At 37.7% G+C, this 128,348-nt stretch overlaps 10 protein-coding genes, 1 non-coding gene and 1 pseudogene across 15 annotated transcripts; 9 read left to right on the top strand and 3 right to left on the bottom strand.

The window, feature by feature from the left end:
- The first annotated feature begins 15,880 nt into the window (after positions 1–15,880).
- LOC126793007 (small nucleolar RNA R71) lies at positions 15,881–15,987 on the top strand. Its single transcript, XR_007671994.1, has one exon. It is a non-coding gene; the product is annotated as a small nucleolar RNA R71 (small nucleolar RNA).
- Positions 15,988–21,696: 5,709 nt separating this feature from the next.
- On the top strand, positions 21,697–22,185 carry LOC126792161 (uncharacterized). Its single transcript, XM_050518642.1, has one exon. It carries the CDS (start codon positions 21,697–21,699, stop codon positions 22,183–22,185), a length of 489 nt encoding a protein of 162 aa, XP_050374599.1.
- A 4,875-nt stretch (positions 22,186–27,060) lies between these two features.
- LOC126792160 (uncharacterized) lies at positions 27,061–27,411 on the top strand. Its single transcript, XM_050518641.1, has one exon. The coding sequence runs from the start codon at positions 27,061–27,063 to the stop codon at positions 27,409–27,411; it is 351 nt and encodes a 116-aa protein (XP_050374598.1).
- Positions 27,412–29,939: 2,528 nt separating this feature from the next.
- Positions 29,940–36,210, bottom strand: LOC126791876 (extensin-2-like). The gene is made up of 5 exons (XM_050518371.1): positions 36,099–36,210; positions 34,463–36,023; positions 30,657–31,367; positions 30,168–30,353; positions 29,940–30,065 (listed from the first exon to the last, which is right to left on the bottom strand). Exons 1-4 carry the CDS (start codon positions 36,208–36,210, stop codon positions 30,194–30,196), a joined length of 2,544 nt encoding a protein of 847 aa, XP_050374328.1. The 3' UTR covers positions 29,940–30,065; positions 30,168–30,193.
- Positions 36,211–40,390: 4,180 nt separating this feature from the next.
- On the top strand, positions 40,391–45,886 carry LOC126792159 (putative pentatricopeptide repeat-containing protein At5g08310, mitochondrial). Its single transcript, XM_050518640.1, is given in 4 exon segments — positions 40,391–40,500; positions 41,126–41,666; positions 42,209–42,309; positions 45,142–45,886. Coding segments are annotated over 4 exon segments (1,497 nt in total).
- A 15,844-nt stretch (positions 45,887–61,730) lies between these two features.
- Positions 61,731–69,529, top strand: LOC126792158 (uncharacterized; annotated as a pseudogene).
- A 17,209-nt stretch (positions 69,530–86,738) lies between these two features.
- LOC126791875 (extensin-2-like) lies at positions 86,739–90,992 on the top strand. Its single transcript, XM_050518370.1, has 3 exons — positions 86,739–88,096; positions 88,618–90,503; positions 90,600–90,992. The coding sequence occupies exons 1-2, from the start codon at positions 86,803–86,805 to the stop codon at positions 90,474–90,476; spliced, it is 3,153 nt and encodes a 1,050-aa protein (XP_050374327.1). The 5' UTR covers positions 86,739–86,802; the 3' UTR covers positions 90,477–90,503; positions 90,600–90,992.
- A 5,289-nt stretch (positions 90,993–96,281) lies between these two features.
- Positions 96,282–102,092, top strand: LOC126791880 (mitochondrial import inner membrane translocase subunit PAM16 like 2-like). The gene is made up of 4 exons (XM_050518377.1): positions 96,282–96,415; positions 98,194–98,281; positions 101,408–101,541; positions 101,632–102,092. Exons 1-4 carry the CDS (start codon positions 96,413–96,415, stop codon positions 101,761–101,763), a joined length of 357 nt encoding a protein of 118 aa, XP_050374334.1. The 5' UTR covers positions 96,282–96,412; the 3' UTR covers positions 101,764–102,092.
- Positions 102,093–103,427: 1,335 nt separating this feature from the next.
- On the top strand, positions 103,428–110,055 carry LOC126790514 (clathrin interactor EPSIN 2). The gene is made up of 14 exons (XM_050516773.1): positions 103,428–103,595; positions 103,876–103,940; positions 104,132–104,183; positions 104,320–104,399; positions 104,482–104,560; positions 104,672–104,755; positions 104,848–104,993; positions 105,669–106,025; positions 106,601–106,642; positions 106,945–107,034; positions 107,140–107,384; positions 107,764–107,954; positions 108,260–109,112; positions 109,232–110,055. Exons 2-14 carry the CDS (start codon positions 103,906–103,908, stop codon positions 109,708–109,710), a joined length of 2,733 nt encoding a protein of 910 aa, XP_050372730.1. The 5' UTR covers positions 103,428–103,595; positions 103,876–103,905; the 3' UTR covers positions 109,711–110,055.
- Positions 110,056–110,808: 753 nt separating this feature from the next.
- Positions 110,809–116,101, bottom strand: LOC126789972 (uncharacterized). 3 transcript variants are annotated; one of them, XM_050516073.1, is made up of 8 exons: positions 115,595–116,100; positions 114,774–114,985; positions 113,726–114,007; positions 113,210–113,332; positions 112,346–112,496; positions 111,639–111,850; positions 111,179–111,215; positions 110,809–111,087 (listed from the first exon to the last, which is right to left on the bottom strand). In XM_050516073.1, exons 1-8 carry the CDS (start codon positions 115,947–115,949, stop codon positions 110,969–110,971), a joined length of 1,491 nt encoding a protein of 496 aa, XP_050372030.1. In that variant the 5' UTR covers positions 115,950–116,100; the 3' UTR covers positions 110,809–110,968. The 3 variants fall into 3 exon arrangements, with proteins under 3 accessions (XP_050372030.1, XP_050372031.1, XP_050372032.1); XM_050516074.1 differs by having other exon boundaries at positions 111,639–111,736; XM_050516075.1 differs by lacking the exons at positions 110,809–111,087; positions 111,179–111,215; positions 111,639–111,850 and adding an exon at positions 111,911–112,114 and having other exon boundaries at positions 115,595–116,101.
- A 206-nt stretch (positions 116,102–116,307) lies between these two features.
- On the bottom strand, positions 116,308–118,662 carry LOC126789973 (protein WHAT'S THIS FACTOR 9, mitochondrial). 2 transcript variants are annotated; one of them, XM_050516077.1, is made up of 3 exons: positions 118,549–118,662; positions 116,860–117,924; positions 116,647–116,779 (listed from the first exon to the last, which is right to left on the bottom strand). In XM_050516077.1, exons 2-3 carry the CDS (start codon positions 117,824–117,826, stop codon positions 116,715–116,717), a joined length of 1,032 nt encoding a protein of 343 aa, XP_050372034.1. In that variant the 5' UTR covers positions 117,827–117,924; positions 118,549–118,662; the 3' UTR covers positions 116,647–116,714. The 2 variants fall into 2 exon arrangements, with proteins under 2 accessions (XP_050372033.1, XP_050372034.1); XM_050516076.1 differs by having other exon boundaries at positions 116,308–117,924.
- Positions 118,555–126,458, top strand: LOC126789971 (uncharacterized protein At3g49140). Of its 2 annotated transcripts, none has more exons than XM_050516072.1 (13): positions 118,555–118,917; positions 119,469–119,592; positions 120,065–120,296; positions 120,479–120,581; positions 120,684–120,748; positions 121,279–121,392; positions 122,087–122,182; positions 122,809–122,962; positions 123,266–123,375; positions 123,544–123,693; positions 124,950–125,045; positions 125,789–125,934; positions 126,083–126,458. In XM_050516072.1, exons 1-12 carry the CDS (start codon positions 118,581–118,583, stop codon positions 125,900–125,902), a joined length of 1,695 nt encoding a protein of 564 aa, XP_050372029.1. In that variant the 5' UTR covers positions 118,555–118,580; the 3' UTR covers positions 125,903–125,934; positions 126,083–126,458. The 2 variants fall into 2 exon arrangements, with proteins under 2 accessions (XP_050372029.1, XP_050372028.1); XM_050516071.1 differs by having other exon boundaries at positions 126,066–126,458.
- Positions 126,459–128,348: the final 1,890 nt, after the last annotated feature.

The following is a 128,348-nucleotide window of genomic DNA, read 5'->3' as shown; positions in this document are numbered from 1 at the left end:
CCTCCATACCGGCCAACTCCGGCCGCTGCCGGCTTCCAGCGAGTTTTCGTCATTTTTCTGACATATTTTCAATAGTCTTACTGCAGTGTTTTCCTGCCAAAGTTTCGCCCCGGTTTTGAGCTATTTTGACATGGTTTTGGGTTATTTTTCCTGGTTTTCTCCAAGTCGACTTTTCTCGCTCACCTGCTTTCTTTAAGTGTTTTTACACCGTTTTTGGATGGTTTCTACCACCCTATTTACTATTTGGTATTTCACTGCTTCAATACCATATTTTACCAACTTTTTAGTTGAAGAATGTAGTATTATTGCCATGTGATACACTCGATGAGATTGCCCTTTGTTCTGATCCCCTTTTTTACAATATTCTATGGTGTATTGTCTAGAAATCTTCACTGTGTCGTTGACTCCTTAATTGTTATTTTGTAAATGTCCCACGGTGAAATTGAGTGTCTTACTGACTATGGAACCACCCACAATGTTCTACGGCACATGTAGTTGTTCACGGATTTAGTGTTTTTGACTTATTCGATGACTATAATGATTGGCTCCAAATTCATCATGCAAGGAAGTGGCACCGCTTCTTTCATGTTGCCTAATGGTACGACTCTCAACATTGTTGATGCTCTTTATGCGCCGAAGTCTCCCCGCACCTTGTTGAGTTTTAAGGACATACATGCCAATGGTTTTCATCTTGATACTTATATTGAGAATGAAGAGGAATATTTTTGCGTTACCTCTGAGAAAGCATGCCAGCGCCGCATCTTAGAAAGGATGAAGAGTCTCAGGAATGGTTTGTATCTTACTTCCATTCGAATCTTTGAATCATATGCGGTTGCATACAATTTTTGTGATTTAGACTCTTATATGTTTTGGCATGCCTGTCTCGGGAACCCTGGATGTGATATGATGATTAGAACTTTCAAACATTCACACGGTCATCCATTTTCAAGTCCCGGAAACGATTAGAGGACCACCTCACCCATGCTCCACACGGTGAGACCAAGCTGAGCCCTCTAGGCACCCCCACGACATCCCCTCATTCACAAGAGCTTGTGATGCCTCCCATTGTTCTTTTTTTTAAAGCTTGTTCTCTTGCTAAATTTCAAGAAAGTCCTTCATTTGCTAAGGCTTCAACCGAGAACATTTCATTCTTACAACGCATTCAAGGTGACATTTGTAGACCTATTCAACCAGAATGCGGACCTTTAGATATTTTATGGTATTGGTTGATGCATCGACGCGTTGGGCACACGTTGCTTTGCTATCCACAAGGAGTGCTGCATTTGCTAAGTTATTAGCTGAGACTAGTAAACTTAGGGCTCACCACCTTGACCATCCTATCAAATCCATTCACTTGGATAATGCTGGAGAATTCGCCTCCAAGACTTTTGATGATTACAGCATGTCTATTGGGATCGAAGTTAAACATCTTGTTCCTCATGTTCATTCACAGAATGGTCTAGCAGAGGCTACCATCAAGCGTATTCAACTTGTTGCTCGGGCTATGGTTATGGGTACTAACTTGCTTGTCTCTACGTGGAGATATGCATTGTTGATGCAACGACACTTATTCATTTCCGTGCCTATTACACCTACAATGCGTACTAAGATGAGTCCCCAGAGACGATTAGGTATCTATGTTGGCTACAATTCCCCAACTATTGTCTGCTGCTTGGAACCAACCACCGGAGATCTCTTTACTGTAAGATTTGCAGATTGTCACTTTGATGAGACATGGTTTCTGTCATTAGGGGGATGTAGGAATGTTTTCATTCCGAATGAATGTCAGGAATTGACGTGGTGTGTCCCCCACTATGTCTCATTATGATCCCCGCAGTGCTCAAAGTGAGTTAGAAGTGCAATGCATTATCGACCTCCTGAAAATCGCAGATTGAATTTTCGACGGCTTTGTAGATATTGCTAAAGTGACGAGATCGAACATACTCGTTGTAAATGTACCGGCCCGGCTAGATGTCCAAAAATACGAGCGTGGAAGACAAGCTCATGGACCTAGCACCGTTGGCAATATCCTTGAAAACTGGGACGACAGCCGGCTGCACTGCTGATGCCCCTTGTGGCGACGACGCTGAGACAATCCAAGCAGGAGTTGCTTCAGCCTCAGCTCCTTAGAGGCAAAAGGGGGAGACCGAAAAACTGTAGGGATTTAAAGCCTAGAAAGAAACGAATAACCAAGGCACAACGCGTCATCAATGATGAATCACCATCGTATGAAATTGTCTTTGCTATCTCCATGAATCAACTCAAGTGTTACTGTAGGATGCTATGGAACATGGTTTGATGCCATAGAACAATGAAATCTTAGTGAACTACACAAGTGAGCAATTGGTCTGAAACCGAGCCATTATGTGCATTGATGACGTTTTTGCTTATTCTGTTGCACATGAGATGAGATTATATCTGAAGACGATGTTGAACCTCGCTCTGTAGCTGAATGCGAATGCAGAGCAGATTGGCCTAAGTGGAATGAAGCAATTCAAGCAAAACTTGACTCACTGAAGAAGAAAGAAGTCTTCAGAAAGGTTGTATTGACACCAAGAAATGTCAAACATGTTGGACATAAATGAGTTTTTGTTCGTAAGCGTAATGAGATGAACGAGGTTATGCATTATAAAGCAAGACTTGTGGCCCAAGGATTCAACGACCCGACATTGACTATGAGGAGACTTATCCTCTTGTTATGGACATCATCACCATCTGATACCTCATTAGTCTGGTACTGTCCGAAAGACTAAACATGCAGCTTATGGATGTGGTCAGAGCTTATCTCTATGGGGATCTTGACACAAAGATATACATGAAAGCTCCAAAGGTACTACCTTTACCTCCATCAAGTGGCTCCCGACCATGGAGTGCTCATGCAGTTAGATTACATCATTCATTGTACGGGTTGAATCAATCTGAAAGAATGTGGTACAATCGGTTGTATAAATACTTGAAAGAGAGAGGTTATAAGAATGATGAACTATTCTCATGCGTGTTCATACAAAAGACAAATTTCGAATTCGTCATCCTTGCGGTTTATGTTGATGACATGAACATAATTGGTACTCTTGATGAGATTGAAGAGACCGTATCTTATTTGAAGTCGGAATTTGAGATGAAGGACCTAAGGAGGACGAGATTTTGTCTCGGCCTTAAGCTTGTGCACAGGGGCGATGACATCTTAGTATATCAGTCGAATTACAGGCAGAAAATGCTTCAACGTTTCAATATGAATCTATGCAGTCCAATTTATACTCCCATGGTCATCTGAAGTCTAGATATCAAGAAGGATCCATTCCGTCCTAAAGAGGATGATGAAGAAGTTCTTGGTACTGATGTTCCTTACCTTAGTGCAATTGGGGAACTATTGTATCTAGCTTAATGCACTACACCGAACATATCTTTTACAGTGAACTTATTAGCTAGATTTAGCTCGGCGCCTAATCTACGTTTTAGGAATGGTATGAAACATTTGTTTCGATACTTGGAAGGTTCCATTGACATATGATTGTTCTATCCTTACAATAGAGACACCACTGTGTTCGTGCTACCTCATACCTGCTCCGCCGGCAGCCACGGCATGGCAGCCTCCCATGGTACCGAGAGCATGAACCGGTCCCCTCTTGCTCATTCCCCAAATGCAAAGACTTCAAACAACATGTTAGTTGGTTCTACCAATGCATGGTACCTCTCTGACTCTCACAATGCTCATTCTCAAACTGGTTATGTGTTTACTATTGAGAATACAACGATATCTTGGAGATCCACTAAGAAATCCCTTGTTTCTACTTCTTCGAATCACGCGGAGACCATTGCTTGCCATGAAGCAGTTAAAGAATGTGTTTGGCTACGGTCACTTGTTTGTCATATTCGTGATTCTTGTGGATTAGTCTTTACAACTGATCAACCCATGTGCATTTATGAAGATAATGCTGCTTGCATGGAGCATACTAAGTTAGATTTCATCAAAGGAGACAATACTAATGTGAGCCCCTGAAATTTTATTTCATTTTCTGAGACATGGAACACACCAATCGACATTTTTTTGGGATGTTGAATATTAAGGTTAGTATTTTTGTATTAAACCACATGTCGCCACGAGTACGGAAGTATTCGTGGAATATTTTTTCTGACGCTATGTTAATTTTCTATTAATTTACAAAATTAACTCTTTTAAATCGTAAATTAGAAATTCATATTTCCTGTTTTTAAATCTCGACCGTCAATTTGAGCGAATCAATATGGGCTGTTGATTTTTCCTTTGGAATGAGAGTCCACCCTAGGCTCTCCCACACACAATTCTCTCTATTCTTTTCTTATTTTTCTTCTCTCTCCCTCACCCTCACCCCGTTCCTTTTTTTCTCCCTCTCCTCTGTTACAAAACAGAGCAACCTAGCGGCGCCTTCTCCCGGCTGTATCGTCCTCCCCGCGAGACCACCACCGCCGTGACCCACTCCTTCTACTCTACAAAACCCAATGATTTCATGTGGGATTCGAGCCCATTTGCTTCAGATTAGGAATTGGGGCCGCCGACGTGTGCTTGGATTATTCCGACGACATCCTTGAACTCCGGCACTCCAAAGCTCTTCTCTTGGTAAATTTTTCTTCCCTCTTTAATCTGTAATATAATTTCCCTTGGATTTCTTGAGATCAAAGTCTAATCCCTCTTCCCCATTTCTTGTCCTGACTGTCGTGGAACTCGACACTCCGGCGAATGCGTCTCTCCGAATATGTGACCAAGGCGAGCTCGAGGGGGGACTACGAGGCATCAGATTGATGCCATAAACTTGAGGAGACCTCAATTGAGCTGCAAAAGCTCGGACGGAGGCAGAGCAGCGTCGAAGCCGATAAGATCTCTTTCAGTGCTTCATTGAGGTACCAATCGAACTTTGATTCCTTTGATTTTGGTGTTATTATGTTCGTAACGTCGTTTCGATTCGTTTAATATAATTGCATGTTGATTTTGGGTTGATCGGAGTTGCAGTTTTGGCCAGAATCGTGATCGATGACGCAAGGGTTAAAACCCCTGGTTTTTACTGTTATCGAGTTACATTTTCTGTTTTACTATCTTCGTGAAATTACCTAAATGCCCTTGTTGACTTTCAATAATTATGGTCTTGCCCCTAACAGTAATTAATTTACTTTCCTTATTAAATCTCATTTCAACCTTTTTAACTTTAAGATTTCCGATTTAAAATCGGATTAAGGGATTTTAGTATTTTCTGCTAAAGTGTACTTTTAGTTTTTCGGTTAAACGTTAAACTCGATTTCCGCCTAGATTGGAAATCGAGGAACTCTTAAGCGTGACATAATTAAATGTCGGAAGAATAAATTCAATCTTTTCATTTATCGGTAATTTCGTCTTAAATGGAAGATACGAATATCTCTAAAGTAAATTCACACTCACCTTTAGAAAAATCAACCGATCAACTCGAGACCTCGATTCGGAGGGTCAATCTAGTCAAAACGTCGGTAATTTATTAAATAGACTAAAAACATCGTGACCCTTATATTCGATTTCCATTAGTCGTTGAGCTACGGGACGAACTCGAGGGATGTGATTCTACGTGGAGCAGGAAGAGCGTGATTTGGGGCGTGGACTTTGACACTACTATCTCAAGTAAAGGGTGAGTCGCTATCTTTCCTAGTTAGTGATATTTTTAATTGTGTAATGCTTAACTTTATTTAATTTATTTTTTCGTTATCATATTTACGTTATTCGTGCATTTCTTTAGTCGACATCTCGAGTACTTCACTTGAGTTAGATAGTAAATTTATCAATATACTTTATAACGGTGAATCCAGTCTACGTCTCGAGCCCCCACTCGAGACTAGATAATATAGTTATTAATTTAATATCTATTAATGAGTGATACACGTTGTCCTGATTTCCGGTAATGTTACTCATAATTTACTGGTAGATAGTACTCGGTTCAACCGCTTGGGTGAAGTGTGGCACCTGTCAGTAGGGATTAAACTATATTTATCCACATATAATATTTATCTATATAATTATATCGGTGATTCCATTGTCCTGATATCCGACACCGTGTCTTATTTAGTATTAGTGATCTCGTTGTCCTGATGTCTGACACCATACTGTATTTATTGGTGATTTCGTCATCCTGATATCCAGCACCGTGTCTTATTTAGTATTGGTGATCATGTTGTCCTGATGTCGGGCACCATACTATATTATCGGTGATTTCGTTATCCTGATATCTGGCACCGTGTCTTATTTAGTATTATTGGTGATACCGTCATCCTGATATCCGGTACCATGTGTATGTATGGTGATTCTGTTATCCTGATATCTGACACCGTATACTTTATCGTGAGTGGTACCGTTGTCCTGATTTCCGGTTTCGTGACTCGTTAATCGGTAGTACTAGACACATAGTTCACCCGAAGGTGAGCCGAGGCCCCGATCATCAGGGATGTCGATAATCCTATGGTTTTCATTATCATATCATCTGACCGTGGTGTTAGCTCCATTTTGCGCATATGAATATCTTCCTGCCTATCAATAACCAAACGTCGTTTTGGTTATTCCTTTACTCCATTTTCTCACTTCCTACTTGAGCGCTTATTTATATGTTCCTACATTTAGGCATTGCACCCTTATATTATTTTCCTCCATTTTCAAACCCTACCTTGGTAGGGTATCGGCCCTAAAATAGGTTAGCGAGGATGAGTGCTCAGCCCCCCTGTTTTGTAGGTATCTAGCGGCGTTGGACTGGAGGCTAGTAGTTTAATAGCGTTCGAGGCTCATTGGTTTTTGTCCAGTCCCGATGATTTTACTTCACAGTGTCCATCTTTCCAATCTCCAAGTGGATCCAGTTGGCGTACTTGAGTATTCCTCGTCTTCCGACCTAGTTATTTACCTTATTGTTGGACCGAGTTGCCCATTGAGACTTAGACATGTTCTTTGTTTGACGTTTGAGTCTTACATTGCTACCTTCCGCGTTTGTTTATTTCCGTTTATATTTCGTTTACTCCTCATGCTGTACTATTGGTTAATTTTTATTTCTGTTCATAGTCTTGCAGTTTCAGGTTGATAGGTAGTTGATATGTCGTGTTTGACGTTAATTCCAATGTCATGCATATTGAATTCATTGAGCATGTCACCTACTCAACCAACAATCATGTGATTTCGAAACTTAGATAGAAAGGATAAACATGTTCATAGCTTAAGTCTTTAATCCAACTATGTGTATGTACGGTGATTCTGTTGTCCTGATATCTGACCCCGTATACTTTATCGTGAGTGGTACCGTTGTCCTGATTTTCGGTTTTAGGACTCGTTAATGGGTAGTACTAGACGCATAGTTCACCCGAAGGTGAGCCGAGGCCCCGATCATCAGTGATGTCGATAATCCTGTGGTTTTCATTATCATATCATCTGACCGTGGTGTTAGCTCCATTTTGCACATATGGATATCTTCTTGCCTATCAATAACCAAACGTCATTTTGGTTATTCCCTTACTCCATTTTTTCACTTCCTACTTGAGCACTTATTTATATGTTCCTACATTTATGCATTCACCCTTATCTTATTTTCCTCCATTTTCAAACCCTACCTTGGTAGGGTATCGGCCCTAAAGTAGGTTAGAAAGGATGAGTGCTCAGCCCTTCTGTTTTGTAGGTATCTAGCGGCGTTGGACTGGAGGCTAGTAGTTTGATAGCGTTCGAGGCTCATTGGTTGTTGTTCAGTCCCGATGATCTTACTTCACATTGTCCATCTTTCCAATCTCCAAGTGGATCCAGTTGGCGCAATTGGCGTACTCTGGTATTCCTCGTCTTCCGACCTAGTTATTTACCTTATTGTTGGACTGAGTTGCCCATTGAGACTTAGACATGTTCTTTGTTTGACGTTTGAGTCTTACATTGCTACCTTCTGCGTTTGTTTATTTGTGTTTATATTTTGTTTACTCCTCCTGTCGTACTGTTGGTTTATTTTTATTTCTATTCATATACTTGCAGTTTCAGGTTGATAGGTAGTTGACACGTCATGTTTGACGTTAATTCCAACACTATGCATATTGAATTCATAAAGGATGTCACCTACTCAAACAACAATCATGCGATTTCGAAACTTACGTAGAAAGGATAAACATGTTCATAGCACAAGTCTTTAATCCAACAATCTAAATATCATGCTACAAGCGTATACATAACACATAGGTATTGAAATCATTCACGAACATGTCACGGCAGAAACCTAAATTCATAAAACTGAAACTTGAAATCACAACTTTATATAAATCAAATCAAGTATCTATTTTATAGACCAAAATCGAAACACGTTTACAATACATAAATCGCATACACAACCAAGAACAAGAAAACCAAAAACCGAAATAAACAAAGAGAGTATCATTGTTACACTTTATCAATCAAGTGATCCTACAAGGTGTAGCCGTGACATTCTAAGGGAATGGACTTCTTCATAAGCGTGCTTCGAAGCTAAGCATGATGGAAGAATGGTGGGATCGGTTTTAGGATTTCTTGGAAAGGTGAGTGTGAAATTCGGTAGAGCTTTGGCTAGTATATGCGCAAGGTTAATGATCCTTGAACAATGAGGATGTGCCTCTATATATAGGAGTCAAAAACATAGCTTTCCATCCCAAATAGGGGATAGAATCGGATCGGGAAGCAGAAATCTTCTTTCAAATGGATTTTGATTCGTGTACTTCCAAATCCAATTGGGAAACAATTAAGGGCTGCACGGCATCTCTCCTTCTTCAACTAGGAAATAGCTAGGCCGGTCTCTTCTCTCCTTATCCAACTCGGACATGATCTCCTTGTCTCACTAGGAATGCATCACGACACCACTTCTCCTTGTCCAAATAGGATTTGTCTTTCCTAAAAAGAAATCGACAATTAAGGAATAAAAAAGAATGAAAATAGTAAAGTAGAATCCTAGTCGAGTAAGGAATCATAGCTCAATAAGGATTTCTAGCACTTAGCACGATTTCATCATTAAAACATCCAAATTCGGCATAGCTCTACTAAAACATACAAATAACAGATATGAACCTAAAATAACTAACTAAAAAGTAACAAAGCATAAGAATATGGCATATATACATTAAGAACGTTACACTTTGTGCTCCTATCAGATGTGTCGGTTGCTTATTAATTCAGAGCTATGGCGAATATTGTTGCATTTTGGTCTCGAAAATAGTCCCGGGGTGTGACAACCAAGCATATCTCGCTTAAGTTCTTCTACAATATTCAACAATAAAAGTTCTTGAATGTTCAGATTGATAAGTGAGTTCAAAATCCAATATTGCGGATTTGTTAACTAAGTCTACTTTTGTGAAACTAACGACACTACTACACATGAAACATTCTAATGCCTTCAACATTTTGTCTCAGAGATCTTCAAACTCATAGCATCAAGAATAACACTCAATCGAAATAGATATGATGAATTCAATGGTTAATAAACATGAGATTTCGTTTAAAAAATAAGACATGGCAGAAACAGAGGTGATATTAAGCTCGACATGTTCAAAACAAATTCAAACTCAACTCATAAGGATATGCACTCCGAATCTTTTCTCTGAAAAACATGACATATGCTTAAAAGCTTTTTACACACAAGAGTTATGAACACATAGTGAAATCGAAAACCTAATGAAATATACCAATCATATGCACAAATGAACCCAAACCATATGCTTACTCATGAAACAAACTCCACAGATTAAGAGCTACTCATTTTAAGTATCATGCGGATCTTTAGAAAATGTAGGTTTAGGCTTGGCATGAATATCATTTTTCAGGGAAAAGGAATCACAAAGGTCATCATCAAGACTTAGCAGAGCAAGAATATCCACCTTATGTCGCCATACTTCATAAAACAAGGGCCAAATATCATCATGTTGGACTCATTCTTCACTTTAAACATTGTGAAAATGAACTAAGGCTAAAATATTATATTATTGAGCCTTCAACAAATATAACACAACTCCAAATTCACAAAAATACACATGTATGCCGAGACTTCTTTCCTCATTCTTTTTTTTCATTTTTTTTTCACTAACCGTGCATCATGTCTCTTTTTCTTTTTCTTTTCACACGGCATCTTTCTAATTTTTTATACTCTTTTCACGGCACAACATACATACATACCATAATTCCACACTTGAATCAAATCATCACTCCATATTAACACCAAGAATGGCTCTGCCAAGCCCCAAAGACAAGGTAGAGATATAACTATACTAAGTAAGGATATTAGCATGTTGGTAATGAAAGAAAATGCTTAACGTAGGCTCAAATAGGTTAAAACTAAGGTGTCCCAAGCAGGGCACAAATAAGGATATACGCCTTTTTGGCATAAAGTTGTGAAAATCCTAAAAAGATCCAACAATCCTTTTCAAAATCAGAGTATATTATGACATAAAGTTTCGAAAGTTTCACAAAGTAAGTTCTAGCATTCTCTAGTTCATTGCAATTCTATTGCATATGAATTGATCAAAATAAAGTATAATGAGGTTAAAAAGCCAAGAAATGATAGATAAAACTCTTCAAAGAAATGCACAACTATTGGCTCAAAACTCACATAGGTTACATGAATTCAAACAAGTAAGAAACATGCTCATTCTGTACCTAAGTTTCAAAATCCTCATCTACTACATGTTCGTACAATTTCTACGCATTGATTAACCATCAAATAGTAATTAAGTTCAATTCAATATCGTGATCATCTATCAAATATCATTCAAAATATCAACTCATCCTAGACAGTTAAAGGCATACCCATGACTCAAAATAAAACAACATACATAACAAAAATCGAAAAACAAAACAGAAAATTCAATCTAAAAATCAAAGCAACAAAATCAAAACACATAAGCATCAAACAATATAATACAACGAATGATGTATACCCACCCCACACTTAAAACTTACATTGCCCTCAATGCACAATATGATAAGCAACGAAAACTAAAAAGATAAGGAATAAGAAAATGCAAACACTCGTTGATGGCTCTCTCATTGGCTTAAGTGTAGAGTCTATAGCCTAAACTATCTCAAAAATATGACTTGCTTGCCGTAGGATCAAGGAGAGAGATCTCCTCCACGTTATGTTGTACCAAATTCTCATAGTACGGCTTCAAGCGATGTCCATTGACTGTGAATTTCTTTCTATGCACCGTACTTTGAATGAATAACACCAGAAGGAAAAACATTAGTAACAACAAACGGGCCAAGCCACCTAGAACGGAGCTTGCCTGGAAACAATCTAAGTGGAGAATTAAACAAAAGAACTTTCTGCCAAACGACAAAGTGTTTCTTCCTAATCATACGGTCATAGAACGATTTAGTCTTCTCCTTGTACATCATTGCCGAATCATAGGCCTCATTCCAAATCTTTTCAAGCTCATGCAATTGCAACTTCCTATACAAACTGGCCTCATCAATGTTCATGTTAAAGTTCTTCACAGCCCACCATGCACGTGTTCAAGCTCCACAAGAAGATGGCACACCTTGCCATAGACTAACTGAAACGGTGACATGCCAAGAGAAGTTTTGTATGCCGTCGTATAGGCCCAAGAGCATCATTCAATCGTTGAGACCAATTCTTGCATGATGGTCCAACGGATTTCTCCAAAATTCTCTTGATGTCATGATTAGATAGCTCAATTTGTCCACTTGTTTGGGGTGATAAGGCGTAGCAACCTTATGCTTAATTCCATACTTCTTCAATAATGCCTCAATGGTCCGGTTACAAAAGTGAGATCCTTCATCACTAATGATAACTCTCGGCATACCAAACCAAGAGAAAATGTTAGAACGAAGGAAATCTGCAACAACTCGAGAATCATTAGTGCGGGTGGCTTTTGCTTCCACCCATTTCGAAACATAATCAACACAAACGAGTATTTACAAAAAATCATTAGATTTAGGAAAAGGTCTGATAAAATCAATGCCCCAACAATCAAATATTTCAACATAGATAATCGGTGTCATAGGAATTTTATCTCTAAATCCTAAGTCTCCCATGTGTTTGCATCTATCACAAGTCATGCAAAAATGATATGCATATTTAAAGATCGTACGCCAAAAGAAACCACATTCTAACACCTTAAAAGCAGTCCTACGTGAACCAAAATGTCCTCCACAAGACTTAGAATGGCAAAAAGTAAGTATAGAATGATGTTCAGATTCAGGAACACACCTCCTAATGAGTTGATCAACATAATGTTTCCACAAGTATGGTTCATCACAAACGTAATACTTAGCTAATGCCTTGAGTCTAATCTTTTGAGCATGCGATAAAGTATCTGGAAATTATTTAGAAACAAGATAGTTCACAATATCTGCATACCATGGATCACTTACCTCAACTTGAAAGAGTTGGTCATCCGGAAAACTGTCTTGAATGGCCAAAGGCTCGGCATCTCTCACCAAACGGCTCAAATGGTCCGCCACAACGTTGTCACTTCCCTTCTTGTCCTTGATCTCGAGATCAAACTCTTGGAGTAAGAGAATCCATCGAATCAATCTCGGTTTGGCATCATCAAATACTTTAAAGCTGCATGGTCAGTGTAAACAATAACTTTGGATTGAAGTAAGTAAGAATGAAACTTATCTAAAGCAAAGATCACGGCAAGAAGTTCTTTTTTGGTTGTGGTGTAGTTATGTTAAGCATCATTGAGCGTTCATGAGGCATAATAGATGGCATAGGGATGATTATCCTTCCTCTGCCCTAGCATGGCTCTAACTACATAGTTGGAAGCATCGCACATTAACTCGAACGACAAAGACCAATCCGGCGGTCCCATAATTGGTGCCGACGTCAAAAGCTTCTTCAAAGTCTCAAATGCGTGCTTGCAATCATCATCAAAGTGAAAGGGAACGTCATTATGAAGCAATAAACTCAATGGTCTAGCAATCTTGGAAAAGTCTTTGATAAACCTACGATAGAAACCTGCATGTCCAAGAAACGATGGAACATCCCTCACATTAGTGGGGAGGGGTAAGTGACACACAAGATCTATTTTAGACTTATCAACCTCAATTCCTTTAGATGAAACAATATGGCCTAAGACAATGCTTTGCGTAACCATAAAATGACATTTTCTCAATTCAAAACCAAGTTAGTTTCTTCACAACGTTTAAGCACAAGGCCCACATTCTATAGACATGCATCAAAATTTTCACCATAAACTGAGAAATCATCGATGAAAACTTCAATTTTAGAACCAATATACTCAGAGAAAATGTGATACATACAACGTTGAAACGTACATGAAGCGTTGCATAAACCAAAAGACATGCGACGATAAGCTAACGTACTAAAAGGGCATGTGAATGTAGTCTTTTTTTATCTTCCTCCGTAACACTAATTTGATTGTATCCACTATATCCATCAAGGAAATAATAGAAAGAATGACCAGCTAACCTCTCAAGTATTTGATCAATGAATGACAACGATATGTGATCCTTCCTTGTCGTAGCATTGAGCTTTCTATAGTTGATATACACACGGTGACCAATCATTGTCCTTTGAAGCACTAACTCATTATCTTTGTTCTTCACCACCGTGATTCCAGACTTCTTTGGTACAACTTGAATGGGAGATATCAACCTACTGTCCGAGATAGGTAGATGACGCCACAATCATGTAACTTAGTGATCTCGTCCTTGACAACTTGCATCATTGGTGGGTGAAGATGTCTCTGACCTTCTTTGGTCGGTTTGACACCATCTTCAAGCAAACTTTGGTGCACACACATGGTAGGGCTAACTCCCTTGATGTCGGTTAGGGTCCATCCTATGGTCGTCTTGTGTCTTTTCAACACTTCAATCAATCTCTCCTCTTACTCCTCGTTGAGTGCAGATGAAATGATCACTGACAATGTATCATCATCTCCCAAAAACACATATTCAAGGGGTCCGGAATAACCTTAAGATCAAGTTTTGGGGCTTGCACCACAGAAGGAAGATTCTTGTAAGTGGTTAAGAGAATTGGACTAGGAGAGACATAACTTACCTCACATGCAACCTCAAGAGAAGTCACATTCTCTAAAACATAAGATGTCACGGCATCATTGGCTTCCAACTAAGAATCGTTGCAACCATGACTCGTAAATCCGACCCCTTGGGTAATGGTGAGTGCCAACTCGTCATGTGCCAATGTATCTAGATAGTTATCTGCAAGGGAATCAAGAATGTCAACTAAAAAACAATCACTCAATTCTGAAAAGGGGATATCTCATAGCTTCAAAGATGTTGAAAGTAATCACTTCACCGTCGAACTCAAAGGTGAGTGATCCACTAAGCACATCGATTTCCGTTCGTGCAGTCTTCATGAAGGGACGACCCAACAAGATAGGGACCTCCTTGTCATCTGTTTCAGTTGGTCCATGTCAATGACATAGAAGTCTGCATGGAAGATTAAGCTCGAAACCTGCACAAGAACATCTTCAACATAGCCCAAAGGGACTTTGTTTGAACAATCTGCCAATCGAATCACAACATTATCTCGTTTCAAATTACCTAGACCTAGATCCTCAAAAATATAGTAAGGCATTACATTGATCGATGCACCTAAGTCTAGCATTATCTTTTCAAATGTCATGTTTCCGATTGTATAAGGGATAGAAAAGCTCCAAGGATCTTTAAGCTTTGGTGGTAGCTTCCTTTGGTGCATGGCAGAAACTGTCTCACTCATTATGACAACCTCCTTCTCTCGAGTCATCCTCTTATTAGTACATAATTCTTTCAAAAAACTTAGCATACCTAGAATTCTGTTGTATGTATTCAATAAGAGGCATGTTCACTTCCACCTTCTTAAAGATGTCGAGCATGGCTTGATCAGAGTCATCCTTCTTTTGCTTTGCAAACCTAATGGGGAAAGGAACACAAGCAAACCACTAGAGTTAGGATCCTTACCTGTGTCATGCACGACATGATCTCCTTAGGGAAGAAGCACGACATCATTAACCTTAGAGGAGGCAGGGTCCTTCTCTAAGTCATTAGCATTGAAACTCTCGGCCTCTTTTCCTTTAGAAGACACAACCTTCTTGTTTTGCTGCAATGGAGCTTCCAAGATCCTCTCACTTCTTGTCACCATGGCCTTCACGTTAGGATTTGGCTCAATTTGGCTCGGCAACTTACCTACTTCACGTATCTTACCCATGACACTTGTCCCATCTGCTTCTTAAGCTCGGTTATGTCCGTAGAATGAGCTTGTTGACCTGTAACTAAAGCTCGAATAGCAGAGTTAAATTATGTTGCCCTTGAGCAAGGGACTTCAAAAGTTCATCATAGTTAGGTGCAGATACATTATTCGAACCATGAACATTAGAGTTAAAGGGAACAAAACTTTGAGGTACCTGAGGCCTCACAAACAAACCTGAAGGATGGGGTCTTTGAGCTTGAGCAATGAACGGTTGAGCATTGTTGTTCCAACAAAAGTTGAGATGATATCTAAGTCCAAGATTGTATGTGTTCGAGTAAGGATCGTAACTAGGCATTTGTTGCCCCATGAAGTTCAAGTCATCTTCAGTCATTGCACCATTTGGAAAATTTTCGGTTGTGTGATCTTTGAAAGAACAAATGCCACACGCTTGAGTGTTGATGGTCGAACCATTGAATACCTTGACTAGAACGTCAAGCTTTCTCTCTAAAGTAGCCATATGATTTCTTGCATCAACATCATACACCTCATGGCTCTTGCTTCCTGTCTTCTCCTTAGAACTAAATTGGCGATTGTTGTCGGCCAAGTCATCAATCAAGGTGTAAGCTTCTTGACTGGTCTTGTTCATGAATGTGAAGCCACATGCCAAATTCACCATGCTCTTATTAGTGGTGTCGAGTTCTTCATAGAAGAATTGCACGAAGTCATCCAACGAAATACCATGATGAGGGCACTTTCTTTGTAGTTCCTGAAATTCCTCCCATGTCTCATAGAGTGAATCACCATCATTTTGAGTGAAGTTATAAATCTCCCTCCTAAGTCTTTTCGTGAGTCGAGTATGGAATAATTACTTCAAGAACATCCTAGTCATTTCGTCCCATGTGGTGAATATTCTCGCAGGCACAAAGTACAACCAACGCTTAGTATCGTCCTTAAGAGTAAATGGAAACAAAAGCAACTTCAAGCCTTCTTGAGACAGATGATGAATCGATTTGAGCTTGCAAATGTCCAAAAACTCCCTAAGGTGAACATTATGGTCTTCCATTGAGGAACCGTAGTACTTAGGCAGCTGGCCAAGCAATTGAACTATAATGGAGAAGTTGGCTTCATCTAGTGGAGTGAAAGCAATGCATGAATGTGATTTAGGGGTAGTGGGGATGAACGCATTCTTGAGTGCCATTGGAGCACCACTAGGAACTAGACCACGGTCCGCAATTGTGTATGTCTTTGAATCGAAGATGAAGGGGAAGAAACGATCCTCCTCTTTTTCTGATCTAGGTGAAGAGTTTAAGACTGAGTTGCTTGGAGACGATTAGAAATCTAAGAATCTACTCGAGCTAGAGTCTTGTAAGTCTTTACGTGCTTGAATTCGATCTTTGAGCTCTTGTGTTTTCTTAGATATCGCGGATATGCATAGTTCATGTAACACGAAAGTTAAAGGGTTAGCATTGAAGAATACAAAATGAAGACATGGAATCGTGCACTTCCTTAGTCATATACACGACACACTTATGGAAGAGGCACGACAACTATGTTGTCATGTTACAAAGAGTTAGTTCTTTACGTTTACAAAGTTCATACAATTTCACAAGTTTTTTTTTGCCGTTCAATGATTGAATGATCGATTGATTCTAAGTTGTAAACCGAGGTGGACGTGCGGCCTAAGTATGGATGCCTAGACACAAGATCAAGTCTTTGTTCAGAAGGTCGTGTAGCTCAATTAGAGATAGTGAACATGGTAGGACTCATTTGTTAAACTACAGAGAGCGAACTCCATATCGACTCCATCACCGAGATGTATGTCAGTTAATAGTTCTCTGAGATCCAATTTTGGTCCCATGCACCAGGGTAATAAAAGAGCATGCCTCTTACTCAGATGGACTTAACCTTGGGTGTTAGACAAATCTCAAAGTGTTAATAAAAGCCGCCATCGACCTCATGCAAACCCGAGAGCTAGCATGAAGGGTTAATTCTAATATTAACAAAAGGGACTTTACCTATTCCGTTTGATTTACAATCTGTAATAATCATTCATTCAAGCACCGAAACAATAACCTAAGATATATTTACTATATGTACAACAAAACAAGATAAGAATATACAATGTACAATATAAACAGTGAATTCAAAATTAAAAGTTAGAGATCCATCTTTATGGATCTCCGGCAATGGCGCCATTTGATCGGTTTGATTACTCGACATCAATATTAACCTTGTTAGTAGTATAAAGCAACAGGGTATCATTCACAAACTAAGGATCCACCAGGGCATAGAATCACAAACATTTAACAACGAATTCACAAAGAGATAAAAGTTTTGATATGGATTCAGATCAGTTACAAAACAGAAATAAAACCTAAACTAATATATACATGTGATCGATCAACACATACACAAACCATCACCAAAAGAATTCATATAAAGATAACAAAAACAAGTTCTGGTCCTCCATTAAGAATCATGCCAAGACTCTATCATGGATAACTAAGGTTGGATCATGCAAATAGGGTTCTAAGTAGTAACCTAAACACATAGACACTTAGCACATTCGACTCTTCCCAAGCGGTCTTAATCGAAATCTAACATACTCATCCTACCATGTAATTCCAACGCCATGCATATTGAATTCATTAAGCATGTTACCTACTCAACCAACAATCATGCAATTTCGAAACTTACATAGAAAGGATAAACATGTTCATAGCACAAGTCTTTAATCCAACAACCTAAATATCATGCTACAAGCGTATACATAACACATAGATATTGAAATCATTCACGAACATGTCACGACAGAAACCTAAATTCATAAAACCGAAACTTGAAATCACAACTTTATATAAATCGAATCAAGTATCTATTTTATAGACCAAAATCGAAACAAGTTTACAATACATAAATCGCATACACAACCAAGAACAAGAAAACCCAAAACCGAAATAAACAAAGAGAGTATCATAGTTACACTTTATCAATCAAGCGATCCTACAAGGTATAGCAGTGACATCCTAAGGGAATGGACTTCTTCACAAACGTGCTTCGAAGCTAAGCATGATGGAAGAATGGTGGGATCGGTTTTAGGATTTCTTGGAAAGGTGAGTGTGAAATTCGGTAGAGCTTTGGCTAGTATGTGCGCAAGGTTGATGATCCTTGAACAATGAGGTTGTGCCTCTATATATAGAAGTCAAAAACATAGTCTTTCCATCCCAAATAGGGGATAGAATCGGATTGGGAAGCTGAAATCTTCTTTGATATGGATTTTGATTCGTATACTTCCAAATCCAACTTGATGTAGAAAACCAAATCCAATTGGGAAACAATTTATGGCTGCACGACATCTCTCCTTCTTCAACTAGGAAATAGCTAGGCTGGTCTCTTCTCTCCTTATCCAACTCGGACATGATCTCCTTGTCTCACTTGGAATGCATCACGACACCACTTCTCCTTGTCCAAATAGGATTTGTCTTTTCTGAAAAGAAATCGACGATTAAGAAATAAAAAAGAATGAAAATAGGAAAGTAGAATCCTAGTCGAGTAAGGAATCATAGCTCAATAAGGATTTCTAGCACTTAGCACGATTTCATCATTAAAACATCCAAATTCGGCATAGCTCTACTAAAACATACAAATAACAAATATGAACCTAAAACAACTAACTAAAACGTAACAAAGCATAAGAATAGGACATATATACATTAAGAATGTTACATTTTGTGCTCCTATCAGACGTGTCGGTTGCTTATTAATTCAGAGCTATGGCGAATATTGTTGCATTTTGGTCTTGAAAATAGTCCCGGGGTGTGACAACCAAGCATATCTCGCTTTAAGTTCTTCTACAATAGAAGTTCTTGAATGTTTAGATTGATAAGTGAGTTCAAAATCCAATATTGCGGATTTGTTAACTAAGTCTACTTTTGTGAAACATGTGAAGGGCATTGAATGCCTCGTTTATCAGAACTTTAGAGTTTTATAGAATTTAGGAGGGGTCTACATCACATGTTAAGATCATCAGTAATTGGTGCATTGTGCTATTTTTTCATTCGATCAAGCTTTTATTTTACCCAAGAGGTTTTTATTTTATTTGACAAGGTTTTTACCTAGGCAACGTTGTGCGCCATGCAACTTAGGCATGCGATACAAGGGAGATTGTTCCCGGAAAATTATTATTCTACCATTTTGTGTGTCTTAGCCTAGTTGAGTTTTCTATTAAATATATATTCGCATATCTGTAATAGATTATGACTCCGAATCCTATCGATTTGTGGTTATGTAATGTCTATATATAGACACCCTTATTATTCAATAAAGACACAGTTATTATCCGAATTACTCTTGTATTTATCATACTACTCCACAAATTTATTTTAATAGGAAAAGAAAAAAAATTGAGGGAACAAGAGCATAATCTGATTTTTGTAAGGAGAATTGACCATTTGATCAGAAACACTTGAAAATTGTGCCCATTTCAATGATCTGATCCATAAAGACATCTATACCCTCGTTGTTATTAATGATCATCTCTCTCACTGATCAATAAACTCTTATCTCCCAACTCCCCATATCTAAATACTCTCTCTCTCTCGTTATCACCTGACCTTACCAAAGACGCTGTCGGCACCGCCGGCCTTGAAGACGCCGCCCGATTCTAGATTCTTCGGCTCTTTCCTCAGCTTAATCCTTCCTGGCGACGATGAACTCTCCAACAGGCTCCCCAGATTATCTACTCTCTATTAGTTATGGTCACTCTCTCTCTCTCACCGAGGAAGCAGACGCTGCCGATACCTCTTTGTAATCAAGAATCAACACTTTCTAAGGAGTCGAACGGCTCGTCTGACTGGCTCGATTTCGAGATCGGGTTTAGTGGGGAAGAGTACGACCGCTCCTTTCTCTGACGGAGCACGAGAGTTTTATACCCTCTGTTAAATTTTGCATTACAGTTCACTACAATATAAAACTGTTTCTTTGACTGGTGAGATTTTAGAAGCTTTAGTGAATTTCTCTTTATCCTTTTTTTTCTCTTCGACTGTGATATTTGGCATATGGCACTATGGTAAATAACTATGGGTCTATGCTATTTACAATACTCTTCATTACTGTAATGGGACCTTTTCGTTAACACTATTTCTTTAACCTTACTGGCTTCTTGTTTTCGATGTATATACTCTTCTCGATTTGATCAAACATTGCAAAAGAAATATTTTCTCTCTTGTTTTAGTTTATGTAAAAATGGGCATCAAACCAGTGTGCCTCAAAATCATGTTCACTAACATGATTATTGGGTGTCAGTAATGTGATTATTAGGTATCAATAATTTATTGATTGAGTGTCAATAATTTGTTGGGTTTCAGTAATTTGTTATTGGAGGTTACTAGGTGTCAATAATTTTCTAGCGACCGGTGGCCAGAGTACGGTGATTGGAGCTCAGAGTCCAGTAAGGTTCCGGCAACATGATCTCTCTCATCAACTTTCTCTCTCTATAAGTGTTTCAATAGATAAAGGTAAAATATTCTAAAAATATATACAAAATAATAATTTTTGTACTAATTAGACAAATGTTTGGTTATCTTGTGTTGAAATAGGCATATTTTAGAATTTATCATTGAAATGAGCAAAGAGAGTACTAAATGGACATTTTACCTTTGTGGTAGGAGAATCATCTCATATGCATTCTTGGTGTATCTCGTCATAATTAGTATAGCATAGCTAGTTAAGGAATGTTATCTTATCCCTGATTCATCGGGATCATTGATGTAATGCATATATATAAGGTCATATGCCTATCAATAAACTTACAGTTATTCTCTCGAATTTCTTCTACTGTTTCACATTATCAAATACGTAGCTCTAGCCCTGAAAATCTTAGGCCTAGAACCTGAAAAACAAAAAACATAAAATCCTAGATTTTTTTCTAGCCGGCCGCACCTTTGCCCTAGCGCCGCCGGCCTTCAACCCCCTGCCTCCTTTGGCCGCCGCTTCTCGGTGATCCTAGACTCTTCTGCCGCCGCACCAAGATTTGAAAACTAAACCTTCAATGTTGCTGCCGTACAAGAGGAAAAGAAGAGGAAGAAGAAAATTCAAGATTGTTTTTACAAAATCAAGGTAAATTTATAAATTAAAGTTCATGCTTTTCATGAAATTTACATTGATGAGATTTTTGTTTTGCATCGGAGACTTTCAAACTCCATTTTCTTGTCAACCTAATTCTTCTGTTTCTTGGGTGATACGAAAGGATTTGATTCCCCTAGAATTGAGTTTTAAGGGTGGCTGGGAGTGCCGCTGATACCATCCGTAGCCGTTGTGTGTAGCTACATATGAAAAAGATGGAAGAACAACAAAAGAAAATTTCGATTGTGGCAGTCATAGCCGTAAACTAGCATCAATTTGACCCATACAATTGTTCTGAAATAGTTTTATTTAATCAAACTTGTTTCGTTAATTCAAAACTAACATCTTTAATATTTTTCTTGTAGATGCCTGAAAATACACAAATATAATTCAACATCCTAGATTCTCATGGAACTGTGTATCATTGATGGGGTCCAACGTGCAAATCACGTTCGTTGGAAATAAGTTTACTACCGCCATCAAACCTCTAAAAGCAAAAGAGGAACAAGTGTCTAATGAGGTGAAATCTCATGCCCTGATGTTTCTTAGGTGCCATATGGACAAGGTGCTCAATAAACAGTGCCTAAAGTATACAGATCCGAGTGTTCTTTGGAAAGCTCTCAAGGAACGGTTTGATAATGTGCATAATGCACGGTTGCTAACTCTTTTTGCAGAATATAGATCTGTTCGTCTACTGGATGTTGCCAAGGTTCATGATTTCCATCAAGAAATGTTAAATCTCCAGGCAGACTTAAATGTGTGCGGCAAGGAGAAAACTGATGAAGACATGATCGAGAAGACCCTAAAGACTTTCCCAGCATCTACGAGTGAAATAGCTCACCAAAATCGCCTTGATTATGAGGCCAAAAGAATCAAGAGTTTTGCAAATCTGATGAACCTTCTCAAGAAAAAGTAACGTCATCATGAGATCATTTCAACAACAACAATCTAAGACCTGTAGGGACGAAAAGAGTTCCAGAAGCTAATCAGGCAAGTAAAGGAAAAGTTGAAATGATAAATTAACGGGTTGATCTGCACCATACCAAAATGAAGGAAATAGAGGGCCTCGTCGATACATGACTTGGACTAGGGATGGCGTAGCCGCTGGCCCCACTAACCCTCAAGGCTGTGGTGCCTCCTGACCCTCCAAATCCGACAACTCGGTAAAGGTTCAGAATCTGAACCTTCCATGTTACAAGTGCGGTTCAAATACGCACTTTCATAAATAATGACGTGCTCTTAAGGAGATTGTTTGAGCTCACAAGAAGTGTAAGCAATACTTGTCCAATGAAAGAAATTATGTTGAAGATGCGGAGATGTTTGATGCTAATGCTATCATCAAGCCTAAAGTTGAGGACTTTCAGACAAAGGAGAAAGAGAAAGCCGGTCCTCAATCCACTCCTGATTTTAAATAACATCCATGTCGATTGATTGTTGTTATATCGCTTATTTTATTTAAGCTTTTAAGTTTGATATGTAATGGCGGTATTACCACAATAAGATTTTTTTTCAAGTGAAGTGTTTATTTTTCAAGAACAATGTTGATGTACGATTAATTTGGCAATTAATAAGTTTCATTTTGGTTCTTTGTTATCAAAATGTATACAAGCGTTACTTTGTTTTCCTTAAAGCATGAATGGTTTGGAATCTATAAACGAAAGGATTCATAGAACAAAATTCCATCGGGTTATGGTGATGATTGAGAATTAATAGTTCGAAAATTGAACTAACACATGAAACATAAGGGGAGTGGCAAACTATAACAGGTTCGCGAGTTACGACCTTAAAAATCCACCAAGATGTTCCGTCTGCTACCAGGTTTACCCATGCAAGACGTTTAAATTAAAAAAAATTTTGCCTGAAAAATTGGCTGGAAAAATCTCCGGAAAAAGTCACCAGAAAAGTTGTCGGACCATCGTCAAAGCCACCGCTGCAGACCCCCTACAACCCCTCCGCATGGCCGCTGCATGGCCCTGCAGCTCCCTTCGCACAACCCCCGTACAACCCCTGCACGCCCCCACCCGGCCTCCCTGTAGTGCACCCTAAAGTAGCCCTGCATAGCCTCATATAGTCCCCCCTGCACGGCGACAATGCAGCCCCGCCTAGGCCCTGCAGCCTTGCCATGGCCATGTGACCCTGCAATGCTACTTCATTGTCTTTTGCCGATCATAGTTATTTGATTCAATGGCAACGTGCTTACTCTTTGGCACTGATAAGTTTCTCATGTGATTTCTCTAAGTATATATTATATCATTATGCACATTTAAGGGATCACAACTTGTTTTGACCCTTCATATTATATTTTTTCTCTTTTCTTAGAGAATATTCGCCTTGTCTTTTCAAAGACTAATTATGTTTTTTAATTTACTTGTAGATGTCAACTGGCGAGATAGAATGCTTCGCAGATTGTGTAACAACTCACATATTTTTGCAGGATAAGCAACTTATTACACACTTTTGTGGGATAAGCAACTTATTACACACTTTGATCCAACGGCGTGGTATAGCATAATTCTTACTACCTAATGATACCCCCATAACAGTCAAAGATGCACTTTATGCACTAGAGGTGAACCGAACATTGCTCAGTTTTAAGGATATTTGTGCCAATGATTATCACATGAACACCAAAGTTATTAATGGATAGGAGTATCTCTGTGTTACCTCTTGTTATGGACATCATCATCGTAACCTAGAGATGTGTGAGGGTGATAGTAGTGGGTTGTACTTTTACCACACTACGTGCAATTGAATCCAATGCAGTTAGCAAATCTTTCTATGATTCTAACGCTTATAAGCTATGGCATAATCGTCAAGGTCATATGTGATATGATGATTCGTATATTAAAACCTTCACACGGTCATCCATTTTTCAAAACCAACAAGCATGTGGGAATCCCACATGCCATGGATGACGATGGCATGGCCGTGGCACTTGTGTCCGGCCATGGCTCGGCTTCAGGGCCTGCCAAGGCTTTCCCACGGTCCTCTAAGGCCTTGATGGAGCCCGAGGAGTTATGCGATGTCTTTTCCGCAATCTCTAATGCCCATAAATCATTTTGTAAAGCTTGTTCATTCGTAAAAAGATGCAATCAAAGCCTTCTTTTGCAGTTGATACATAGAACATTCTATTCTTACAAAGGATCCAAGGTGATATATGTGGACCAATACATCCAGAGTGCAGACCATTTAGATACTTTATGGTTCTGGTAGATGCATTGACACACTGGTCACATGTAGATCTATAGTCCACACACAATGTTTCATTTCCGAAGCTTCTTGCTCAAATAATTAAACTCAGGGCTCACCACCTGACCATTCAATAAATCTATTAGACTGGATAATGCAGGATAATTTACTTGAAGACATTTGATGATTATTGCATGTCGATCGGAATAGATGTTGAACATCCTGTACCCCACGTTCATTCTCAGAATGGATTGACAGAAGTGACGATTAAGTGGTTACAACTTATAGCTCATGCTTTAATTATGCATTGAAACTTGCCCATAATTACTTAGGGATATGTAATCTTACATGCAGCTGTACTTATTTGTTTCAGACTCACTGTCATACAACATGTTAGTGCGTTCGAAGATATTTGATGATTATTGCATGTCAATCAGAATAGATGTTGAACATCCCATACCCCACGTTCATTGTCACAATGGATTGACATAAGTGATGATTAAGTGGTTACAACTTATAGCTCATTCTTTAATTATGCATTGTAACTTGCTCAATATTGCTTGGGGATATGCAATCTTACATGCAGCTGTACTTATTTGTTTCAGACCCACCACCAAACAACATGTTAGTGCATACCAGTTGGCAACTGGATATGAGCCTGACATTTCACTTTTACGCCATTTGGTTGCCCGGTTTATGTGTCTATTACACCTTCACTGTGTAAGAAAATAGGTCCACACTGCTGTAAACTATCCTGCGAGGTTACAAGTGCTGAACTCCGGGAAAGATGCCGCCGCAGCAGGAAAGGCTTGGCCGAGCCTACCCTAGGTGGAGGCACGGTGACGGTCTTGGCCCCTCCCAAGAGGAAAGGGAGGCCGAAAGGTTCCACTGACTGACAGCCAAGAAAAAGAGCTAAAGTCAAGGCACAAACTGATCCACTCATTATAGACTCGAATAAATTGAGCTTCAAGATTATATCTGATTATAGTTATGTCCACGAATCAACACTTGATGATCTAAGAGACGCTTCAGACTCATTATTGATATAAGAGAGCACTTAAATCTCATTGAGCAAGTTAAATGCTCCAGAAGTCATGGATATGAATTCCTTGTGGATAGATGATGTGTTTTCTTATTCCGTCTCTCGGGAAATCATCGACGATGATGATACGGAACCGCGCTTGGTTGAAGAATGTCAACGAAGAGCAAATTAGCTGAAATGGAAGGATGCAATTCAAACAAAACTAGAGTCTCTGAATAAAAGGCAAGTTTTCAGTCCGATCATAGAAGTACCGCCGAATGTTAAGCCTATTGGACATAAATGGGCCTTTGTTCGTAAGCTGAATGAGAAAGGCCAAGTCCTGCAGTATAAAACGCGACTCGTTGCTTAAGGATTCTCTCAGTGCCCTGGTGTTAACTATGAGGAGACATATTCTATAGTTATAGATATCATTACCTTTCGATCTCTAATAAGTCTAGTGGTATCAGAAAAGTTAGACATGCAGCTGTTAGATGTGGTAACCTCATATCTTTATGGGAATCTAGATACAAAGATATACATGAAGGTTCCTTATGGACTTCAAGTACCCAAGTCAAGTAAGCCACTCAATGCCTATGCCATTAGGTTATATCGCTCACTTTATGGACATAAACAGCCTAGTAGAATGTGGTATACATGTTTGAGCGAATACTTGATTAGGAAGGGATACAAGAACGATGAACTGTGCCGTTACGTGTTTATCAAACACAATAGTTCTAGTTTTGCTATAGTAGTTGTCTATGGTATAATTGGATCTCTTAATGAGATTGGTAAGACGGTAAGCTACTTGAAAACAAAATTTGAGATGAAAGACATGGGAAAGACTCAGTTTTGCTTAAGTTTGGAAATTGAGCATAGAGTTGGTGGAATCCTTGTACACCAATTTGCATACATCCAAAATATGCTCATGCACTTCTGTATGGACAATGTTATGCACCATTCTAGTACTTTATGGTCGTAAGAAGTCTGGATACCAAGAAAGATTCATTCTGTCTGAAAGATGACGATGAAGAGATACTTGAACCTGAATACCCACATTTAAGTGCTATATGAGTTTTGTTTTATCTAGCTCAATGTACTTGTCCAGACAATGTATTCTCAGTGAACTTATTGGCAAGGTTTAGTTCTACACCAACTATGCGTCATTAGACCGGTATCAAGAACATCTTTAGGTACTTGAAAGGTTTCATTGATATGGGGTTGTATTATCATTGTTCCGACAAGAAAAGTTCTACTCCAGCAAGAATTGATGGTGAAGATCGATACAACGCCGTAGCCATGCTCTCTCGTAAAGTCAGACACGGCTTTACCACCTCCGTCGTAGCTGCTACCGCCGCCGCTAGCGTCGCTGTCGATGCTAATTCTTAGCATTTAACTGACAATTCCTCTTTTCCTAAAACTTCTAGTGATGAGTTGGTAGGAATCGCTAATGTTGGATACCTTTTGGATCCACACAAAGGACGTTCCCAAACTGGTTATGTTTTTACCATGGAGGATACAGAGATTTCTTGGTGATCAACCAAGCAAACCCTTGTTGCTACTTCCTCGAATCATTTTGAGATTATGCCATTGCATGAAACAGTCAACGAGTGCATTTGGCTTCGAGTAATCATTACTCACATTCGAGATGCTAGTGGATTAAGTTCTACTACAGTTGAACCTACATGTCTTTACGAAGATAATGTTGCTTGCATTGAGCAGATGAAGTTAGGTTACATTAAGGGTAATAACACAAAACATATTTCGCCAAAGTTCTTTTATAGTCAGAAACAAGAGATATTGAATATCCAAGTTAATCAGATTCGTTCTGAGGATAATGTGGCAGATTTGTTCACTAAGTCTCTTCCAAAATCTACATTTGTGAAGTATGTGAAACACATTGGTTTGCGTCATTTATCAAAGCTCCGAGATTGAGTTCAAAATTAGGGGGAGCAGTTTTGTAGACATCAGGGGGAGTCTACACCATATGCATTGACCATTTGTAGTTAGTGCGTTTTGCTCTTTTTCTCCTTTGACCAAAGCTTTTATTTTTACCTAAGAGGTTTTTGTTTTGTTTGGCAAGATTTTTACCGAGGCAACAATATTGCACTATGTCACATTAGGATTGCGATATAGATGGGAGTGTTGTAGGAGAATCATCTCATATGCATTCTTGGTATATCTTGTCCTAATTAGTATAACCTAGCTAGTTAAGGAATGTTATCTTATCCCTGATTCATCGGGATCTTTGATGTAATGCCTATATATAAGGACATATGTCTATCAAATAAATTACTGTTATTCTCTCGAATTCATTCTACGTTTCAATCTCGATTTTTTCTTAAAAAGTAAATAAATAAATAAATATATATATATATATATAAGGAAAAAAGTATGCAAGCCCAAGACCCGAGTATAACTACATTTGGGTCTAATCACGGATCCATGCCTGAAAGCCCGGCTCCAATCCCAAAAGGTCTTTACCAACTCCAGCAGCCACACTTGCACATACTGTAGCACCTCTAACATCTTCCCAACACCGCGGTAACAATATTAAAGAGCATGATATCAAAACTAGATCGAATATCAAAATCACCGCTGCTTCGTTCGATAAAACGCTAGGATCAACCAATTTCCCCACCAAAACTAAACCTTACACCAAACGCGAAATCTGATTAGAAAATCGCCAAGGTCCTAGTGAGTAACTGACAGTCCCAATCAAGAACAAGCATATTTGTGGTGTCTGGCTAGGAAGCTAGTAGGTGGGTAGGTCATGAATCTTACATCATCTGAGTGAGAGTAGAAGTTGAGCTTATATATATATATATATGTATGTGTGTGTGTGTTTGCAGGGTTAGCATCTCATACCAATTCTAGGGGAAGGCCTGATGAACAAATCACTTATGGGGTTTCAGCTTGGCATGTGGCCAAAGTGAAAAATATTGGTTGTGAGTGGGTGGGTGCTTAGAGGGCACTAACAGCCCAAATTGATTACGGAGAAAATTATTAAAAGTGGTTTAGTTGATAAAAGTCTAATTGTAATACCTCTATATTCAGGTTCAAATTTCGTCAATGTTAATTGGAGTTAAATTTCAATTTATTTTTAATGGTTAAGGAGGATGAAACTTTCTATCATGATCTCCTAGTAGAGATTAGTTCTCGAAAAATTTTGAAAAAATCGTGTGATCTCGATTAATTTCCTTTCATTTGCAATTTTTTTTATAAGCTTAGGCTACTGAAAAATAATCCTAGTAAATGGCATGATTTCACCTTATTTACAATAGGTCAGTTATAATCCCTCAAGTTTAATTTTCATTTATTTAGTTCTAGAACTTGCAATTTTTTATCTTGAAAGTTTGCTCCGTCAATTCATCCATTAACGTGATGAGATGGTAATTAAAGATCCTCTAAAAATGTGTAATTACTAAAATATCCTTATATCAATTTTTCTTTTTCTTTTCTTTAGAATTTTCATTTGTATTGTTTTCAATCTATTTTTAAGAGATATGAATGTCTTTACTTGACAAAGTCATTTCTATTATTTCTTTGTGTCTTCATATAAATTTAACCTAAAATGAAAACCATGTTTGAGGAGAAACGAAACTAGAATAATAACAACGTAATGGAACAGAACGTCTCTCTTTATTAATAATAATGAGGCCTATATATAGGCATTACATAACCACAATCCCGTAGGTTTCAGAATCATAATCTATTACGGAGATGCGAATATATCCCTAACAGAAAACCTAATAACTAATAAGGCTAAGACACACACGAGGGTAGAATAGTTATTCTCCTGGAACAAACTATAATTTTTAGATTATTGAAGAAAATATTGATCTAGCCATCGAGTAATTTTGTCATTTTATATTTTTTTAAGGATCTTTAACTGTCACCTCATCACGTTAACGGTTAAATTGACGGAATTGACTTTCAAATTAAAAGTTGCAACTTTAAAGACTATATGGATGAAAATATAACTTGAGGTACTACATATATATATATATATATATATATATATATATATATATATATAGACGAATAAATGTTAGCCTTCAAAAATAAAATTAATGTCCCTCCAATCTTCGTTGGTATGTATAAGTTAAATCATGTTATGTATAGAATATAGGTACCACTTGCAATTTCATTGATAGATCTGGAAAGTGGAAACTTAATAAGACCGGAAGCTCAAAATGGCTTGCATAGAATTACAAGTCTAGCTTCATGAACTTTAATTCTTTAACACAAAATGTAGCTATGTGATAAAGAAATCATATCCAATTAGTACATGTTTTGTTTTCGATTACTATATCCAATTAGTACATGGCCAGCTCTATTACAATAAAACGTAATTGGAAGTACCTACAAAGTGAAATGTAACATATTGTGACTTTTAAAAAGAAAAATGAAAAAAAATCAAATAAATAACATACACATTTAATTAAAATTGCATGAATTCCAAAACATAGCCTCTTATTCTCAAACACATTTCCGGTCCGGTGGTCCCATTTCAGATTTGATGAGATGAGATTTCGTCAAACTGGAAGCCTCTCTTGCAACATTGATGTGTCTTACAAATTGACAACCTGTGATGCAAGACAATATGTCAATATACATTGTCAAAGGACAAAAACAAGAAGAGAAGAGAAATTGATATATCGAGCTCTAAAGTTCATTGCAAGACTTACACAATGCAAACACAAATTCAATCAGTTTAGTAATGGACAGTTGGTGTTGGGGGTGGTGGTGACTTGTAAACATAGGATGGGGGAGGTGAAGGCGATGTTGGTGGTGGTGACTTGTAAATGTAAGGTGGTGGAGGTGAAGGAGAGGGTGGTGGTGGTGATTTATAGATATAAGGACGGGGAGGGGATAGAACTTGAGGCCAACGTGACTTGTAGATGTATGGTGGAAGAGGAGATGGTGAAGGTGGTGATGGCGATTTATAAACGTAGGGTGGGTGAGGGTTAGAATGTAGTAGCGGTGGTGACTTGTAAATGTATGCTGGTGGTGGTGGTGACTTGTAGATGTAAGCCGGTGGCGGTGGTGACTTGTACATGTATGATTTTGGTGATGGTGATAGTGGTGACTTGTAGACGTAAGTAGGTGGCGGTGGAGACTTGTAGTCGTAAGGCTTTGGTGATGGTGGTGGCGGAGACTTGTAGACGTACGTCTTGGGAGAAGGTGGTGGAGGAGACTGGTAGACATATGGCTTCGGTGATGGTGGTGGTGGAGATTTGTACACATAAAACTTTGGTGATGGGGGTGGAGGAGACTTGTACACGTATGGCTTCCGCGATGGTGGAGGAGAAGACTTGTACACATACAGCTTTGGTGATGGGGGAGGGGGAGATTTGTACACGTATGGCTTCGGTGATGGTGGTGGGGGAGACTTGTATACGTAGGGTTTGGGAGATGGTGGTGAAGGAGACTTGTACACGTACGGTTTCGGGGATAGTGAAGGTGGTGAATTGTATACGTATGGCTTCGGTAATGGGGGTGGAGAGGATTTGTATACGTATGGCTTGGGAGATGGTGGTGGTGGTGGTGATTTGTAGATGTACGGCTTGGGAGATTGAGTTGGCGGCGACTCGTAAATATAAGGAGGAGGTGGTGGTGACTTGTAAATATAAGGTGGTGAAGGAGATGGAGACGGGGGAGGTGGTGACTTGTAAATGTACGGATGGGGAGGTGATGGTGAAGGTGGTGGTGGTGATTTGTAAATGTATGGAGGAGGAGGAGACGGTGAGGGTGGGGGTGGTGATTTATTGATGTATGGAGGAGGTGGGGAGGGAGAAGGAGGTGGTGGTGACTTGTAAATATATGGAGGAGGTGGTGATGGAGAGGGAGGTGGAGGTGACTTGTAGATATAAGGAGGAGGTGGGGACTTGTAGTGATATTTTGGTGACTTGTAATGAGTTGGTGGTGGTGGTGATTTGTAATGATATGATGGTGATGATTTGGGTTTATAAGACGGCGGCGGCGGTGATTTGTAATAATACGGTGGTGGTGACTTGGGTTTGTAAGATGGTGGTGGTGGTGGTGACTTATAATGATACGAGGGTGATGACTTGTGTTTATAAGTTGGTAGTGGTGGTAACTTATGGTGATAAGATGGAGTCGACTTGTGTTTATACGATGGTGGTGGTGGAGATGCATAAATATAAGGTTTCTCATATCTAGCTGCTACACTGGTGGCGATCAAGGCTATTGCCAAGGCAATAAGCAGTGTAGGCCAAAAATTGGCCATTTTGGTTGAGGATAATAGTTCCCGAAAATTGGGACTTCTATTGGTCAAAGAGTTTCTGAATGACAACTGAGGAAGATTGTTCACCGTTTATATAGTTAGCTGAACCATTTCTTTCATAGCAGTAGCAGACCAATAATAGAATAATTAACAATATGGTCATGGGATTCCACTAAGTATGCACAAATTACTTCGTGCTTTCTTAGGTAGGTTGAAACTGTCAGATCGTCCATAGTTTAAAGCACGTACTTGTTGATTGCTAATCACTAACCAACATGAGAATAATTTAGAAGAACTGAAGAAGTGCCATATTTGATGTAGGAGTAGATCTTCCTAATCCAATATGCCATCTAACAGAAATTGACTTGCCAATGACACCAACACACAATTGTGCTGCATACATAATCAATAGTATGAATATTTATTTTGGAGTTTAAATTAAGCTTACTTACATAATATTCTTTGATGACATTTTCTAGAAGGCTGCTCGCTTAAGCTTACTTACATAGCTATCTAACTGCTCCCCTTGGGGTTTCTCAAATCTCTCTCTCTCTATGTGGATCATGACGATGTGCGTATTTAACATGCATGGAGCCGTAATACAGAGACTATCTGATCATTAACTACGACACACCTCTATTATCATCAGTATTTATCTCTTGAGTGCCTATTAAGATAAGTGAAGTAACTAATCAAGTACCCATCAGTATTAGATCAGATACTTATCTCAATATATTGTACAACAGTGAAACTCATCAGAAACCGCTATAATCACCAATTGTGATTGAATAAAAAAAATTAATGATTGAATTAATCACAATGACTGAAGTGATTCTAATCGAAAAAAATGACTGTAGTAATTGAGTTCAGATGTATATACTATTAAATGGTTATATTTCAAGGACTAGAGATATCTCCTATCAGTGGATCAATGTTCCGACTTCCATCCATGCATATGCCACTATAAATAAGTATAATCTTTTTCATTTTGTAGACACAGAAAGGTAAATTTAGAAGAAGAAAAAATGCCATCAATGGAGAGATTTGGTAAAACCAAAACCCTATCACTAGAGAGATTTAGTAAGATATCAATATCATCAGTAGAGAGTGAAAGGAGATTAGCAGCCACAGTGGAATCCCCTGTCAAACTCAGTCTTAAGGAATCGGAAGAACCGATAACTGTCCAGGTGCAGAATCAGATTCATGGTGACATGCACTATAGGACCGGTCGCACTGTAGCACTTGGACATATATTGAAAGATTACTGTGAACGTAAAGGTTTGGTGTATGAAGAAATGCGTTTCATCTACGATGGAAGAAGGGTACGTACGTTCAACTCACACCCCAGAACAACTGGAAATGGAGGATGGTTTTGTCATTGATGCAATGTCCGAGCAGATTGGTGGTTAAGTTCTATTTGATTAATTAATCTATTTTGTGGAACCATCTTGTTAGTGGTTTATTTCATATTGATTTAAGTTAAGTACTTTGATGATCAATTACGCAGATTAATTAGTTTCTTTTATGCTTGTCATCCTCATGCATGTCATTCTGTTAGAAACTATGTAACAAATTCAATTCTGCACAAAATAAGCTACACTCAGCATTGAAATTCCAACAATTGATCATATACTGGGACAGCCCTGGACCTGGTTTCCATTTTACATACAACAGATCCTAAATTTAGACATGAGCAAACTGAACTGAAACAAGAGTTGCTAGCGAGGGTCCTAAATTTAGACTAGTGCGGACCATTGCACTGGTTACACCTGGGGGCTTTTCGCATGCTGCCAGAATTTAGGCATCAAATTACCTCTGTTAATTTTCTTGAGCATTGTGGATCTGTTCCTAATTGACTGCAATGAATAGTATATAATAACACCTCTTTAATTGGTGCATGGTACGTAGTTCAGCACTTATCTGTCCCGCTACAAAAATAAAAAAAACAGTTGAAAAACATATATTGAGTCCCTTGAACTCTATAGAAGCATAAGAAAGATAATTTATAGCATAAAGCTGTGCGATTCGGCAATTGGTGAACCGTGAGCCTGAAATATAGGGAGATTTGAAGTGTTTTTGAACAGTAACTCACTTTCGAGGATTAATAAATCAACTTATTAACAACATGTGAGATCATGGTGTGATTGACAGCGAATTGCAAGCATTACTACTTCTCAACTCCTTATGAGATGATATTATACGGTGAGAACTACATAATGTAATAAGTCTCTGTGTGACTTATTTTCATAAACTTCAACTGTTTAACACAAAATGTATTGAATAGAAACAGGTTGTATACAATTTGTATACAACTACTTACATTGATTTTCAGTTTATGAAACCAGAAAAATGGTCATCATATGAAATACCACGTAATATATATTGTAATGACCATTAGTAAAACTACATATCAAAGATGAAAAACAAATGGAAGGGAAAATAACACTCAAAGTACGTTGCATGAATTCTGAAACTCAGCCTCTTATTCTAGGGCACTTTCCTGACCCCATTTTATATGATATGCAAACAAGATACCGCCAAGATAGAAGTCTCGATCTCTTGTAGCAATGATGCGTCTAACCAATTGATAACCTGTGAGGCAATATAGTATGTCAATATACATAGATAGGGAAAGAAAATAAAATTGAAGAAATAAAAATGAATAAAGCTTTAAAGTTAGTTGCAGGGACTTACACGAAGCGAGCAAATAATCAATCAGTTTAGTAATGAATAGTTGGAAGCGGGGGTGGTGGTGACTTGTAGACATAAGGAGGGGGAGGTGACGGAAACGGTGGTGGGGGTGACTTGTAAACATAGGGTGGAGGAGGTGAGAGCAACGGTGGTGGTGGTGACTTGTAAATGTAAGGTGGTGGAGGTGAGGGAGAGGGTGGTGGTGGTGATTTATGGATATAAGAAGGGGGTGGGGATGAAACTAGAGGAGGAGGTGACTTGTAGATGTATGGTGGAGGAGGAGATGGTGAAGGTGGTGGTGGTGATTTGTAAACGTAAGGTGGGTGAGGGTCAGAATGTGGTGGCGGTGGTGACTTGTATATGTATGCCGGTGGTGGTGGTGACTTGTAGATGTAAGGCTTTGGTGATAATGGTGGAGGAGACTTGTAGACGTAAGCCGGTGGTGACGGAGACTTGTAGACATACGGCTTGGGAAAAGGTGGTGGAGGAGACTTGTAGACGTATGGCTTCGGTGATGGTGGTGGGGGAGACTTGTATACGTAGGGTTTGAGAGATGGTGGTGGAGGAGACTTGTATACGTAGGGTTTGGGAGATGGCGGTGGAGGAGACTTGTAGACGTATGGCTTCGGTGATGGTGGTGGAGGAGACTTGTATACGTAGGGTTTGGAAGATGGTGGTGGAGGAGACTTGTACACGTACGGCTTCAGGGATAGTGGAGGTGGTGAATTGTATACGTATGGCTTTGGTGATGGGGGTGGAGGAGATTTGTATACGTATGGCTTTGGTGATGGGGGTGGAGGAGATTTGTATATGTATGGCTTGGGAGATGGTGGTGGTGGTGATTTGTAGACATAAGCCGGTGGTGGTGGAGACTTATAGATGTAAACCGGTGGTGGCAGAGACTTGTAGACGTAAGCGGGTGGTGGCGGAGACTTGTAGACGTACGGCTTGGGAGAAGGCGGTGAAGGAGACTTGTAGAAGTATGGTTTGGGAGATGGTGGTGGGGGAGACTTGTATACGTCTGGTTTGGGAGATGGTGGTGGAGGAGACTTGTACACGTACGACTTCGGGGATGGTGGTGGTGGTGAATTGTATACGTACGGCTTTGGTGATGGGGGTGGAGGAGATTTGTATACGTATGGCTTGGGAGATGGTGGTGGTGATTTGTAGACGTATGGTTTGGGAGATGGAGGTGGCGGCGACTTGTAAATGTAAGGAGGAGGTGGTGATGGGGATGGAGGTGGTGGTGGTGGTGACTTGTAAATATAAGGTGGTGGTAGCGATAGAGACGGGAGAGGTGGTGACTTGTAAATGTACGGAGGGGGAGGTGATGGTGAGGGTGGGGGTGGTGATTTATAGATATAAGGAGGAGGTGGGGAGGGAGAAGGAGGCGGTGGTGACTTGTAAATATATGGAGGAGGTGGGGACTCATAGTGATACTTTGGTGACTTAGAATGAGTGGGTGGTAGTGGTAACTTGTAATGATATGATGGTGAAGATTTGTGTTTATATGACGGCGGCGGCGGTGATTTGTAATAATACGGTGGTGGTGACTTGGGTTTGTAAGATGGTGGTGGTTGTGGTGACTTATAATGATACGAGGGTGATGACTTGTGTTTATAAGTTGGTAGTGGTGGTAACTTATGGTGATAAGATGGAGTGGACTTGTGTTTATATGATGGTGGTGGTGGAGATGCATATATATAAGGTTTCTCATATTTAGCAGCTACACTGGTGGCGATCAAGGCTATTGCCAAGGTAATAAGCAGGCTAAGGCGCCAAAGATTGGCCATTTTGGTTGAGGATAATAATTCCCAAAATTTGGGACTTCTATGGCTTAGGATGTAAAGTTGATTCAGAATGAGAATTGAAGAAGATGTTCAGAGTTTATATAGTTAACCTTTCATCCCTTGTAGGTAGCCAGACCAATTCTTTTGTGGAATAAAGAAATTCAATTCCAACTCCAGGTATTAACAATTTGGTAATGGGATGCCACTCACATTGCACAAATGACCAAACAAAAAAAAAATGCATTGCACAAATGAACGACTTGATGGTTTCTTAGGAATCATTTATATATAGGATATATACAAGCATTAGTGAAGACGTAACCAGGATGGTAATTCGATGTTGTACATTCAGCCTGGTGAACATTTATTTTAGAGAATAATTGATAACTATCTAATGAATAATCACCAGAAGCAATAGATCATGCAGTTGTTGATATGCAGCAGGTTAAAGTGATGGTCCATTGGCTAGGTTACCATATCGATATAGAGCTGCAGGTAAATTTTACGAATCTGAAATTTACAAATCAAGTTTTCTAAGCTGCTTGCCTTGTTCGCTTCGGGCTCCCAAAGGGTGCCATAGTTTGGGAGGGCCCTTAATTAAGTTAGAAACGAGACGTGCATGAAAATCTTTCATCTTGAGCTAGCTAGGTATTTCCCAACAATATATATTGACGCTATTTAATTATCAACTAGACTACGTGAGGGACATGATATGATAAACCCTTAATAATTAGCTAGGGTTTTGTGTACTGTAGTTTGTACAGACAGAGAACAGATTACTGATCGAAGGAAACTCTAAAGACCAATTGACTATTGGAACGTTAATTAGCATTGTCATGGCAAGGTTGACAAATCACTAATATTCGGTGATCAGCAACCGAGCAAACGAAGCAAGCTCAACGACATGCTCATTGCTGAAACACCATCGTATGTAAAATTGTAAATACAGTGGTAGAAAAACATTAAGTCGAGCTATATATCCGGCCACACGAAATGTTACCGCATCTGAAATTTACAAATTGCAAACTTAGTATATCTCCAACCAATTGTTGCAAGTAATTTTATGAAGAATTCAACGGTCTGTGAAGACTTTGTTTTCAATTACGAAATTTTCCCCTAAAAAAGAAAGAAATATGAGCTGGGAGCCTGGCAGGCTGGGACGATGTTTTATGAATTATGATTGATAATTGGCATGATTGTCATTTGTCAATTAGATAGTGGGCAACAAGTCAACAACGTACTGTTCTGTTTCTGATTAAATACAAATCTGAGATCACTAGGTCATCCAGGCACGCATTTTATTAAATTCTGATTTGTTATGACAAGCTAGGAAGCACGGAAATGTCGGGGAATGTGTGTTTCCCACTTCTGAAACGGAATCACTATGGAACCGCCCGGAAACACGTTTCTAGAAAAAAGTGTTTTGGAAACGCGAGTTTCTGAAATGGAAACGCGAGTTTCCGAAATAGAAATGCCAGTTTTCCGAAATAGGTGTTTTGGAAAAGCGAGTTTCCGATAAAGTAAGGTTTTTATGTTTTTTTTTCTAAGAAAATGAAGGGCTAGACCTACTTTCGTCGAGTTAAATGACTCATTTCAACATAATTTCGACCTCCCGCTGAGTTGCCGACCCTCCCTCCCTCCCTCTTGTTGATACATAGATCTCTCATTATATTTGTGTTATTTCGAATATAGAATGCTAAGTTATTTAAGTTATTTGAGATTTTGAGTTATTTAAACTAAAATTTGTTATTATGTTTTTTTAATTTATATATAGGATTAAATACTTGTGACACCCTATACTTTAGGTGTAAAAACAATTTTGTCTTTCTACTTTAAAATTTAATCTATATATCCTTTAACTCTGATTTTTTAACAGTTTTGTCAATTCCGTTAGTTAACCGTTAAAAATTCCGTTAAATTAAGAGAAACTTGTGCTGAATGGGATCAAGAGTTGGAAAACAGCGCACTTGTTCTTCAAATGGGCATCGAACCAATCTGGGTACACGCAGAATTGCTATACTTACAATGCCATGGCTTCACACCTATCACGTGCTCGACAGAATGCCCCTGTAACGACTCTAAAATTTCGAACTTAAAAACTCAAAATTTCAAAGTCGAAAAAAACACCAAAACAATCTCAATGAATCGAAATCGTTTTAAATGCACAGCGGATCATTACTGAGTTCACAATAAAACTCAGACAACCAATTATTACAAACCAAATTTATAATTCAACATTACATAAAATGGAAATGTAATAACCCTCACAATCTCTCACAAAACTCACAAATAAAACCTCACAAGTTCTCACACACAAATCCGTATTAGAAACCTCACCACAAGCAGGATAATGAACAACTTCGAGTCTCCGGAGTCGTCTCTCAATCTCCACTAATCGACACCTGCGGACTTATCCCCTACACCATCGAATTGGTGCACCGGGATTGTAAACACAAACCCGGTAAGCTTATAATTCGTATGAGTAAAATGAAAATATAACTCGCATATCAATATATACGAAAATCCACAAATCAACAACTCATGAGTCAATGGACAGCCCATTTGGTTGTCCCAAAAATATATGAAATGAAGTGCTCATGACAAATTGGGCAACCCTTCTGGTTACCCAAATACATTTATAATACGGGTACTAATGAACGCTGGTACACATCTGTTACCCCTCATGTAGTACACCGCCGATATTGGGCAACTACCTGCTACCCAACATCCAAAAATATGAGTACTCATTAACCGATAACCACCTGTTACCTCACATGCAGTACTCCGGCAGACAGACTACAGCTCTAACTGTATCGTAACTTTCGCCCGGCCAAAGGATAGGTTCCGACTTGCCAAACACGTACAATAATCTCACATCATATTGTACCAAAAATCAAGTCCGAAGACAATCAACATTTTAACAATCTTCATGTTAAAATCACGTACAATAATCACACCTCATATTGTACAAATCAAAATCACATGCTCGATATATAAATTTCGTCATCAAAATGACATCATCACGATAAAGTCATAACAGTATATCATATAGCAAACTATATATACATATTTACCATTTATACAATATATATATATCTAATCCGTTATATCATATACATGTCATATTTCATAAACACGTCCGAAGACAAAACGTTTAACAAACACCATGATTAAACCACGTACAATAATCTCCCCTCATATTGCACAAATTAAATCACATACTCAATACATAATTCTCGTCATCGACATGACATGTTCATAATGAATTCATAACAGTATATAATATAACAAACTATATATATATATGTACTTATTTACCATTTATACAAATATATATATATATATTCCACTATATCATATACATGTCGTATTTCAATATTTAAAACTCTTGCAAAAATCTTGAAATCACCGCAAGGGTAAATTCGTAATTATGTGAGATTTTACTCACCTTATCGACTCGAGCGTAATTCCACAATTTCCGAAGATAATTCATTTTCTTGATTTATCGATCACCTTGAAAAGATAAGAAAAGAATTTAGAAACGTTTCGTAAACCTTTAAATGCCGAAACAGTAATAATCTGTTACTGTTCAGCAATTTTCGGTTTTACGAGTTTACTGTTCACTGAATACTATTCACTGTTTACTGTTCACGTATTTACTATTCCTGTATTACTGTACAAATACACATACATTACGTATTCCTGTACGAGTACATACTGTTCACGTATTTCTGTATGTATAAATACTATTCAAATGTACATACTGTCTCAGTAAATAATAATTACTGAATTATCCTTCCAAAATTACTTTTTACATTTACTAAAAGTTATTTACATTTACATTTACCGTACGAAAATAAAATTTACATTTACCGTACGTAAATCACTTTTACATTTACCGTACGTAAAAATAAATTACAAATTTACCCTTCGGAAACACCGTACGACACCAACCACGGCGCGCATCACGCCACCGCCGTGCCCAAACTCTTTCCCTCCTCCTCCTCTTCCTTCCCACGGTCTCAGACCCCTCCTAAGCTAACCCACGGACCCCCACGCGCCGCCTCTAGGCGGCGGTAACCCTCTCCTCCATCCTCCTCCGATTTTCCACAATTCAATCCAAAAATTCACAAACAACATCACATCCACACCAAATCAATCATCCCTTACCTCAAGAGGACGCATGACCGTCGAGAGGACCACCGGAGGCACCTGCGAGAACGGCGGAATCGAATTGCGTAGAGGATCGGCGAGTCGAGCTCAACTTCTGTCGTCGATGGCTTCGGAGGCAAGGTGAGGCGAAGGCGAGCTATCCTCCGAGGATGTGTATCGCTGGGGATGAAACTGGAGGCGTCGATTGCAGGTTGACAGTGGTGCGTCGGCGCGGCGAATGGCGTCGAGGGAGGACACGATCTTCTCGGGGTTTGGCGAGAAGCGGTGTGTGACACGGACCACGGATCGGCGAGATCGCTGGCGAAATTTTTGAGGGAGGGGGAGAATCGGTGGAGAGAATGAGAGAGAAGAGGGAGAAGGTGATGGAGGCGCGGGGTAAGGAGAGAGAAGAGGGTTTCCGAAAATGGAAACCCTACTTCTGATTAGTTTCCTTTTATACCCCTTTCTATATCGGAAACTAACTTCCATCGTTAATAACTTTTACGTACGACGTCCGATTCGAGCGCGTAATGTGTCCACGAAATCGTATTGACGAGCTCTACAACTTCCGTGAAGGAAGTTTTCACAAACGAGTGACGAAATAAAAGTCGATATATTCGTTCGGAAATGTAACGTTTTTCTAATTAAATGTTCCGAGAACGTTTCCGTTTCCGTTTCATAAGGTCACAAACAATCAAATTCATTCTAATTGAATCTCACAACTTTATTGAATTCAAATCAAACCAAATATTATTTTGAAAAATAGAGTTATTGCAGCCCCACTGAAAGCTTTGGCCATGGAGCTGGTGAGTTCCGATTGTTATATGACCGCTGGGGCTTTGGGCTTGTTTCTAAGATGCTTAGGGAGTGGGGGGTTGGCTGGGCAAGCTGACATTTTGTTTGATCAAGTTTGTATCAAGGGTCTTTGTGTTCCTAATGGTTATAGCTATAATTGTTTGTTGGATGCTATATCTAAGTCAGGTTCGGTCGAATTGGTCGAGAAGAGGATGAAGGAAATGGGGGTTACTGGGTGGCAATTTGATAGGTACACGCTAACTGCGGCGTTGAAGGTTTATTGCAATGCAGGAAAGTTTGAAAAGGCTTTGGAGGTTTACAATGAAATGCATGAGAAGAGGTGGGTTGATGCTCATGCTATGTGTATCATGGTGTTGCATTTGAGCAAGGCGGGTGAGGTGGAGAAGGCTTTTGATTTGGTTGAGAGAATGGAGCGTCAGAATCTTTGTTTGAATGAAAAGACATTTCATGTTTTGATTCATGGGTTTGTGAAGGAGTCTAGAGTGGATAAGGCTCTTTGATAGGAGCACAAAGTGTGACGTTCTTAATGTGATTATGTCATATTCTTCCGTAAATTGATGATAAAATCGTGCTAAGTGTTAATAATCCTTGTTGAAATATGATTCCTTGTTCGAGTAGGATTCATTCTTTCGTATTTCTTTATTTCTAACGTACTTATTCTTATTAGGAAATACAAATTTATATTTGAGAAGGAAAGTAATCCTAGTTCCACAAGGAAAGAGAAGAAGATATGCACTTAAAAGCCAAATCCATGCAATAATGAAAATGCTGTCAAGATTCGTAGTCCAACTTCGACGGGGTCCCCTGGATAGCTCCGATAGAGTTAGAAGACGTACCTTATATGGATAGAAATCTATGTGAGTCTAGCTTCTGTAGGATTTGGAATCAAATAAATATCTTATTCCTATAGGGATATATGACCGAATCATTGCTCGGAGGTCCAGTGAGCTCGGCAGAATTATCTCAGCCATTGATTTGCTTTTGAGCCAAGGGCTATGAGGAAAACTTTGGACCTTGTTTCTCCTGCCTATAGAGCATAAATATGTATCATAATCTCTATAAATCTCTGCACCAAAGAATGTCAAAGAAGGCATGCAGCAAATTAAATCAGAAGATGCAAGAAAGTCAAAGAAGGCATGCAACAAATTTAATGAGGAGAGGTAAGAAAAATCAAACATGGCTGCAACAATTAAGACTTTTGTTGCCTCCCTAATTCAAAGGAAGAAATTTGTGCAAAAGAAATCAGCATTAAAGGAGGAAGAAGATATGCAATTAATGCAAAAGATATGCAATCCTTATAGAAATCAGAATTCTGGCAGTGCAGATCATCCAAATTTGACGGGCTCCCCTGGACAGCTCAAAATTAGTGAGACAATGCATGATATATGGATGAAAAGACACGGAAGTCTAGTTGAAATTTCTGGTTGGAATCATCTCAATATCTGTTTTCTAGAGAAAGTTATGGCCACAACAAGAGACAAAGGTCAGATCTGCCGAATCTAGGAAACCTCAACAAATTTGGTTTCAACTTTGTGGACTTTGTGGCCATCCTCCCTTGGGTTTCTTCCTCTATATATAGCATCTCATTTCTACATAAAATCATCATCAACCTTGCTCACAAGACTTGCCAAAGCTCTGCCCAACCACTTTCATTCACCAAGAACCATAGAATTCAAATTCACCACTCTTCACCATATTTGTTGTCCAAAGCTTGGGAGCCTAGGATACCATACTCTTGAAGATCTCGTGCTACCTCTGTAAGGAACCTTGGGAGGAGAATTATAAAGTGTAACTCTATGATCTTCATGTTTAGTTTTCGGGTTTTTATGTTCTTATTCTTGGATGATTTATGTTTAGTCATACATAAATAGTATTTATACGTACATTTAAATAGTATTTATACGTACAGAAATATGTAAACAGTATGTACTCGTACAACGATACGTATTGGATATGTATTTGTACAGTAATACGTGAATAGTAACTGTGAACAGTAACACATCATATTGTACAAATCAAAATCACATGCTCGATATATCTTGTCATCAAAATGACATCATCACAATAAATCATAACAGTATATTATATAGCAAACTATATATATATGTATTTATTTACCATTTATACAATGCATATATATAATCCACTATATCATATACATGTCATAATTTATAAACACGTCCGAAGACAAAACGTTTAACAAACCCCATATTAAAATCACATGCTCGTCATCGAAATGACATATTTCAAATGAATTCATAACAGTATATATTATAGCAAACCATATATATATGTACTTATTACCATTTATACAATATATATAATCCACTATATTGTATACATGTCGTATTTCAATATTTAAAACTCTTGCAAAAATCTTGGAATCACCGCAATGGTAGATTCGTAAATATGTGAGATTTTACTCACATTATCGACTCGAGCGTAATTCCACAATTTCCGAAGATAATTCATTTCCTTGCTTTATCGATCACCTTGAAAAGATAAGAAAAGAATTTAGAAACGTTTCGTAAACCTTTAAATGTCGAAACAGTAATAATCGGTTACTGTTCAGCAATTTTCGGTTTACGAATTTACTGTTCACTGTCACTATTCAGTGATACTGTTCACTGTTCACTATTCAGTGTTACGGTTCACTGTCACTATTCTGTGTTACTGTTCACAGTTACTATTCACGTATTACTGTACAAATACATATCCAATACGTATCGTTGTACGAGTACATACTGTTTACGTATTTCTGTACGTATAAATACTATTCAAATGTACGTACTGTCTCAGTAAATAATAATTACCGTATTACCCTTCCAAAATTAAAAGTAATTTAAATTTACAATTACCGTTCGTAAATAAAATTTATATTTACTGTTCGTAAATAAAATTTATATTTACATTTACCGTACGTAAATAAAATTTACATTTACCGTACGTAAATAAAATTTACATTTACATTTACCGTACGTAAATAAATTACAAAATTACCCTTCCGGAAACACTGCTCGCGCCGCCGCGCGCGGCGGCGCGTGGGGTACACGCGCCACCCGCCAGCAGGCTGCGCGTGGGGCTCACGCGCCGATGCCACCAACGGCGCGTGTCACGCCACCGCCGCCCCAAAATCCTCTCTTTTCCTTCCCTCTTCCTTCCCACGGCCTCATGCCATCTCCTACCTCCTCCACGCACCCATACGCGCCACTCATAGCGGCGGCATCTCCCCCAAATCCCTCCCCCTCCGATCTCCTCTAAAACTCCATCAATCCAACCAAAAACAACACAAATCCACACAACAAGCATCACAATATCCAATTAGATGGAAACCTCACCTATTCCGGGCCTTGGGAACGCCGGAGCTCGTCGGAGAGTTCAGACCGATTGGGTTCGATCCTTGCGAATCGCGTCGAAGCTTCACGGTGGCGCTGGAGACCGTGACTAGCTTGGAGGGGGACTGCGTCGAGCTTGCGAGGCTGCTGGTGTCGGCGGTGAAGGACACGTTGGCTTGGAGGCGGCGGATCGATGGAGGAAGTTTCTGAGGAGGGAGAGAGTTTCGGGGAGAGAGAAAGAAAGAGGGAGGGAGGCGGAGAGAAGAGAGAAAGTGGGTTTTCCTGAAATGGAAACCCTAAACACACAATTATCCTATTTATACTCGTTTCCAAAATCGGAAACTAACTTCCGACATTAATAACTTCCACATCCGACGTCCGATTAGAACGCGTCACATACTCACGAACTCGTATCGACGAGCTCTACAACTTTCGTGAAGGAAGTTTTCGTAACCGAGCGACGGAATAAAAGTCGATATATACGTAGCGGAAACGTAACGTTTTTCTAATTAAACGTTCCGAGATCGTTTCCGTTTCTCGTTTCATAACGTCGCTAACAATCACATTCATTCTAATTAAAATTCGCAAATTTATAGAATTCAAATCAAACTAATATTGTTTGAAATTTTAGGGTTATTACATTTTTGAAGGAGATGCGTGTTTGTGGGCACGTGCCATGGGAAAAGCATTCCAGCTTGCTTGTGAAGCAGTTGTGCAAAAACGGAAAGGCAGGTGAAGCTTGTCATTTTCTCGATAAAATGGTTGAAGTAAGTTTCCTCCCTGGCCTAGTTTCATATTCTGCGGTTATTAATGGATTACTCAAAATTGAAGAAGTAGATCGAGCTTTACAACTGTTTCACGACTTGTGTGTTGATGGCTACTGTCCTGATGTGGTAATTTATAACATATTGATAAATGGGCTATGCAAGGCCAATAGAATTCTGGATGCAGAAAACTTTCTGAATGAGATGGTAATGAAAGGTCTACTTCCGTCGGTTGTAACCTACAATCTGCTGATAAGTGGATATTGTAAAAACGGTGATGTAGATAAAGCGATGACTTGTCTCTCCAGGATCTTTGGTGAAGCTAAAGAACCTAATGTGATTACCTACTCGATGTTAATAGGTGGATTATGCAATGGTGGAAGTATCAATGATGCTCTCGTGCTTTGGGATGACTTGGTAAAGAAAGGACGTGCTCCAAACTAAATTGCTTATATGGCTCTTATTAACGGTCTATGCAAGTGTGGTAAACCTGTTGAGGCTTTAGCCTATCTTCGTGAAATGGAGGAGAAAAAAATGAAACCTGAGATACGTGTATATTGAGCAGTAATAAGTGCTTTAATCTCTAATCCAAACCTTACCCCTGCCACTTGAGGTTTGGAAGAGATGGCATACAGTAAGATAGATATTCTAATTCCTTCTTTGATTCTTTTAGGTAAACTTAGAAACAATAGTTGATTCTTTTACCTGTTGTTTGCTACACTGAACCTGTCTGAGCAGCCTGTTGTTGAGCTATATATATTTTTCATTCAGAATGTTAGTTACCTTATTCTTTTTTTTTCTTATTTGAAAATAAGTATTTTCTATCTGGGGAGTTTTAAACAAGTAGACTTTTTAGGGTCCATCGTATTTTCATGTCATTCATTCTGTTCTGTCAATTCAATTTGATCGCTAAATTAGCAGACACTACAATCACCTGGTTTATTCGTCAATCACAAGACTTCTCAACATGTGCTGCATTTATATGGAGAAGTGTAAACTCAAAAGGGTTCGAATTTTGCTGCATGTCGCTATCAGAAATGTCAGAAAGCCAAGTTTACAAATCCTCTCAGACGTAGCATAGTTTCAATTTTAGTTTCAGATATGCGATTGATTCCTACGTCAGTTGGCTTTTCTGCATCAGTTTATTCTACACGGTGGCACAGTGTTTTACTGATCTTGTTTGTTTGAATTCACTTTTCTTGCACACCGGGGAACTGGTTACATGCAATTAAACCAAGTCCATAATGAATATTTGATCCATTAGGACACTGTTCTATTGTTTTAGTTTGTTTTGAACCAGGTTGCTTCTCAAATCAGATGTTGTTTATTTATTTATTATTTTTGTTTTTTCAATCTCCCTCATATATGAACCTGGGATTTATCCAGCTTCCATTTTGGAGCGCAATTAGCTAAATCTTCATGTTCAGTTGTGAATTAGACCCTGAAAATAATGAATCACCCTGGCCTTCCAAGCTAATTATGCAGATTTTAAAATACCATAAATACCACATTCATATCTTCCCGCTGCCATGGGCGTAGCTATTATAGGGCGAGAAGGTCAATTGACCCATCTCATGTTTGAATCATGTTGAATGGATCTTAATAACTATGGAGCAATTATGGATAATTCGACCATTCTCAGTTTAGATTAATTCTTAATTATCTTTAAACATTAATGAAATGAAATAGAATTTACACTATACTATAGATATATATATATATATATATGCTTAATCCAATTAATAATACAAATCCATGGGTTTCTTACCTTATCTTGTTTCATAAGGCAAATGGATAAAAATTTGTTATATATCGGAGTATCTTGAGTTTTAAAAATTTAATCATCATAATTTAATGATTAATTCGATACTAACACAAGAAACCTACACACACAATCGATCACTACTACAATTGTTTCATTGCTAGAAAATGAGAAAGAGATTCTATTATTTAGTTAATAAAATTTGACCCTCCTAAATAATAGTTTTGGCTACGCTGCTGCCCGCTGCCGGCCACATACAGTAACCTTTTTGGACTAAATATATCTTCAAACCTGCACTTCAACTGATACAGTTGTGGTGTGTACACCATCACTCCCCTCAAATTCCCAGGACCATAACTGTAGTTTGCTTCACGTTAAATTCATACTTAATTCAGTATCACAAAGTTTCTCGAGTGAGAAGCCTAAGGGCAGGAAGTTAGGACAAAATCAGACCAATGTACAGAGATCTCGTGACCGACAATGGAAGTTTCGATAAAGTTGGAATCTATCCTATATAGAGAGCACTGGGCAAGACAGAGTAGCCTCAATTTTTGGGTGGCCTCAACAAAAATTTTTGTATGCTTGCATTTTAAAAAGAAAATAATTAAGAAGAAAATTCTTCTTAATTATGCGTGAGTTATGTAATAGTCACTGATTATATATTTATTTTTCTTATTACAATGTATGAGTTCTGCAATAGGCATGAGTATAATTCTCTTTCTTATTACAATTTCTTACAATTTTTTTCCATCAATCATTTTGCGACACAAAAACCTTCTCAATTTATGGTTTTTCTTTCTTAATCCAATACATAAGATGTAAGATTTTTGAAGTTTCTTATTTTGTGTTTCCTAGATTTTTTTTGTTTTTTTTTTCCTTCTCTATTTTTGTTGAGATAAGATTTCATTATCGTAAATAGTTGAAAATATAAGACTTTTGAGCCAATTATATACTTAGAATAATGAATTGTTTTGTCTTTTTTGTATGAATTTTATAATTGTCTATGTTTTAACTTTAACAATGAAACTATGAACAATTAGGATTTTTTTTCGAGCATTTATTTTGGGACCCCAAATTTTTTTTCCCTTAAGCCTCCATGCACACAGGGCCTGATAGAGTGTGCAAAGGTTATAGAGAATGACAGCTGCAGATGACAACTCGAATAGTTGATCGTGTATCTTGATTTGTATATATTGTGTTTAAGCAACTAGCTGATGCAATTATTTTTGTTTTAAGGGTGGTGTTGCAGTATTCCTAATGCTTCTTAAAGATAGTCGTAATGGTTGTTGGTAACCACGTCAATGAGATTCTTAACATCCGTAGAGTTGCTACTAGATCGATGTAACATCAACTAGGCATCGATTCTCTTGCAAGTTTGATATGAAGGGTCGATCACTTGTCCGTTAAATCTGATTAAAGATGGCTAAGGGTTTTGTACCTCAGTCTAATTTCTACTTACAAGGTGGCAACAAATATTTTTATTCTTTGGAGGAAACTCAAGGGTGTAATTTGGAGGAATAAGAGGTGTAGTGTGTGTGTGTGTCTTCGTCTGGCATGGCATGAGGAGTTCGCCAAGGGCAATTACTGTGTCTCTTAGTGAAGAAGAAATTCTCCACAATGGACCTACGTTCTCACTTCAAGCGGATATCGAAATTTGATGGTTTGTTTCAAGTAAAAGCGCGAAATTCAGAGCGGTTCCTTTTTGCCTTCAACCACGACAAAGACAAAGCTGCGAATCATGTGATCACATGAAGGCCATGTAATTATGACAGGGCTCCGGTGGTATTTGCTGAATATGATGGCATTGCCGACATCTAGTCCGTGCCGATGGAGCACTTGTTTTTCTGGGTTTATCTCATCAATTTCCCTCCAAAATTTGAGAAACCAAATCGTATCAAGTCGGTTTCAATGGTGGCGGGTGAGTTTCTTGGCTGGGATGATCGAGAATGGCGTGCTGCCCATAAAATCAAGGTTAGGGTTTCCCATCACCTTGCTCGGCCTTTTATTCTTAAGAAGCTTATCAAGTTCTCAGATCTAGTAGAGAAGGATCGAGGTGTCATATGGCATGAAGAGGGCCAATGTTATACGTCGCCATTCACGACATCTGTGATAGCTTTGCTAATGAAGGGCGCACCAAACCTCACACATTGCCTACCATTCCAAGTTCAGTTCTAAATAATGGTCTTTTTCGTTTTTTTAGTACTAATGCATCTATTTAGACTCCTGGCGTGCGGCCCTTTTTTAACCTCAATGCCAGCTGCTCCAGCGACCGAACTATTTCAATGCCGAACAAGCTTCATAAACCTAGGGTCTTAAACAGAAAGCAATTGTTTGAGGAACCAGATGATAGCTTGGCTCTTGTTCCAGTCAATTACCAACACTCATACACTAGTGTCGTGCCTTGAAGAAGTGAGTAACACAAACCCAAAGCATCCGAGAGATACTACCCCTTCCCCGAATAAGTTAGCACGCTCGATTACTGATATCTTAGCTGAGTCACAGAGTGACACTCCTCCAACGAAGCTGAAGGTTCTTGAGTTCCCAACGAAGTTTACTCCAAAATTGTTGGGACTAGTGGAAAGCCCTGAGGATACTTTTGTTCAAGAACCGAGTAGTTAGGTGGAGGCGGAGCAAGTCTTGGCGTACCTCTATGTTGGGAAATCTCCCACCCCTAGCTCCAAGGGGAAGGGAAATGAGCATGCTTAAGTTTCTTTTTAGTTGTGTCCCAATGCCTTTTTTTCAGGTTGAAGCTTTATTTTTTTCATTTGAAACTCTTGTTTGGATTTGTTTTTCAGTTTTTGGTTTTGTTGTCTTGTCGAATCCATGCTTGTCATGGTGTATGTTTTTTCTTTTCATTGCATGGTGTGGTACGTGCACCATGAAGCCTTGTCTACTTCTCGAGTGGTGGCGGGTGGATATGTAATAGTCTGTTTGGCTTGTGTTTGCCTTTTATGAATGAATTATCTCTTTAAAAAGTCGATGATGAAGATGAAGATCAAGTAAAAGTTTATCAAACAAAGTGAAGAATGTGTATATTGTTTATCATGTTCACGGAGTTGATGAACAAGTATATGTAAGAATTTCTTAATAATCAATATATATGGACCTCTACAAAATTTCAGTATATCTCAGTACATACTAATTAAATGAAATCTATTAAAAAAAGTACCTTGAGTTAAGGGTATTTTAGGCGCTTTGGGTTGTGTATTTAGTACAAACTTAGAATGAGAAATAAAATGAGTGGTGTATTGAGTAATTGTGTGTATTGAGTATTTAAACGTGTGTATTTAAAATTTCTCATATAAAAATACATATAGGATTTAAAAAGGAGCAAAAAAAAAACAGAGAGAAGAATCGAAAAATTCGTATTAAAAAAAGTGTCGGGTATTACAGAAAGCTTCCACCTGCATTGATCGATTGAGCCTTACTAAAAGAGACTATCCCTGTATACAAATTTAGTGATTTCAACACCAGAGGAGTGAACTAGAAGTCTGACGAGAGTGGGTTTTGTTTTTTTTTTTTTTTTGTAAAAGGAACAAAATGTAAGTGAATGGTCAATTGATAAGTAAATATTAATTGGTTTTTCTGATTTTTCTTAAAAGAAAAAAAAATAGATTGTGCTAAGTCAATTGACAATCAAGTTAAGGGTTAAGGGGTGAACCGGTTACTAAATCAATAATATTTTCAACAATTAGATATATTTGTAATCTAACGATTTAAAGTAACTAAAGAAATAGGAGAATGTGTATTTTAACGTAATTAAAACCTTTGGGTACCTAAAACTTTTCCTCATAAATGTGTATTAAAAAATGAAATGAGATTATAATTAAATCCATAATACATTTTTCTGATAATTAAATAAATCTATAATAATTTTGGGGTTTAATCAAGCCAAATACAATTATTATGGACTCAAATGGAAAAGGCCATGACACCTAAACGATTGGCTACTGTAAGTTGTAGCCTTGTTTGATATCAATAATTCCACTATCTTATACAACGAGATGTAAATTATTGAGACTGCATGTAGACAATCACTATGCACTTGCAAATTTTGCACTTGGATTAAGTACCGTGGATTCACATTGACTGGGATTGGTTTTTCGAAAGATTCTTTAACGTGTCCATTTTGAACTCGAAGCACACCACCCGTGTCACTATTTAGTCAATGACTAAAATATCGGCGAGAACGAAAATATCAAGGGTTTAAAAAATGAAAATTTCGACGAAAAAAATTTTGGGAAAATATCAATCTTGAAAATTAATTGAGAAATTTGATGGAAATTTAAATAAAACCATGGAAATTTTGAATGAAATTTTGAGAGATGTTTCTTTGATCAATTATCTACTATATTTTATAATAAAAAAATTGTATAACTATTAGTCTATAATAAGTTGTAGTACTTTGAGGTGAAACAATCGTTGATAATTCTTTAAAAAATGACTTTAAAATTTAGCATCTAATTGATTTGAAAATGAATATAGTAGATAATGTATTGCTAAATTTCCCCCATAAATTCATCATTAATCTATATGATAGTAGGGAAGTGGTAAAAAAGAATTCAAGAAAAACAAAGGAAAAGAGTAGTGGTGCAACAATCTTTTACTTATTTATAGTGTAGTAAAGTTAAGGAAAAAAATTTAAAATTAGCTACTAATATTGGAATTGAGGATTTATGATGTATGTATTTAGTGGAACTGGTACGTACCAATATTGCAATAAGATTGAGGATTTATGATGTATGTATAGAAGATCCCATGCACATATATTTCAGTCATTAAAAGCTGATTATACGATCATACAGGGTTAAGCTCGGGATAAAGATCACTCATTATGTTCGCAGGTTAACTTATTTCACAAGAGCCAAGCTAGCCACAAACCAATCGAGGTGATTCAAAAGAATAAAAAAATAATAATAATAAAATAAGATGAGATCATGAGGAGAGTAATAAAGTAGGAATCAAACATGATGATGCAGCAAAATGAGAGTAATTAGGAAAATAAATAAAAAAATTATATGGATTCTATGCACTATTTTTTTATTCTTAAATGATAATTATCTTTTTTAACTTTTGTCTTATGCCTAATCAAGCCAAAAATGACTAAATATAGATGAGTGATATTTGATCACATATTCAACGGTATGCTAATTAGTATTTGGCATAGTTTGGCCTATTTAAACAGCGTGTATGGTCATTATATCACAAAGAGTGATCATAAGGATAGAAGGACATTGATTTCCAAGAAAAACAAACAATAATGGAGGCAGTTAGTATTCAGACAAGGGCTACGGGGGTTGTGGCTTGCCTCCAACAAAAGAACGTATTGATATTGTAACAGACAATGTCAAGGACCTGCAAATGCCATTGAGAACCTTAATTATTGTGCACTTGGTTGCAAATATGCACAATGCACAAAATACAAAAATGGTACATCTCTCTCTCACTCCACTACAAAAAAAATTCATCTTGCCACGCCAAGTAGCCATGGCAGGCCACTGCCGTCGCCATTGGTCCAAATTTTGCAACGGCAAAGCGGCAAGTGTTATGTGTGCGATGGTGAGCAAATGATGTCGCTAACTTTGCAACGGTAGTCTGTTATCGTGGTAAAAAAACGGAAATTTGTGACGGTAAAAACTTATCGTAGCATAAGGTGATAAAGTCTGCAACGGCGTTTGTAGCATAGCGAAAATCACGATATTTGGCAACGACCTTTTGTTTTCATCGCATAGAAAACGAAAAATCTACTACCCTTTTATGGCTATGGTTGTATTTGCCGTCACTGAGTATTTTCTTTTTTAAATATTTCTTTGTTTAGGTCTACCACATATATAACTATGCTTCCCTAAGGGGAGCCCTATATAAGGAGAGCCCTAGATATGAGTGTTTAAGTGTGAGGGTTTTAGGTGTCTCTAGAGTTGACCACGTCAATCGAGACCAAACGATGACCAAACTTGTCGATTTTTTATTATAGTCATATTTTTTATGACGATCACATCCGACGGTTGAATTCTTGAAATTATATTTTTAATATATTGTTCATTTAGAAAGGTACCATAACCAATAAAAGTGTCATAGAACACGGACTAGTAGACATATCACGATTTGGTATAATCAAAGTACTCAGATTTAAAAATTTATATATGAGTATATACATATATTTCATATGTATTCATAAGTGCCATGTAAAAAAATGAAACTGATCGGGCTTTATTTTCATCTCGATCAAACCGGTCAACTAAATAAAATGATATGGTTCTATAAAGAGAGCCCTATCTCAGGGGCTTTAATATTTTAAACTTTTTGCATACGTAGATACTTCTCGTCTCCACAAGTTATGTGAGAGTCGACGGATCACAAAAACAAGTTGTGAGAAAGAAGATATGTGTGTTTTAGTGTGATCGAGAGTTAACCACATCGATGATGACTGAGATGATGAGGAAACCAAGTCAATTTCTTAGTTTAGTGATATTTTCTTAGGACGATTACATCCTACGATTGAATTTTGAAAATTATGTTTTTGATATGTTGTTCATTTAGAAATTAAAGGTACTCTAACCATTAAACATGTTATTAAACATTAGTACACATCACAATTTTGTGCGATGAAAGTACTCAAAATGTAAATTTGATGAATTTGACATCACATATGCTTTTATTACCTATTAGTGAGTACTTAAAAGAAAAATGAACCCAATCGGGTTTTTCTTCACGTTGGTCAAAGAGGTCAATGAAAAATATGGTTGTAGTTATATAAGTGGGTCACTATTACAGAAATATAAATATCATAAAAAAATTATATTTTTTGATACAATTTGTCTACAGAAGTGTTTGAGATTTTTCGGCGAATTATTGGTACCCTGAATAATTTTTACAATTTTAAGAAATTTTGTATAATATATATAAATTACAAAATGTGTATTTAAAAAGTAGTGAAATGAAAATTTAAATAAAGTAAGCGACAGTGTCGTCTGCCGTCGCTAAATTAAAGCGGCAACCCCAAATTCTATCCAGATTGGGAGCGAGATCTCAAATAATTGAGACACTTGAGGCAAAAATTTGGAGCCTTTATTCTGATTTCAAACAACCCTAATTTCATTTCTTCTTCTTTTTCCTCGGACTCTCTCTCTCTCTCTCGCTCTCTCTCTCTCTCATGTCGATGTTGAAACCCCATCTTTGGCCACCAATCAAACTCGCCACCATCACCACTAGATTCTCCATCCAAAACCAAACTTGTTTCATCTAAATTGAAGCCACACACCACATTCAACCACCTCTGCAGCCAATGTTCTAAATATCCTGATATATCCTCAATATATCCCCGATATTAAGAAAACGATACGATAAGTTGTTTATCGGTCAAACCGAAAAATCAAGTCAAATGGCGATATATCGGGTCAAACTCGGTTTGACCCGATATATCGGTGTTTTTTTTAATTTTTTTTAAAACCACGTCGTTTTCAAAAAATAATTTAAAGAAAATGAAAATTTCGTCGATAGCATTCGATGACGAGAAAGTTTATGATGAATGATGACATCTATTTTTATTAATTAATATTATTTATGTATTTTAATTGTCAAAACAATCAAATATTTTTTATGAAGTTTATTTAGTACATTTATTTCTATAAGTTTTAATTTCTCAATTTAATTAAAAATTAGCAAAAACGATAAATCCGATATAATACGATATATCTCGATATATCCTTGTTATACCCTTATTTTACAAAACCGATTTGATGTCGATAACCGCTATTTAGACCATTGTCCGCAGCCTTAATCTTGCCGTCATCACTCTACCGGGAAGTAATATTGGATTCCTCCTTTCCAGCTACATCCTCGACTTATCTCCATCCTACGTAGACTCATAAGACAATGGAGAGCATAACGAAGAAGTCTGGTCATTCATTGAAGCTAGGGAGTTATGGCTGCGATGTCAAAAGTACCTGGCTCGGTACTTGCTGGATCTCAATCTTCCAGTCATAGAATGGCCTAGCCACCTGCAGAATCGCAGTCAGCATCTCTCGATGATCAGAAACCCCCAATCTTACCTTCAAATCCTAGCAGCACCACCGTCCCTGCCATCGAAGCTCCGCCGTGAGTGTAGCTAGGTTTTTCAGATTTCAGGATGGTCATGCACGCTACCAAGATGAATATGCCAAGTTGAGGTCATGGACTTATACTTCTTTAGACTTGTACAGGGTATACTCATGTTTTCCTTGCTTCTGCTTTTGATGCTTCACATTTCATTGACTTCTAAATTGACCTTAATTCTTTCGTTCACAGGGTGAACCTTCACCTTGCCTACGTGGCACAATTAGAGCCACATCTCCTGAAAATACTAAAACGTCAGTTAGTTTGTTAACGTTTTTTTTAATACAAGTGGAAGGTAAAAACAAAAAAAACTATTGGTAAAAGGACTTGGTGAAAGCTTTCGTTGATTCCAGAACGCAAATGAATTCTTTTTGCTTGTTGAAGGCCATTCTCCTCTCTAGTAGACCAAGATCTGGCCGGACCTATAGACGAAGTAACGGCTTGGATCGGGAAGACAAAGTCGAAGACCACCGCCTTCTCGATCTCGGTGTTCATCTAGAATTCGGTGTTGCAGATTGAATTGGATTATACTATGGAGATTCAATTCGGTGAAAACACTGAATCCGCCTTCTCGATATCCTGAATATACTATGGAGCTTTGAATCCGAAATTCGGCCAAAGGGAGAAGAATTATTCAATTGGATTATTGAAGAGATTGGCAAAGAAGAAAATATATCTTTCTGTTTGGTATGCAAGCTACTCGGGGAAGGTATGAGAATTGGGATTTGCCTCACTTGATCATTAACTACAAAGTATCTTCATTTTCATCTGATAATTCTTTCTCTTTATCATCGGTATAGTATTTGCCACTGAGTGTTTGAACCAAGGCGAGGTGCTGATCAGGCTTCAAGTGTTCTACAATCTCGGAGAATTCTGTTTTTCTTGCTCAAACAAGCAACCACCATATGATCCATCATGTTGAAGAGGCAAGAACGCTTGATTTATTTTCAGGGCATCATAACATATTATATTCTGTGTTTGGGATAGTGGGAACCAATTTCAGAACAAATCGTTGTCTATTTATTACTCAACCAAGTCATTTTTTGCCATTATGAGACTGGGTCTCATCCTTCATGAGCTTCATCACTTGGGTGAATTGTAGGTGTGGATAATTGAAAGCTTGCCACTTGCTGCATCATTGCCTTTTAATGATATCTCTTAGGTTTGTCAAATGTCAGAAGTTGGTATATGCGGTTATTTTTAAGCAAAGGGAATGTGGAACATGTGATAATTTGTAATTGTAGTTGGAATATACCTGATGCTTCCTCAAGTTCAGTATTCAAGTTGCAAATCTAAATTTCCTTTTGTAATTTTCTTTCGTTTGTAATACTCAAATTGCTTCCTTTTGTCAGAAATGAAATGATCATATGAATAGATATAGAATGAAGTGGAGCTTTGTGGTGAAGTTACAAGTTTGGTAATGGGAGATGTCTAACCTACATTGTATCCCTCACAAACTAATAAAAGTTAACCATATAATTGAAATAATTTTCATTAGAAGGGCAATGAACATCGTACAGACAATGTTCCTTGAATTACAAGGTCCATGAACATCAACTAGAATTCATTAGTGTTCAAGAATAACATCAGCTCTATATTGCATGATGTATACCGAAATGGGAAAAAGAAGATATTATTCCCCAAACAAAGGCCTACCTACCATCAGTATTAATAATGTCTACAATAAGTATTTTTGATGTTCATAGACATTCCTCTCAACAAACTAATTAACTGTTGTCTGAAGAAAGCAAGTGCACCACAGGTTCAATGGCTGTCTGTTTTAGGTTCCCACCAAGGCGTAGACATTGTTGGATCATGCTCTCAACAGATCAACTTGAACAACCTCCAAAACAATTTCTTCAATGGCTACCTTATTCACAACTCAGGACAATGATTGTTCCATATGGCACAACTTTTCACCTATTCTCTCCAACTTGGACTCCATACAACCAATTGTATAAGTCATCTTCCCAATTAATGATTTAAGGTCACCACTGCCTTTAACTACTCTATGTTTACGCTTCAGCTGCATCCTCACTGTTTTCCTGGGAAATCTTTCAGTTATAGCAATTCTCATGCTATATATATTCAAGATCAATTAATCCAATTTTTTATAAACGTGAAACAAAGGGACTAAAAGGCAATCCAATTACTACGGCATATCCTTTCATGATTTAATTATTAGTTGTATCATGACCCAGTACAAATTGAAATCAGGCACGCAAAAATATGCAATGCACCCATCAAAAATATTAATCACACCTAACTATAATCAAAGATACTCAAATACAAATCTCCATAAAATTTGATTCAACCCTACATATAACTTACACATAGTTCACATGGACAACGTCTCTGCTGAATTTTGTCAACCTCGATTTGGAATTCTTGTCTAAAACCATGTTTCGGGTTTCGTTTGTCAGCACCCAATAGCTTTACAAAAGCGAATGTAGGGAGAGGAAGAGAGAACTGAGGTTGGAGGGTGAAGAGAGGTCGAGGATGGGGCCGAAGTGGAGGCTGAGGACGGAGATAGGGTGAAAGGAATGCGTCGACGTCACAGGAGGGAAACATGGAGTTGGGAATTGGAATAATGAATTGAGAGAAGAGAAGGGGAAGGGATCTGAATTAGGGAAGGGAAAAGCTATTAGTTTGTTTTAGAATTGACGAAACTGATTTTGGTCGGGATCAAGTCTGTTATTATTACTGAAAAAAAACTATAACTTCTATTACCTTTTTTTTACCTGGTCAAGTCCGTCAGTTAACATAACGTTAAGTAATCCTTCACTAGGTGGAGGGAAGAACCTCCGCTCAATCACCTTCTTATGTTTGGTCAATTGTCCTTCCAGTACCCTATGAGCATCTGCTGAAGTCCTTGCATAAGTCACAGTCCACCACAATGCTTGGGATTATCAATCACTACAAATCATTTTGACTGTACCCACATTCCTCATTCGTGGGCATTAACCCCAATACCCACACTTTTTAGTGGGGAAAGCACGTTGCCACAATGCAGCGATGTTTTACAGTTATGTGGGCTTAGCTGTCGTGATTATTGCTTAACAAAGGCACAAATACCGCAATTTCGTGGGAAATTACAAAAGGACCCACCATACTGAAAGTCTTACTACTATCTCACGTTTTAGTCCTACTTTTACTTTATGCAACAAAAACAAGCATTAAACTAAAAGCAAAACCATGGATCAGTCATAAAATATAATAATTGATAATTATATATTGAAATGAGACTCCTACTACACAAGTGTTTCATGTAATATAAGATTGTCATCTCGAATTTTTAATGTTCATAAAATCACCATTAAAGAGGTGAAAATCACCATTAAAGAGGTGAAAAATAGACTGAATTTTCAAGTTGGTCAAATTTTATTTTTATTTTTCAAAAATAGAAAATGGGGTCACCACGAGTCTGTGGTATTTTTCGTAGTCCCAAACTATTTTTAAAGATTTTTACAAGTTTTGTCAAAATTGTATTTATTGGTGACGTGTCGCCTTCTCATTGGCCTCGGAGGATTACTTGGCCCTCAAGTTCAGCCGACTAACATGTCAGCCACTATTAATGAGTCATATGACATTTGGCAATTGGAGATTCAAAGCAGTGTCTAAGATTGACAAGTGGTGGAAGCTTGTTAGTGAAGAATGACACTTGTCACTCTATGATTCATCTTTATTCCCTAGATATAGGAGATCAGCCCCTCTCATTTGAAAAAAAATTTAGTGCCCCCGAAAAACCAAGTGACAATGTCAAGTGGTACTCCTCAGCTATTATATTTTGACACATGGATTTATTACACCAAAATTATAATTTTGTATATTTTTATTATTTATGAAATAACTTTTATGAGTATTGATATTTTTGAACTAGAATTTCAGGTTTAGAGTTTAGAATTTAGGTTTTAGGGTTTAGAGTATACAGTTTTAGAGTATAGGTTATATGGTTTAGGGTATATGGTTTTAGAATTTAGGGTATTAAAGTGTAGGTTGTATGGTTTTAAAAAGAAACTCAAAATAGTTTTTGATAAAATAGCTTAAATATTATTATTTTTAATTAAATCTTAAGTGTCAAATGGTGATTGGAATGGAATACTACTGAACATTGCCATGTGGTTCTTCGGGAGGACTGAAAAATTCCTCCTCTTATTACCAATCCGTACCACATTTTCGAGAGATACTTTCTCTCACTAGATTCTCTCTCCTCAATTATATTATTTTATTAGTTTGTGATGAAACTTCGGCGGATCATAACTTTTGATATGTAACTCCAATTCCCGATCCGAGAGCGGTTACGAGTTCGTATTGTGATAGGAACACAAAGTGTGACGTTCTTAATGTTTATATACCCTATTCTTATGCTTTGTTTCTTCTTATTTTGTTGTTTTAGGTTCATATTTGTTATTTGCATGTTTTAGTATAGCTATGCCGAAATTAAATGAATTGATGATGAAATTGTGCTAAGTGTTAGAACTCCTTATTGAGCTAGGATTCCTTACTCGACTAGGACTCTACTTTCCTATTTTTATTCTTTCATATTCCTTAATCGTTGATTTCTTTTCAGGAAAGACAAATCATACTTGGACAAGGAGTAGAGATGCCGTGATGCATTCCTAGTGAGACAAGGAAATCATATCCGAGTTGAAGAAGGAGAAGAAGAGGCCAGCCTAGCTATTCTTAGTTGAACAAGGAGAGATGCCGTGCAGCCCATATATGTCTCCCTATTGGATTTGGTTTCCTACATCAAGTTGGATTTGGAATACATGAATCAAAATCCATATCAAAGAAGATTTCAGCTTCCCAATTGGATTCTATCTCCTAATTGGGACGGCAAGAGGGCTTCCTAGACACCTATATATAGAGGCTCGGCCTCCCCATATTTTCATCATCAACCTTACACACAAACACAAGCCTAGAGCTGCCGAATCCATCCCTCACCATTCCAAGAAATCCTAAAACCGATTCCACCATTCTCCACCTTCATCTATAGCCTTCAAGCACGATTGAGAAGAGGTTTCATTCCCCTAGAAGTCTTGGCTACACCTTGTAGGATCGATTGATTGATAAAGTGTAACCATAATTCTCTCTATGTTTCAATTCGGTTTTGGTTTTATTCTTGTTCTTGGATGAGTTGCGATTTGTGTGTAGTGTAATCTTGTTTCAATTTTGTCTATGAAATAACTACTTGATTCAATTTATATAAAGGATTCGAATCCATGTTTTGGTTTTATGAATTTTCTGTTTGGTTTTCGTCGTGTACTATGTATGATCAATTTCGATTTTTAAGTGTTATGTATACGATTGTAGCATGATATTTAGGTTGTTGGATTAGGGACTTATGCTATAAACATGTTTATTCTTTTCTATATGATTTTCGAAATTGCATGATTGAGGGTTAAGTAGGTGACAAACTTGATGAATTCGATATGCATGGCTTTGGGATTGTACGGTAAGATGAACATGTTAGATTTCAATGAAGCCGAGTGGCAAGACTTGAATGTGTTAAGTGTCTATGCATATAGGTTACTGATTTGGAACTTAAATTGCATGATCCAACCTTAGTTATTCAATATATGGTCTCGGCATGATTCTAAAAGGAGTCATAGAGCTTGGTTCGATTTCTTTATGTGAGTTGTTTTGGTGATTGTTTATGTGTTAGTTGGTTGATCACATGTATATACTAGTTTAGGTTTTATTTACTGTTTTTATATCTCAATCCGAATCTATATCAACCTTTTATATTTTTATGAATTCGTGTTAAGTGTTGTGATCCTAAGCCCTGGCTGGATCCCCGGTTTGTGAACGATACCTTCTTGCTTTATACTACTTACGATGCTTACAGGGTTAAATATTGATGTCGAGTAATCGAGCACTCATAAAATGGCGCCGTTGCCGGGGATCCATAAAGATGGATCCCAAATCTTTTAATGTCGAATTCATTGTTTATATTGTACATTTGTATATTCTTATCTTATTTTCTTATAATGTATAGTAATTTTATCTTAGGATGTTGCTTTGATTATTGAGTGAATGATTGTTGTAGGTTGTAAATCAAACGGAATAGGTAAAGTCCCTTTTGTTAATATTAGCTTTAACCCCTCATGTTTTCTTCCAAGTTTTTGCATGAGGTTGAGGGCGGCTTTTATTAACACTTGGAGATTTGTCTAACACCCAAGTTTGTTTCTAGCTGAGTAAGGGGCACGCTATTTCATTACCCTGGTGCATGGGACCAAAATTGGATCTCAGAGAACTATTGACTGACATACCTCTCGGTGATGGAATCGATAGAGGGCTTGCCCTCCGTAGTTCAACAAATGAGTCCTACCATGTTTACTATCTCTGAATTAGCTATCTGGCCTTCTGAAACAACGATTCAAACTTGTGTCTAGACATCCATACTTAGGCCGCACGTCCACCTTGGTTTACAACTTAGAATCAATCGATCATTCAATTGTTTGAATGACAACTTAAGAATGTAGAAGCATGAAATCGATTGAAAGACTTTTGTAAAAACTTTTTGAACGAAACCTTGTATATTTCTTGTATAATTTTTGTATTATTTTATGCGAAGAAGTGAGAGAGTTCGACACTCTCATGCCACCACCAAAGAAGGTCGTGCCTTCCAATGACAAGGATGCCGTGTCCTTGTCTCAAGTTGATCTTGCCTTGCATGATAAGGTAAGTTTTCTAACTCATGTGGATTAGTTTCAACTAATGTTCTTGCTTGTGTACATTCCCCAATAGGTTGAAGCTATCACCGATTCTTAATGAATCCATGGAGTAAATTAAGTGATGACTAGATCAATTCCTAGTTGGATTAGGAGGGGAGTGGCCATGACACTCCTAGTCGAGCAAGGAAGGCGTGCGTGTATCATCAAGAAGGAGATTCCCATCAGGATTGGGATTTCCAAAGTAGAGAGAGATGGATTCCTAGTTGAGTTAGGAGAAGGAAGTTGTTGTCAGAAGAAGTCTAGGCTATAGACTCTAACTTAAGCCAATGAAGGAGCCATCAACGAGTGTTTGCATTTTCTATCCCTTATCTCTTTTTAATTTTCGTTGCATATCATATTGTACATTGAGGGCAATGTAAGTTTTAAGTGTGGGGTAGGGTATACATCATTCGTTGAGTTCTATTGTTTTGATGCTTATGTGTTTCAATTTGTTGTTTTGATTTTCAATGTTTAGTGTTATTTTTGGTTTTGTTTTTCGATTTTTAAGTGTTTTGTTAAGTTGTTTTTTGTTTTGAGTCCTAGGTATGCCTTTAACTGTCTAGGATGAGTTTATCTTTGAATTTATGGTTGATAGATGATCATGATATTGAATTGAACTTTATTGTTATTTGATGGTTAATCAATGTGTAGATTTTGTACGAACATGTAGTAGATGAGGATTTTGAAACTTAGGTACAGAATGAGCATGTTCCTTACTTGTTTGAATTCATGGAACCTAAGTGAGATTCGAGCCATATATATGTGCCTTTCTTTGGAGAGTTTATTCCATCGTTTCTTGGCTTTATAATCTCATTACATTTATTTTGATCGATTCATATGCCATAGAATTGCAATGAACTAGAGAATGCTAGAACTTACTTTGTGAAACTTTCGAAGCTTTATGTCATAATATACTCTGATTTTGAAAAGGATTGTTTGATCTTTTTAGGATTTCCACCACTTAAGCCAAAAAGCCGTATTCCTTATTTGAGCCTTGCTTGGGACACCTTAGTGTTAACCCTTTTGAGCCTACGTTAAGCCTTTTCTTTCATTACCAACATGTTATATCCTTGCTTAGTGTAGTTATATCTCTACCTTGTCGTTGAGGCTTGGCAGAGCCGATTCTTGGTGTTAATATGGAGTGATGATTTGATTCAAGTGTGGGGTTATGTTATTGTATGTATGTATGCCGTGAAAAATGTATGAAAAGAAAGAAAAATGTATTGATGTCGTGTGAAAAGAAAAGAAAACATTCATGATGCACGGTTGAAAGAAAAAAATGAGGAAAAGAAAGAATGATGATCTCGGCATACATCTTGTTTTTGTGAATTTGGAGTTGTGATGTATTTGTTGAAGGCTCAATAATGTTATACTTTAGCCTTTGTTCGTTTTCACAAGGTTTAGAGTGAAGGATGGGTCCAACATGATGATATTTGGCCCTTGTTTTATGGAGTATGGCGACATAAGGTGGATGTTTTGCTCTGCTAAGTCTTGAGGATGACCTTTGTGATTTCTTTACCTTGAAAATATATCCATGCCGAGCCTAACCTATTCCTTTTCTAATGATCCGCATGATTCTTAAAATGAGTAGCTCTTGATCTGTGGAGTTTGTTTCATGAGTAAGCATATGGTTTGGGTTCATTTGTGCATATGATTGGTATCTTTCATGAGGTTTTTTCGATTTCACTGTATGTTCATAACTCTTGTGTGTGAAAAGCTTTTAAGCATATGCCATGTTCTTGAGAGGAAAGATTTGGAGTACATATCCTTTGTGAGTTGAATTTGAACTTGTTTTGAACATGTCGAGCTTAATATCACCTTTGTTTCTGCCATGTATTACTTATTAAACGAAATCTCATGTTTATTAACCATTGAATTCATCTTATCTACTTCAATTGAGTGTTATTCTTGATGCTATGAGTTTGAAGATCTCTGAGACAAAATGTTGAAGGCATTAGAATGTTGTGTCGTTAGTTTTAGTTGCTTTGAGTTTGTTTTATGTTTTGATTTCCCTTTTTAGTGTTTGCTAAGGGACTAGCAAAGTCTAAGTGTGGGGTTGTTGATAGGAGCACAAAGTGTGACGTTCTTAATGTTTATATACCCTATTCGTATGCTTTGTTTCTTCTTATTTTGTTGTTTTAGGTTCATATTTGTTATTTGCATGTTTTAGTATAGCTATGCCGAAATTGAATGAATTGATGATGAAATTGTGCTAAGTGTTAGAACTCCTTATTGAGCTAGGATTCTTTACTCGACTAGGACTCTACTTTCCTATTTTTATTCTTTCATATTCCTTAATCGTTGATTTCTTTTCAGGAAAGACAAATCATACTTGGACAAGGAGTAGAGATGCCGTGATGCATTCCTAGTGAGACAAGGAAATCATATCCGAGTTGAAGAAGGAGAAGAAGAGGCCGGCCTAGCTATTCTTAGTTGAACAAAGAGAGATGCCGTGCAGCCCATATATGTCTCCCTATTGGATTTGGTTTCCTACATCAAGTTGGATTTGGAGTACATGAATCAAAATCCATATCAAAGAAGATTTCAGCTTCCCAATTGGATTCTATCTCCTAATTGGGACGGCAAGAGGGCTTCCTAGACACCTATATATAGAGGCTCAGCCTCCCCATATTTTCATCATCAACCTTACACACAAACACAAGCCTAGAGCTGCCGAATCCATCCCTCACCCTTCCAAGAAATCCTAAAACCGATTCCACCATTCTCCACCTTCATCTATAGCCTTCAAGCACGATTAAGAAGTGGTTTCATTCCCCTAGAAGTCTTGGCTACACCTTGTCGGATCGATTGATTGATAAAGTGTAACCATGATTCTCTCTATGTTTCAATTCGGTTTTGGTTTTATTCTTGTTCTTGGATGAGTTGCGATTTGTGTGTAGTGTAATCTTGTTTCAATTTTGTCTATGAAATAGCTACTTGATTCAATTTATATAAAGGATTCGAATCCATGTTTTGGTTTTATGAATTTTCTGTTTGGTTTCTGTCGTGTACTATGTATGATCAATTTCGATTTTTAAGTGTTATGTATACGATTGTAGCATGATATTTAGGTTGTTGGATTAGGGACTTATGCTATGAACATGTTTATTCTTTTCTATATGATTTTCGAAATTGCATGATTGGGGGTTAAGTAGGTGACATACTTGATGAATTCGATATGCATGGCTTTGGGATTGTACGGTAAGATGAACATGTTAGATTTCAATGAAGCCGAGTGGCAAGACTTGAATGTGTTAAGTGTCTATGCATATAGGTTACTGATTTGGAACTTAAATTGCATGATCCAACCTTAGTTATTCAATATATGGTCTCGGCATGATTCTAAAAGGAGTCATAGAGCTTGGTTCGATTTCTTTATGTGAGTTGTTTTGGTGATTGTTTATGTGTTAGTTGGTTGATCACATGTATATACTAGTTTAGGTTTTATTTACTGTTTTTATATCTCAATCCGAATCTATATCAACCTTTTATATCTTTATGAATTCGTGTTAAGTGTTGTGATCCTAAGCCCTGGCTGGATCCCCGGTTTGTGAACGATACCCTCTTGCTTTATACTACTTACGATGCTTACAGGGTTAAATATTGATGTCGAGTAATCGAGCATTCATCATATTGATGTCTTATTTTTATTCTACAAATTTGAGTTAGATCCAACGATAATTTATAGAAGACTCGTTTTATAGTTGTATTTACGTTCGGTACACGGGGTGGTGTGCCAAGGTGAGTGGTTTATATAATATATTTTAAATATTCTTATATGTTTTTAAATAAGTCGAAAAACATATTTTAGATCTATTTCTAAATATCTCTATATTTTTAAGTGAAACATATATTAGTGAAATATGTGGAATTTATATATATTATGTTATGTGTGGGATCCATTGTGTGATATTCATGGAATATGTGAACTTCTTGATTGGTTATGACACACAGAGGTATAGACTGTGTGCATTAGGTGCCTGTGGGGTACACTAAATTGAAGGATATCCAATAAGAATAGAGGATGCGATGGGATGAATTGATGTGTGTATACGATATACAAACTATTTTGTAGTGTGTGTTAAAAAGGATACTGCTTCACTGACATATTACATGATCTACTTACTCAGCGTGTGGTTTTGCTCACCCACCCATTTTTACACTCTTTTGCAAAGAAATTTAGATTTTACCGAGTTGGGGTTGAACATGCCTAAAAAGAAGAGCTTAGAAGCAAGTTTTTTATTTTCTATTTATATTCCACTTTGTAACATTTAACTCACGCGTTGGGACCGGTGTCCGGTGCGGTAAAAGTCACCGACCCTGGGACCGAGGCGTGACAGAATGTATCAGAGCAAACTAGGGATTAGAACTCCAGGATCTGTGGTAGATTATGATTTATATTTTATTGTGTAGAGCCATAAATATTTATATTTTTTAAAAAGATAGTGAATTTTGGGGGCGAAAGTTTTTTTAAAGAGGGTAGATTGTAACATCTTGAATTTTTAAGTTAGTCAAATTTTATGTTGCTTCTCAAAAATAGAAAATAGGGGTCACCACGAGTCCGTGGTATTTTTTGGAAGAGTTTTCGAAGTCCCAAGCTAATTTAAACGATTTTTACAAATTTTGTAGAAATTATTTTTCTTAGTGACACGTCGCCTTCTCATTGGCCTCGAAGGATTACTTGGCCCTCAAGTTCAACCGACTAACGTGTCAACCACTATCCATGAGTCATATGACACTTGACAAATGGAGATTTAAAGCCAAGTCTAAGATTGACAAGTGGTGGAAGCTTGTTAGTGAAGAATGACACTTGTCACTCTATCATTGGTCTTTATTCCATATATACAGGAGATCAGCCCCTCTCATTTTCAATCCGTACCACATTTTCGGGAGACACTTTCTCTCACTAGATTCTCTCTCCTCAATTATATTATTTTATTAGTTTGTGACGAAACTTCGGCGGATCATAAATTTTGATATGTAACTCCAATTCTCGATCCGCGAGCGGTAACGAGTTCGTATCGACGTCCTCTTTTTATCCTACAAGTTTGGGTTAGATCAAACGGTGATTTCTAGAAGACCCATTTTATGATTCTATTTACGTTCGGTACACAGGGTGACGTGCCGAGGTTAGTAGTTTTATGCAATATGTGTCAAATATTCTTATGTGTTTTTAAATAAGACGAAAAATATGTTTTAGATTTATTTCAAAATATCTCTCTATTTTTAAGTGAAGCATGTCTATTAGGGAAATATATATATATATATATATATGTATATATATATTATGTTATGTGTGGGATCCGCTGTGTGATATTCATGGAATATGTCAACTTATTGATTGGTTATGCCGAAATAAATGTGACACACGGAGGTATATGTTGAGTGCATTAGGTGCCCGTGGGGTACACTAAATTGAAGAATATCTAATAAGAATGGAGGATGTGATGTGATGAATTGATGTGTATACGATATACAAACTATTTTTGTAGTGTGTGTTAAAAATGATACTGCTTTACTGGCATATTACATGATCTACTCACTGAGCGCGTGGTTTTGTTTACGCATCCATTTTTACACTTTTTTGCGGAGAAGTTTAGATTTTACCGAGTTGGGGTTGGACAAGCCTTGAAAGAAGAGCTTAGAAGCAAGTCTTTTCTTTTTTTTTTCTTTACATTCCACTTTCTAACATTTAACTCACGCGTTGGAACCGTTGTCTTGTGGCGTAAAAGCCACCGACCCCGGGATCGGCGTGTGACATATTTTCCAAGGTATATCTGTTTGATTTAAAGTTTACAACTGATATGTTTTCATAATGGATATTGAATATATGTGTTATGTTTTGGTTTTTGCAGTTTCTCCTGGACAACCCAGCTCAATTACTGATGATTCGGAGGTGTGACACTTACAGGAGGCAGCCAGGAGTCAGCTAATCAAATAAACCAGAAGGAAATTCATTGGGGGTTAGTCAGTAACATTGCTTTATAGTGTTGTATATTTCACTATAGTTGTAGTAGTTGTTTGTGGTTTTGAGCTGGCTTAAGTAAATGTAATATTGAATATTATTTACAATGGGGATGAAATATGAACCTCAGAAGTTGATATTATGGTTTTGTGTGTAGAGGAAGTCTGTGATTCGCAAAGTTAGTAAGCTTTACTATGTCAAATTGTCAATAAGAAGGCCGTGATTTTCGTTGTGCTGAAATAAGATGTAGTAGCAATATAGAATCTATAAACAAGTCAATAATGAAAGAGTGAACTTTATGTTTGTTAGTGTTTTCTGTTGATTAGTTTGATTAACTTGATTTGCCTCTCTCTCATCTGCTTCAGTCATGAGATACGACGTATATATTTTTGACTGTTGGATGTGCTTGTTCATGCGATATGTTACTCGAACTTCAGCGCTAGAGTATGAGGACTTCAACTCAGCCAAGTCTCGTCTGATTGAACGTGCAGAAAAGTTCGGGGAGATATCTACAAAGGTATGTGATTCATGACCTTAACAAGATATGTTTGATGTATAATAGCAGGTTTCGGTTATTCAGTTACACTTGTTCTTTTACTACAGGCTCGCAGAATCATTGATGCACTTAGTCAAGACTTTATATTTGATGGTTGCACCATCTTAGTTTATGGCTTCTCTAGAGTCGTTCTAGAAGTACAGAAGGCTGCAGCACATAGCAAGAAACTCTTTCAAGATTTCTGCACAGGTTTGATTCTTTATCTTGTTGTCAACTATATTGGTGTCTATCATGAACTGAAATTATCAACTTGGCATATGTTATAGGGAATATTCAAATCATGGTTGTTTATTTTGTTTTACACTTTCTGCCTTGCACCAGTAGAGACCGTGAATTTGTTATGGTTATTCTTAATACACCGTGTCAATGTATTACAGTCTTGCCATTGAAGTTATTTTTAAGTAGTAGGACTAATATGAACTATTTTCCATGTTTGGTTCTGCTTTATTGTTATTGTCTTCCATGCTTCAATATGGGTTCTATACATTGCAGAGGGAAGACCAGACCGAATAGTATTACGGTTATCAAGTGAGCTGGCCAAACTTGATGTTCCTATTAAGCTCCTAATAAACTCTGCAGTGACATATACCATGGATGAGGTTGACTTGGTGTTTGTTCGGGCAGATGGAGTGGTTGAAAGTGGAGGCATTATAAATATGATGGGAACCTATCAAATTGCATTGGTGGCACATAGCATGAACAAACCAGTTTATGTAGCTGCTGAAAGCTACAAGGTACCTCAATCTTCTATATTTAGTGAAGAAACTTTATTATATCACTCTGAATTTCTTACATTCTTCTATATGTAGTGGTAGATATCTTCTCTTATTTGTTCTATGCAATTTATTTTGAAACGACGTGGGTAAAGTTGATTGATTGCATACTAATTCATTTCTGCATAAGATGAATTGTACTAGTTTATTGAACCATTTTTCTTTTCTGTCTTACCCATCTCATCCTCGGTTTGTAGGAGAGAACTTGGAGAAGAACGTGACTATTTGCAATTGAGTGGAGAAGATGTTGTACCTGTCTTAGTAATGCTTGGTTCTCTATTCTAATCATGTTTTCCATATCTTGCAAGGGGTCTTCTTAATGGCTGAACCTTTGAAGTGGTAATAACTACAACACTAGCCACATCCATGGCGGCAAGGAAGGTCATGTACCTATGGTTGTTTATCAGATTTGCATTCAAGTTTTGCTGGTAGTGTCATTGCTTGTTGATGCACTAGCTCTCACTGGTTAAGTATTGCCATATGCCCTTCTTACTGAATTCATATGAATTTATTACCTAAAAAGTGTACCAAAGAGCTTCTATATTGTAGAAATAGCTTTATATCTATTATAACATATATTCATGAGAAAACTTAAATGTAATATTTTCTTTTCAATATCTTTGTTTCCTTTTTTTTTATATCTTTTAACCAAAAAGAAAATAAAATAAAGCATTCAAATTGTTTGTCAAGTTTATCTAATTTTTGTATTTCAGAAATAAAACTTGGTGACGACAATTTTCATTCGCTAATTTTTGCGACGGCACAAGCCATCGCAAACTTTTGTGGCGATAACATTTTTCCGTCACAATGAGTCTTAGCGAGTGCGGCAGAGTGATTGTCATCGCCACGCCGTCGTTGTTGGTGTTTGTAACGGCAAATACACTTTTGGCTACAGAATGTCACCATGGCAAGCAGAATTTGTTTTTTGTAGTGATACCTAGATCATGCCCAAAGGGCATCAAAATCTGACCCACTCAAGGTGAACCCAAACCTAGGCTCAAAAGCATATGCCTTGGCTCAATCCTGTGTAGCCTTCCTTAACTTCAACAATATTAAAGTCAACAAGATGTGACCGGCAAAGACCTCGCCGACCATCGAAGCAAAATATGAAGCATGGACGACAACCCGACTCAATCCAGACTCCATCTCGTTCCAGACTCAACCCTCGAAACACAGCCAGCGATGAGCATCAACAATCGCTCAGAATCACCACCCTCCGATGGCAACCCGTTGTGCTATCGTCTCTTAGTCTGCCCCTAGGTCTGTGTCCCCAAAGCCACATGAACATCAACCGACCTAAAGGACGTCCGACATTGCTGACCGTTGGAAGCACGTCATCATCATCATCAAGACTGATCGAGGTTTGAGAGGGCACCCCTGAGCCATATCCAATAGACCATCGATTTCATGGATGCAATTTCCCGCCGCCATCCACGATGAGAACAACATTGCGTCGTCGCCAAAATACCACGAGCGACATCCCGCTCGAGAGAGGAACGAAGTCACCTCTTGAAACCCTAGGTTTCGCTCTACTAGGTTGCTCTGAAAGAGTTGGAGACGCCATCTCTTATGTTAGCTATAGTTTTCTGAAAATGATTTTAAGACACTTAAAACTTTAAAAATTCGTACAAAATAAACTGAGATTCAGAAAAATATTCCTCAAACACTCTCGTGCTCGTGGTGATATGTAGTTTAATACATAAATATTAAACTAAATATTTGACATTCAGAAAAATATAGGTTAACGTGGTCTATGTATCGAAAAATGACGAAAGATTTCAGGGGCTCCTAATAAGTCATGGCCTTGTTGGCTAGTTTTGTTTAGAGTTTATGGTCAAAAGATTGTTTTTTCTGTCGGCCCTTATGAGTGTGTAATTTTGTTTTTTCATATTCAATAATATTCTCTATCATTTCAATTAAAAAATAAAAGAGTGTGGTATATAATGAATTACTCTATAAAAAAAGATTGTGGAAAATTAGGTAGCCATTTTGGCGTTAGAAATTTTATCGTTATACTCAACTGAATATGAATGTAAATATAATCAATTTTTTCCCGTTCAAGTGAAAATGTTCCATGTCGAATACATATTCTATGTCGTCGGGACTCGGGATGAAAAGATTACATCTTGAGAATTCTGGCGAGCACATGGTTTGGTTTAAGGAGATGCAGAGGAATAATTTATATATGACAATCTTCCACATGTTTTTTCCCGAGTAATGTTTTCATAGAAAATGATAAGTCGTCTGAAGTCAATTCTCCTTAATTAATAAGCCAGTATATGGCTCGTATATATCAAACATGCATGTCGCTGACTCGATCATTGCGGATCTGGTGTGTAAAAATGTAAGACAAAGTTCCATCTTCACGTGCCACTTTGGGTTTAGTACTCTAGTGTGGAAGAATAATACCATACCAGCTCCAGTAGTCGTTCATGTCGGGGAAGATGTAACGAGAGAGCTAGCAAACTTAGGCTGCCCATGGCAGAAAAAATAAGACTTCGTCGTCCTCATGTTACTCGAAAGAGAGGTAGAAGATGATGGCCTCCTATATATGCATGGGTCAAATATATGTTGCTTTAACTTCTTTGGAAAAGAGAGCGAGATTGTTACTTGGTAGGGTGGTCATGCCATATTTGACGATGCTTAGGAAGTTGTAGACTTCAACATATGCATATGCTCTGTACAAGGGAAAGGCACCAGTTTGTTTTTCTTCGGATCGAAAATGATCATATTAAGCCGCCGGTCTATAATAGTGATTTGACAGACATAACTCATGAGTTCTCACCCCAGAGCATACCCTTTTAGACTTACAGATCGATCGGACAACAGATGCATGCAATGTAGTGAATGTACTATGATTAATTACTCCATCATAAAGTACGTACGTAGATATTATCTTAGTATGAATGTGACTTGTTCAATTGGTACCTCTACCTGTATAACGATATATATATATATATATATATATATATATTCATCGATAATGTATTGACTCAAATAAAGATAGCTAAGTACCTGGGTTTTAGCTGGCAAATGACTTAAGCGTACAAGTAATGTGAATAATAATCTATGAAAAGAATGTTCCAACAAACTGACAATAACAAAACTGTTTCAATGTCAATTTTCCCACAGTTATTGATCGATATATAGTGTTTGTCTACGCTTGATTTGCTGCATCGCACTTAACAGAAGGTTTTACATAAAATCTAAAAAAACTAATCCGTCCATAAATTTTTTAAAACCAGATATGTTTTGTAGCTAGCTAGGTAAACTCATTATCCTTGCCCCTAACCATGTGATGCTTCAAAACAAGTTGCTACAGATCAAATGTACAGAAGACAGAATTACAATAGATATAGATCGATATACATTACAACTGATTCGTACGTATTTTCACAATTCATGTTCAGAATGTCAACATTCTAGACAACTGTAATTTTCGTATGCATTCCATTCTTACTCTGTTCACATGTCATTTGCAAGTTTCTTGGTTGTTCATACGATTACTAACATACATTTATACAAAGTCCGAATATATACGGATATCGATCTGCAAGTATATACATATTCAAATATCACCCATATACGAAATACAAATCCAATCAAATCGGCCTCCTCTGATTTAGCGATAGCTACACAAGCCAAACGTCCGCCACGACGAATGTAGTCACATTTGTGAGCTAGAGTGTGACCACCATCAAATCGGCCTTTACGTACTAGAGCTGGAACTCTTGACATATATGACAGTAGATAGCCAAATAAGCATGAGAACGAAAGGTTTGATCAGAGAAGTGAGTATTACGTACAAACAAATTGAAGACCTTGTTAATTTCCCTCTCTTACTTTGAATCTACAGAAGTACAGCTCGTAGTAACGCTTGAACAATGGTCTTCTTAATTGGCTTGGTAATTCTTTTTACGAAAGCATAAATAACGAATTTAGTTTACTCGTCAATTTTCGAATGATTGAAGTATATAACATATTCAGCACATGCAAGAATGCTGTTGAAATTATTTGAAATGTCCTTGTACATGATCGATCGGTCGACTCGACTAAATAGTTTACTCTGATAAATAATTAATGTTATTGATTGATAATTGGACTGTGACTAGATCAAGATGGTCCTTCAATGATGCATGTGTTTTACCTTTAAATCCCTTTAATTAAGCTGCTGATCGGATTAAGGTATTTGTTAAGTACCAATAGCAGTCAGAATATTCCGAAATTCGATTGCCTATTCTACATATGATGCGTACGACATGGTTTTGATCCGACCATAAATAACAAAATGCCACCGCGCTCCTTTCAAAGAAGATGTTACGATAAGAATTATCAATAAATTAAACTTATGTTGACTTTGAAACATTATTGAGCACTTAACTACCTAGCTAAAATGGGGAACATTAGCTCTAACCATGCTCAAACCATGTGATTTGTGATGGAGACCCAAGTCAAATTTAAACTAACTTAAATTTCCATTAGAAATTACCTTGACTTTCTGCACAATTGTTCATACTGGAAATCTGGGTAAAATTCTGACTGGAAATCTACGTACCCTGGTTTATTCCGTAGAATTGGTAGATACTGTTGCAGTAACGCTTATTGTGGCCTAGCGATATGAAGTGCAGCAAAGCTGGGTAAAGCATATATCGTCGACGATGGTGGAACCCTAGTACCACTACCAGAAAAAAGATCTTAAGTGACGAAAACAAGTTTGGCTAAAACGTTTCCTCCTTTAGGTAAGACCTTAAGCGACGAACAGTGACTGAAACTGTTTTCGTCGTTCTAGAAGTTTCCTACACGAACAACATATAGGTTCGTCACCTGAAATTACCACTTAACCGACGAAATGTGAGTTGTCGGTTGTCTTTCGTCGTTTAGGATCATTTATGCACAACAATTAGATTTTGTCGTTTGATTTTACATAAAACACGAATCGTTTAACTTATACGACGAAAGTGTTTGTCTCTTAAGTGAAATCACGAATCCATATCCTTATCTGTTTCCAGATCTCCAGACAGAGACGCAAAAGAATAGAGCAAATGGCAATTCCCAGGTTTTGGAGAGAACTTCCGTGAAAATGGTCTCAAATTTCTTAAATATCATTTTACCACATCTCTACACACTACTTTATGGCGGTATGTTTTCTTTTTCCCTCTTTTTGACATGTTTTCCAATGAGCTTTTTATCTTGATTGGTTATTGATTTCATCTGGTAATGATATTATTTTTCTTACTTGGTAATTATATATGAATCTTTGATTACTCATTAGCTTGTAAGTTGGTGTGCTTAATTTGGTAATTATTTTTTTTAACCTTATTTATTTATGTTTATTTTAAATAATATATATATTGTTTTTGTTAATTTTATGCATAAATAATTAATTTGTGTTTTATTAGTGCGATGAATGAAATTAAAGAATGTTAAATTCTTTTATTCTCGATATTTAGCCTTAGAAAATCTCGATAATTAGTACGTTATTCAATTGTTTTATTAGTATGTGTTATGACATCATACACAGAATATGGACAAGAGCTGGATGTTGCTCGGTAGAGAGGACCCACTTTATTTAAACGGAATATTTAATTTCGTGAACTGGGCAGTCAGTAATGGTAATGGAGCAGAATGGTACAAGTGCCCGTGTAGAAAATGCTGCTGCAACCAGTGGCGGATCCAGGATTTAGACATGGGGTGGGCTTTAAGTTTGGCCGAAGGCAAAAAAATGTTTTACCGCTACAACCATGTAAACTGTAAATATTAATCAGTTTTTAAATTAAAAATGAGCGTGAATTCAAATAGAATAATATTATGAAAATCAAAGACATTAGAAAGCGCACTAATTTTTTCTTTTCAAATTGATTAGATTGAACCTCAATAACTCGTACTTATAATTTTAAAATCAATAGATAGAGGGAAAATAATTAAAAGAGTTTTTACATGAGAAATTTTGATTATTTAATAAGAAGAAAATTATTTTACAATATATATATATATATATATCAATCAGAAACTAGAAGACATAATGAACCAAAACGTTGGGAAGATCATTTTCTCTTCACGTTCAATAACGAACACGATGTAAACTGCGTCAAGAAGAGAGGGTTGTGGGAAATAACAAATACCAGAAGTGTAGAATGACTATAATTAGGAAAAATTTGACTGAGAACAAATATAAATACCACAAAAATAATAATATATACCTAGTTCTTTTTTTAACCCAACAAAATTTGGGTGGGCTTGAGCCCCACCAGGCATGGTCTTGTATCCGCCCCTGGCTGCAACGACTGGGTGAATTGTCACTTTCTGTATCAACACCTTTCACAGAATGGCATGTGGCAGAATTATACTATATGGACAGAGCACGGTGAAGTTCCCGTTCACAATCGTACAATGGTTGATTTTCGAGATGGTTATATTCATGAAAGTGGGTCATCTAGTGGTACTATTAGTCATTCTATGGACCATACCATGAACATGCTATACGATGGCTTCCCATATGCTTCAAGATATGGTCAGGGAGAGTCATTTGAAAACGTGACAATTAATGAAGAGATAATAGATCATGAAGAGGCAGTTGACATGACTGATTACGATAGATATAATAGGTTGGTCACTGAAGCGCAAACCCCTTTGTACCAAAGTTGTGACGTGACTGTTTTGAGTGCAATCATGTCACATATGCAGTTGAAAGTGAAGCATAAATGGTCAAATATCAGTTATGATGGTAATTCTGAATATATTAAGAGCATGCTACCTAAGGAAAACCAGTTTCCTGAAAGTCATTATAAGATAAAGAAGATCCTGAAAGACCTCGGTCTCAGTTATGAAAAAATACATGCTTGCAAGATTAATTGTATATTGTTTCGTGGAGATTTTGCAAGAGATGATGAGTGTCATGTGTGTTTTGAGTCGAGGTGGGAGCCATCTTCTTTGTATAAGAAGAAAAAAGTTCCAGTAAAGGTGCTTCGTTATTTCCCATTGAAACCTAGATTGCAACGTCTTTACATGTCTGCGCACACGGCAAAGGAGATGAGATGGCATGGGTTAGAAAGGGATGATGATGATGTTCTTAGACATCCAGCAGATGGGGAGGCTTGGAAACATTTTGACAGATTATATCCTGACTTTGCAACAGACATTCGAAATGTAAGAGTCGCAATCGCAACAGACGGGTTCAATCCTTGGGGACAACAAAGTTCGTCTCATAGTACTTGGCATGTTATTGTTGTGCCATACAACTTCCCTCCCTGGATGCTAATGAAGAAGGAGTTTAATTTTATGACTCTATTAATTCCTGGTCCAAAGTCTCCGGGAAAGTGTCTTGATGTGTATATGCAACCATTGATTGATGAGTTGAAAGATTTATGGATAAATGGAGTCCAAACATTTGACAGACATACTGGAACTTCATTCATGATGAGAGCAGCAGTAATGTGGACCATTAGCGATTTTCCTGCTTATGGAATGTTATCCTCTCAAACCACTAAAGGGTATAAGGCATGTCCGGTATGTTTGGACAACATACATTCTACTTGGCATGCTGGAAATGTATGTTACATGGGTCACCGTAGATGGCTTCCAATTGATCACGAATGGCGGTTTGATGCAGCAGCATTTGATGGAAAGCAAGAGTTTGATATGGAACCTAGACATTTATTTGGTGATGAAATTTTTGAAAAGTTAAACACATTCGATTTTGGTCGGCTAAGTAGTCAGCCGAAGTTCCCGCGACCTAAGCGCCCTGAAGATCTCTTATGTTGGGACCACAAGAGTGTGTTCTTTGAGTTGCCTTACTGGTCAAAATTGAAACAAAGACATACCATAGATGGCATGCACACAGAGAAGAACGTATCTGACAGCATTATCGGAACAACTTTCGATTTTAAAGAGAAGACAAAAGACATTATTAAAGCGCGTGTGGATTTGGAATTTCATGGCCTACAACCACACTTATGGGTCAAAAGGAAGGGGTCAAAAGCTGTAATCCCTATTGCATCTTACACAGTGAACCATCTTGAAACTATTAATATTTAAATGGTTTCATGATGTAAAGTATCCTCAAGGGTATGTAGCAAATATAGCGCGTTGTGTTAAAGTGGAGGAACAAAAGATTTCAGGAATGAAGACCCATGATAGTCATGTGTTATTGCAGCGGCTTCTTCCAGTGGTAATTAGACCCTATTTTCCGGCTAATGTGGTTGATCCATTAATAGTCTTGTCCAGTTTCTGGCAAACGTTATGCGCTAGAGAACTGAAGAAGTCAGATGTCCTTAAATTGAAGGGTGACATTGTCTACATCCTTTGCAAATTGGAAAGAATTTATCCACCCGCTTTTTTTGACATCATGGTTCACCTCATGATCCACCTTCCTGATCAAGCTCTACTGACTGGTCCAATACAGAATACCTGGATGTTTCCATAGAAAGGTACAATGTATATAACCCATGCCTGTTTTTTTTTATATTTACATACTTTTTGTGTATAATACTAACTCCATATATTTCAGGCAACTCGGAGGTTATAAAGGCTATGTTAGAAATAGATCTAACCCGGAAGGGTCAATAGCAGAGGCATACAGGGCACACGAGTGTGTAACCTACTGTAATTTATATATCCATAATGCAGATAACACAGACTCAACCAATGTGGACATTACACATAGATTCAACCTTTCAGTTGTTTCTAAAGAAGTAAGAATGTTTGGTAACTTACCAAATTCAGAGAAATTGAGTGAAAATGACCTCATTGAGGGTCATTGGTGTGTACTGCAACACTGTGAAGAAGTTGACAAGTATCGAGATTATCATAAGGGACAAGTTCAACAGAGGCATAAGAAAGAATTTCCAAATTATTTTCAAACATGGGTACGTTCAATCTTTATAATATCTAGATTACTAATGTGTATTGTCGATGAACAAATTAATTTTAGCTTACCAAATTCTAGATTATTATTTTGGATAATATTTCTTATTATTTGCATCTTTTTTTTTCCAAGGATAATTATTATACATTAGATGAACTTCTTATGGATAATTGCCTGACAATTATGTTGTTAGATTGCATCTAACTATGTAAGATGCATAATTTACTCTTATTAACTGCTAAATTAAAGTATATATATCAAAATATATAAGAGGAAAGGGTATAATTTATGTTAAAAATATTGGCGGTTTTGGGTTCCGCCATAAATTTTTGCCTAAAATTTGAAACACTAATTAAAATCATCAACATATAGGTTTGGTCGCTTAACACCAAAATAGTGGCGGTAGTTTTCCCACTAAATTTTTTACTCCAAAATTGAATTACTTAAAAGTGGAAATATGAAACAACATGTTGTCGTATAAGTAGGTGCTATATATACTCACAGATCACTTTCGCTAGGTATAATTCCAAATCACCCCGAAATCTCTCTCTTTCAATTTCAGCCCATGTATCTCTTTCTTAATCCCAAATCTCTTTATTTCAATCCCAAATCCTGCAGCCCCCGTATCTCTCTCTCAATCCCAAATCTCTTTGTTTCAATCCCAAATCCTTTCATCCCCCGTATCTCTCTCTCAATCCCAAATCCTTTTGGCCCCTAATTTTTCTATATCAATCAGACCCTATGTTGAGCCCAAATCTTTTCAGCCCCTAAATTTCTCTCTTAATTACCAATAGTTCTCTTTCAATCCCTAAATCTATGTCTCTCTCAATCAAAGGCAGAGTTTTTGACTGGTTTCGACGATTTGGGCCACGGTTTTGGCGTCCTATTTAATTCTGTGTTGTTCGGTTTAAACAAAAGGTGGAGGAGAATCTATCATCGACCATACCTACATTCTGAGTTTTCTGGCAAGTGTTCTCCAATATATATTGATCTGCTTTGTTAATTTTCTGACTGGGTTTACTAATATTAGACTCTTAGTACATATATTGGGGTTTTACTGCGTATGTTGGTGGTTTTTCCCCTAATTGATTTGTGTTTTATGTTTTGCTGATAGGGAAGAAGATGCCACATATTAGGAGAAAAAATTGGTTGAGGGAAGCTGAGGTCCTTTTCAGGGAAGAGGTTATAAAGCAACACTGCGAACCTAGGTTGCCCACTACGATGGAGCAGTCTCTGGAGGAGTTTCTTGCATCAGCTCCATCGACTGAGAATGACAACTCCCCACTAACTCCAGTCTCATCATCCGAGGATTCTAATGAGTTCCAGCCCATCAGTGTTCGGTGCAAACCTCGGGAGGCTAGTGCACCTCCCCCACAACGCTGAAGAGGGGTTGTGAATAACACAAAAGTAGCAGACATTGTGAAAAGGTCGGGGAAGAGGATTGATGTCGAGTGGACTGAGTTTCCCCAAGGTCATGTTGATCATGATATAAACAGCATCGTGGTCTCTACAATTTGCTGCTATATACGGGGACAAGTTAAATTGATTGCAGGAAATTTGCGGGAGCTCCCTGATACAGAGAAACTGAAGGTGTTCAATGGACTCACAGTAAGGCATAAGTTAAATTTAACTGCGTTCATAAAAATGTTTTGTTATTGAACTTAATTAATGGTTTTGATGATGATTGCAGGTCTTTTTTAATATTGATTATAAACATGATGGTATGTGGAGATGGGTCAATGATAGGGCGACTTCTCAATATTGTGAGTGGAAGCATAAGTTCTCTGACTACTATAAGATCTACAAGAGTGAACGTCCTCCTTTGGAGCTTTTGCACAAGCTGGATGAGTGGCAATGGCTTTGCCAACACTTTGAGTCACCAGAGTTCAAGGTACAAGTTTTGTAAATAGGTTATGTGGAAGGTGCTTTTGTCCAATATATTATTTTGGTGTGGCTGTGCTATTGTGTTTGATATGAGCAGTATTTTGCCCATAATTGTTTGGTATTGCATCATATGAACTTCTGTATAGTCAATGATGTGCAATGTGTTTCTTTGTGCATTATATTTATTGATCATTTCGTTTAACAGAAACGATCATCTGCAAACACGGTGAACCGTGGAAAGAAACAATTTAACCACCACACAGGGCGCAAACCTATCATTTATAGGGCTGCTGAGCACAAGGCCAAGGGAGTTGAACTATTCTACATTTCAGCATATGAGGAGTCTAATGTAATTGCAACTGAGGCAAAAGCTGCTGAGTTAACTGTAAGTGGTTCCTTCTTTCACCTTACTTTCTTGCACTTCTATTTCAAGTTTTAAAAATTTACATTGATAAAGTTTCTTGGTTTAAGTTGTTAAGTAGTTTAACAAGTGTAGCTGCACATTGTTATTGATAACCATGGTTTTATTTGGTGATGATTTCATTGTATAGTTGTTTGTTTGTATTTTGGGTAGTATTGTTTTGTGACTAGAATTTTGAATGATTGAAGTTTGAAACCAGTAGACTTTTGATGGAGTTACTGATTGTTTAGTTATAGTAGAAATTGAAAGATGTCTATGGATTTGCCTTGATAAGAATAACATGGACACTGTCAGCAATTATATTGTTTGTAATCATATAATAAATTGATATGAGCCTGCAACTTTGTTGTTATCATCATAATTGCAGGGAGGTTGATGACTTTGGGGAAGATGGTCTAAATGCTTGCATTTATATGGTCTAGAATCATGTAATAAAATGTTTGTTGTTTTGTACTTGTAGATACAAATGAGGGCTAAGGTCCAACAAATAAAGGAGGATCAAATGAAAAACAACCCCGACATCCCGGTCGATAAGCTACCACCTGTGGACTATAAAACTCAACGGAAGGTGCTTGAAGATACACTCGGAGAAAAAGCTGGGAGGCAGACTCGTGGTCTTGGACGAGTTGTTAAAGAAATCAGAGAGTCGTCAATGAGTTCTACTTCACGCTCTCAATAAATGATGCTGTGATGGAAGAGAGAATACAAGAGGCCAATGATAGAGCTTCAGATTTTAAAGGAGAAATATGATCGAATCATAGCTATGTTAGGGCCACAGTCCCAACAAACTGATGGAGAGAATGCCAACTTCTCCTCCCATATATCAGAATTTTTATAGTTTAGTTTCCAATGTTGAATATGTAGTAGACTTAAGCAAATCTAACTATAGTTTCCTGCCCCCTTTTTGAGGTTTTTGTTTATGCCTCTAGCTGGGTATGTATACATGTCCTATTTTTGTAGTCTTATTTTACTTTGCTGGACAAAGTAGTTTTAATCTAATTTGTGTTTTTTAAATTTCTATTCCATAATTATTTTATTGGTTAAATCAGATTTACAATAAAAATATATAAATAAAAAAAGCAAACGTATATATAGAGCGACGAAAACTATCTACTTGTAATTAATCAGTTCTTATGGACTTAGACGACGAACAGTTTGGTCTGCCCGATTTTTAGGCTACAAATATTGTCGTCGGGTAAGGATTCAGTGTTACGTTGCTTTAATACTCATACGACGAAATTGATTTCGTCGTTAAGGTTTACCGACGATAATTTCCTCATTTAAGAGTGATAAATGTTCGTCGTCTTAGATGATAACGACCACTCACAATCCGTCGGATACGTAATAAGCTAAACGACGAAGGCTTAACTTTGATCGTTTTGGTACTTAAGCCACGGCCCCTAAATGACGAACCTTAAACGACGAAATATCCGTCGTTGTGGTGATCTTACGAGGAAAGTGGTCTCTTAGCCGACGAAAACAGTTCGTCGTTTTAGACTTTTTTTCTGGTAGTGTACCTTACCCTAGGTAGTTACTACGTACTTCTTGGTACCACCTTTGTTCAGAGAAGAAAAGTTGCTGGCGTAGTGCAGAAGTTAACCGAGCAATAATCAAGACATCCAATAATGGCTTCATCTTGATCGTCAGTAAGATGAAAACCACCAAGCTAACCTTTGCCATAGAAGAGGTGAGGAGGAAGTTAGGGGTCGGAACTTTCTGGTCTCAACATTTTCTTTCTAGTTTAATTTAGTTGTTGTTAGTACTCCCTTTTTAAATAACATTATCCGGAAAATTATATATTGGTCATGTTGTCCTGGGAATCTTGAATTAATCTACGCAGAAAGTCGTTAGCTTAAATCGTGAAAAACTTACAAGAGAAATACAAATGAAAAGACAAAAGAATTCGATAACTAAAAAGCAAAGACTATGTTTAAGCTTTATGAACCAAGAAAAAAATCCAAAACTTTAGAATTTTTAAACGATGACTACTGACTAGCTAGCTAGCTAGGTTAAAAAGCCTGTGTTTGCTCTTAATTATGTACGTGCATATATCAAACATGTTAAATCAATACATATTCTTGCTTCCAAATCCAAACGAAGAAGGAGAAGAAGAAGACGTGAGGACAATATAAATCTCTTCATTCATTCACTTTTATAAACTAATTAAGGATGTTTCAACAACAATCTACCAATGTCTTTTTTGGTGGCTATCAACAACAAAAAGAAGAAGCAATAATAAAACTGCAGAATGGGGTCTTATATATATGCAGAGACTGTAGCGGTTTTGGACTTTCACTTAACGTTAAGTTGCTGGTTCGAATCCGTTAGGTTAAGTAGGTCGGGTTTGTTATATTAACTACTACTTCGTGCATCTTTTAGCTCTTAATATGTCCCTAAAACAAATTCCACACTCAACCTAGCTTGTATACTGAACTGTCCTTATTATAATCTTATACAATGAAGAGTGCATGAAAGGGACTTGAAATAGGATATATATTTAGAAATAAATGACCAAGTATCATTCTGGCCGAGATATCTTTTAAAATTGATGGGATAAAAACGATACTAATTATCTATATATATGGCATAGATTGGCAATATGTCAAAGGGAAAGTTATGTGGCATATATGTATACCGCCCTGCGTTGTGCATTTTATATATCTAGCTTTGTTTCATCGGCAAGAGCTTACATGGTGTACTGGACATAACGCGCACTCATGTACATACTACGTACGTAGTACTCTGCTAGTCTGTTTTAAGTATGTCTAATTAATGAATTGGTTAATTATCAGTCGATTTATACAATTATCAGTCTGTTTTAGGTTTGCATTACCATGCATCCAAATGCAAACTTCACCTAATTGCTCGACCAGTAAACAAAAATGATGACCAGTTTGACATGCAGCAAGAACAACAAAGACAACTATTAACGTCATTAACTATATATGAACCAACCCTAGCTTATCGAGGAAAGATTTCGATTACTGTCAAAATAAAATTTCCAAGGAAGCTAAACATGGGCAATAGGAACTAGCATCATATGGAGACAAATAATAGTGTCTAGGAAAGAACATGATGCATTGTGACTTATACGTACATAATCGCTTTTGGATATCTACCCTATATATACAAATTGAACGATACTAGGGTTCGGCCATAAATGTGACGTCCCTATTGAATTTCTGAGGAATCAATTAAGTTACCTTCACATCAGGTTCTATTCTTTCGTTTTAATTTTGTCGAAGTTTTTATCGGGGGGGGGGGGGGGGGGGGGGACTGTATATATTCGAGGTGGAGAACATATATCAGAACCGATCTGAGATGGTGCCGCCACAAAAAAATCAGTGGGGTATTGTCATGTTCTTAAAATGTAGCCAGTGGAAAAAGCTAGCTAGGTTCTCCTAGAGGAATATAGATCTACAATAGTAGAATCCCAGTACATGAGGAAAAAGTGGAAAGCCGAAGGAGGATGGGGAGATCGAAGAGGCGGTGGAACTAAAAGAGAGAAGAGTACGTTTTAATTTGGTTCAGACTCTCATGCATGCAGACCGAGAGAACAGTGCTATCATTTCCAGTAGGAGAAAGAGAGACAATTCAGTATGGACAACATCAGATTTACTGAATTAGGTCAAATAAAAAATTTACCTTAGATGGGACCCACGATGAAAATAGAGTTAATAGACGCTTCAAAATGAACATACGTTCGAAAAGCTGTTCGCTCTAGGATTTAAGCAGGTCAAAGTTACAGATCAAATCTAAATATTTAATCAAATCAATGTTGAATTTATGAGCCTAGGTAGAACATTCTTCATCATCCATTTGATTTTGTTTGATTGTGTTAACAAACATTGTCCTAGGCTCCAAGCAATATGTAATTATCCCCAGTACAAAACAACATATATGTCAAATATGATACTATTAAGATCAAAATTTCCATAACTTAATAAGTGGAAGCTTCGTGGTTTAGTATACGTTATGTGTCCAAGTTGGATTACGTACTCGACCACAGATCTAATGAATTCAAACCCGTACTTAATAAACAAGCGCCAAAAGACATTAGATAAAACGAGAAAATACATATGCCTCAGAAAAGAGGTACAATTAAAACCCTAATGCATCTGGACAGACCTACAACTTAAACTTCATAATATGGAAATTCAAAGAGCATAAAGACACCTAACGGGTTGTGATCGCGATTCAGTAGTAGTTGTTAATGGTTAGGTGAGGCAGTATTATATAACTTATGTAGTTTCTTATAAAATCTTTGCCACCCCACTCCCACTCCCACACCTATATTGATTTGAATAACAAGAGCAGTTAGAAAAAGCATGGCGTGGTCCTTCAATTCAGTGACTACACATAATTCGCTACTCAAAATTGGCAAGTCTATCTTGACATTTGCTTCATTTTTACTCCATATGATTCTTATTTCCAGTTTTCGTCTTTTGAAACATATCATTTACTCCATGATTCCAACCTTATAATCAACCATTGATAAGGACCCTTTTTTCTTTTCATTACCTTCTACTATATATCTCAGTGTTTTCGTTTCTCTTCCTCTTGCCAATTAAGAAAGCTGTGAGAACAAAAAGAAGAAGCATTTGATAATGGGGTCGAATCTAAAGGAAGAGTTGCCATATCATTTCCTTAATCCCCTCAACGACTCATCGATATATTTCAATGCCCTACTAATCTAGACCAATTCTCTTCCAGTGGTGCTTCCTCACACGGCAGTTGATAGTCCACGAGAAGGATTACACTTTTTACTAATTTGTTTAAAAGCTCATTGGAGCACTGAATATCAAACCCTAATTATGATTTCTACCATTGTTATCTAATTCAAGTGAACTGGTTGATGCGTTGTAACTACAACAGTGACAGATTACCAGCTTTCCATATTAGTTCACTCCATAATATCCAGCAATAGTTTCCCACAAAACATATGCTAATTCAACGGCGTGATTAATTTTAGCTTCTTCTATAATTAGGTTCACCAGTACATGAAACTTGAAATGTAAGGGACAACAAAAGGAAGATCAAATACTCTAATTAATGAATCTAATCAACTGGGTGGCTAATTAAGTAGATGATTCAACTATTGATCGAGTTCAATACATTGATGATATATATGACTGGGGAAACGAAAAGAGGATGATTCTTTGATCGTATATATAGGAATGGTAAAGGAAAAGGCTCATGCGTCGGCTCAAAATTTAACAAAAGGAACATCTATGATCTATGATTTTGGGATGGTCCATAAATATGAGTCTCTAGCTAGCAAGCTAGTAATTTGGGAAGTCATTTTCATACGGCAGTGGGAGACAACTATTTTTCAAGTTCAAAGGAAATAATGCCATTTTATCATTCCTTGCACGAAAATGAATTTCATCTTAAAATTATTACCATCGTATACTTGTTCCTTCTTCTTTCGATTCGATAGTCTTCTTCTTCCTTTTCCTCTTTTTTTCCTTTACACTCTTGGTTTGTAGCTAATATTACCTGTGAAGGCTGCAGAAAGGCCTCTTGAATCAATTCACATGCCATAATTCTCATAATTGAGAAACCACATGCAATATTTCCAGAATTTGAGATAATTAAAGACAAAAAAAATTAAGTCTTCTGATTTAGGGGGGCTGCCATGAACTTGCACTATCCATTTTTGTTGTTGTTTATAAACTAGTTTTGTTTTCTTGCTATTAACTTGAAGCATTGCAAAGTCTTGGTCTAGCTACTATATACCAATCAATCTAATTATGCAATTGGGTTCGTCATAGTTGTCCTTTCGATTGCCTTTATATTTTGGTGTGTTTTCATAGAGGCCACCTTTAGAATTTAAGGAGAAATTAACTAAGCAAACTAATATCTTCATAGGAATTTGAAAAAGTCAGGAAAAGAAAAATGATTGAATATGTAATTAAACTTGACATATAATGTGGAAGCTCCACATGGCTAGATGGAGCAAACCGATTCAGATCTAAAAAGATTCAATATATTATAAACTTGGAGAGATGGAGAGAAAAAAAAATGGTTGACTAACTGAAATGCACAAGGGAGATTTCGATCGAACGGCGATGAGTAGTGCTAGCAAGGACTAGGATTACATCATACGTTCATAATTGAATCAGTGTTAAGTACATTCTGTTGCGGTGTTGCTTTTTGATCAACATAGAAAATAGAACAAACCGGAGAAGTGGAAGTATTAATCGTATTATGTGTGAATCTTGTTTGTATTGAAAATCAACAATTTGGGGTGACTAGGTTGGATATATAATTGGGAGCGAGAGGAATCCCAAGTGATCCAAATTGTGTTTGTAAGGTTTTAAAAATGGATATAAAGCCAGCTAACGAGTGTGCCCCATTTGACAGCTGTCCATTAACGACTCCATTGAGTCGCTATATAACACTGCATATCTGCATGCTTAGTAGTTCATCAAACCCATTCATCCTCTTCTTCTTCCAAACATCTCCCTCATCAATCGATCTCTTCATTTCCCATGAGGAGTTCGAGTGGCGACCCCCCCTCTTGGGGTCGTATTTGGCCGCAAATGGCAGTGGCTTTGGCAGCCATAGTTGTCATGCTTTCGAGCAATGTAGGTTCAGTTCAAGCGGATGAACCTTACCTTTACTCTTCACCCCCACCTCCTTACGTCTACAGCTCGCCGCCACCACCCGCTCACTCTCCTCCACCTCCTTACGTCTACAAGTCACCGCCTCCACCATCGCCTTCACCACCTCCTCCATATGTCTACAAATCTCCGCCCCCACCATCGCCTTCACCACCTCCTCCATATGTCTATAAGTCGCCGCCTCCCCCATCGCCTTCTCCCCCACCACCGTACGTGTACAAGTCACCGCCTCCACCTTCACCTTCACCACCACCACCGTATGTGTACAAGTCTCCTCCACCACCCTCACCTAAATTGCCTCCTTATGAGTACAAGTCACCACCACCTCCATCACCCTCTCCTCCACCACCGTACGTGTACAAATCACCACCTCCACCATCACCTTCTCCACCACCACCATATGTCTACAAGTCTCCTCCTCCTCCAGTACACTCTCCACCACCACCATACTACTACAAATCTCCCCCACCTCCGGTGCATTCTCCTCCACCACCATACTACTACAAATCTCCTCCCCCTCCGGTTCATTCTCCACCACCACCTTACTACTACAAGTCTCCCCCACCTCCAGTACATTCTCCACCACCACCTTACTACTATAAGTCTCCTCCTCCACCTTTTCCCTCACCACCACCACCATACTACTACAAGTCTCCTCCTCCACCTTCCCCAGCTCCTCATGTACCTTACTACTATAAGTCTCCTCCTCCACCTTCTCCCTCACCACCACCACCATACTACTACAAGTCTCCTCCTCCACCTTCCCCAGCTCCTCATGTACCTTACTACTACAAGTCTCCTCCACCACCTTCCCCAGCTCCTCATGTACCTTACTACTACAAATCTCCTCCTCCACCTTCTCCGGCTCCTCATGTACCATACTACTACAAATCCCCACCACCACCTTCCCCGGCTCCTCATGTACCATACTACTACAAGTCCCCTCCACCACCATCACCAACACCTTACGTGTACAAGTCTCCACCACCACCGTCGCCAAAGCCTTACTACTACCAATCTCCTCCACCACCGGCTCCATACTACCCTCACCCACACCCACACCACCATCCATTGATCGTCAAGGTCGTCGGAAAGGTCTACTGCTACAAATGCTACAATTGGGGATATCCAATCAAGTCCCACAACAAGAAACATCTCAAAGGTATATATTCCCGAACATTAATTCTCTTAATTAGTAGATCTTGTGTATATTGGTTACCATGCTGTTCTTCATTTTCTAAGAAAGAGATGTTTTTCAAATCTAAGATATGGTCTCAATTCCTAAACTGCCCATTAATTGGCTGGTCATCCTTTATAAAATAATCTCATGGCCGCTTAATCAGTCAATCCCATGTTCCATATATATGAAAAAATATTAATTTTTGAATAGTGCTGAATGTGTTGTTTTTATTGATAATATATAGCAAAAATATTATTTCATGTCAAGCTGTCCAACTCCACAAAGAAAAAGAGCTAGCTCGTCCTTTTCAATGTCAAGGGACCAAGGGTTTTTAAAAACAATTGAGTGATTTGATCATAGAAATTAATGGTAAAACTTTTCAATTAGTTAGTGCTTAGCCTAATAATTAGTTTGATTTGTCTGTCAAATGATTGATATTATTGTACATGATCGAAGTGATCACAATTGATCCAATCTAATTTTTCTTACTGTAAATTGAGCAGATGCTGTTGTTGAGATCACATGCTGGGCAGGCAAGAAGGAGATCAAGGCTTATGGTAAAACTAAGAACAATGGTAAATTCAGCATCGCAGTCCCAGAATTCAACTACGGTAAATATGGCGCCAAGGCATGTACCGCAAAGCTCCACGTGGCACCCAAGGGTTCACCATGCAGCATTCCGACACCGCTCAACTGGGGCAACAAGGGTGCCAAGCTGAAGGTCAAGTCGAAGAACAAGGTCTTGGTTGTGCTCAAGGCCAAGCCATTTGCTTTTGCTTCTAAGACTCCTTACAAGGAGTGTGTTAAGAACGCGCCGCACCATCCTTCTCCTGCTCCTTACGTCTATAAGTCGCCGCCACCACCATCTGCGACTTACGTCTACAAGTCGCCGCCTCCACCGTCTCCGACTTACGTCTACAAGTCTCCTCCTCCACCAACTCCAGCTTACGTCTACAAGTCGCCGCCTCCACCAACTCCAGTTTACGTCTACAAGTCTCCTCCTCCACCATCGCCTGAGTACGTTTACAAGTCACCGCCACCACCGGCTTACTACTACAAGTCTCCACCACCACCATCTCCCAAGCCCTACGTGTACAAGTCACCACCACCACCATCACCGAAGCCATACGTCTACAAGTCTCCTCCACCACCTTCTCCCAAGCCGTATGTTTACAAATCTCCACCACCACCGGCTTACGTCTACAAGTCTCCACCACCACCGGCTTACATCTACAAGTCACCACCGCCACCCGCTTACGTCTATAAGTCACCACCCCCACCGGCTTATGTATACAAGTCTCCTCCACCACCATCACCGAAGCCATACGTCTACAAGTCACCACCGCCACCGGCTTACGTCTACAAGTCACCACCACCACCGGCTTACGTATACAAGTCTCCTCCACCACCATCACCGAAGCCATACGTGTACAAGTCCCCACCACCTTATGTCTACAAATCACCACCACCACCTGCTTACGTATACAAGTCTCCTCCACCACCATCACCGAAGCCATATGTGTACAAGTCACCACCACCACTGGCTTACGTCTACAAGTCACCACCACCACCGGCTTACGTCTACAACTCACCACCACCACCAGCTTACGTCTACAACTCACCACCACCACCAGCTTACGTCTACAACTCACCACCGCCACCACATTCTCACCCTCACCCACCCTATGTTTACAAGTCACCACCACCGCCTTCACCATCTCCTCCTCCTCCATACTACTACAAGTCACCGCCACCACCTTCACCATCTCCTCCTCCTCCATACTACTACAAATCTCCACCACCACCCTCACCTTCTCCCCCACCTCCATACTATTACAAATCTCCCCCTCCACCATCACCATCTCCCCCACCACCATACGTCTACAAGTCTCCACCTCCTCCACACAAGGAACCAAAGCCTACACCTCCCTACCATTACAAATCACCACCACCACCATCGCCATCTCCTCCTCCACCGTACCACTACAACTCCCCACCACCACCTTCCCCATCTCCTCCACCACCATACCACTACTCCTCCCCTCCACCACCCTCTCCATCTCCTCCCCCACCATACCAATACAAGTCTCCACCTCCTCCACACAAGGAACCAAAGCCAACACCTCCCTACCATTACAAATCTCCACCACCACCATCGCCATCTCCTCCTCCACCATACCACTACAACTCCCCACCTCCACCTTCTCCATCTCCTCCCCCACCATACGCTTACAAGTCTCCACCACCTCCTTCACCCTCTCCTCCTCCTCCATATGTCTACAAGTCACCCCCACCTCCAGTGAAGTCTCCACCACCACCGGTGTACATTTACGCCTCTCCCCCACCTCCCACTCACTACTAAGCTCAAACACGTGCATAGACCAATCATGTAAGTCGATTTAAGTTTCTGTAATTGTTTTCACTTTTATTAATTACCAATGTAACAGTTTTAATCGAAACGTACTAATTAACAATGTAATTGCAGGTTTTAATTTAAGCAGAAGAATAAAGGAAGGCTCCATGAGCCGAAGGCTGAGACACCAAGCTTCCAATCAAAGTCCATTGTTGCTAAGGGTGATCAACAAGTGTCTGGCAGAAAGAACCAGCAACCTCATGTTGCATATGCTCTTACTATACTCATCATTCAAATTGGGAATTCAAAGCAAGATTGATCATGATCTTGGAAGGAACTAATAATTTAGCTTGGTCGTCACAGTGTCGTCATTTTTCCATTTCTAAATTAAATTTGATTCTATAGGGTAGCAGTTACAAGGCCTTTTTATTCAATTGTATGATTGGCTTCTATTTATTGTGAGGTTACATGTTTCTTTAAGAAGGCACCGAGTTATTTATCAATAAAAATGATGAATTACTTTCACTCTCTCTTCTACTACCTGGCTTTTTGATAGTGCTCTTCGATTTCATTTGCTTGGCTTTTATGTCCCCTCTATTCTGAGAATAAGTTCCCCCAAACATATAGGGCAATGAATATTGTGTTGGGGTTCACAAAGTGGGCGCAAAATGAATTATAACTTGAGCGGATTGTGGGGTTATTTATTACTCTATTTGTCTTCAACTTGGAAGCAGCGTTTCGAAGATCAAATTCCATATATAGTTAGGCGGCTGCTGCTGCTGCCATGATTAACAACTTGAAGCTCTACCGAGCAAAACTATTGAGAAGAACAAAAAAAGGAAGAAACACTCCATTGCAATCACAGGCCCCATTTGCATGTTCTGAAACTCAATAGAAAATTAGATCTTAGATAATTAACGTTAAATGTATATCTTAGGGTATATCATATCTTTATCTTATTGCACGGGTTGAGCATATCATAATATGTAGGGTTGTACTTGTCATACCCCGGGACCATTTCCGGTCCCGAAATGCAGCAGTAATCGCCGTAGTCCTAAGTTAGTACCAATCGATACAGGATCCTACGTATCGACAACGTCAACTTACGACTACAAGGCTATGTGGATAAGTAGATAATAGTAAATTTGGGTTAAAAACAAATGAAACTCAATTTACCGAATAAATACGAATAAGCGGAATGCAACAAATAAAATGAAAATTCAAGTATGACATGAGAAAAGTGCGTCATCATAATAACTACGGGTCAAAGGAAACAACCACATGACTTAAATGAAAAGTAACAAAGTACGCGTCGTGCAATTGTTGAAGTAGAAACGAAGATCGGGTAAATAAGAAGTCACACCGGAAACTGGCTCCTTGGTATCGAAAATGAACCACGAGCGATGCAACGCCACTAACACCTAATCCAAGTCCTCGCCAACCGGCTGCTAGGTATCTGAAAAGTAGGGGTGAGCACTCGTCCTCGCTAACCCGATGTGGGTGAGACGACCCAACCGTAGTTAGGTTTAAAAACCATATATATATATATACAAATATATATATATAACAATATATATACACATAGATCGTTAGCGTAAAAACACGTAACGAAAGTCAAACCGAGAGTATAACAAGTCTCGTAAAGTTTAGGGCAAGTCAAGTAAAATCACGCATATGTAAAATACGCAACTCGGCTCGAAATATCAAATACGTCGAAAAGGTATATCCAACCCGACCGGCTCCAATAATGTACTACGGTGCCAGACATCAGGACACGGTTATCACCGTAGTAATTAACCACACGGTGCCAGATATCAGGACAACAGATTCACCGTCGAGAAATCATGGTGCCCAGACATCAAGACGCGGGACTCACCATATAATAATAAAATATGCAGTGCCAAACATCAATACACGAAATCACCGACTTATAATCATGCATTAAATAAAATAGTCAGTCTTGAGACAATATGCCAAAATAAAGTGTCAATGAATGCAACATGCAATAAAGACGTATAGCATATACATTTTATATATAGAAAACCACTAATCCGAAAGGTACCGGCTCACCCTACCTGAGATAGCAGTGTCGAAGTCCGCGCCCCAAGTCTCGCTCCTCGTGCTCCGCGTAGAAGCACGTCCCGCAAGCAAGTCGCATAGCTAAACAAATAACGAAAAGGGATAAGTAAGGTCCATGATGTTTTAATCGGTTTAGTAATTGAACATCGGTTTGACTACTTTGACTACTCAAGTCGAGGTCTCGGGATGAACGGTTGATTTTTCTAAATGTGACTGTGAATTTGTTTTATAGATATTCGTATCTTAGATTTAAGACGTGAATGATCGATAAATGGAAATTTTAAATTTATCATTCCGGCATTTAAATCTCTCACGCTTAAGCGTTCTTCGATTTTCGATCCGGGCGGAAATTTAGTTTAAGATTTAACCGTAAAGCTAAAATTATGTTTTAGCAAAAAGTTACTAATTTTCCTTAATCTGATTTAAATTGAAAAACTTAAAGGTTAAAAGGTTGAAATAAGATTTAAGTAAAATTAAATTAATTACTATTTAGGTAAAACAGTAAGTTTTCAACTTAATTATTGTTAGGGGTAAGACTGTAATTATTAAAAGTCAACAAGGGTAGGAAGGTAATTTTACAAGGACAATAAAATAGAAAAATGTATGTTTGAAACAGTAAAACCAGAGTTTTTACCCTTTACCTCCGATCACAAAATCCGGCCACAAAACCTACTCTAATCCACTCCAAAAATCGAAATGCAAGCATACTATGAGCAACATAACATGATTTCCAACAAGATTACAATAGTTTCAGAGAGACTCGATGTCGTTTAGTATCTCAACGAAGATCCGAACAGGGTCCCGTCGCCTCTGACCTGCATCGCCACTGTTCCGGGCTGCTGCTACGTCGTTCGCACCTTCCAGTCACTTCTGCCACCTCTCCGAGCTTTACCAGCAACCCAGAAACACTTGCAAGCTCCTGAGATTGAAGAACACACTTGCCGAAGTTCAAGAACACGCAGGTGACAAGAAAAGAGGAAATGTCAAGACCTTAGGTTCCAATCTCCATTTAAACTATCAGATTAGCTAGGAAACGAGGAGAGGAGAATATTTTACCGAGAGGAGCTCGACAGATTCGATGGCGGCCCTCACTGCTTCAAAACTCAGACTCGTCGGAACTCGCTCGAATTCGACATGCAAGGACTAGGTCTTGAAGAGTTCGTCGAGAGGAAGAAAATGGTGGTGGTGGCCCGGCCAAAGGTGGCCGGACTGCAGCGCTACGCGCTGGAGAAGAAGACGGCGGCGGTGACTCTCTGTTTCGACAGAGAAGAGAGAGAAACAGAGAGGGAGAGAGAGGGAGAGAGGAGATGGGTTTTTGGGCTGAGGCAAAGGTTAGGCATTCGCTTTAAAGAAAAACTAACGGCTCAGATTGCATTATGAAAATCAAGGGCTGAGATTAAATCGTGGGAAAGAGATTTTCTGAAAATACGATTTTAAAAATCGTTAGCTGCGTAAACTCGTAGGAAATTAACCGAGTGTCGGGAAATTATCGTTCAAACGCTCCCGCGCTCGTGACGACGCGTTGTTTAATATCTCAGAAAAATGTCGGTTAACGTGACAATTATGCCGGAAAGATAAAGAAATCTTTCAGGAGCTCACAATACTAATATACTATAGACGTTTAATTATGATTTCTTCTTTCATCGAGAAAGAATATATAAATTAGATGAAGCTCATGGAGTTCATGGAGCTAGTAAAAGTCATTTTTCTAGAACTGGATCGGAAGGATGTGGTTTGCAATAATTAAGAAAAATACGTACTGGAAGCTGGGGCTTTGAGATTGATCGAGAATGTTGAAGCAGCTTTGGGAGGGAAAAAAAGATTGTTGGAGCAGGTGATATGAAATCGGTTCCTGCTTCAAAGAGCACATCCATGACTGCCAGCAATGCCATATGCATATATGAATAGTCAACATCATCCAAGTCAAATGTGGGGTTGGGCTTCACCACCTTCTTTGAAATTCATCTTGTTGTACATACGCGACGAATAACAACTCCACTCTTCTCTTTCCTGAAAGTTCCGGGAGATTGTACGTTGGAGAAAATTCTTCTTAATCGATTAATCTTATATTAGCATACTGGATATGTAATAAGAAGAAGACTGTATCCAAAAAATATTAATAAGAAGAAGAAGACAAAAACACTACTTGATTTTCAGAATGAGATACAGAATTGTCAAAATCTTTTATATGGTGAGTAAAGAACTAAACTAAATGCAAGTAACAAAACTAAACTAAACAAATGAAGAAAGAACTAACTAATAAAGAACTAAAATAGTGGAGTGGAAGCCCTAGTGGACAGTGGGTGAGTAAAAAATAGTTGTGAAAATCACACGAATAAAATCAAATTTAAGATTACAAAGGAATGCAAAAGTATGGATGTTGGAGAGGTCAATAGTGATGTTGGTGGTTTTCTTTGCAATTGTGTGTTGCAACTAGTAAGGGCCTCGCCGCCTCGATGAGATTTGGATGCACTTGAGGAGATGAGAAGATCCGAAGGTCAATGATACATGATTTGCGTCTGTGCCCCCATCTAGTCCCCTCACAACCTTAATTACGCATACACACACATCCTTCTCCCATTAAGATTGGTCTCTTTGTTTCCTTATAGATTTCCTCTTGCTTGAGGCTTAATTTGATTCCATGATCTTTTATAGATCAAAAATATACTTCAAAAATCGTCTATGGGCTTTTCGGAATGGTACAAGCCTTAAAATATAACTTTCAGTTCACAATGTGATTTCCCGGCCAAATTGACTTTTCGCCCGCTAAATCGAGCAAAACTTCCTCTAGAAACCTGATATTGATGCGATTTCAATGGCTCTAGAAACCAAACACATAGGGTTTTTCATTTTTGTTTTTTGTTTTTTTTTTGGTTATTCGAGCAATGCACAGATTTTGAATCATTGATCAAATTTGAGCATCTTTTAGCTAGAATGTCTCAATTTGTTGACTATTTGCAATGATGCCGGAGGAGTTGTGCAAATGTTTCCCGACTATGTGAACGAGATTAAACATAGTAAATAGGTTGGGTGATATGGTAAACATGGGCGTAGCTATTATAGGGCGAGAAGGGTCAATTGACCCATCTCATGTTTGAATCATGTTTAATGGATATTAATAACTATGGAGCAATTATGGATTGAATTATACATTTGACCATTCTCAGTTTAGATAAATTCTTGATTATCTTTAAACATTAATAAAATGAAATAGAATTTACACTATACTGTAGATATATATGCTTAATCTAATTAATAATATAAATCCATGAGTTTCTTACCTTACCTTGTTTCATAAGGCAAATGGATCAAAATTTGTTATATATCGGAGTCTCTTGAGTTTTAAAAATTTAATCATCATAATTTAATGATCAATTCGATACTAACACAAGAAAGTTACACACACAATCGATCACTACTACAATTATTTCATTGCTAGAAAATGAGAAGCGATTCTATTATTCAATTAATAAAATTTGACCCTCCTAAATAAAAATTTTGGCTACGCCTAAGTATACTACAGGAGACTAAACGTGACGGACGTGTTTACGATGAATGTGGTTGTTGGTATCTTGGTGAATAGAGAAAAAAAAAACACAATTTTATTGACACCTTATTTTTATTTTGTTTTATGTGTACGAATTATAATTATTATTTTTAATATTTAAATATTTTTATATATTTATTCTATTTAATACAAATGAAATTTTTTGAGTGCTCAAGTAGAGATGTAGCCCGAAATCATTGCATTACAGCAACCTCGTTTGGCTCCCTTCGTTTCCGACTCCCCGCAAATCCAACGGCAGAACAGAACAAAAGAAAACCATCGGAAACCAAGTTCTGAACAAAACCCATCGATCTCAGCTATGGTATGTTCCATCTCCCGTGTCTTTTGCGTGTTTCAGCTTTTTGTTCTGTATCTTTATCCTGTTAATAACCTCATATAATTCGAAAGCTATAACTTTGTTAGAACTGTTAATCTCGGAGTTTTCAATGTCTTCTAGTTCCCAATCGTGTTTTGGTTCTGGAGGTCTTTCTGTATGATTGGTGAATATGTGGACAACCGATTATGTTTGATCAGAAAAAGTTGTGGAATTTCTCATGTCATTTAGTTTGTAATGCCTTGCAGTTGTTCTAGATAATAAGGCAATGCTTCTCTTCATTAACTTATAAGAAAAAAATAATGAAAAGAATTGGAGTTTGAGAATTATGTATTCTCAATAGTCAATATTCATTCTTTATTATTAGGAATACAAGGGTGCAAGGAATACGAGTCCAGACCTCAGTTCATGTGGTCAATGCTCAACATTTCTAGAGCTGCGAGTTCCCAGTTATATGAAACTGTATGAAAAAAAAAACATGTCGATTTTGAAGTCCATTAGGAACTAAAAATCTTGATACGTTCTGTTAGTATAGTTGAAGTTGATTACCTACTTAAATTGTGCATTGTTTAGAGAGAAGCATTTTGGTCTTGGAAAATGCTTAGCGATAAAGATATTTGAAATGGTTAGTGTTAGGGGAGGTAGAATTGGAAACCTGTGGCATACATTTTTCTTCTTTGTGGGCCTTAACGGCATCAGAGTTTTTGAAGATGCAATTAGTCCTTATGATCCGTGGGTGAGCCTAAATCAGAATGTTACACAAGATAATTGTAACAGAAACAAAAATTTGATGGAAACTGTATAGTGCGAGAGATATATGTGTATATTACCATTAAGTGCCAATGTTAGAGTGCTACAAAAGTTTCATGAGAAGTAATGGCATTGTACGTGTGGTTCATTAGTACATTCTGTAGATCGGAGAGTGTTGAAAAAAAATCCATTCTAGCCTATAATCGATCATATTGTTGCATCCATATATTCATTTTAATCGAACGGACATGAGAAAGTGAATTGGTTAGAGACTTGACTACATTGGTAATTTGGTATAGCATATGGATAGGTTTCTTTTTACTACATTTAATAAATGCACCCGCATTCCGCTAAATAGAAACAACTGTCCCTTTTCCTTCGTATGTTTCTGATCTCAGGCTGGCTGTTAAAGTGTTAATCTCAGTGCTTCAACAAACTATCTAGTATTAAAATAGTGTTTTGTTAAAAAAAAGTTTTTTGTTTCTTTTGCCTTCAAAATGGGCTTAAGCCCTGGTAAGCCAGTGGTTGGCTCTGCCACTGCTTATGATGCAGATTAGACTATGTCCTTCTCTTTTAACCCTCTTCTTTTAGATGACATGTCTTCTAGTTTGTAGTTTTTACTCACTGACATCTGTCTTGTTTGCATTGCGTTTGACTGATGGGTTTGTTCTGTAGATTTACCTTTTTTCCATAGGAAAGCTGTGAAATATGTGCATAAAATAAATAAATTTACACACACACACATATGCGATATATGCATACATTTTGTTCGGTCATGTTGTTTAGTAACATGATATGAAGTTCAGTCATTCATCTGAACATAGGGAGCACCCTCCTGGGTTTATTGTGCTTCCTTTGTTCATAATTTCAGTACCTGCATTTATATGTGCAATGTGCAGTCCATGACTGAGAGAGATAAGGCACTCAGATGAGGGGGTTAAATAATATCAATAATTCTTGGATCTTTGATTAATTAGATTGTGTGTTTTATTTTATGTTTGCATCCATGTGCACAGGCTGCTAAGATTCTTGCTAACTTAATTGTTATGGGTTCTGGTATACTGGGGAGGGCTTTAGTTCAAGCATATCGTCAGGCACTTACAAGTAAGCTTTCTCTTAATGCATGGTTTGCAGCCTTTATATGATCTTTCCATTGAATATAGATGATTGGTAATTGATCCTTTCTGCTGTGTTTTCTTACTGCTATAGTTAGTTTTAATAGTTTGGCTCATGTAGGTATGTTTGTAGGTCAGAGATTTATTCAAAGTTGTATATATCAGATTGGTAAATATTAGTATAATAAACCTGGTACTGGTTCAAATTTTTTCTGACGTGAAATTTGAATAAAAAGCACACTAAGTGCATTTGTACATGTTTACTGATCTGGCATGCCATTAAGAATGCCAGATCAAAGACTTATTTGAGTTTTTAGTTTACCAATGTCAAAGCCCTTTGGTATTTATGTATTACAACCATTATCTGTTTCGTAGAGCGATGAAGTAATCTCTTCTAGAAATGTGTGCAAAAATAAGCAGAACTTCCTTCTATAAGTTGGCATTCAGGTTTCACTTTCTGACACTTCAAAATTTTTCCAAGGTTTGGTGTATTCACGATTCACTTTCTAGACCTTGAAAGATTGGGTTGCACAGCCTAATATTACCTGTTGGTACTTTTACCTAGATGGTGTGAATGGATTATTTCACATTTGTGCTTCAATAAATGCTTTAGCTATGTGTGTTATACTATGCTGAAAATTACATCGCAATACGTGGGCCATTAGTTGAACCTAAGTTGATTTTTGAGGCCAGCAGATCGTATTTTGAGGCTGTTTGTAATTACAGTGATAATAAATAAGCTGATTTGCTTCCTAAAATCTCACTCATTTGCGTTCCGTCCACCTGTATTAAACACATCCATGACATAATTAGTTAAAAAGAACCAGTTTTATAACTATTACTAAGCAGCCATATGATAGATAAATTAATGTGCTTTTGAATAGTGAAATAGTGGAGAAAAGGATTATAGTAATCAATATGATGTTGCCACTCAAATCTGGCAGCAAAACCAGGATGGTAGCTCTGTTGTACATTAGCGTACTATATAGATATCAGTTGACACATTCATGGTAAATCTGTGAATCCTGATTGGAATTGCAATGCTTGTCATGATCCAATCTAGTCGACTGACCCTACCCCAACCACACTGATCTGCGTACTAGTCACGGGTGGCTTATTCAGACCCTGTAGGTATAATTCAACGAACTAAAATATGCTCTAGGCGGCTGCCTAGGTGCTAGAAGGTGAGTGGCCGCTGCAATTAATGACTAATCGTTTGGAAAATCGTGTTTGGATTTAGGGGGACACCTGGATAGGCCTAATGTTCGCCTAAGGGAGTGGGCTGGGTTTCAAGGTGGGTCGGCCATTCAGCTCTCTCTCCTCAACTCTCAGCACCTCTCTCTCTTCTCCCTCTCATTTTGACACTTTACTTCTGTCTTTCTCCTTGACATACCCCTCGGTCTCTCCCCTCAGTCTCTTTCTTTGTCTCTCGTTGAAAGTACTTTCCCTGCTCTAAGTTTGCTTAAAGTTTTTTGGTGGATTTAGTGTGGAATTAAGAATTGGTGGGGGAGTGAGTTGTAGAAGATGAGGTCTGGGCTTGCGCTATTCCTGGAGGAGAAATACAGGGACTCTAAGAAGAGTTGTAATGCAGCACAGAGAATATGATCTAAAGATAAGATCAAATCTTTAAGGAGCCACGTGCTGCTCCATTTTGAAGATAACATAATTGGCTAGAGTTCCAGTTTGTTTATATTTTTATCAATTAATATATAACCTCTATTTAGTCCTTAAATTTTATAAATTATATAAAATATGAAAAATCAAAACTGCCTAGTCCCTGCCTAGTCCTGTTGGCGCTAATGACCGTCTTTCCGTCTGACACTCTGACTAGCACCTAATGTCTTTTGTATGATCTCTATAAGACATCATAGCTTACCAGCCTAATAAAGGAATACGGATTCATCATTTATAAAACAAAACTTTAGCAGCAACACTAAACCTAGAATATCTGCTTTGCTCTATGTTTTGCATTGATGGGTGGAGGGATACATGACTCTTGACATGAGAGTATGATATTTTAGTGTCACTTAAATGTAGTATAGAGGTACCCTAATTGACCGTACTGGATCCTACACAACGATGCTGCAAGCATTGATCTTCTAGCTTTCTCTGGCTAAGTCTAGCAAAGCACGTTTTTTTATTGTGTTTATGGCTGCACCCACTACTATACATAAAACAACAATTGTCAAGTTAGCAACCATGGTTGGTCAGTTCTTTCTCATCTGCTTGTTAGTTCCTTCTTACACACTGTTACATTGCAATCACCTCAACTGATCTCCATTGTTCATGAGTAAGAAAGGGTGTGCCCTGGTCATGGATCAGTGCTGTGGTTTCCCTGATTTGAGCTAGAATGTCTTTCTCCTCTCCCTGGGTTATTATTATTATTATTATTATTATTATTATTATTATTATTATTATCCTTTTAGGGGTGTTCTGAAGTAAATTTCTGTTACACAATATTCTGAACTTATGACTGCTTCTTAAGTAACAAAATCGACCCTTAAACTTGTATTGACATCCAGTGTAAATGCATAGACATGGGAACATAACAGCTAAAAGTGGTTTAATCGTTCAAGTCCTGGAACTAGTTGACTGGTTCAAAAAATATATATATTGATCTGTAAATAAATAATGATTTGTCTATAAAGTTACATGCCCAAATGGCCAAATTACACACCCAACAATTAATGGTTGATATCAAGGATCTTAATTTGTGTTTGGTAAGTATCGTAAGCATCTAAATCTTAAGGAGATCTCTTATCTGCAGTTTCTGAGGCTGTTTGCTGCACTTTGCTAGTTCTTTCTTGAGTGAACTTTGTTGTTAGATTAGAGTGTATGGTCATGTTGTTTCTTAATGGGCATCTATTAGAAATAGCCCCATTGGATTCAAGGAAAGAATATGCGTGTTCTGCTGTACATATACATATTACTGAATGATAAGTTTTCTGGTGCTGCCTCTAGGTGCTAGATTGCCATGACAGTTTTCGAGTGTGTCAGTTCTTTCTTCCTGGTTTAGATTTGGTTTTAAGGTTGCTATATCTGTTTGTTAGTGTTGGATCTGGTAGCAATGAAACTTGATATTAACCCTACATGTATAATCTGTGCTATCCTGCAGATGCCTCAAAATCTGGTGTTGCCCAAGAAACGCTACAAAATGCCGCTCGTAGAGCAGGCAAAGCCATGACGGAGCAAGAAGCGAGGCAGATTCTTGGTATCTCAGAAGGAACCACTTGGGAGGAAGTCTTAAAGGCAAGTATTTTTCTGTTGTCATACTATCATCTCGTTATGTCATAAACGCGTGAGTCTGAATTCTAAAACATTCTGCCTAAACCTGTGCAGAAATACGACAGGCTATTTGAAAACAATGCCAAGAACGGGAGCTTTTACCTCCAGTCCAAAGTTCACAGGGCCAAGGAATGTTTAGAAGCTGCCTATAAAGATAAAGGTCAAGGTACCCCTACCCCGAGTTGAGAGTCCTTCAAGTTCTCCTTCCATCAACTGATTGTAAAATTCGTGTCGAGGTCTGAGGGAGAAGCCTGAAAGATCGAAAAAATTGAGAATGTATGCACATGTTTGGTTTAGATCATCACCTTTTTAATACATGTATGTTTGTTGAAGGTGTGTTCGCGTGCATTTCCTATTTCGTCAATAATATACATACTACATAGCATAGTGCCATAGTGGTTGGCATATATGCAAAGTGGTCTTCAATGGAGGGCTTGGCTGCATGGGTGGCCAATCTGTCTGTCAATATAAGAAAGAATTTCTTGGTCAACTATGATTGACAGGGTGAAGCACATGTGACTTTTTATCATTAGTGCCATATGAATATATACGCCCCACTTTAGGTCTTTTAATTGATCACTAGGCTTCCTCATTTTTCCTTTTTATTTGGAAATTAAGTATTCCAAAAAGAAATTTCCAGCTTTCAAAACAAAGATGATTATTTGATAGGATGGTGCGTGAAGATATCAAGTAGACAAGATTTGATACGAGGTGAACTAACTTCAAACATAAGTGGATTAAGTTTAGTAAATCATGTAACTTTTCTGTATCGAATGGTGAATTTTCTTATGGTCATTGATATGATGGTCTCTCAAAAGTAACAACGTTTTTAGAAATTAAGGGTTGCACATCCTAAATTGTAATCCACCCACCTCTACCGTAATTTTTACTATTAAAATGTCGGGAATGCTGCTGTTTTCTTTCTCTTAAATTGAAATGATTCATTTTTATCATAAAAAATGGAATAAGGTGTTTTGTGTGGATTGTAACTTGAGGTGTGTTTTAATTTCTCTCCATCTTTTCTCTATATTATTCGCAACACATCATGCCAACTCTTCTTTTGTTCGTCATTTGGTCGCTTTTCACAAGAGATTAGAAAAATAGAAAGAGGCTTTCATTGGTGGTGGTAGCTTTGTATCTGTTTCCTTTTGGCGTAAAATAAAGCTGTTACCAACTAGACACCCTAATAATTGCCCCTAGAGGATGACAACCGCTGCATGGTAACTAATGCCGGCGGCTTCCATTTTCACTTATTGCTTGGGCGCTAAGCAACCAATAAAGAATTGATATCTCTCGTTATTTTTCTTACAACATTAGCATATTTGTTTCACTAGTGATTGATGCTAGATTTGTCATGAATCATGATCACATGGCTCGCGAAGTCGATATATGGCGTTAAGCTCTCTTTTCGGTTAATTCCAACATCAAATATGTGCTCTAATAATAACTCATTAAGAGCATCAAATATGAAACTTCATTTCCAATACTAAAGTCTGTAATATAAGACTATTGCAACTACCTTTGACATCAATTGCCTCAACCTTTGATTTGAGGCAGGATTTGTCACCTGGTTTTATACAAATATGAAGTTGTAGTGGATTTCGTTGAGGATTGTTCGATAATTCAGTTTAAGTAGTAGTTGTAATTATGAGAAAAGATTATGGTAAGATGATCTGTAAAAATCTTTTACTGGGAGATAACAACAAAGTTGATTTGTCAACCGACAAGTGGGAGACATTTCAGCTATTACCATAATAATAGTCCAGAGAGAGATCACAGCTTTCCTTAATTCTCTGCGTATAAGATGCGCTGTCATTTTGCTAATTCCCATTTCTTCCTCTTCTCTCTTTTTGTTCTGTAGAGAAAATTAAACCCCAAACTTTCTTTATTTTCATTTTTCTTTTGGGTTTCAAAATCTCTCTTCTTCTTCTTCTCTTCTCTCTCTCTCTCTCTCCTTTTGTCTTTTTTCCTTCTTTCTCTCTCTATTTCCCACCCAATAATCTCCTCAATCAAATCAGGTACGTTTCGGATCTGGGTTCTCTATTATTCAGATCTAATTCCATGCTTTGATTCAGCTGGGCATGTCACAATTGGATTCAAAATTCGATCTTTATTGTCTTGTTGATCTGGGTTTTCAATTCTTGATTTCCATTCGATTCGTCTTCAATTCCATTGATTTGGGTTTCAATTCAATTCTCTGTATGGTTTCTTTAACATGTGAAAGGTTTGAAATTTCTGTTCTGGGGTACAAAGTCTTCACCTTTGAGACTCCATTTGATTGATTGTCTGGTGTTGTAGATCGTTTGGTGATTCAGAAAAGGAGCTGCCATGAAGAAAGCCTTTGATCAAACTGTCAGGGACCTGTAAGTCTTCCAATTTCTATTTGTTTTCGACATTACGACAATGATCCCTGTTTGTTTGTTGCTTGTTTTCACAGATATTAATGCCCAAATAGCTGTATCTTGTTTACAGACAATTGCCTACTCTTTTGTTTTTGGTTGTTTGTTTGTTTCGTTTTACCTATGCAACTATGCTAATATTTGGATTATTGCAGAAAGAGAGGGGTGAACAAGAAAGTGCTAAAAGTTCCTGGCATTGAACAGAAGGTAGCTAAATATGGTTTTAGTACTTCTGTTCCTATATAAAGTAATTCGTGAATAGTCGTGCGTATGAAATCTTGTGTAAGGTGGTTGGTAAACCAAATTAGCATTGGAATGTGATCCTCTGTCATTTTCTATGCAGGTGCTTGATGCTACTAGTAATGAGCCATGGGGTCCTCATGGATCGCTTCTTGCTGATATTGCACAAGCAACCAGAAACTAGTAAGTCAGTCTGTTCTCCTTTTTTGTCTTTTTGATTGTTTTGCTGTCTATGAATGGACCTCATTATGAGTGGTTTATGCAGTCATGATTACCAAATGATTATGTCTGTGATCTGGAAGCGGCTTAGTGATACTGGAAAAAACTGGCGGCATGTCTACAAGGTTTGTAATGCTGTACTTATTTTCCATTGTATCTGCATTATGATTTTTATATGAAATATTTAGCAATATGACTTATCCCATTTTCATATATTTTATTGTGTTCAATTTCAGGGTTTAACTGTTCTGGAGTACATGGTGGCCCATGGCTCAGAGCGTGTCATTGATGATATCAAGGAGCATGCGTATCAAATATCGGTAACCATTTGTGCTTTTTCAGATTGTGAAGAAATGGAGATGGTCTGCTGTATGTGTTAAATTAATTGAATTAGTACTTTCCCATGTCACAGACTTTGTCCGAGTTTCAATACATTGATTCCAGTGGAAGGGATCAGGGAAGTAATGTCAGAAAGAAGTCTCAGAGTCTTGTGGCTCTTGTGAATGATAAGGAAAGGATAATTGAGGTTAGGCAGAAAGCAGCTGCCAACAGGGACAAGTAAGTATGCTATGAGAACGGTTGTCACAGTTACATAGCAAAAGTACACTGGGTTCTTCCTCACTATAATTTTTTTAGAATCGTGTCCTTGTTTAAAACATCATCTCAGGGTTGGCCCATTATTTCATCTGATCTGTAATTAATTGATAATTGATTGATTAACTTTTCGAGTTCAGTCTCACTTTAAATCATATGCTAGTATTAAATTATCATAATCTGCCTACAGTATTGACTCCATGAATGGCAGCAACTTTTTTCTGTGGGGTTTCATATCCTAGCATTTAGTGATGGATTTTAATTTGTCTTTATTGCATAGGAAGCATGAAGTAATTATGTTGTAGTATTCTTACCCGAACATGGACACCATTGCAATTTTAATGTTTCCTTTGAACTGTATAACTTTGGCATTTATTTATTATTGGGAAGAAAAAACTCCTATCAAATTTCAGGGTTTATTTTGGTCTTTATTGAACAAGTTGGTATGCAAATGATACTTTGACCCAAGCGTTCTCTTGTTCTGCGTCTGCACTGTTTCTAAATAGCTTGAATAGTAAAGTAGTGTTTTTCTAGAACTCTCCGTGATTACAAAGGATTGCTGTTCCAACCACATCAAGTTCCTAGTTCACAGGCATTATACATTCATGGAACTTATGATTGTCTTATATATCTGAACAGGTTTCGCAGCACACCCTCATCTGGTGGACTGTATAGGCCCGGTTCTTATACTGACAGATATGAAGATGATCGTTATGGAGGCAGGGATGAAGATAGAAATGGTTATGGTTATGGGAAGGACAGAGAATGGGGTTATAAGGATGATGACCGGTATGGAAGATCTGGGGATTCATATAGTCGTGATGGAGATCGTTACGGCAGAGAATATGATGAACAGAATGGCAGAGAAGGTTACAGAGATGATGATTATCGTGGAAGAAGCCGAAGTGTTGATGGAGACCAGTATGGGTCTAGAAGTAGAAGCTCTGATAGAGAGAGAGAGCGTGCTTATGATGATGATGGTCAATATTCATCTCGGTAAATTTCCTTAGACCAATGAATTTCTGTTGAAGACATTTTTGATTTTATTGGTGGATTTATTCTTACTACTTACTAGCCTTTCTACCCGCATGCAAAAGCTCCCAATTTCTTCTCTACTCTCCCAGACAATCTTCTAGGGTGTTTTGCTTTCAGTTTCATGTCTAAATTACGATACTATTCTTTATACATTAGGTTCAGTTTTGTGAAAGTTAATAAACTCTGGGCTTTTTTGGTATTTCAAAAAGTTAACTATTAGAATCTCCTTGCTTTATTAATAGAAGTTGTTGTGGTTTGTTATCTTCAGCTATATTGTTTGCTGAAGTCTGTTTCATTCTAAATTACGATACTATCCTTTATATATTAGGTTCAGTTTTGTGAAAGTTAATAAACTCTAGGCTTTTTTGATAGTTCAAAAAGTTAACTATTAGAATCTCCTTCTTGCTTTATTAATAGAAGATGTTGTGGTTTGTTATCTTCAGCTATATTGTTTGCTGAAGTCTGTTTCTTTCTCACTTGAGTTTTTTTTGCCCTTCTGTTCTCTTAATTTTGTTCTGTCTTTGTCCTAATTGCAGTGGCAGTGGTGCTAGAGCTGATGACCAATCTCAGGATGGCAGGTAAAACCTTTAGTGGATAAAAGTACTCATTTAGTGCTGTTATTTCTCTGTTGGTTCAACCATTTTAAGTATTTTTCAGAAGAGGCAGTAATTTAAAACAGTTGATGGAAGTCAACTTTTACTTTATGACTATGGAAAGATTTAAAAAAAAAATATGGCTAATAATGATGTTTCTGTATGAAGTATAGAACTTTCACTTGTATGAAGTATGAACTATCTATAATCAGTAATGTCATTTTAGTCTTATTAGTCACATAATCAGATTGCTAGCTACAATTAATAGGATCAATCATTTTTGGCAGGCTAAGCAGGAAATTTTCGGAACAGAACATTGCTCCTCCTAGTTATGAAGAGGCTGTGAGTGAAACTCGAAGTCCTGTTCATAGTGAGAGGTATTAATTTATCCGATAAATTATAACATACTATTCTTTTTTTTTTTTGCTTCTCAGTGATAATTACTGGTAGCACAATCACTTAATGTTTCATTTTGATTACAGGGATGCTGAACCTCCAGCAGTTTCTGCTCCCAGAGCTTCTTCTCCACCTACAACCAGTTATCCAAGCCAAACAACCACTTTTCAAGCTCCTTCTGCCCCTGGGGGTTCTTCTCCTCCGGCAAGCTTTGCTCCAAGTCAAGCAAATAGTGCTCCATCTGGATTGCCTGTGGAACAGGTACCAGAGTCTTTTGATGAATTTGACCCACGCGGTTCTGTTTCGGGTGGTCCATTTGGCTCTGTGTCAGGTACAGAATGTTCATCAATGTGTATAAGTTTATAATTCATTTATTCTCAATGTGAAATGGTTTTTGCATGTGATGGGATCGGGGCCTTTGTTGGGACTTTGAAGTCCCTTGGTATAGTTAAAGTTGTTTAGTTTTTTATCCACTGTCTTGTCAAAGATGCTTCTGGTATAGAAGTGTTACCCTGAGAGTATAGATTAATTTACTTTTATTTTACACAAGGTAGTTTACTAGTTGCTAGGGGTGGGTTTATACAAATTTGTCCTCTGGTTATTCAAGCACTAGCTGGTTGTTTAGCTGGTTGTTTTAATATTATATTTTTATACATTTGCATTTGCTTGAAAAACTCAGCACTAGAAACTCACTGTCTATCTTCTGCCAGCTGCCCCTACTACTTCAAACAATGCTGAGATGGACTTATTTGGATCCCTGTCGGAGTCATTTTCTTCAAACTCGTTGGCCATTGTGCCAACTACATCTGCTACTACTACATCTGAAGTTGATGGCCTTGTAAATTCTGTTCCAGTCACCACATACATGGCAACTCCTCCAGCCGCTAATGTTATGAATCAGGTAGGAATTATCTATTGCATTAACAGAAACTTATCCCTTGGCACATTTATTTTGATAAGTTTTCTGTGTTTAAAAGGTTCTTGAATACGATTGTCTTTATTAGATATCAATTTTGGATCAATTAATAAGTTTTGATTTTAAACTGGTCAAAGATAATACCAAAAGCCTTCCCATATGGCAGAAATGGTTACAACTGCTTGCTTTTGTGTTGGCAGTTTAACATTTATGATTCCCATTCCTTTTAATGTTTTTCACTTTCATTTGGAGATAAAGTTGATAATCAAAAGTCTGTTGTTCCAATGCAGTCTTTTGAAGATCCATTTGGTGAATCCCCCTTTAGAGCTCTCCCTTCTACTGAAGTTGTGCAATCTCAACCACAGACATCCACTTCAGCGGACTCTTTCCCGCCATCCACAAACCAGGGTGCAGATACAGTCTCCAACTTTCCTTTTGGGGACTCGTTTTCTGCTCTAACTTATTCTGCACCTGGTGTTTCCACTGTTCAAACTCCAGCAAACTCCCATTTTTTGCCTCAAGATCCGACCACTGAACACCAGAACACTGATATTCTTGCTGATATTCTTCCACCGTCTGGAGCTACACAGCCATCATTTCCAGGTTCAGCAGGTCAACCTTCACAGCCAACTGCAAATATGTACGGGAACTTTCAACCGCAGCCAGGATCTATGGTTCCTCAGACTCAAACTGGATTTTCTGGACAACACAGTGGTGGGGCTTTTCCCTCACAGGGAGGACCTACAACACCTGTCACTTCCCAAGTAGCCCCTCAAATGCCAGCAGGACAATCCCCACAGTATAACAATGGAAATTTCATGTCACAACAAGGTGGATATGCAGGTCCGAACAATGGTAACTATTATTCACAGCAGGGAGGGCCTTACATGGCTCCTCAAACAACTGGACCAGTTGCCCAGTATGGTGGTGGAGGCTATGCTTCACAGGTTTCCCATCAAGCTCCAGCTGGGCCGCCATCTCCGGCACACAACCTTCCACAAGGAGGATCAGGTACTCTGACATCGACAACAGGAGCACTAGCTTTGGTTGATCAGCCGCCTAAAGACAACAAGTTTGAGACTAAATCAGCTGTTTGGGCTGATACACTGAGTAGAGGACTAGTAAACTTGAATATATCTGGAGGTAAGTGCAAAATGTGTTTCTGCATCTGATTGAACTTATCTTATCAAATACTGAAAGGAAAAATATTCATGTTTTCATTTGAAAGCTTTGTAACAGGCTTTGTTTTTCATTTATTGCAGCTAAGATTAATCCATTGAATGATATTGGAATTGATTTCGATGCCATAAATCGGAAGGAAAAGAGGATGGAGAAGCAGCCAGCAACTTCTGCAACATCCGCTATTTCCATGGGTAAAGCTATGGGATCTGGTTCCGGCATGGGCCGTGCCGGTGCAGGTGTTCTTAGGGCTCCAGCAAACCCCATGGTGGGCTCTGGTATGGGCATGGGTATGGGTCCGGGCATGGGGATGGGAATGGGAATGGGCATGGGTCGTGGTGGTGGAATGGGCATGGGGGGCTATGGAGGCATGAATCAACCCATGGGTGCTGGAATGGGAATGGGGATGAACATGGGTATGAATATGGGGATGGGAATGAATGTGGGAATGGGAATGCAACCGCCAACTGGATTGCCTCCTGGATCCAACGTTCCGAGTGGTTATAACCCTATGATGGGCCAAGGTGGTTATCCTCAGCAACCTTATGGTGGCTACCGATGAAATTGACCAAAAGGAAACAATACAAGTTTGGTCGGAGGATTGGAATGGCTAGCCCAGTTTTACTGTTAAATCTTACAAAGTTCACATTCAGACCAATATTTGGTATACAAGGGTTGTATTCGTAAACAAGAGTCCTGTAATCTATCTTGTGCGACCCAATTTGCTGTATTTTTCTATGTCTGTAATTCGATTGCCTTGGGTCACGAGAGCTCGTTGGTGCATTGGTCCTGTTTTTGTGTTAGAGAGGAGATAACCATTCTCAGGTTATCATGCCTGTTTCCTTTGTGAGAATATTCTTTTTGCCAAGATATATAGCAGTCAGTAATAACGTGATCCTTTATTCTCTCTTTCCTTTTGCTCCCCCTCTCATCGAACCCCATTTGTGTCTGTCAAACCCAAGAACTTCATAAGAATTTTTAAATCAACGATTGGGATTTGCTTGGCTTAAATGTTGCAATAACAACAACAGAAACTCCATCTCCAACTTCCTTGGCCCGCAAATAATTTTACTACATCAACAGCATTAAGGGACTGTTGTGGTTCTAGGGTGACTCCCAGAATATATCGACAAGTCCCACTTTGGGATGCATGTGAATGGTAAGGTCCAAGTCGATAATGAAAAGGGAAATGCAAGTAGTTCCCGGAAGTTGCACTTAGGTTGGTGCCGTAGACCGTGATGCCCCTACCAGTGTCCGTCGGGTCTACTCTCCAGCGCATATATGTGTCGCCTGACTTGCAATCTGTTTGCAACATCCCAACATTGGTATATATGGACTTTGCCTTTCTCTTACCTAAGTTACCTACCTAACTGTTACTTGAAGCACATATATCACCTCAGTTAGCTTAGTATGTTAGAATGTTATTTGTTCTTTTCTGCCTTCTTTCTTTTGCTGGACTTTATTTCTACTGATTATAACCAAATTTCAATATAAGTTTTCACGTTTCTTTTCGCAATGTATTAGAATGCTAAAAAAAAAAACTCGAAAAGAAATTAAATCAGACGAAAGCTTTTTTTTTTTCTTTTTATCAAAAGAAAACTTTTTAGTTTCCATTTCAACGATTTCTTTCAGTCACACTCTTTACTGTTAGAAGTGAAAATGAAGAAAAATAAAGAGATACTGATACTTCCAATGTAAAATATACCTTCTACTCTTACACATTCTTCATGTATTCAGTTTGTAGGAACTAAGAAAGCCACTCGGAGGATTACACGTGATATACATGGGGTCATTCTGCTTTGTAAAAATCAAGTAGAAAATTACTCTAGAAATACTTGGATTCTATCACCCATTGTGTCATTAAAATCTATCAGCTGCTTCCCTCCCATTTCATCGGCTGCCTCATTCAACAGTTCTTTGATGTTTACACCCCCAAGAGCTGCATCGAAAATGTGTCAGACTCAGAATTATACATCGGGCTATTCTGAAGATATTACCCATCTTCAATAAGTATGGAAGTCAAATAATACCTGGAACTATATTTGTGATTCCATCCAAGAATCCAGCCTATGAATTGTTTACAGCCAAAACAAAAGGACAGATCAACATAAGACACAATCTGAAATAACATAATCAGCACACAGAGGATTCACATATTCATTTGTTCTTTTCTCCTTCCCATGGACTGGGTTGGCAGAGTAACTATGTACTCAAACAAGTATGCGCTGTACACACAAAATTATTGATGCAAGGTGACATGTTATTGTCTGATCAAGTAAATAAGTGTGAGTTTCAGAAAGCGCCAATATATAGCTAGGGACATCTGATCTTCTGTAATGCATTTTGGTTTAATTTTTTTTTTGATACAAGTATGCAATTTTCTCATCTGATTTTCTGGTTTCTCTAAAACAGTTCAGTTCTAAATTCTAACAAAAGAAAAATGTGAAGAATTACTGTCAGATATATTGCAATGACGAAGAGATGACTTACAGGAATCCTAACATCAAGTTTCTTATATCCATCTCTTCCAGTTATTTTGATGCGCAACTTCCGAGACCAGATCCCGGAAAATGAATCCTTGAAGCCATCTGCACCATTGTACACTTCAGGTGTTATGACTTCAACAATGGGATCTTGAGGACTCTGATCTTTTGGTTCTGCATTTTCAGCTATCCCTTGAAGACTGTATACACTACTGGCCACTGGAAAATAACCATTGTGTATAAGAACCAAGAACCAGAAAATGCTTACCTCAAATTGCAAAAGTTCTTCAGTGCTCAAAGTTTTGATACTTGGCCATGTTGGCATCTATTTCGATCATTAGATTTTCACTTTAATGACAGTCAACGGTCCTTATATTGCCAACACGTCAGAGCATCGATACTTTGACCATGTAAGACGTTGCCCCTCAAATTGGTACATGAAAAATTGGCAGTATTTGTACGACCTTATAGCAAAGGATTGACCTATAGTAGTTACCAATAAGAACTCAATGTTCAAAAATTAAGATGCCTAGGCTAGCATGGTTAAAATCAGATATGAATGTGTTCTGTTAATGTATTCAACTCTAATAAAAAACTGTAAAAACCTAATGGATTCTCAAATGCAACTTAGATGCCTAACTAGAAACAATGCCAATGATCACATCCATGGTGAGTAAAAGCTTCATGAGAGATGTGACTGTAACAGTTACTCACATCTTTCAGAAGACAGCCGACTGCTGTTGCTATAATACCGCTTTTCTTCTTCATAGTAATTGTTAAAACCTAGGATATCCTTAACCTCTTCGAAAGATGGCATGCTTCCAGGTGGAGGGATACGACCTCCTTTGATAGCAGCTAGTGCGTCCTGCAGCCTATTCATATAAGTTCTCAACCATGAAGTAATATTAAAAGACAGTGAATCTAGAAAAGTAAGACTTCTGAAAAGCAAAAGATTGCATTGTTATTCTCACTATGAGTTTGATGGAAAAGTTGCCGAGTATTACTTGAAAAATTGGAATTTGGATCCAGGCAATAGGTGATGTTAAGTGAAAGCACTCCATGTTTAGAAGTATGACATCATACATTGTTACTATTTCACATCATCAACTGTAGCAGTCACATTGATTAAAAATGCTGGTGTCATTGGTGTGTGTGTATTAAAACCACAAATTGATGCTGTGAAATGGAACAAGTTGTGGCATAGAATACACACACACACACACACACACACACACACACATATGTATATATATATATATAATGTGTACAGTTTTTTCATTTAGTATGTATCCTTTGCAGTTGCATGGAATGGAAGCTCAACGAGAGTTTACTCTTTTGAAGCAATTTAAACACTTTGAAAACTGTACATCTCTATTAGAATATTACACCATGTGCGGTTCTCTATTTCTCTGGCTTTGAACACATTTTTAAGCCATGGTACAAAATCAGAATGACCCATAATCAATATGAAGTTAAATATCTTTATAACAGTGGAAGCACAGGTATAGGATATCCAAGACAATTGAGCTCTACTTTTGTTCATAAACTGTACTGAAAAGAAAAGGTGGTGGACGTTACCTGCATTGCTTGAATAGATACTCCAATCAAGGAAAGTGGATAAGCCACAAGTTTGTATCCGATTTCCTCAAGTTCAAGAGGAGCAAGTATTGGTGTTTTCCCCCCTCCTTCAAGCATATTTGCCTGATAAAACATGAAGATTTATCAAGCACTATAAATTAATTTCATTTCTTGCTTCTGAAATTACAAACTTCAGGCTGAGGCTCCTTGGTTTTGGGAATAAGTTTGTGTGTGTGCACACACGTGTGCTAGGTTGTTTGTGCATCCGAGTGAGTGAGTGAATGGGTAATAAAAGGGGATCCCTTTACGCTACCAGAAAAAGTAGTGTTTCACCAACTTTTTACAATTTTGTTTAGGCTACCAGAAGCCATGTATAGAAGCAAAAGCTAAAGGTATGCCAAAGCCCTTGGGCAGGAAAATGTAGAATAATCGCTATGTAATAAAAATAAGTCTGCAGCATTGTGATGTTTTACGCTTTCTAACTTTGTTGTTTGTGCTATGGAAATTATGATGTACCATTTTTGGAACTAATGGATATACTCCACAGAAAGCTTTCATTTCTTCTTTAGAGGCTAGCGCATCAATGAAAAGGGCATCTGCTCCAGCATCAGCAAATGCTCTTGACCTCCAGAGTGCTTCTTCCAAAGAAACTGCTTGACGAGAATCAGTTCGTGCTACAATTACAATGTCAGAGCCACTCTCTTTCCGAGCATCAACTGCTGCTTTTATCCGCATCACAGCTTCCTCCCTTGACACCACTTTCCTGCCTTGCGTATGACCGCAGGCTTTTGGAGAAACCTAGATAACAGTTTTATAAGTCTCAAATAAGCACAAGACAATGGTTGAAAAAGGGGAAATGTTTTGTGCAATATCACAATTTATTTGCACATCTATTCACTTATTTTGTAAGGAAATAGAGTAATATTAACTTTAATGTGTACATAGACATGTTGGACTGCTACTAAGAAAAAAGTAGAATAAATCTTTAACAAAATACATAAGAGTGTACAAAATAGATGCTTAGAAGGGAAGAAGCGTTTAAATAAGTCAGGTCTTATGTAAACCAAACATTTGCACTCTGATTGTGGGAATGTAGCCATCTGGGTCATGTGGTGAATGGTTGTAATGGCTACACAAAGGTACATGGCTACAGTTAAAATGACTCCACATTCAATATGAGATCATATCAATCCAATATTGGCTCAAATCCAATTATTATTGGTTTCTAGCTGACAAGAAATACTAGCAATTGATGCTTCTCATATTTGGTTTCCCATTCATTGATGTTACTCATATTTTTACAGTCATACCAGCAAAGAGCGAGCAACGTCCCAATCCATAGAGACCTGAATACTATAATCCACAAAATGAGCACTAAAGACCTCTATTTCTTGATAAATGTTATTCAATAGCCTTAGATTTTATGATAACAATAGCCTATCGCTTTAGATTTTACATTAACAATCATGAAATAAAAGCATCTGAAAGTGTGGTTATAGTGATTTTAGAACAAGAGATAACACAGGAAAATTCAAAGATGCAATATTATAGTTTCTATAATGACCTGATCTTCGAGCAGGATCCCAGCAAAGCCAGCTCTAATATATCCCTTGATTGTTCTCTTGACATTCATTGCATTCCCATAACCGTTATCACCATCCCCAATGACAGGAATTGACACAGATTGAGTAATTTGTTGCCCCTGATCCACCATTTCTCCATACGATAGGAAACCGGTATCTGGCAGCCCTAATCTAGCAGCCGATATCGAAAATCCTAATGGAAGAACATAATGGCATTGTTAATTATGTTCGTGTGGATGTATCATACATTTAGACAAAGAAGTACCTCCAAAATGATCATGAAATGCAACGCAAGTGCAAGGTAGCTGTAACTCAACTTCAATTGTATTCATTCAGAGTTATAACTTAATTCTTAGAAAAAAAAACTCAATTCAATTATTACCAGAAAACTAGTATGTACACAAATGAGCAAGTTTCCGGCGTCGTGTGTGTGGGGTGTCTAATTATGGAGAGACTGCAAGAATTGATAAGTTTATGGACTGAGTTAACTGTGGAGACACTGCAAGAATAGATAAGTTTATGGTCAAACTTAACTACCCTGTAGTCGTTTAGAATCTTAAGAATGTGAAGATTTACTAAATATCATCTCAAACTCAGATAAACTACCTTAGTCCATTGACCAAAACGGGTATTAATCCAACAACCAGTGCTCGAAACCCAGGTTTATATATCCAATCCTACCTCAAAGACCATATTTATTCAAAACCCAGATCAAAACATGCAATAATTTCACTATAAACCAATACAGAAAACCCAAATCCTTAGTTTGAATCAAAATAAGAAGCATGAAAGTGGCATATACCACTAGTGAAGCAGTACTGGAAACCAGCTCTTTCCACAAGCTTGGCACTGAGACCATCAAAGCAAGCAGGGCCTTGGTGCACCCCTGGCAACTCCATAATCCGCCTCAGCGCCTTCGCCGGAGACTCCGGTGGCGCTGAGTCTCCTGCGTAAGCTGCCAGGATTCGAAGGACTCCATTCCTTCTGGTAAGAAATGGAGATGCATTTGACTTGTGGGGAAGTGAAAGTGATCGTTGATGAAGATGTGACACAAATGTAAGGTTGGAAGGGGAGCTGAGATTGAAAGAGCAGGAGCTGTGGGGAAGAGAGACACTGCAGTCTCTGCTACCCACCTGAGGATGCAGTACACAACTCATTTTTCTCTCTTCAAGTTCCTCCTTTGGCTTCGGCTTTGGCTTCTTAACTTTCCAACTGAAGCGTTATGTCTTATGTAGTAGTACTTGCCTACTTGGCTAAACTGCAACTCCAAAGCCATTTTGGTCTCTCTCCCTTTCCATTTTGTCTCTTTTCTGAGTTTTACTTTAAACAAGAACGCTTCTTCTTGACATCTTATAATCCCACAAAGATCAACATTTCAGTTTAGGAAGAACTCGACCAAAGGTCGATTCTTAGACAGAAATCAATTCTATGTCTTGAATCCGAAAAAAAGAAAAGAAACAGTTGGCATTCCGATTAAGGATTTGGAATGGTAGAAACAAAGACTATGAGCTCTCGAACTGAATGGTAGAAATTACATTTGTATGTTTAGTTGTTTACAAAGTAACTTTGACATAATATGTGCTACACTGTTTGTTCCTTCTTCTAGTCTAGCACCTGCATTTTCCCCTGCTCCTGTCCAGCTACCTATTCTGAAAATGGTTGCAAGTCTTGCATGAAATGCATGTCTACTTGTAAATTACAAGTTACGCCTATGATGTAGACAAACTGGACAGATCAGTCAGCTGCTAACTTTGACTCAGCAAGGGTTGTGCAGTTCATCTGATTCGTACTCATAAGGCAAATCATTCTCCGAATCCTCATTAAGGCCGGATCTGTAATCACTGATACTATCAACAACGGTATTCTTTAATAGACCTACTCCTGATACATCACCAGAACTCTTCTTGTATAGACCATTGCTCCTATCCAGCAAACCTTTCCTCAACAGCATCGCAAATTTTTCTCTCAGTTTGGCAATAGGGTGTTTCTGCAAGAGTTGTCGATGATCGTAGGCTTCCCTCAGAATGACAGTTTGAGTGTCACACTTTTTTGAAATGTAGAAAATACCTGGATGACGCTCAAATACTTTGGTGAACTTCTGGGGTAGGGCCAAAGGTTTACGAAGGTTGCTCACATTCTTACGTTCAGTTTTCTTTTGTATAGTGAGATGAAGAAGCTCGTGGAAGACTCCAACAATTCTCTTCTCTGATTCATCTGTACGTGGATCCAAGTGGGAGGCATCATAGTATGGAGAATGGTAAGGGAGGCTTTGCCACTCTTTCAACCATTCCATGCATTTTCTCTTCAAACCAAAACCCCTAGTAAATCCAATTGGAAAAGCTAAACAGCCACTTCGCATACCTTCTTCCTCTTGTTGTATAGCAGAATTCTTTTGCAATTGGGAAACTGCAAGGTCATCATCCCAGGATAGAAGCTTTAAGCCAACACGGTCATCAAGTAAACGGATGAAAGAGAATAGATCAGGGTGATGAGGAATTACCGAATGCTGGTAATCATATGGCAAACCTAGGTCCCATTTCAGCTGGTCAACAGTTTGTAAAGGAAGCTTCCAGTCCCTAGTGAGCATAAGCAGTTTCTGAAGCCTATTAAGGATATCAATACGATTCTTCTGGACGAGATTGGACTCTTCTTGTTGGAGCTTTATGGCTTCAGGTGTTAAGCTAAAGCATGGTACACGAGTGCCACCACTATCGAGAACATGGGACTCTAGAAAAACAGAAGGGTATCTCCTAACAAAAGTAGAGACCTTGAGGTCATAAGGAAGACCGAGTTGTCCACGGTGACAAGTGAGATGGTATATTGGGAGGCAGCCATGAGACGAGGAGGAGATAATGGAAACAAGAACACAGGCTGCTTTGAGATCTCTCTCAGCAGAGACAACAGCATCCAATGCCCTATCTTTAACCCATTTCAATTTAACATTCACCAGAGTACGCTTGTGCTGGTAATTATATACTTGTGTTCTACGGAGGAAGCCAACCCCAAACTTACTAAATAGCATGTACATGACCATGGTTCTGTCTTGGTAAACACAAGAGCAGCATTCTTGCCTGTCGTTACATTCTGCATTCCACGAACCTGAAATGAAGACTTTCTACACAAGCAGTAGAACTGCAAAAGGAAAAACCAACCATTACAGGAATACAAAAGAGAACATTCAGCACAGAGTTCACTTTCATTCCAATATTAGGAAGAATCCATCAAATAAGAAATTATCAAAGTATTTGGGACTGCTAACCATCATGCCACAATGATAAAAACTACGCAAGACTCTCACAAGAACAGAACCTATTAAAAGTCGAAGCTAATGCCTGTAATGAAAATAATTCACTAGTACATTGAGTATCCAACATGACATTCATATCAAATTAAGAGAACCAAACATGATTACATGAGAATAGCATGAAACGTCTTACATTGATCAGTAATCTCATATTCCTTTAGATACATAAAAGAATCCAAGGTCAGTAATCAATCATTTTTAGGATATGGTACTTCTTCAACCAACTATAACTTCCCAAGAAGAAGACAATCAGACAAGAATTCAAGCATCAAGCTAAGAACTTTCGAAGCAAAAGACGAAAAACTGAAATGGGTTTCGTCAAAGGCCTTGAATCATGATCAAAAATGGGTATTTCAGGATTGGTGGAGCAAGGCATGATCCTATATATATTGTAGGAAAAAATAAAACAAGAAACATAAATGGAAAAGAGGAGGAGGGTTGATGGAGATTACCCATGGGAAGAGAAGCAGCAGCTGCAGTTGCGATGAGAGAGACACAGAGTGGCGGAGTGGGTCGCGTATGGATGGTGGCTCTCAACTTGGCCTTTTGTTTGGGTTCAATCCGAAAACAAAAAAGAGACAAAAACAAGAGAGAAGCTTTTAAGTGGAAGATGTCAAAGGCATATAAAGGTATAAACCATCCAAAACACAGAGCATACGACAATTGGACATCACTCTTCTCTCTTCAGCCACCATTAACTGCTAAATCATACGACACACCACTCTCCTCTTCCACTGCATCTCTGAGCTCCTCTCTCTCTCTCTCTCTCTCTCTCTCTCTCTCTCTCATGGCTATTGCAGCTGCTTCTTCTCTTCCCTTGGGTAATCATCATCAACACTACTATTTTCCATTTATGTTTCTTGTTTTTTTGGGTTGTTTTTTGTCAATATATGTCGGATCATGTCTTACTCCAATCACTGAATCCACCAATCCTGAAATACCCATTTTCGATTTGCATGCCTTTGACCAAACCCATTTGAAGTTTTCGCCTTTTGCTTCCAAAGTTCTTAGCTTTGATACTTGTGTACTTGTTTGCTTCCATTTGGGAAGTTGTAGTTGTTGAAGATATACCACATGCAGAGAATGATTGATTGCTGGGCTTGAAGTGTTTATAGGAATATGAGATGACGTTTAGCTTTTTTAACAAATTTAAAATTAACTGAGCAAAACCAAAGAAAATAGATCATTCAGATATTGATGAGACATTTCATGCTATTCTCCTCTGATCATGTCTGGTTCTGTGAACTTGATAGAAATTTCATGTTGGATACTTAATTTAATAATGAATCATTTTCACAAGAGGTTTCTTGTTTGTATCAGCTTTGAGTTTTCAGTGCTGGGATTTGAAACTGCCGTAATTCGTGTATTTCAGGTTCTTCGCATTGCCAATCATGCCATATGGAAGGAGTTTGTTCTTCGAGAAAACATGGGATCTCGAACAGTTGGATGAAACCTGGTTCTGATGGTCGAAGACCCCCTGATTTTCTGGGTGTAAGGTAAAGCTAAGTTTATGATGATTTTTTCTTAAGTACATCCTTTGAATTTCCTCAGAACATGTAATATGGGTAGTCGTTACCGAGTATAACATGTTTCTGATAGCCTGAGAAATTCAGGAATGCATATTGCATGGATGAAGTTAAGGGTACTTGAGTGGACATGAGTTATATCTCCTTAGAACTTTATGTGCACATTAAATTCATATTGAGTGAATGAACATCATTCCTAGTCATAATCTTCTAAAAATTTACCCTGCATTTGGGTATGAAGTTTTAGAAATGGATTTTTAGATGTAGTTTAAAAATGAAAGAATTTTGAGTAAGTGAAAGAGTGTCTGTGATCATAGGTATATTCTCTTCACTTCCATTCAATTTTATTCTGTATGTCATTATCGTAAACCTCTTATTCTTTGGTAAACAAAGTTTAGCCTCCAGTTGATTGGTCAATAAGAAATCTAAGTTTCTATTACAGTTTGAAGTGCAGGAATCCGTTAGCTGGACCAACACAATTTCACTGGCTGTCTATTGGACATGGTCTTTGCATTTCCAAAGTTTCTGTTGCTGCAGATTTTTCTGATTCTGTTCCTGAATCCTCTAATTATATGACTAACCAAGGTTATCATCCTCTTGAGGAATTGAAAGTGTGCAAGATGGTCCGAGACACTAAACTCACCTCTGCTGAAATAGCAAGAACAACAGTTGAGGTCTCTGTTTTCTAGAAAAAAGGCTGTTCACTATTTAAAGTTTAAATTCCAAAATCTCAGTTAGTTGGCCAATTGATGATGATATGTATTATATGTATGTGCTGGACAAAATGTGTAGTGTCAACTACCAATGTACTTGGTGTCATTACCATCCATGGTTAAACGTTTTCGTTCTGCCTTAGGCTAACGACAGTGCTTTGCTGGTTTTTCCTGGGAAGATACACTCCGAACCACATGAACAAATTTCTTGGGCTGAGTTTCAATATGTTATCGACGATTATGGAGGTCTTGTGAATCCGCATCTTGAAGTGCATAACTTTATATATTCTATCAGTAGACTCTTGATTTTAATTCCATTCCATCTTACTATTCTTATTGCTTTTGTAGATTTATATTTTGAAGTGTTTGATGATGTAAACATATTAGAAGATCCTACTGCAAGTAACCCTGTGGTGAGCAACTGAGTATTTTCTTTCTTTGATATGTCTTTCTCCCATAAATGGGAAAACCTTTAGGGCTAATTCTCTTAGAATTTTTTAAACTCTTAAGTAGGGCAATTACTCTCCACTTTTCGAGTGTGGTGGAAACGGAAAAAGCTTTTAACTAATGTAGTAAAATTTGGTGCCTGTTCTAGGTCTGATATCACTAAATATCAGCACTCTGTGTGTTGTGTGTGCTAGTTTTAGACATTCAAACATGATTTTTTTGCATTGTGTTTGTAGCTTATTAGGTTTGGTTGAAAGATTCAACTACCATAATTTTGCATGGATATAAAGCAATTATTTATATTGACTGCTATAGCTAAATAGCATAAAGTCGATTTTATAGGAGTTCAGGAAAATTCTATGTAAACATATATATTAGCCTAAAAAGTAGACTTATTGGGGTTCAGATTGTAGATATAATTATCATCTATAATTACAGTATTATATTTATGATGTTGGATATTTGGAGATTTCTAAAATGAGTGTGTTGGGTTCAGAATGCTTTATTTGGAATGGATATCCCTGCAAACAACAATGGAAGAACAGGAGGATTCAGCATTCTCGATGACCACTACAGTGACGTTATCCCTTTTGATGATGATTATCTAGAGGTTAGCAAAGATACTTAGTGCTATTCAGAAGATATATGACAACGTCCCTTTTGATGATGATTATCTAGAGGTTAGCAAAGATACTTAGTGCTTTTCAGAAGATATATGACGATGTCCCTTTTATTTGGATTGGATAGAGGTGCCAGTCGAAGAGGTAAGATTGTAAGATAAAGGGGTTGGGTGCAGAAAAGACTAGTAGAATTTTTTGTTTGCTTCATTCGGTGAAGAGAATATGGAGATGGTAACAACCTATGGGGGAAGAAATTGTAAAGGTAATACAAACTTTGAATGTCACTATGTTTCACCTGATTGGCCTTGGACCATAATTATTAACAAGGGAATCCCTTTTAACAATGAAAATTAAACTTAAAAGTAACACCAAACATCTTTGTCTATGAAATTGTTCTACATGAATTACTGGGCATTGTTAGCCAGCCAACCTAAATCTGCCAAACAGTAAATTTTATTACAGTTGGATGGCTAACTTGTCCCCGTTAACCTTAGTCTTCTTTTTTGATGTCACAGAACTTCTCTTGGGTATTCAAATACAAAGTTGCTTGATTTATAGTATAAATAATGGCTAGAAACATTTTTGTGCATGATTTCTTGTTAAGAATAACATTTTATTTCTTAAAATTTGTTGCTTGAATTTTCTAAATTTCAAATTTAAGATATAGTTCATGGTCACGTGTAGGTTGTAGAATCTGAAGCTTTTGATCTTCTGGACTGGGAGATACCTGATGCGTCTACCTTGATTCATCCCATATACTTTGCAAAGTGCTTGACAAAGGTAGGTGATTATCTCATGCTTTGATCAGTAGATGTTTGATGATTGTAATTATTGATCATGAGGGAGTAGTTCCAGATATAATACAAGTGGTACCATATTGCATACTGTTCATCATTGCTTACCTTCGCCATCGTTTAACTCCATTTTCCTCAATGGTGTGGACCATGTGGAGATGCCACTGGGACCAATGGCCTTCTGTTCTTAAGTTATCATTTTGTCTTAATGAACTATTTATGATTTTGCAGTCACTAGTATGTTAATCTGATAAGTGATTTTCTCATAAGCCAAGAAGTATTTTCTTTAGTGGCTTTAAATCCCATGTGCAGTGGCTCTTAAAAATAATAATAATAATAATGTAATTATGAAGAATTATCATAGTAGATGGATATTACGCTTGCTTCTTCATATATGGTGGTGAACCTACATGTAGAAGCTGGGCTAAGTATTGGCTTATTTGGAACTGAACTTAAACACTCTTCTGTTTCAAAACATATGTCCATACATGAAATAAGGTCTCTACTCTTGTGAAAGATTGATATGATATAGGAGTAAAAACTAAAATCAACTTAATATTTGGGTCTTTTTGGCTTATAAAAATGATGTACTTTATGCATGTTTTCTTACAGGCCATCAATGTCAGACATGACAAGAAAATGGATTACCCATCCAATGGTGTTTCTATTTTAGGATGTCTTGTACCTGCTTTTGCTGATGAAGAATTTTATGTAAGAAGACTATTTCATCATGAGGATAGCGACGATCACAACTCAGAGGAGAAAGGTAATTTTCTATTAATACTGAATTCGTTCTAATTTAAAATTGATACAGCAGACCTTGATGGGTTGAGCGAACAATTTGGTTGTTTCTGTTGCCAAATTATTTTCCATTGTGCAAGTTTGTATCATGAATTCCACATTTGCGGTCATTAATTTCTAATTTTCTCATTAATTAATAGTTGAGCATCTTCGTCAATCATTCTGTTGATAAAATGTAATCAGGAGAAAATCTGATTCTGGCCTGTTATTCTTACAATAAACATTAGCTGGCTACTTCAAAGTTAACCATAATCAAATTTTTGTTCAGATGGTAAAGGAGTGAGCATTAGTTCCAAAAGTGACCAAAGCAAGACTTGCTCAACACTCTACCGGTTGGAGATAATGAGAATAGAAATGTTCTCGGTATATGGTATTCAGGTGAGTATTACTGCCATCTATGCTACTTTTGTCCCATTTGCAAATATCCTTTGATATAAAGATGTTGACTGTGTTTTATGCTCACTATTTGGACATTAATTGCAACTTTTTTATTGGACTGAGATAGTTGTAAATCTTATATTGTTTTTCATTTCATGACCTTTGCAGTCCACAATTGGCCTGCAAGATTTTCAGGATGCGGAACCTGATTTTCTTATAAGCTCTATCTCGGATATTGTAGAACGATTCAATGAAAGAGGGATCAGATGTGATGTTGCTCTTAAAGCTTTATGCAAAAGAAAAGGGATTCAAGTTGAGGTATCTGATTGATTTCTGTTTTATATATAAGCCGCATTTAGGGTCTATGGAAAAGAATTATAGAAGCAGTATATATTGACCATTAATGTGTGGAAAAAGCAAGGAGGCTTTGTTAGCCAATGTGGGTGTGAAAATACTACTTAACCCTTACATTCTAGACTATCTTGAAATAGGTCTTAATATACAGAGGACAATGTAGTAATAATAAACAAACAAATTCTACCCCCCCCCCCCCCCAAAAAAAAATCTGTCTATATCTTCCCACTCCCACGTTTTTCTCCAATAAGCAATTTTTAAAGTTAATTACATACAGAATGTGTGTTTTGTTTCTAGTTTTACTTATTCATACCTTTAAAAGTTGTGGGAACCTTAGTAGGAAACTTTAGTGTTGAAAATACCAGAAGATTCCTCTTAACATGCCAGGTTTCGGTCAAGAGAATTGTAGTCTAGATACCCTAAACTTCTGACAGCTGTGGTATTAGAATCACCTAAAAATGGATCATGGAAAACAGCAATAGAGGTCGGGCGTTAAAGTATCTCAGGATAAAGTGTTTTATGGGGTTCACCTTCTGCTATTCTAGGGACTAGTCCATCTCATCTATTATTACGAATCAGTTGGCTTTTGTGAAATGGGGCTGGCCTCTTGTATTTTCGGATTGCTTATTCTTTTGTCCTTTTCTGGGGTTACTATTTGGTATTGCTTTTTATGTATTGGCAAAGAAAAAGAAAACAAGACAAGAAACAAACAAAACAAGAACATGTACAGGAAGAGGAAGGGAAGAGTCTCTATCTTTCCAATAATATCTTGAATATCTTGAGCGGTTGAAGTGTATAATGGAAACATTGATGTTAATAGGTGTACTCCTGCATTATGATTGCTAATATTCATAATGAAGGCTGCATGATAAATACTGGCTTTCTAGGAAGGTGTTCTAATTTTTGAGTCGCTTGTGTGGAAACTCAAATTGTTGGTTTTTTCCTTTTTGTGATTAATTATATCTTACCTGCATTATGATTGCTAATATTCATAATGGAGGCTGCATGATAAATTCTGGCTCTTTAGGAGAATGTGTGCCCCAAGTCGCTTCTGTAGAAACTCAAATTGTTGAATTTTTCCTTTATGTTTATTTATATCTTACATTTGTACCAAACTCTTGAATAGCAGCTGTTAAAAAAAAAAAGCTCTTGAACTCTTTAGTTGCTACATTCAGATTTAAAATAACTGAATTGAGGTGGTCATTGAATAACTCTTGCAGGGAGCTCACTTGATCGGGGTTGACAGTCTAGGAATGGACGTTAGAGTCTTCTCAGGGTCAGAAGTACAAACTCATCGTTTTCCCTTCAGAATCCGGGTAAGTAATCAGTTAATTACATACTATATTAAGACAGGCTCTATGTATATGGAGTAATGCATTAGGCCTAATAGTTATTATTATGTCCTAATGGTATCATGCTGTTTTAGCATCATTACACATGCCATTGTATGTTACTACTGACTTAGCTTTGCCATTGTGAGCATTTAGGTTTTCTTTTGCTTAAGTACTGGCATGTATTATTCAATGCAAACTTACAACAAAGGAGGCTCACTTTATTTTACTACCTCTCTTTTTCCTTATTTATTGAACTCATTTTTCATCTCACGTTGGGTCACACTAGTATTCAATTAATTATGGATGACATTTAAGCACTTCCGGTCAGAACAGAAAGAGTCATTGATTTTTGTCATAAAAAAAACAAAAATTTGGTTTCTTTTCTCGGCTGAAGACAGTTTTTTTCAGAGATTGCTTAAAAGCCTTTTACCCTCTTGCTTTCAAGGATATTTTAACCTCTGAGGTGGTTAATATGATCCCCAATTCCCCACATAATGTAGGTGGGAATGACGTCTTGGCTGTGCATGTAGTATCTTCAATGTTATGGGTTTATTATCCACTGGTGTAGTCAGATATGCAACACTCCCTTGACCCAGTTACTCGTAATCACTCCTCAGCATATATGCATATTTTTTACTTCAGGTTGATAGTAAATCTAGAAGAAAAAAGCTAAAAAAAAAATATGTCCTACTTCACTTAAAGGGTTTCTTTGCATGTATGTGCAGGCTAAGTCTGAACTTGTAGCTGAAAAGCAGATTGAGCAACTTTTGCTCCCACGCTCTCGCCGTAAAAAGTTGAGGAGTCAAGGAAATAATTTTCAGGGTGTGGAGTCGTACTAATTCTATCACGGTTCTTTAGCCTAGAATGAAAGGTATTTTTTATTGTCCTTGCACATGAGCTTTAATATCATTTCTCTCAGTGTTCCACTCTTGGCATCTTTCTTTGCCTTGATTGTTTTTTCAAATTTTAGCGTCATGACAGAGAAAATCTTATTTCTCTTAGAGACTGTTTGGTCATAGGAAAATGATGATGATAAATAACCTGGAGCTCCTTGACTTGGAACAAGCGTTGTTAGTGCTCTGATGATAATATGGTTAAATCTGCACCAAAATGAAGGCAAAGCTGGAAAATGTGGACGTGCAGATGGCAGATTCTCCAAATACTTCTCAGAAGAGAAACCACAGAATAAAACGCGGCAATGTAAAAAAACAATAATCATGTCCACCACTGTATTTATGATGTCATCAGAGATATGTTTAATTTTCATTGGGAAGACAAATGTTCAACATTTGCACAATTTATATTGCAGGCAACAATTTTTACTCCCCATCTCATTGATCAGAATCGGCTTATTTACAAATGTTATTTGTCCTGATGTCGAGGATAATTGTCATCCCTAATCTGTCTCATCTATAAATCATGTCCTAGTTTGATCCTAATTTCAGATGGGTCTTCATTTCTCCTCAATATGAATATGTTACTCTACTCTTAAGTATAAACAAGCAGCATGCTATAGCCCGCATAACACTCACTTGCCCACAGAAACAATGACATGAAATTGGTAGCTCCAAGCCTCTGTTGGCCGTATCAGTATCACTCGTAAGAACCAAGAGTGTCTTCAAAGCCATGGATATCCAAATTGTTCGACGGTAAATTGAGAGGCACAACGGAGTGTCTGCAAAGTCTGCTGCACGTCTACATAACTCATGCATTTTGGATAGTGGCCTTCAAGGCTCAGCTATCACTTGCCGGTTACATTACCTTAAGTTTGTCAAGTCGACTTGCCAGCATATAAAATCACATTACCTTAAGTTTATCACATTACCTTAAGCATATAAAATCATCGGTTTACTTTCATTATTATTGTATTCTTTTTAGATATGAAAAAATGTTATATATTGGTATCATTCGCAATCGATCGATTACAACGTAGTGAAAGTTCACGTGTTTACAAAACTTGATTTAGAAAAGGAAAAATTGTCAAAATACACCCTAAATTTGGCTGAAATTGTCAATTTGCACCCCCGAACTTATATTTGAGTCAATTTACCTCTGAAACTTTGTAAAGATTGCCGATTTGCACCACATCCATTAAATTTAACTGTTTCTATCCAATTTTGCGTCACATGTCATGCACATGAGGAGTAATGTTGTCATGTTCTATATATATATATTTCTTAAAAACAAATAAAAATATTCTTTAAAAGGAGGATTATTTTTTAATTAAATTATTTATTTACATCTTTTTTCTACATACTTAACCATACTTCGAATTATATATTCAACATACTCACTCATTCAAATATAGTGTGTTATGTATATATATATATATATATATATATATATATGTACACATTGTTGGAGGAGGAACGAAACGAGAATAATAACGACATAATTGAACAGAACATAACCGTTTATTGATTGATAATATGGTCTATATATAGGCATTACATAACCACAATCCCGTAGGATTCAGAGTCCTAATCTATTACTGAGATGCGAATCTATCTCTAACAGGAAACCTAATAAGACTAAGACACACACAATGGTAGAATAGTAATTCTCCCCGAACACACATTTATTTAATTTTCAATGTATTTATTTATATTTTCTAATATCTTTTAACATACCATATCACGTAAAATAATAAATATATAAATCAATAACATGTTTCGAAAAAAAACATTGTAGCAAGTGTTCCTTTTAAGTAATTTTATTAATTTCTTTCATTATTAAATATGAATAAATATATAATAATAATAATAATACTGCCCTTCAATTGCATGACATGTGATTTAAAATTGGATAGAAAACATTAAATTTAACGGATATGGTGCAAATCGGTAATTTTTACCAAGTTTATGAGGTAAATTGACTCAAATGCAAGTTCATGGTGCAAATTAACAATTATGACCAAATTTAGAGGGCAAATCGGCATTTTTGCCTTTAGAAAAACATATCCCAAAAGGGAATCAAATTCACCCTCATTCCTACCCTCACGTCAATTCTTAGTCTATCTGAGCTTACTGCTCGAACAATGTCTCATGTCAGATACCCTTATTTTTATGGGAACTACTGCCAGCTCTGTGGTGTGATGTCGGGTAAGTCTCAACATATCCAGAAATAACATGGCAACAAATGAAATCTCTCAGCAATTTCTGCTTCAATTCTGCATAGACAGCAGGAATACAATGAAAAATGGCTTCTCAACCTCAACAAACACCAATGTTTCAATTGTAATATCATGCATGTCTTTGTTGGAAAATGGTTAGAAAAACCATTTAA

Source organism: Argentina anserina, chromosome 4 (assembly GCF_933775445.1).
Source record: "Argentina anserina chromosome 4, drPotAnse1.1, whole genome shotgun sequence".
NCBI lineage: Eukaryota > Viridiplantae > Streptophyta > Magnoliopsida > Rosales > Rosaceae > Argentina > Argentina anserina.
This window is presented reverse-complemented; position numbering and strand designations above follow the sequence as displayed.

What these genes read in the sequence shown, in the direction of transcription:
- LOC126792161 (XM_050518642.1), top strand. Translation starts at nt 21,697, where the DNA reads ATGGGGTCCAACGTGCAAATCACGTTCGTTGGAAATAAGTTTACTACC.
- LOC126792160 (XM_050518641.1), top strand. Translation starts at nt 27,061, where the DNA reads ATGCCATTGCATGAAACAGTCAACGAGTGCATTTGGCTTCGAGTAATC.
- LOC126791876 (XM_050518371.1), bottom strand. Translation starts at nt 36,210, where the DNA reads ATGGCCAATCTTTGGCGCCTTAGCCTGCTTATTACCTTGGCAATAGCC. An exon ending in ATATGCATCTCCACCACCAC is followed by an intron (nt 36,024 to 36,098) that starts CATCATATAAAC and finishes AACACAAGTCAT; the next exon opens with CACCCTCGTATCATTATAAG. An exon ending in TCTCCTCCACCACCTTCTCC is followed by an intron (nt 30,354 to 30,656) that starts CAAGACGTACGT and finishes GCCTCAAGTTCT; the next exon opens with ATCCCCTCCCCGTCCTTATA.
- LOC126791875 (XM_050518370.1), top strand. Translation starts at nt 86,803, where the DNA reads ATGAGGAGTTCGAGTGGCGACCCCCCCTCTTGGGGTCGTATTTGGCCG. An exon ending in CAACAAGAAACATCTCAAAG is followed by an intron (nt 88,097 to 88,617) that starts GTATATATTCCC and finishes TAAATTGAGCAG; the next exon opens with ATGCTGTTGTTGAGATCACA.
- LOC126791880 (XM_050518377.1), top strand. An exon ending in ATATCGTCAGGCACTTACAA is followed by an intron (nt 98,282 to 101,407) that starts GTAAGCTTTCTC and finishes GCTATCCTGCAG; the next exon opens with ATGCCTCAAAATCTGGTGTT. An exon ending in CTTGGGAGGAAGTCTTAAAG is followed by an intron (nt 101,542 to 101,631) that starts GCAAGTATTTTT and finishes AAACCTGTGCAG; the next exon opens with AAATACGACAGGCTATTTGA.
- LOC126790514 (XM_050516773.1), top strand. Translation starts at nt 103,906, where the DNA reads ATGAAGAAAGCCTTTGATCAAACTGTCAGGGACCT. An exon ending in ACTGGCGGCATGTCTACAAG is followed by an intron (nt 104,561 to 104,671) that starts GTTTGTAATGCT and finishes GTTCAATTTCAG; the next exon opens with GGTTTAACTGTTCTGGAGTA. An exon ending in CCGCTAATGTTATGAATCAG is followed by an intron (nt 107,955 to 108,259) that starts GTAGGAATTATC and finishes GTTCCAATGCAG; the next exon opens with TCTTTTGAAGATCCATTTGG.
- LOC126789972 (XM_050516073.1), bottom strand. Translation starts at nt 115,949, where the DNA reads ATGAGTTGTGTACTGCATCCTCAGGTGGGTAGCAGAGACTGCAGTGTC. An exon ending in CCAGTACTGCTTCACTAGTG is followed by an intron (nt 114,986 to 115,594) that starts GTATATGCCACT and finishes TTCTTCCATTAG; the next exon opens with GATTTTCGATATCGGCTGCT. An exon ending in TCGGCTGTCTTCTGAAAGAT is followed by an intron (nt 111,851 to 112,345) that starts GTGAGTAACTGT and finishes GTTATTTTCCAG; the next exon opens with TGGCCAGTAGTGTATACAGT.
- LOC126789973 (XM_050516076.1), bottom strand. Translation starts at nt 117,826, where the DNA reads ATGGTCATGTACATGCTATTTAGTAAGTTTGGGGTTGGCTTCCTCCGT.
- LOC126789971 (XM_050516072.1), top strand. Translation starts at nt 118,581, where the DNA reads ATGAGAGAGACACAGAGTGGCGGAGTGGGTCGCGTATGGATGGTGGCT. An exon ending in TGTTATCGACGATTATGGAG is followed by an intron (nt 120,582 to 120,683) that starts GTCTTGTGAATC and finishes TTGCTTTTGTAG; the next exon opens with ATTTATATTTTGAAGTGTTT. An exon ending in TCACAACTCAGAGGAGAAAG is followed by an intron (nt 122,963 to 123,265) that starts GTAATTTTCTAT and finishes ATTTTTGTTCAG; the next exon opens with ATGGTAAAGGAGTGAGCATT.